We start from the raw sequence: 144,179 nt of genomic DNA on the forward strand, positions 1-144,179 counted from the left end.
TCCACATTTAAAAGAGGGTCTTATTACTTGCACAAACGCAGTCATCTGGCAAGCAGGATTAGAAAGGTCTAAAAAGGAAGGCTGATGCAGACCTGAGCCCGCCGGCCTCAGTTGGACAGGGTGATCAATGCTTTCCTGACAGGTACTTTTTTTTTTGCTAAGTATGTAGTTCTTTCACCCTCAGTCATTCTTGGTCCTTGGCAAGAGAGGGAGCTTTGTCCATCTTCAGGGGTTGGGGGTTGGTTAGGGTGGGGGAGACTCTCACTTCCCAGCATTCTCTCCCCCCTGGCTACAGAAAAGTAACCCACAGAGCCCTACTGTCTCAGGTATCCAACTAAAAAGTCCTCAGCTGCAGCTTCCACCATTAAAATTTTAATCCGCTACAAACAGCCCAGACTTTCTTCTGCCTTCCATAGACAGAGACCAATAGGGTTAGGACTGGGGCTTGCTTCCTGTCCCCACCCACCCTGAGGGGAACCAAAAAGGTCAGTGCTCTCTCCTAGCCTGATGCCTAAAGCACTAAGTTGGTGGGAAATTCACCTGCTCACATAAAAAAGAATATCATCAGGCACATCAAGGGGATGAGCTTGTAGGGGCTTCTTCTCCAGCCCACTCCTGACTCTCCTGGACTTTCTCTCCAGTGCCCCAGAAACCTCTTCTAACTGAAAGCTCGTTCCACCCTTGGATTTCACAAATTCGTGCCCTCCGTGCCTTCCTTCCTCTTCAGGCTTCCATACTGACTCACTGCCCCCTTCAGTTCCCATTCAATTCTTGATTTCTCCCATTAGAAGTGAGAAGAGGGATTGGCTTTCTTTTGGCTTCCCAACCCTCAGCACAATTCTTGGCACATAATAAATGCCTGTTGACTTAATGGGATTACTGAGTTCTCCCTTATTAAGCCCTCACACTAAGATACCTCTATGGAAATGCTTCCTTGTGCTTCTGGAAAAGAGTCAGCCAGAATCATCAGAACCTGGGCTATAGCTGTGAGAAAAGAGGAGTGTGCACAATGGAAAGAACATGCATTCGAGGACCTGGATTCAAATTTTGACTCTTGTACTACCTTTACTGCTTACCCAAGTGGGCAAGTTTCAGTTTCTTCATCTGAAAAAATGTTTGACTTGGACCCTGTAGTCTCTAAGCTTTGTTTGGTTTTAAAATATATGATACTAAGAATAAGAAGCTGATAATGGTCATCTCTCACTGACTCCCATGTAGAAACTCTTCTATGGTGCCACCGACAGCCTTAATGAATTTTCTTAGGGATTGAGATCATCTAGGTTCCACATCCCAATGAAAGGCGCTTGAAATCTAGCCTATGCCAGTCCAAATCCTTTTTAGTCTCTAACTCCCTGAGAAGCTCTCCATACACATCTGGGCCAGACCTCATCAAAGTTGAGAGGGGTCCTTTCTGTCCCCCTCTGCTTTCCATCAGGGCCTGCCTCCCAAGCACCCAGAGTGATCTTGTCTCCCTAAGGGCCAAACCATGCTTCTGTTTCTTCATCTGTAAATAGCATTCACTCCATCTTTCATCTGGAGTTTGGTCAAAGCATACCACACAGGAGGAGATGCTTCTGTCCCTGTGTCAGGAGGGGAAACTGTCATGATGTTGGTAGATGCAGAATAACATCACTGGAGAAGCAAGTAGTCATATTCATATAAAAGGAATTCATGAGATAATAAATATATACATGATGTCCCAAAAGTCTTGGTTCATTTTTAACATTTACTAAAAGTCTCAGTTCAGTTTGAACATTTGATAGCATGTATATGTTTATTTAACAAAGGAAGTAAATATATATAAAATGTCCCCAAAGTCTTAGAGCAGTTTTAACCTTTAATAATAAACATATATATACTATACACAGATTTATACATATGTAGGTATGAGTATTTATATATGTATAAATATATGTACACATACATATATATGAATGAATAAGGTTGTTGTGAAAAAAGCATTTTACAGGTTATAAAGCTTTATAAAAATGTGAGCAATTTTCATTGTCTGTCTCCCAATCCATGCAGTTAAAGGGCAAACTGTATTAGCATACCATATATGACCAAGTGATTGATTAAGAATTGCACTCAGCCTTCAAAGCCTAGATCCATGAAATGTCTTGTCTAGGAAATCATATCTAGTTACAATGGCCCTTTTGAAGGAATTCATTCCTTAATATTTAAAGAAAAGTTAAAATAACATCCACAGTAGCTCACATTTTGTAAATGCAATAATCAAGGTTCAGAGAAAAGTGACTTGTTCAAAGTCACTTGTCTACAAAGTGACTGGTCCAAGATCAGTATTTAATGCTTGTGGATTAGTCTTGACTTCTGACTCCCCTAATGTTCCATTACTCCATCCTGGATTCCTTGCCCTCTAAGAGAACATAGTCAAGTTTGTGAAGCAAGGAACACTGGCATGAACCACATTCATAACAATAAGAAGTAGTCCATTAAGAAGATTTGAGAAGAATGATACAGACACTGAATATCCTGGGTATACAGAGGAGAGTGAATTAGTTGGGAACAGCTAGTCTGTGCCATGGTGATTAAGCACCTGTTTACATACTGTCTTGTTTGTCTTCTTGCCTCTTCTTTATTGAGTACAACTGAGAACATAGCAGGTATGTAACAAAGCCTGGTTTCCTTATAATCAATGAATTCGAGAATATTGGAGCTAGAAGCAACAAGTGGAAGGGCTCAGAATGGTGGGAATTTTTTTTTCAATCCAGACCTATTATTTCCTTTATATAAGGAACTCCTGGGGAGGGACCTTCCTTGACCAATGCTAACTGTCAGTGCGGAAGAACTTGATCCCAGGTATTTCTGACTCTAAGTTCAACACTCTGGCTACAATACCAGACTTCTGAATGGAACGTTAGAAAGTTAAAAAGTCAAGAGTTAAAAAGGAGCTGAGGGGGCAGCTGGGTAGCTCAGTGGATTGAGAGTCAGGCCTAGAGACAGGAGGTCCTAGGTTCAAATCTGGCCTCAGACACTTCCCAGCTGTGTGACCCTGGGCAAGTACTTGACCCTCATTGCCCACCCTTACCACTCTTCCACCAAAGAGCCAATACACAGAAGTTAAGGGTTAAAAAAAATAAAATTAAGAAAAATAAAAAAAGGAACTGAGAAGAGAATGGAAAATGTCAGCACTGGATGGGTCTTTGAGAAGATAATATCAGATATAGCAGCTTGAGGAGAACTTAGAGAACAATCAGCAAGCAATTATTAAATACTTATAGTATTCTGTCTACTGTGCTAGATGGCAAAGAAACACAGAAAAATGAAACTGTCACTGCCCTCAAGGAATTTTATTCTTTCAGAAGAGACATGTCCATGTCTATCATCTATCAATGCAAAATAAATATGTAAGTGCAATAAAGTATAAATACATCTAGGTGGTATATGAATAGAATGCAACAAGAAGACCTTTATTTAAATTTAAAACCTGCCTCAGAAACTTAGCGACTCTGGGAAAGCTTCTATCAACCTCAGTTTCCTCAACTGTAAAATAAGGATAATAACAGTAACCATTGTTGTGAGGTTAAAATGAGATACTCTTTGTAAATATTTGAAAATCCTAAGGTACTATTTAAGTGCTACTTATTATTATACAAGAGAAATTTGCAAGTCCAGACCTAAAAACCCCCCAAACTAAAAAAAAAAAAACACGAAAAACCTTCCATTTCTGATATTATATATGTCCTACTATTTTATTTTTCATATCACTTGCATTTTAAAATTCTAAGTAAATGAAATGATTCTAAGTAAATCAATTCAGAAATCCTCTATCTCTCCTTCCATCCTCAACAAGGAGACTGAGGTTGGAATACTTAAAGATTTAGCCAAAGTTATATCCAAATAAAAACAATGAAACCTTCATTTGCACAAAATTTTCATTTGCCCAAGGCTTTTCTAGTGGTATACGTCACAAAAACATCATTGCTACAGAAAGACAAAGAAAGCCCTAATTCTGACTGTAGAGGTGCAAATGGAAGTAATAGGAAGTATGTGCATTTGCAGGTATATGACATGTTTTTTGGCTGTGCATATGTGAATGGGCATCCTGTGTGCCTATATATGTGTTTGTGAGGAATCTATGCACAGTACTTATCAACCAATTTAACATTATGAATTCCCAGTTATTAATCAGTGATACTTCCTTTTACAAATGAGCATGAAATATATATAGAATCATAAAATCATATCAAGAAGGTGTCTTAAAATCATTTAGTCTGATTCTTATTTTGCATAGAAGAAAACTGAGACCCGGAAATGGAAAGTAACTTGCACCAGGCAATAAAAGAATATATAGGGAGGTAGACAGAGAATGGATTAGAAACCTGGGGGCCCCACTCCAAATTCAGGGATCTTTCCCCTCCACTACAGAGCTCTCAATAAGAACAGACTTGCTAGCCAACATAAAAAAAGCCATACCAAGACAGGATATGCACTTCTCTCTTTATATTGGAGCAAAAACAGTTGTTGACTCCCTCCAAGGTCACATAGAGAGTTTAAAGAGTGGAGGGAGAGAAGAAGGTGGGAAGGTAGGCTTTGAAGACTGGGAAAAGCTTTTAAAAATTAACACCAAGAGATAGCCCCTGAGGCACTGAGCAGGGCTGGTACAGAAAGCAGGCAAGTCAGGTGCTCTGCTATGGAAATGTGGTCTCAAAACACGCCTGCCCCTTAGCTGCACTCACCCTCTGATTTTTTCTTTGCGTCCCCAAAGATTTCTTTGTAGTATATCTTAAACCCTCCTCTAGCGTTTAAGGAAACTTGAAAGATAATAATGTAATTCTAAAGGTCAACCAACCTAACCAGGTGCTGCCCTCAGAAAACAGCCCCATAAAGCCCGAAGCACTTGGGGAGGGGGGAGGACCTAGGAGGAGGGGTTGGAGAGGGAGGTGGAATGCATTTCCTTTGTCCCCTGGTGTTCCCTTGCACTGAAGAAGGGCTGCTGCTGTGGTGGAGTAATCGGCTTTCTGGTTACCATGGCAATCTCACCCTCTGTGCTGTAGTTAGCAGGTCTCCCAGCTCTGTCACTGCCTCTGCAGACAGGAGCCGCCCACCTGTGCTCTGTCTTCCACCTGGTGATTGGCCATTTGCAGAGCACACAGCAGGGGTGTATGACTCTATCCCTGCCCTGGTAGGTGAACAGAAATGACCTAAATGTATGTCATAGGTCAGCAGATTTGTTTAGATAAACAGTTGATAGATAAATACATACATAGAGATATGCATACATAGCATAGGTAGCATAGGAGAGGGAAGTAACTCAAGTTAGCCTAGAGGAGAGGGTAAATACAGAGGATGATGAGGGATGGAGGCAATTCTAAGGGATGGCCCCTAGGGAAGTCAATATTGAAGGTTATAGGGAGAAGGGCAAATATAGAATGGCATAGATAAGAAGGTAATTATGGAAAGATAAAATATGGAAAGTAAATATGAAAAACTACACAGCACAAAGAAAGGCTAAATAGAGAAATATGAAGAGGGGGGCAAATACGGAAAGGTGTGGGAATGGACAAAAATAAAGAGTTTGTTGCCAGGAGGTGGTAAATAGAGAAGGATGACACAGTACAAAGGGTGAAGGTAGAAGAATAAGGACAAAGGCCCAGAGCTAAAGTAATCCAGTTAAATGAGGAATGATTGCTCCATCCCTTTGTGGAAATGAGTGCTGCTTCCCGAGGGCTAACTGCTCATGGTGATCATGTTAACTTTCAAAATAATAATTTCCTGCATTCTGCTACATGTCAAGACAGCCTTATACCTCACCACCACCATCAACCCCAAATACACACACACACACACACACACACACACACACACACACACACACCCTTCCTACAGAATTGAATAAGTAGATGATCGATAAAATCTTGCTGAACTAAATAAAACAGAAATGAATTGCTCAATGAACTCAGAGGTGAAGCAATGGGTAAAGTACGGGTTTTAGAGTCAGAGGATGTCTGTGCCATTTGGTTTCTCAACTATAAAATTAGCAGATTGGACTTTATTGTCTCTGAGGTCCCTTCTATCTCTTAATCTATGAGCCTATGTTCCCGGTCTGTGAACTGATTGATTTGGCTCTGTTCTTGGCATTCTATCATACCTTTGCTTTGTGCAAAGCATGATAATTATGTTGATAGAGAAGATGGATCCCTTATAGTTTGAAAGAATTCTCATCTCCAAATATTTCCTCCTACAAGCCTACCCACTTTGGCCTAAGGTACTCAGGAAGAACTGACTTCAAATATGGCATTTGACACTCACTAGTTATGTGACCCTGGCCAATTATTTGATCCCATTTGCCTCAGTTCTTCATCTGTAAAATGAGTTGGAGAAGGAAATAGCAAATCATTTTGTCAATAAAACTCCAAGAGTTCACAGAGAGTTGGACACAACTAAAACAACCGAACATCAACAACAATTATGCCCAGGGGCATCATTGATACTGGGTAGATATATTAGGTCACTATTGTTAGTGTTCCCTTTGAACGTAGAAATATGGCTTGGGACACCAACTTCCCAATGCTGCATCCCAAGGGCTAACTGCTTTTGGTGATCATGTTAAATTTCAAACAATGATATCCTGCATTCTACTATATATGAAGACAGCCTTATACCTTCCCATCCCCAACACACACACACACACACACACACACACACACACACACACCCTACAGAATTGAGTAGGTAGATGATCAATAAAATCTTGCTATTGTGAAGTGAGTTGGGGAGGGTCAGTTTCTTTCCCACTTTCACAGTATACCCAATCAGCTGACCTCCAGGAGAGCAGAGCACACTCATGTGCTTTACTCAAAGTGATGAAATGACATACTCAAGGTCACAGAGAGAGGAATTGAACACAACTTGTCAGATTCCAAGCCCAACAATTTTCCCATTAAATCCACTCCTTCTGTTCCTTCACAGTCTACAGACCTGTGCCCACTGGAAGGTATGTGCCATCAGTGAGGCTAAGTGGAAGCTACTCTGAAAATCTGGCTTGAGAATTATCCACAGATATAATCTCTCTAAATTTAACTTCTCACATCAACTTCCAAATGTGATTAGGAATGCCCCAATTTGCCACAAGTATGATTGGGAAGCTTTGGGGGACTATCAGTATGTTATATTCAGCCGGCCTCATCCAAGCTCAATTGAAATTCTGTTTTATGAGAACTGTTCCAAAATCCCATAGAATATGATCTCTTAGTATGTAGGTAATCACCTTTTTACCTAGTGCCTGTTTCTCCTGCTAATGGATATAACTGAGTCCACTGGCCATAAAGGTTGACATAAAACCTTAGCTAAATGAGGTTTCCCATCAACTAAAAAATCACTTCATACTGGTTTCATAGTTATTAGAGGAACTTATGAGAAAGAACTCTATCCACATCCAGAAAAAGAATTGTAGAAGCAGAAATGCAGAAGAAAAACATATGACTGATCACATGGTTCGATAGGGTATGTTTAGGGTTTTGGCTTTAAAAGATCACTCTATTGCAAATATGAATGTCATGGAAATAGATTTTGAACAATGATACATATATATCCCAGTGGAACTGCTTGTCAGCTTCAGGAGGGGGGAGGAAAGTGGGGAAATCATGAATCATGTAACTATGGAAAAAGATTCTAAATTAAAATAAATAAATAAATAAATAAAAATCTTTATTAGTCAGATAGTAGGAATTGCAAATGAAATTGTTACATCTACATCTGATGAATAGTGATGACACTCATTCAATGTATATTCAATTCAACAAAAATTTATTCATCAATTAAAGAGCACAAGCTTTAACTTTTTCTGTACTTAGCCATCTACCTGTATTAAGCTCACATTTTATTGTTGCTATCATCATTATGGATAGTAGTAATAATAATAGATCACATTTCAAAAGTGATTTATATTTTACAAAGCACTTTCTTTACAACAATGTTGTAAAGTTTTTTGTTTAGTCTCTAATACTCCAGTCTATTTTACTGAAGAGGAAATTGAGTCTCAGAGGGAGCTAATCACTTGCCAGGTCACCTAGCTAAGAAGGCTCCAAAGGAAGTAATGTAATATTTCCCATTTCCTTAAGGTGATGCAATTGATGTTACATGTCAAGACAGCCTTATCATACTACCTCCTTACCACCATCCCCAAACACATACATACATACATACATACACACACATACACATACACCCACACCTTTTCTACAGATTTGGAATTGGTAAATGATCCATAAAATCTTGCTGAACCAAAGTGAAGAGAAATGAATTGAATTGCTGAATTGAATTCAAAGCTGTCGAAATGGGGAAAGTATTATACTAACTACTTGCCTTACAACCACAGAGCTAGATGGTGTCAAATCCAGGATTTGGGATTCTAAAACTAAGTGGTCTTTCCATTATGGCACTCTCTAGACAGCATCTAACAGAGTAGATTCTGGATGCAATTCTGTCACTTATGAGCATAAACTCATTATAGTCAAAATAAATAATAACAATGGCTTGTAGTTATATAGAGCTCTGTGGCAACAAATTTTACATTATATCCATAGTCCTGTGAAATTTTAGTAACCCCCAAACCTCCACCATTTACAGAGGAGGAAACCAAAGAAAGAAGTGAGTTGCCTGAGGGTTACATGATTTGAAAGTGGTAAAAATGGAGCTTGATTACAGGGTTTCTCACTCCTTGTCTGGGGAATTTTCTTTATGCCATGCTAAAACCATCTGGCAGAATCAAAATAGCTGCATTTAAAGTCCTGACACTAACACTTATTGACTATGTACTATAAGAAAGTCAATAACCTCTCTAAACCTCAGTTTGCTTATATGTAAAGTTAATGTCTTCCCTGATTGTCTTTAGGTGGATAGAGTCCTGATCCAAGAGTCAAGATGATTTGAGCTCAAATCTGGCGTCAGACATTTAATAGATCTCAAACCATGGACATGTCATAACTTCTGTCTCAGATTCCTCAGTTGTAAAATGGAAAGAATAAGAGCATCTCTGTCCCAGTGTTTTAGTGAGGGCATAACAAGCTAATATTCGTAAAACACTTAGCATATTTCCTGGCAAACCAATGATTGCTTCCTTCCTTCCTTCCTTTTTCTTCCTTCCTTCCTTCTTTCCTTCTTCTCAGGCTTCTTGTGAGGATGAAAAGTTATAAAAGAGCTAAATAAATGTGATCAGAGTACATGTGATCTAAAGTCCCAGAGAAGGGAAATCGTTTACATTGTAATATCTACTTTCACTGGGGCTGTCACTCTCCATAGTTTAGTTAATTAGTTATTTGGTATCATGTCAACTGGACCTAAAAAACAAGGAGCCTTTCCATACTCTGTCTGGGGCACAGGTACCTAGACATTGAACCTAATCTAATTAAGAGGCATCCACTAGAAGCATGAGATCAAAGAAGCAGCACGGAAAGAGAATGTTAAGTTTGCAGTCATTTGCAGGAGAATAGTGGATGGGTTTCTGGACTTGGAATTGAGAAAACCTATGTTCAAATCCTACCTCAGGCATTACCAGATGTGTTTCCCTGAGTAAGTCACTTAACATCTCTATGTCCAAGCTTCCCCATCTGTAAGAGTCTCATCTTTACCTATAATGCTATGATTACTGATTTTGGGCATAGTCACACCCACTCTCTAGGCCTTGGTTTCCTCAACTATAAAATAAGAAGTTTTAATGAGATGAACTCTAAGGCCCATTCTAGATCTAAATCTTATGAACATCAGTTTAATAGTGCTAAGGGATCTAGAAATAGGAAGACAAGTAAGTTGTTCTACAAAATAACATTATCTACTTACTGAGCTGATCAAAGGATTGTAGTCTGAAGTCACTTAGATCATTCACAGAATGGAACTGAAGAGCTCCAAATGTGATTTTCATTCAACAAAGATGTTACTAGAAATGCCTACAGGGGCTGTAAGCCCTCAGTTGATTCTTGAGGACTCTGTGACAGACTAGGAGATGAGTGGTAGCAGGGCAAGGGTGGCAGCAATTTTGAGGACAATGAAGACCATGAGACCATTGAACTTAAAGGGAAAGTAGAGATAACTCTTTTAATCTCAAGATAGAAGAATAAGATATGAGTAATATGAGATTCAAACTCAAGTCTTTTGACACCAATAGATAAGAACCATCATAACACACAAACCACATTTATAGCTTCAGAGCACCTAATTGATACATATCATCAGTAGTATAAATAATATATTCAACCAGCATTTTCATCAGTATAGGGAGTTTCTGGTGAGGAATCCTCTCTATTAGAAGTTGATCAGAGGGTAGATCATTAGTGGCAGAGGTAGCAACTTGTCCAAAGTCACTTTACATCTTAAACCCAAACTCATATCTATAGCCCTACTAATTGTGGATGGGATTACCCTGGACCAACCACAAGAACATGAACCAATGCAAAGCAAAGAAAAGGGAAGGATTTCAAAATCCTCTAGTACAGGAGTGGGACTCAAAGAGTAATCAACATATTAGCAGGTAATCTAACTCATTGCACTCCATAGCTCTCTTTGGAAAGTGGGAAGTTCATTACCTAAATGGAGAGAAGGGATGGCAGGAGGGAAGAGGGGTGATAGACAAATAGAAACTGTGTCAGAGTGGTGATTTGCTGCATCAGCTGCTCCAGCACTAGCTAGACCGTGTTATCTTCAATATGATTTTATGCACAGAAATATATTTCCTGAGCAGTTCATGAGGCTTCATGGTGCCTTTCAACTTAATAGTGACTGTGTATCTAATGCATATTGCTATGGGCTTTGGGAATGGCCACTGTGGTGCTATCAGCCTCTGACAGGCTAGTGTCCCCATGGAAAGAGTTGTTGACCCTTTTGAATGCAACCAGAAGAACTGGGTCTTTCTCTCATTTCTGCCACAAGGTGCACTCTGAGACTATCTAGCAAGTCACTTTTCCTCTTCTGAATTTTTTTCCTTATTATTTACTCTGTAGCAATAGATGTTTGGATAAGAAGGCTCTTCTTGATCTCTGCTCAATTCATTCCCTAAATGTGACTGTTCACTTCAACTACTTGTAAAAAACTGATTTCTTTATTCATCCATTAGCATTTAAAGGCTTCCTAATTAGATTTTAATATAAAGGTATCAATATTAGTACCTATAGGAAGGGTAATATCTCTTCCAATCTGACTTTAAAACGTTCTTAGAAAATAGAAGAGTATGATTAGATCACAGAGAAAGCTACCTATGCAAATATAAACCAGAACCCTTGGACATAGAGTGGTCATTGGAAAACTCACTGGCCCTGGATCTCAAGGCCAAGCTTTAAAACTCTAACTCTGATTTTTGGTACCAATGTGACTCTTCTCTAGATCTTAGTTTCCCCTTTTGTTGTGGGGGAAGGGAGGTGAGTGAGAACAATCAGGTGCCCCTTTACATTAATTGATTAAATGCTGGAAGAACTGATGAAATTACAGAAGACAAAAGATAACTCACTGAAACCTTGGGGTCTTAAGGTATAAAAAAAATCAAATTTGATAAAATTAGAACAAAGCTCTTTAGCCATTTTAATGTCCTGGATTCCTTTGTCAGTCATTCCAGTGAAGCCTATCCCAGAATAATATCCTTAAATGCATAAAATACATGAGATTTCAAAGGAAAACAATTATATTAAAATATAACTATCAATAAAAAAGACAAGTCCAGTAAAAAGTTTATAAATATAAATAAAAATAATTCAAACTCCATATTGAGAATCTCATCTAAGCCACTGTCTAAAAGATATCTTAAAGATTGACCATATTCCTTTAAAAACCAAAATACTCTGTCTCCCAAAGGCAAGGCAAAAGGCAACTCTGAGGATTGTTAATTGTTAGTTAAGAAAAGACTATGGCCATTGTAAAGGTTAAATTTAATGGTTGGTCACCAAAATTATTATATCTCAAGTCAGAAATTTATTTACCAAAATAGAGGGGAAACAATAAAGTAGAGAAATGTGGAAGAAGTTAGAGAAAATACCTATACTATTCCTTGGCCAAGAGGCCTGGTAGTGAGTAACCACAAGGACTCTTCCAAGATGGAAGCTAGTCTCTTAGGAAACTAGGAAGGGAGTAAACCTTTCACTCACCCAACAAAGTAGTCCAGGAGTCAGAGTCTAAGTTGAAGCTGAGCTCCAAGCTCACGATCCAAGCCTCAATCTCCAGCAAAGCTCCCTCAAAGACTCTCCCCAGCCAGAAGACTATCTCCAGAAGATAATCTCTTCAGTCTATCTTCCCAAAGACCATCTCCTCTGAGGGAGTTTGGGCTTGCTTTTATGGTGACTTCTTGTCTCCTCCCTTCTTCACAGGGACCAATCACAGTTTCCAAATTGTCTAGCATTGCCCAGGGGGCAGTATCTGTGGGATTGACTTCTCACTTTCTGAAGGTCAATTTCTCATTAAAAACGTTCAGTTTTGTTGAACAGTTTCTGAGAGCCTGAACTCTTATGTGAACTTCTAAAAAGAATTCAAAAGTTTCTGACTGATTGAATTTTAAAAAAGGGTGGAGCTCTCCAAGTATCCTCCTGGCTTCTCTCTTATCACTAAGTAGGGTGTTCAATCTTTTGTTGATTCAATTTAAAGATAGACAAAGAAGAGTTAATCCTGTCTTCAGTCTCTAGTGAGGTACTTAAGTTAGTGTTAACTCAGGATAAACAATCCAGTAAAGAATTCTCTTTCACAATTCCCCCCTGTGATCCTTTGGTAGACTAGTCTCCCCAATGGATCATTTTAAACTATAATAGTTATAGATAAGAGGGAAATAAAAGAGATAGAGAGAGAGCAAACCAATATTTGCTAGGTGCATTGACGATAAGCCAATTAGGGGGTAATTCCCTGTGGCATACAAGTTTACATTCAAAATACTTGTGTTTAACCTCCCAAGTTCAAACAGTTATACACCAAAGTTTATACTAGATCTTCTGATGCTGTGGAGGTTTCTTCAGGCATCTTCATGGTGCCTTCTTCAAACAATTCATCTTCTAGATTCAAAGAGTTATTGAACTTTCTTTCCTGAAATGTTTTTTTTCTCAAAATATTTTTTTGTTTTATGGCAATTATATAATCCCTTTGATAATTATACACCATCAAGAGTTGAATTTTAAAGAACAATGGTCCCAGCTGAGTAATCTGTTTATTGATTGAGTGATTGTAAACCAAATAAACTCACCCATAAAATGGAAGAGGACACCAGAATGTAGTAAAAGTAGACTCTAGCTACATCCTATTTTGAGAAACACAGTTGAAACAATAATTCAAACAGTTAAAATAAAGGAATAGAGTAGAATTTGTTAGGCCTCCCTCAGGTAAATTTTACTCTATTCCTTTATTTTTGACCCAACAATTCTGCAAATTAATCTAGAGGTATACTCAAAAGGTACTCAAATGAGCATGTCCTATGGCCTGGTGTATATTTAAAAACGATCTAAGAGGGAAAAGGACTCACATATTCAGAAAATATTTGCAGCACCATTCTATGCTGTAGCATGAGTCTATCAATTTGGAAAATAGCTAAATGAATCATTGTATAGGTAAATAACTGAAATTTGGTGTACAATGAGAAATGACAAAAGAAATTGATTCTGATTTATAAGTAAAAAGTACTAGAAGAACAATTTGCACAATTTAAAGCACCATAAACGAAAACAAGTATGGAAAACTTGAAATCTATGATTAATTCAATGAACAAATATGATACCAAAAGACCAATGATCAATAATTTTTAGATATGGCCAATGTAGGTATTTGTGTCTCATATACTTCATATACAAGGGAGAGCTTTTATTGGGAAGGAGGGGGAAAGGGAGAGAGAGAGAGAGAGAGAGAAAGAGAGAGAGAGAGAGAGAGAGAGAGAGAGAAGAGAGAAGAGAGAAGAGAGAAGAGAGAAGAGAGAAGAGAGAGAGAGAGAAGAGAGAAGAGAGAGGAGAGAAGAGAGAGGGAAAGGGGGGAGAGGGAAAGAGAGAGAGAGAAAGAGAGAGAGAGGAAGGGAGGGCTGGAAGGAAGGGAAGGGGAAAGGGGAATGATGGAGGGAGGAAGGAAGGAAGGATATCAATAAAAGAATAGTATATGTGAGTATTGAGTATCCTTATCTCAACTTTTATTCTCATAAAGGAGTAGAGATGTCAGACCTTGGCCATATTTCCCTCTGAATGTGCTAAAGGCATTGCTGGGGGGGGGGGGCAGGGCAGTGTCAAAGGTGATTCTCTAATGTCCATGGCTCAAATCTAAACTATTGTCTTTTCCCCCAAGATTCAACTCAATTAAAGAAACATTTATTAAGAGTCTACTATATGTCAGAAACTATGGCTAGGGATAGAAATAAGAAAAATAAAGGTAGCCTCTGCCCTCAGTTAGCTTACAATTGAATGGAGGAAAGCAATACATCAAAGAAATCTGGAAGGGAAGACAGCATGGGGTACCTGGAATGGGGGGAGGGGAGGTACAATTTGCTTCAAACCAGCATAGATGAAGATGAAAAGTAGATTGTCCTGGAAAGTCCAGATCTTGCCCTCCATCAAGGAGTGTTTTAGGAAGAAATTAGTGCACTACCCTTAAGCCTTTGAGTCAATGAGGAGAAGAAAATGAGGAAGCTGGAAAAGTATTAAGGCTGAGTTAAACAGTATAAAGATGAAGTGATCAGCTTTATCCTGGGATAGACCAAGCAGAAGTAGTGGAAAATTGGATAACCAAGTTGAGACTCATTTAGTAAGCCAGTCTTAAGTAATGTATAAAATGGCTATTTATAATAAAAAATAGTTGTTACAAAAACATGCTCCCCCCACCTCTATAAAAAAAAGTCAGTGACACATTCTTCACACAGTCCTGGTAAAAGTATTTTAAAACTTAGAGAGCACATGTGGTTAAGGGGTAGTTCTAAATCTTGATGGCTAGAAGTTCTTTTTTCCCTTTTGTAATATGCTCAAGAATTTCCCCTTAGGCAGGGCGTAGTCCCTTTGTTGAGTTTCTTGTAGAGCCATAAATCCTCAGCACCCAACAATTCAGACTACACCAAAATTCTTAATTATGTCTGTTTTGGATACTAATGAAAACATGGGAACTGCTGCTGTCTCAGGGGTTAGATGCTAAGACAGTGGTAGGATATGAGGAGTTCCAGCAAAGTTGGGGGTATGCTAGAAAGCCACACACTTTAAATTCTGGAAAAGACTCTTTCCCTTCACTTGTAAATTACTAAGTAGATGAACCTAGGGCATGCTCAAGCTTCTTCAGCCTTGTGCAATTGAAAGGTGTTTCTCCCTTAGTTTAAGGCCTTTTCATCAATTGATTTATTGGTTAAAACCTGTTCTCATCCAGAAAAGGTATCAGAGCTAAAATGGATTGAGGTACTTTCTATCCTACCCTTGAATAACATTTTATTTTTAAACACACAAAAATGAGAAGGAAACATCTCAATAGAGAATACAAATAAGCAAGGCAGAGTTGTAACTACCATGGTAAATTTAACACATTCCTAAAGCACAAGCTATACAAAATTGAGAAGAAGCAAAAATTTTAATGGCTTTATAATTTTTTAGAAGTTTGGCTCTAAAAGAGAAGATAGATATAGGATGATAGTTTGAGGAGATAGATTATTGAAATCCTTTTAGCAGTCTAGAAAGGACAATACCCTTCAGAAAACAGCCTATAAATACTCGTTGTACTCATTTATATATGTAAGAAATCTTATTCCATTATCTGAATTATAATGTTCTAGTCTTTCCTTCTTCTTACTTTATTTTAAGTTTTCTAGTATTTTTGGGCAGCTAGGTGTCCCATTGGACAGAATGCCAGGCTTGGAGTCAGGAAGGCTTGTTTTCATTAGTTAAAATATGACCTCAAACTCTGAATAATGTTGTAACCAAGGATAAGTTAACTTAACCCATTTTGGCTCAGTTTCCAAATCTGTAAAATTAACTAGAATTAAATGGCAAATGACTCCAGGATCTTTGCCAAAAAAACCCAAAATTGGCCATCAAGAGTTAGACATGACTTTACAAAAACCATTCATTTTGATGCTTGAAGAGACATTCTTTTTCATTGGCTTAAAATATTGGGCAGGGGGGCAGAGCTAAGATGGAGCAGTAGTAGCAGGAACCTTCTGAATCTCCTTCCAACTAATCATAACAAAGCATCTCAAAAGGACAGAAATAAAAATCAGAAGAGTAAAGGCACTCTCCCACTGGATACAGTCTTAAAGGTAGACAGTGTTTGGAGATTCCCATGCTATAAAGGGGTGAAATGGAACTTATGAAAATGCAAACTGATCACTCCTCCCCCATAATACCTACCATAACAGAGTCAGAACAAGGGCTGGGCAATCCCTAAATTCTTGGAGGCTGGCTGAAAGCACCATAGATGTACACCTGAGGATAGTGCAAAGCCTTGGCAGGAAGATTTGAGACCCAAGGCTGAAGAGTGTGGAGCTTTGGCAGCAGAATGTGGAGCTTGGTCAGAAACAAACCAGGACACAGCCTAGGAAGGAGGTGCTGGAAAGATAGCCTCAGGGCAGAACAATTTAAAGCATGCTACACAGAGGACATTGCATTACCTGACCTCAATTTGGGCTTCTAACTGGGAAGGGAAGATACTACCAAGGCAAAACCCTTTGAGACAGAAGCTAAGAAAGCAAACAACATTCAAGAACCTCAATCCACTAGTGGCAAAAAGAATAAGCAGCAGCAAAAAAAGCTCTTGACCCTGGATAATTTCTATGGAGAAAAAGAGAAAAATACAGAAACAACAGCAAAGAGTTACAAACAAGCAAACACATCCAAACTTCCCCCCCTAAAATAGAAATTGGTCACAAGCTCTTGAGGAACTCAAAAAGTAGTTTAAACACCAAGTGAGAAAGATAGAGAAAATGGGAAGAAAAGTGGAAAAAAGAAATGAAAGTAATATAAAAAGAAAATAACAGCTTAAAAGATAAAATTTCCCATGTGGAAAAAGAGGTACAAAAATCAAATGAAGTAATAAGCAAATTGGAGACCAGAATTGACCTGCTGGAAGCCATGAAATGCAGGATAGACTAAACCAAAAAGGAAAATCAAAAGATCATAGCTGAAAATCAGTCTTTAAAGACTAAAATTGGGCAAGTAGAAGGTAATGATCTCATGAGTCAGCAAAAATTAATAAAGCAAAATTTAAAAAAAAAGCCTTGACATCATATTACAAGATATTCTTGAACAAGAGGGCAAAATAGACATTGAAAGAATCCATAGATCTCCCCTACATTAAATCTCCAAAAGACAACCCCCAGGAATGTTATAGCCAAATTCAAGAGCTTCCAGGTCAAGGAGAAAATATTGCAAGCAGCCAGAAAGAGACAATCCAGATATCAAGGAGCCCCAGTCCAGATTACATAGGATCTGCAGCAGCCTCCACACTAAAGGACCACAAGGCTTGGAATATGATATTCAGGAAGGCAAGATAACTGGGTCTACAATAAAAAAAGTGGGCAACATCTTCCAGAGGGTTGCCTTCTCTATAGACTCCTAATTCTTTTGAATCTAGGAGAGCCCCTATAGTTTGTTTGTTTGGTTTGTTGTGTGAAAGTAAGCTAGTGGAAAAATAAACTGATTGTGGCTCATTTTAACAGAAGCACAGTATAAAATGTATGTGTGTGTATCTGTGAATAGAAATATACATGTATACATACATGAGAAATTACATGTTGTAGTGAATTGAGAACTTCCCAGAGAGTCATTAAGACTGTTAAGCTCAAGTTCTGCCTCTTTGTCCCAATGGTGAAACAATGAAATTCTCAGTGCCTCAGGCAGTGATCTAAGATTCTAAACTGTAGAAAACTTGCTGATTGGCCCTGGTAGAGGAAAATTGTTCCCCAAACCACTGAAATTACAGGTCCAAATACCTTTCCCCAGTAAAATTATATACCTTCACATATGCATAACCTATTTCTTTTTTTCTGGACTAATAATTTACTCAGAAAGAAATTCATGAATCATTTAACATGTCAAGCTACAAATAAAATCAGAAAATAATTAAAATGGATCATTCTAAAGCAGTTTGACATTTTTAAACTTTACAGTCTGACTCCACATCCTCTTTCCTTTGTCTTCTGTCCCCAGAGTTATGGTCATATATCTTATTTCTTTTCACACCCAAACTCCTAATGAGAATGGTCTCCATTTCTTATCTTTAGATCTACTTCTCTTATCATTCACTTCTTAGTCCTCACAAATTCCTGGCCTCATCAATTATCTCTGAAACTGTCCTTTCTTTATCATATTTCATGCACTCTATATTCCAACCATTCTGTCCTGACAATTCCTCACACATGGTACTTCATTCCTTTTCTCCCATCTCCATCTGTTTTTTTTCCCATGTCTGTAATGAATTATATTATTGCACCCCTCTCTTAGAATTCTTAGTTTTCTTTTTCTCTTTTAAAAAATGAATAGAATTTATTTCCAGGTATCTCAGTCCTTCACTTCTGTCTCCACACCATCGAAGACATCATTGGGCACACAATCTATTCCTTATTCTAATACAAAGGATTGCATAAATTAGAAATATCTCATACAGAAAATATGAGCACATGCATTGAAAGTCTTCTTATACTTTACTTTTCCTACAAGTGCATTGTGATGCAGTGACACTGGTCTCTTTTCTGTTTCTCAAACAAGATGTTCCATCTTCATATTGGACATTTTCACTGGCTGTATGCCTTGCTCCTCTTTCCTCTGGTCAGTCTACTAGCTTCCTTCAAGTCCCTTCTAAAATCCTACCTTCTATGAGGAAGGCTTTCCCAATTCCATTCATTCCAGTGCCCTATTGTTTGATCAACTCTAATTTATTCTGTATATATCTTGTTTGTACATAATTGTTAGCATGTTGTCTCCCCCATTAAATGGTGAAGATCTGTGAGCGCAAGAATTGTCTCTTACTGTCTTTATTTCCTGAGCACTTAGCATGACTGGCACATATTAGACACTTAATAAACGCTTGCAACTGACTTATTAATTCAAAGAGTATAGCATGCAAAGAAAGTTGATTTGTATAATAGTTTTCAAGTTTCTTGTTTGTTTATTGCAACACATCTCAAAAAAGCCAAACTTTTTGGCAGAAGAAATCTATAGGCTTGTTTCCTCTGTGCTTTGGAGTAGGCTAGTTCAGTGGAAAGAAAGTATTCCCAAGTCTGGGAGAGCAAAAAAATGAAATAATCAGAGAACCATAAATATGCCAAGATATGGACACACACATGCATACACATGTGTGTATGAATGTTAAGCCTTCCCTTTTTTGTGGAGAGTTTTGACTTGCATTATTCAACACATGTAAAGGGGGAAAACATCTCTTAACCAAGGCAATATACATACATTTCTAGAGGCTGTGACATCAATTTATAGAAAGCCGGAATAATTTGAGTAGACATTTTTTCTTGGTAACGTATCCTGTCCTATTCTTAATAAGGAGAAACCATTCTTAGCCCTCTAAATAGAAAAAGTAATCCCACATGGAAGTTGTGATTAATATTTCTCTTTCTGGTCAGTTTTTCAAAAGTTATTGTCCTATAAGAGGATAGGTGAAAAACACAGCTGAGAATAAAGAAGCAAAAGAAAAAGGTCTGGAACATTTGTCCACTTATCCAAATATTTCAGGAGTTTAATTTCTGAAAGCAGGACCTGGGGACACATCAGAAATAAAATATATGACTTTCTACTCCCATTAAGACAAGGAAAGACTATAATTAAGATAACATTTTTCCTCATAAGCTGATATTTGTGAAGTTTTCCAAAGGAATGCTAGTGAAAGACTGAGAAGATTCCTTCACTTGCATAATCTGTTATATTTTTGAAGACCCTCTCCCATTTACAATCCTTTTCCTCAAAAGTCAAAGTGTGTTTAAAATTGTATAGGTCTGAAATATGGAGAGTAATTTTGATAGGAAATAGATAGATCTATGGTCTGCATTTGAGAGGTATAAGTAGAAAGTTTTTCCTTTACTTTTTTTTCTCTCCAGAGTCTGGTCCTTATGGCCTAAGAAACATGATGTCTGCTCTAACCCTAAATCTTCCCTAAAAAGCTTCAAATTTTAAGTCAGGTCACAGCACACTTTATCAGTTTAAATAGGACATTGTTCAGTGTAGAAACAAAAGTTTCCAGTATTGAGTGATGGCACATTTTTGAGGTAGACTGGCAGGCAAATACTTGCCAATAGAAGGGGTTCCCATTACAGGTCTCCAAAGGGCTTCTTGTCCCTTTGTATTGAGAGGAAAATTCTGACATGAAGATTACAAAAGAAGCTGGGAATTCACAAAACCATAGAATGTTGAACAATGAAAGGGACCTCAGTAGCTATCTAGTCCAACTCAGATCCAAAATAATTTCACCAGTACAGCATCCCTGGCAGGTGGCCATCTAGCCTCTTTTTGAACCGCTCAGAGAAAAAGGAATCCATCATTTCTCAAAGTAGTCCATTCTAATTTTCAATACCTCTAATTCTCAGGAAGATTTTACTGACATAAAATGTAGATTTGCTTCTCAGCATCTTCCACTTATTTCTCTGAATTCTGTCCCCTGTGGCAAAACATAAGTTAAAGTATCTTGTCTGTGGAGAAATTCTCCTGATACTTGAGCACAGTTCTAGGTCCCCTCTGAGTCTTCTCTTCTCTATACTAAACATTTCCAATTCTTTTAACTGATTCTTATGAGTCATGGCCTCAAAGTCCTCAGTAGCCAAAGGTCTAGGCAGTCAGGTTAAACCAGGTTGAGAGTAACTGACAGGCCTCAAACTCATCTATGAGTTAAGGGGGGGTGTCTACCCCAGGTAGGTGAAGACTTCCCCTGACAGAATAGGCAGATGAGAACAATTTGTTCCAAAAACCATGAAGGGGACCGAAGCAGGTGCTGTGGGACACTTAGAGCTTGATTAGACATTGAAGAAACCAAAATCATTCACTGCATTCCAAAGATAGCCAATCATTTTGTCTTTTATCTTGCCAGTGGACGTCAGAGGTTCTGGAAGACAGAATGAGGGTGATAACATCGTGTGACTCTGCCTCACATAAATCAAAATTATCTGTAAGTCAAAAGACATCATCAATGATGTCATTTTGGTCCTCAATGAGTATAAAGGAAAACAACCTACCCACCATTATCAATATTCTTCAGTTGTAGTGACTAAAAGTGAACATAATATTATAATGAGGTCTGGTGAAGGCAGAATATAATGGAATTATAACCTTCTTATTCTTGGAAGTTTTGTTTCTTCATAAAGTAGAAGATTGACCATATCCCAGGACTAGCTCATACTGGACTTTCAGTCCATTAAAACCCTTAGACCTTTTTATCAGACAAAAAGTTCTGAAACCATGATTTACCCATCTTGAAATTCTAAAGCTAATTTTTATACCCAAGTGTAAAATTTTACATTTATCCCTTTTATAATTAAATTTATTAGGTTTAATTTATTATCCTACCCTGTAAAATCATTTTGGATTCTGGATCTTCATTAGTTATATTTCCTAGCATGCAACCAACAAGATGGAAGATCAATTCCTTTCCCCAGAGTCTTTTCACTTCCTAACCCTCCAGAACCACCAGTCATCCTAACTTCTGTCCTGCCACTGGACTTCAATGACTCTGGAAGACAGAATGAGAGTGACAACTCTGTGTAACTCTGCCTCTCTTAAATCCAATTCATGAGCAAGTCAAGATATCACCCATCATGTCACTGGTCCTCTTCAAAAAGAAAGGACAAAAAAAAGCATCTGTTAAATGTAGAATAATTGAAGCGAAATCCAGAAAACAAATAAGAGAGGGGTAAGATAAAAATCTTTATACATTAATACCAAGAAGTCTGCTTTTTAAAGCATTCGCTCAGTTTCCCTACTCACACTAACCTCAATATTCACTGGAAGTTTGTACCTGGACCATTGAGACCTTCCCCACTACACACACTTTATATTGTCTGCTAGAACTCATCATCTTCAAGCTTTCCCCAGTCCACAAGCACCAAACAGGGACTTCCAAGCCACATGGGAAAAGATTTGGGGAAATGTACTGCCTTCTGACCCGAGACTGGCCTAAGAATGCAAGTATTCAGTCCAATACTCTCTATTCACATTTCACTCACCCTGAAAAAATCATCAGACTCTGATCCAGCATTACTCTGTGAAGGAAAGGAGAAAAATCAAGAGAAATTGAGGCTAGAGCCTGCATATCTGTCCTGGGTCTAAAGAAAAGAAAACTGAAATCTAGCTGGAGCCATTCCCATTTCTCCAGAGGGTACTCAGAGCTAGGGCTCAAGCTAGTAAACTTGTTGTTGTTATTGTTTAGTTGCTTTCAGTCATATCTGGTTCTTAATGACCTCTTTGGGGGTATTTTGGCAAAGATATTGAAGTAGTTTGCATTTCCTTCTCTAGCTCATTTTTACAACAGAGGAAGTTGAGACAAACAAGCTTTCGGTCACATAGCTAGTAGGTGTCTGAGGCTGAATTTGAACTCAAGTCTACCTGACTCCAAGCCCAACACTCTATCTAATGTACCACTTAGCTGCCCAGGCTAGTTAACACTATATCTCTTAATATTTTAGGGAGAATGAGTCAGTCTTATATCCTAGTCTTGAGGGAATCTTCACCAATAAAGGGAGAGGAACCATATAGTGATGGTAGAATAAAAAGGATAAAGGTGAAAATCACATAAACTTCAATAGAAAAACATCAATAAAACCCAAAAGTACAAGAAGACACACATATTAGATCCTAAAACCAGAAGTAAGGATAGGTAGTAAATCTTCAAAAAGAATATAGAGCTATCTTAAATGCTACCCCCAAAAAACATGAGCTAGTGCCTGATGCAATACTGATGTCTATGGACTTCCAAAAGAATATGAGACAATAAAAATGAACTCCAAAGGGCTTCAGAGGAGGAATTAAATTCATTGAAAAAGACATTATAAATGAATATGGGGACTTCTGGACTAAGATGGCCACAGAATAGAAATAAGGGTCTTTTTCTTCTCACAAACAACCAAAAGGACAAAAATCAAAATCAGTTGAGCAAAGGGACTCCACCATAGGACACAGCCTTCAAGGTAGGCAAGGTTTGGGCATTTCCAGGCTCTAATGGGGTAACCTTACACCTACCAAAGCATAAGCTGATCACCCCTTTCCTACTCCACCTACCTGACCAGAGTCAGAGTGAGTACTAGGGAAATCTCTAGGTTCTCAGGAGCTGGTTGAGGGCACCACAGACTTACCCCTGGGGCAGTGAGACTTGGGATCCAAGGATGCTAGGAACACAGAGCTTGGGCACAGAGATAGGGCAGAGAGGGGCTGCCCACAGCAGACACTCTGGAGACTGAAAAATAGCCTTAGGGCAAAAACCATTCTGTTGCTCAATACACAGAGAACCTGCCCTTGTCATTCAGATTTCTGGCTGGGAAGGAAAGAAAAAACTAACACTGCAATGGCCACCAACACCCAAGAACTACAATCTACAACTACCAAAAAAGATTAAGAAAAAGCCTCTGACCCTGGATAACTTCTATAGAGGAAAAAAGCAATCTATAGAGGCAGCAGCAGAAAGCAACAAACAAGCACACAAACACACATTCAAACTTTCCCAGAAAAATGGAAATTGGTCACAAGCTCTTGAGGAACTCAAAAAGGAATTCAAGAACCAAGTAAAAATGATAGAAGAAACTTGCCAAGAAAAGTGGGAAATGCTTTAAAAAGAAAATAACAGTTTAAAAGACAGAAACTCCCACTTGGAAAAAGAAACACAGAAATGACATGAAGTAACAATTAAATTGGAAAACAGAATTGACCTGCTGCAAGCAATGAAAAGCAGAATAGACCAAACTGAAAAGGAAAATCAAAAGATCAAAGCAGAAAACCAGTCTTTAAAGACTAGAATTGGACAAGTAGAAGCTAATGATCTCACAAGAGAGCAAGAATTAATAAAGCAAAGTCAAAAAATGACAAAATAGAAGGAAACATGAACTATCTCATTGAGAAGACAACAGACATGGAGAAAAGAACTAGGAGAGACAATATGAGAATCATTAGTCTACCAGAAAACCTGGAAAAAAATAGAGACCTTGACATAATACTACAAGAAATTATTCAAAAAAACTGCCCTGATATTCTTGAAGAAGAGGGCAAAATATACAGTAAAAGAGTCCATATATCACCCTCTACATTAAATCCTCAAAAGATAACCCTCAGGGATGTAATTCAAGAGCTTCCAAGCTAAGGAGAAAATATTGCAAGAAGCCAGAAAGAGACAATTCAGATATCAAGGAGCACTAATCAGGGTTACATAGGATCTGGAGCAGCCACCACACTAAAGGACCTCAAGGCATGGAATATGATATTCAGAAGGGTGAAAGAATTGGGTCTACAACCAAAGATCCCCTACCCATCAGAAGTGTTTTTATACTTCCAGGGAAAAGTATGGGCATTTAACAAAATAGAGGATTTCCAAGGATTCCTAAAGAAAAGACCAGAACTAAATGGAAAATGTGATGTCCAAATCCAAAATTCAAGAGAAATATGAATAGGTAAATAAGAAAGAGGGGAAAATTCTTTTTTAAGGGCTTCAGCAAGGTGAAATTGTTTATATTCCTATGTGGAAAAAGGATATTCGTAACTCTCAAAAATTGTTTTCACTAAAAGGGGTGGGGTGGGAATACACCAAGAGAAACTTGAAGGAATAAGAAAAATAGGATAATTTAGAGCACATAAAGAGGTACATGGGAGTGTTGGGGGAAAGTACTATTATAAGAAGGAGGAGAAGAAAGTGGTAATAGGTAATAATTAAATCTTACTTTCAGTGGAAACATTTCTGAGAGAAAAGAGCAGCTAGATATAAAATTCTATCTTGCCCTACAGGGAAGATGAGAGGGGAAGACCAAGGAGGGAAAAGGGGGAGGGAGTATCAAAAGAGAGGGAAAGGGAAAGAGGAGAGAATTTAATAGACCTTAAAGCAAAATAAGAGGGGAATAAGAATGAAGGTGGTGGGAAGGAAAGTAAAATAAGTGTAGGGAATAGGGGGACTGATTAAAAGCATAACACTGGTATAGAAAGAAATAGTGAAAGAAGAAAGAGCAAAATGAGGGGAAGAAATCAAAATTATGGGGAATACACAGGTGGCAATCATAACTCTGAATGTGAATGGGATGAACTCACCCATAAAATGGAAGAGGATAGCAGAGTGGATTAGAAACCAAAATCCTACCATATGTTGTCTACAAGAAACACACATAAGGTAGGTAGACGTATAGGGTAAAAATAAAAGGCTGGAGCAAAATCTATTGGGCATCAACTGAGAAACAAGAAGGCAGGAGTCACAATCATGATTTCTGAAAAAGCCAAAGTAAAAATAGATTTGATTAAAAGAGATAGGGAAGGTGATTACATTATAATAAAAGTCAGAATAGACAATGAAGAAGTAGCAATACTCAACATGTATGCACCAAATGGTTTAGTACCCAGATTTTTAAAGGAGAAATTATTAGAGTTTATGGAGGAAATAGATAGCAAAACTAAACTAGTGGGAGACCTGAACCTTCCTCTATCAGATCTATATGAATCAAACCAAAAATAAATAAGATAGAGGTAAGAGATGTGAATGAAATCCTAGAAAAATTAGAGTTAATAGATATATGGAGAAAAATAAATAAGGACAAAAGGTAATATACCTTCTTCTCAGCAGCACATGATACATTCACAAAGACTGACCATGTACTAGGACATAAAACATTACAAACAAATGCAAAGGAGCAGAAATAATAAATGTGACTTTTTCAGATCATAATACAATAAAAATTATAATTGGTAAGGGTACATGGAGAGGTAAATACAAAATTAAATGTAAATTAAATAATATAGAAACAATTTATACTTTCATTGAAGAGAATGACAATGAGGAGACATCATATCAAAATTTATGGGATGCAGCCAAAGTAGTACTCAGGGGAAATTTTATATTCCTGAGTGCATATATCAACAAATCAGAGAGGGAGAGTTCAATGAATTGGGCATGCAAATTAAAAAACTAGAAAAGAGAACAAATTAAAAATCCTCAGATAAAAACTAAATTGGAAATGCTAAAAATCAAAGGAAAAATTAATAAAATTGGAAGCAAAAGAACTGTTGAATTAATAAATAAGACCAGGAGCTGGTACTTTGAAAAAACAAATAAAATAGACAAAATGCTTTTCAATCTGATGAAAAAAAAAAGAAGAAAGCCAAATCAGTAGTATCAAAGATGAAAGGGGAAATCTCAGCTTTAATGAAGAGGAAATTAAGGCAATCATTAAAAACTATTTTGCCCAATTATATGGCAAAAATATGGCAATCTAGGTGATATGGATGAATATTTAAAAATATAAATTTCCTAGATTAACAGCAGAAGAAATAGAATATTTAAATAATCTGATATAGGAAAAAGAAATTGAACAAAACATCAAAGAACTCCCTAAGAAAAAATCCCCCAGGCCAGATGGATACAAACTATTTGACAAAGTAAGCAAAGAAGTTTTACTAAATTTCTTTTGTGGCATAAATATGGTACTGATCCCAAAGTGAGGCAGACCAAAAACAGAGAGAGAAAATCACAGGCCAATCTCCTTAACAAACAGATGCAAAAATCTTAAACAGAATACTAGCAAAAAGACTCGAGCAAGTGATCACAAGATTTATCCACTATGATCAGGTGGGATTTATACCAGGAATGCAATGATGGTTTAATATTAGGAAAATCATCCACATAATTGACCATATCAACAGCCAAACCAATAGGAATCACATGATCATTTCAATAGATGCAGAAAAAGCCTTTGACAAGATAAAACACTCATTCTTACCAAAAACACTAGAAAGCATAGGAATAGATGGGCCTTTCCTTAAAATAATAAACAGTATATATCTAAAACCATCCAGAAGCATCATATGCAATGGAAATAAATTAAAAGCCTTCCCAATAAGATCAGGAGTGAAGCAAGGATGCCCATTATCACCTCTATTATTTAACATTGTACTAGAAACACTAGCAGTAGCAATTAGAGAAGAAAAAGAAATTGAAGGGATTAAGATAGACCATAAGGAGACTAAACTATCACTCTTTGCAGATGATATGATGGTATACTTAAAGAATCCTAGAGAATCAACTAAAAAGCTAGTAGAAATAATCAACAGCTTTAGCAAAGATACAGGATACAAAACAAGTGCACATAAATCATCAGCATTTCTATATACTTCCAACACAAATCAGCAGCAAGAGTTAGAAAGAGAAATTCCATTTAAAATCATCCTAGACAATACAAAATATTTAGGAATCTATTTCCCAAGACAAACACAGCAATTATGTGAACACAACTACAAAACACTTTCCACACAATTAAAACTAGATCTAAATAATTGGAAAAACATTAATTGCTCATAGGTAGGATGAGCTAACATAATAAAAATGACAATCCTACCTGAATTAATTTACTTATTCTGTGCCATACCAATCAAATTACCAAGAAACTTTTTTGTTTAATTAAAACAAATTATAACAAAGTTCATTTGGAAGAACGAAAGATCAAGTATACTAAGGGAAATACTGAAAAAAATTAGAAAGATGGAGGCTTAGCAGTACCAGATTTTAAACTGTACTATAAAGCAGTGGTCATCAAAACAATATGGTACTGGCTAATAAATAGAAGGGAGGATCAATGGAATAGACTTGGAGAAAATGAGCTCAGTAAGATAGTGTACAATAAAGCCAAAGATCCTGGTTTTGGGGACAAAAACCCACTGCTTGACAAAAACTGCTGGGAAAATTGGAAAACAGTATAGTAAAGATTAGGTCTAGATCAACATCTCACACCCTATACCAAAATAAATTCAGAATACGTAAATGACTTAAATATAAAGAAGGAAATTATAAGGAAATTAGATGAGCATAGAATAGTATACCTGTCAGATTATACCTGGGAAAGGAAAGAATTTAAGACCAAGCAAGACATAGAGATATTACAAAATGTAAAATGAATAATTTTGATTACATTAAATTAAAAAGGTTTTGTACTAACAAAATCAATGCAACCAAAATTCGAAGGGAAGCAACAATTTGGGAAAAATTCTTTATAACAAAAACCTCCAACAAAGGTCTAATTTCTGTAATTTATAAGGAACTAAATCAATTGTACAAAAAAGCAAGCCATTCTCCAATTGATAAATGGGCAAGGGACATGAATAGGCAGGTTTCAGATAAAGAATAAAAAACTATGTATAAGCACATGAAAAAGTGTTCTAAATCTCTAATAATTAGAGAAATGCAAATCAAAACAACTCTGAAGTACCACCTCACACCTAGCAGATTGGCTAATGTGACAGTAAAGGAAAGTAAGAAATGTTGGTGGGGATGTGGCAAATTGGGACACTAATACATTGCTTGCAGAGTTGTGAATTGATACAACCATTCTGGAAGGCAATTTAGAACTATGCCCAAAGTGTTTTAAATGACTGCCTGCCCTTTGAACCAGCCATACCTCTGCCAGGTTTGTACCCCAAGAAGATAATAAGGAAAAATATGTGTACAAAAATATTCATAGCCTTGTACTTTGTGATGGCAAAAAATTAGAAAATAAAGGGGTGTCTATCAATTGAGAAATGGCTGAACAAATTGTGGTACCTGTTGCTGATGGAATATGATTATGCTAAAAGGAATAATGAACTGGAGGAATTCCCTGTGGAACTGTAATGACCTCCAGGAGTTGATGCAGCGTAAAAAGGAGCAGAACCAGGAGAACATTGCACACAGACACTGATAAACTGTGGCATAATCAAATGTAATGGACTTCTCTACTAGCAGCAATACAATGATCTAGACCAGTGATTCCCAAAGTGGGTACTACCGCCCTCTGGTGGGTGCTGAAGCGATCCAGGGGGGTGGTGACAGCCATAGGCCCATTTATCTTTCCTATTAATTGCTATTAATATTTTTAAAAAATTAATTTCCAGGGCTCTAAGTAATATTTTTTCTGGAAAGGGGACGGTAGGCCAAAAAAGTTTAGGAACCACTGATCTACACAATTCTGTGGGACTTATGAGAAAGAATGCTATCCACATGCAGAGAAAGAACTGTGGGGGTAGAAACACAGAAGAAAGACATTTCCTTTATCACTTGGTTCATTGGGAATATGATTGGGAATGTAGACTCTAAATGATCACTCTATTGCAAATATTAAAAATATGGAAATTGGTCTTGATCAGTGATATTTGTAAAACCCAGTTGAATTGCATGTTGTCTACAGGAGTGGGGAGGCAAAGAAAATGAATCATGTAATTATGGAAAAATATTCTAAATTAATTAATTTAAATAAAAAAATGAATATGGGTCAGAAATTACAGACAACAATACAAAATTTCATAATGCAATATATTAGAAAGAAATGGATGCATAATGAATAGAGTAAAAAAATATTAATATATTTGGAATAGAAATGCTGAATTGGAGGATAATTTTGAAAAATTAAAGAAAAAAGCAGGAACCTTAAAAGGATATATAAATTAATGAAAGCAAAGGCAAATCAACTGTAAAGACAAGATCTCAGAGGCAATTTAAGGATCTTTAGTCTCCCAAAAGAATACGACAATTTTTTAAAAACTCTGAATGTAATAATGTAAGAAGAATATTTTTAAAAGTACAGAATTTCAGAATACAGATAATGGACAACAAAGCACCAAGGCGAGTTACATTCAAAAATCAATCAAAAACAAAAAATTGCAAAATATCATTTGAATTGCCAACAATAAATTTTGCAAGTGATAAGGAGAAAGACATCAAATATGATACAAAGGAAAGAAAATTTTAACAACAACGGACTCTGTTCTAGGCAACTTCCCTCAACTGGGCCCATGTCACTCCGACGGTCCCTGTCTCGTTCTCGGCATATCTCTGCCAGGTCTGCCATCCGATGTCCAAGATGTGACGCAGGCACCCGTTAACAAAGACCTGGAGTTTGTTGGCTTTCGCCAGCACGCGTCATGGACTCTGTTGGAGAGCAATCTTCCAGACTAGGCGATCATTGGTTTTGTTGGTTTAATGAGGTTGCAGTTTCTTTAGCAAGTGAGATTTTTACAGGGTGAGGTTGCTAGCCTCACGCCCAACCCTCCTCCTTTTTCAGCCAGGCTTGGGACCGTCCTTGGCGGAGTTGATTATTCCATAACCATGATTAATTACTGAGGGGAGTGTAATGATATAGCCTGAAAAGCAAAGCAGCTCAAACTAGAAACAAAAATTATATACTCTGAAATCCTGATTCTGAGCCTCCATGAAAACAGACATTCAACAAAAGAAGATACATTCCTGGGAAGGTGAGGGAAAATGATAAATATGAGCAAAAATATTCACATTTAAAACATTCTACTCAAAACAATAGAAACAAGAAGAGTAAATAAGTACAGTTGTCAAAGTAGGAATGAATAATTAAATCAATTACTTCATATTTAATGTTTATAAGAGAAGGAAAGAGGGGGAGAGAGAGAGAGAGAGAAAGAGAGACAGAGATTGAGAGAGACAGAGGTGTGGGGGGAGGAGGGAGAGACAGAACCCATAAAGTAAATAAAAGACAAGCAAGGATATTCAAAGATAAAATTTTTTCAATTCTCCTTTTTCTCCCCTCCCCCATATTTCACACCTTGCCTTTTCAAGCTCAACCCAAACAATAGTCTAAAGTAATTGAGGCCCCCAATAGGTCATGTGTACCAGATGGAAGATATGACATCCCATTTATTAACAGGTTAGAATGCTCACAATTCAACACTGACTTGATCTTTGGAAAGACCAGGGTTGTAAGAATAGGGAAGTAAAGGAAAGGAGGATTCAGGAAACTCACTCTCCTTCAATTTGTATAGCCTGGAGTTTAAGAAATAAGGTAGTGCTTCTATATATCAAAAGGAAAGGAGAGACCAAACAAGAGTAGCAGGAAAGGACATGATTCCAAGTCTATGGCTTAATTTGATCAGAAGTAGTGGGTGATATTCTAATTCTCAGATCTCCTAGATTCCCCATCTATTGGTTTATTCTTCTTCTGTGTCCCAGGTCACCAGCTATCTCTCTGTCTCTCTGTCTCTGTCTCTCTGTCTCTCTCTCTTTCTCATGTCTTGTTTGTCCTCTATTTCTAAAGGGATAAGTAACCCTTCTTAGTGTCCCCACTCATATCAGGCAAAATTCATGACAAATTCCAACTGGGACGATACTACAAGAACTTTGATATTTCAATATGTATATGTATTTATCATCTCATCAAAGGGGTTACTGCCTCCAACAATACAGATTATAATCATTCAAGCTGTCTTATCCTTTGCAATTTTTGTCTATGCCCTCCTATATCCTCTATTGGGTAGGGTAGCCATTATTTTGTCTACCATTTCTTTCTAGACTACTTTCTATTTTTATAGAAAATTTGCATTTTTCTCTTTGGTAATTACTTCTGCCTAAGTAACTACATTTTCCCCCTATTTTAAACTATAATCAATTTTACTTTTTGTAATAATAACTGGTGTCTGCCATGTCCACTGATTCTTGATTCTCCTATTAAAGACTATGTTCCTGTCATGTAGAGATCAAGCTTCTACACAATCTATAAGTCTCTGAACTCTCTTCTTTCTTGCTCCAGAACTGAGTTTTCAAATATATTTTTCTCCACCAAAACCATTACTCCTTTAACTACTTTGGCATTGAAGTCACTGAGTTATTAAAATATATTCTGATTTAATGTGAGTCTTATGAAGTTCTCAGTAAAATTTCTTTACCTTCTCATCCTCTGCAACAAATGTTGGTGCATAACTGAAAATATTTTCACAGTGAACTTATTTTGCAAATATTTGTCATGTGAACCACAATATGAGATGACTAAGCAACCCATGAAATTACTTTCTTCTTTGACCTTGGGCAAATAATGAAAAACAACTCCACCAACTCTTATTTTCCTTCCTAAGAAGCTGTGAGCCTTTCTTCTACTTAACTGCAACTTCCTTTTGTCCTCTGGTTTCATTTTTAGCAAGTGTGCTAACATCATTATGATACTATTTAATACTGTATATGTACACTCATTCGTTACTGAATAAGAATTTCATATTTAGAATACCAATAGCTAAATTGACATTTGAAGGTTATTTTAAATCCTGAATTTGTATCATCCTCTGCCCTATTTTTGGTCTCTCTCCTATTATCATTGAAGAAGTAAAAATGAGTGGGTGATCGAGGGTGAGGGGACTAGGGGAGCAATGAGAGCCATTTTATATTTTCTTTGCTTCATATATTGCCCCAGTGAAAAGAATGAATCACCAATAGTACAGTTGGCTGGTGAAGAATGTGTATGTATTAAGCTAGACTGATTCTTAAAGAACACTCATAGTCTGTTATCAGAATATAACTCAATCTTTGCTTTTCAGACCCTGAGGGTCATGTCATACTATGAAGAGGCATTGGAGTAGGACTTTGGAAGATATTAAAGGTATAAATTGACAATCTATTTCTAGCCTTCTTTCAGCAATAATTGGATATCTTTCATTTAGGATTATTGTTAAGAATTGAATATTATTGTTAAGAATTCTATGAGAACCTTTCCTGACAGATTTATGCATTTGCACTGACAGAAATTCCCCCAATAACCCATGTGTTTCATAGGCACCATTAAATAAATTTACTACAAAAAGCATTGCTTCTCAAATGAGATTTGGTTTTCAAGGCACATTAAAACTAGTACATACAAAACTCAGGGAATAACTATCAGCACATTTGAGACATGGCCGGCTTGGTAAAGTTACCTTCTAACAGATGAAAGTACAATAACTTTAGGACAGATGGTTACTTGTTTTCTTCTAGCAATTTCCCAGGGTAGAGACATACCTTCAGCTGACTTTTCCAGTTTGCAATTTTCCCAACAGTCAATTCTTCCTATTTGTTGCTCAAAATGTAAATTTCATCCTTACTTTTTCATTTTAAAGTTATTGAAATATTTTGCTTTTTTCATGACCTACATTTCCATATTTCCATATATATACATAATATATTTATATGTATGTATTTACACACACATGTCCACCCTCCTAAAAACATTTATAATAAAGAATGATAATTTTTTAAAACAGCTCAACAAAACTAACCAAAACATTGATCAAGCCTGACTTTTTAAGTAGGTTCTAAAGCCACAGTCCTCCAATTCTGCAAAAAAAGGAAGAAAGTTCAATCAAAAATTTCTTCTCTAGGGCTAAGCCTGGTCATTATACTTTCTCAGCATTGAGTTTTATTTGTATAACCATTTACATTGTTGCAGTCATGTGTATTGTTTTCTTGGTTCTATATCACTTGGCATTAGTTCCTGTAAGTCTTCCCTCATATTTCTCTATATTCATTATATCCATTATCTTGTGTGTGTAATTAGTCATTCCACAATCAGTGGACATCTCCTTTAATTCCATTTTTTTGCTACTACCAAAAAAAAGTCCTCATATAAATATGCATAAAATTAATATTGAATTGGGATATTATTGAAAAATCATTTTTTTCCTTTCCTCCACTGCTTAGAGTAAGAATGAAACAGTTTGATTTTAAAGGTGAGGCAAATAATTTCTCTTCCCAGGCTATGAAACTGGGTTAGGTCCTTCTTTTTTTGTCTAGATCTTTTTTTTAAACCCTTACCTTCCATCTTGGAGTCAATATTGACTCCAAGGCAGAAGAATGGTAAGGGCTAGACAATGGGGGTTAAGTGACTTGCCCAGAAGTGTCTGAGGTCAGATTTGAACCCAGGACCTCCCATCTTTAGTCCTGGTTCTCAATCCACTGAACTACCCAGTTGCCCCCTGTCTAGATCTTTTACAGACTGGGTGGAGACCTGATCCTTATTTATCTGTGGGCAGGAACTCTCTTACATAATGAAGGCAGGTAGGCAGCTGCAATGTTGGGAAGTGTGAACTGGGTGGCCATTCTGGTAGGTAAGTAGGGGGTTGTTTGGTGTCCTTGGGACATCCCACTTTCTGTGATAAAGGAGTTCCAATCTCTGATTCTACCTCCTTAATACCTGTTTTTCCAATCAGAAATCTCTTAGGATATCCTGGAGTTGGATTAAATGATGATGTCATAAGGAGTCTATAAGATGAGGGGGAAGAAGTCATATATTTTTGGCCCCTCTCTTCTGGCCACACTGTCTCTCTCTCTCTCTCCTCACCAAGCCTAGTTGCTCATGCATAAGCCTCTGTTCTCTCTAGAGTAGCCCAGCTGCCTGGCTACTGTTATAAGATAAATTGATAAGATTGGTTGAGATTAGTTATTTAGGGTTTTGCAAGCATATTAGAGAAAACCTTTGCTGGAAATCATGGACATTCTTGAATGGAATGCAGGGGTAGAGAGGAGAGAGAAAGCAAGAGTTATTACTGCTTTTGAGAGGGGTTTGGAACAGAAGTTCAATCAGCAGTCCCTATTTGACCTGGGATCTTGGAGATTGGTTAAGATTGTAAAGCCTGAAGATATCATCTTACAAGTCAATCCTGAGTAGTGGAGAGGCCTGTGTTCTGGTGGAAAGTTTGCAGACATCTTTCCCTACCTGGTTACTTTTGGATCATTGGCTGTGGAGGAGTTGGTTTCTGCTATCCTGAAGACTTCTCTGGATCAGTTGTGAGAACCCCAATCTCAAAACCCTCTCCCTCAAGTCCTTAGCCATGCTACTAAGGAACTTCCCCTTTTGACTCCAGTCCTGGTCAGTTAAACATAGTTTTACCTCATCCACTCTCCTATCCTTTCAAAATAAACTATTTTCCCTGTTTGTTTTCTTCATACCTTAAAGTTCTCATAGTGGGTGTATACGTTAACCTCTATGTTAATCCCTGGCTAGTTGGATCTGGGTTGGCAGTTGAGCCTCCAACTGCCAAACACATTCTAATTGTTTTTCCCAATTTGTTAAGCTAATTCCAGTACATATTAGTCCTTCTGACCTCTTACATACCCTTCCACAGAACCCAGTTAATTTAATTAAATAATTTAAATTAAAACCCCTAAGTTCTTTCTCCTTATAAAACTGTTCAAGCTTATTTCTAATTTTTTGGGCCCCATTAGAGTTTTTGGCATCTCTTTGGACTGAGGAGGGAGTCCCCTGACTAGTTAAAAATCTTGAGTGGTCATTAATAAATTAATATTTTAAAACAAAAAATACAGCGTCCAGAGAATTTCATTCATTATGTAAGGAATTAAAATGTAACTATCTTATACCTCTAAAGATCTTCTAGCTACAGGTGCATACAATTTTGTACTTTTCTAAGAGGAAACTACAATAGTTAGAGATAAGAGGAAAATAGCAAAACCAGTGTTTGCTAGGCACATTGACAAAGCCAATTGGAGGCAGGCCCCTTTGGCATAAGAGTTTACATTCAGAATAAATATGTTCAGTCCCCTTCAGTTCAATCAATTATACTCCAAAGTTCATTCTGGATCTTCTGATGCAATGGGGGTTTCTTCAGGCATTTTCATGGTGCCTTCTCCAAACAGTTCATTTTTTTTTAAGCCCTTAACTTCTGTGTATTGGCTCCTTGGTGAAAGAGTGGTAAAGGTGGGAAATGGGGGTCAAGTGACTTGCCCAGGATCACACAGCTGGGAAGTGTCTGAGGCTGGATTTGAACCTAGGACCCCATCTCTAGGCCTGACTCTCAATCCACTGAGATACCAAGTTGCCCCCAGTTCATTTTCTTGATTCAAGGACTTAGCCAAGCTTATTTTTCTGAAATGTTTTCTCAAAAAATTTTAAATCTTGGGTTTTATGAGAATTATACAATCCCCCCTGAAAAGAGTATTGGCCAACACTTGGATCAAATCAGGATATATTAATTTTCACTAAGAAAACAGCCTTATAAAAATAAACAGTAGTAGAGTAGCTAATGCATGCATTCAAGAAGTATCAAAATCCCCCAAATCATAAGAACATATTTAATGACAATAGCAAATGACAAAACCACTACCACTAGGATTCACATGAGTCTCTGTAGCCACTGATGCTCATGGATACAAATCTTTCAGACTTGGCTGAGATATTTTTAACAAAGTCTTTTACTGCCATCATTCCAAAATTTAGCAGGAGAGCCTAGAAAAACCTCTGTACTGCTGATGAAAATATTTTGCGTCTAAAATGTCACCAAGAATCTAGATCATTCTGGTAGAAGGGTAGAGTAAGCTGAAGAATTACAAATATAAAAACCATCCAGAAGCTACTAGGCTTCATGCAAAATGTTCCCTCTCAAGGGCCATTCAGGGGTACCATGCCCCTTGGGAAACCTCCTTCCTCTGACATGAGACTGTAACAACCATAAAAAGGCATGTCTTTACATGTCCCATCCATTACAATGTGGAGACAAGGACTATAACAGTGAAAATCACTTCAGATGCTTCATTCATTACATTTTTATAAATGCAGAGGTGGGTAATATAATAGTGCTACAGCACTTCACTTCACCTACTACATGAACCCTTTACCTCTTGTTACAAACAACTCAAAGGTAGACAAATGATCAGTCAGAGGTAGTGGTGCTACTAGATATCCAACAATCATTTCTGAAGGCCCCTTAAAATCAATTTAAATTTTTAGGTCATTACATTTTCCAAAGGTTGTATACAAGTTGTAACCAGTTAAGGGTTTGCGCAAGTTGTTTATGGACTTTTGCAAAGGTGTTTTCTCTTGTCCAGTCATATGGGGAGGTACAAATAAAGACAATATAACAGAATATATAGCTAATAGCAAAAACACAGTAACAAAAAGTGACATAGTGTAACAGAATATGTTAGATTAGATGAATATGTGAACTTAATAAACAAAATTAAATCTTAAAACAATAAGCAGATACAATATATGACAGGATACAGTCACTGAATTAAGGAGTCCGTGCTTTTTTCCCCCCTCAATTCCAATGGCTGTGTTACAGAGACTTCTTTATCATTTGGAGGGGAACAAACTAAAACAGTTAACAATAAAGTCTGAAAAGGCTTAAAAATTCACTTCCAGACTCTTTAAGGCTCCTTCCCCTCCCAAGTATTATCATCCATTTAGATTCATTTGGTCACGCTTCTGGGGTTCCCCATTGTGGACAAACCCCATATTGGATATGTTGCAGAGACTGGGCAGGCCAAAATGGCCAGGGGGTGTAGTAAAATGAATCCCCATCCTGAATCTCAGGATTACTCAAGCTAATCTCAAGCCATCCAATCAGTAGACCCAGGAACAGTGCTAAATATAACCACTATGAAATGCTCTCTGAGATCATGAACCATTTTAAACAGAAAAGAAACAACATTTTCCCAATTTGGTTTATGCTACTCAGTATCATTCTTGGTTGCCTATTTATTTTTAAGATTTAGGACTTACCTTTCTTTACAGGAATTAGCTACTAATAACTGATTGAGGGATAGTTTAGAGATAGTAGAACATGATTATCAGAAGATTATGGGTGCTTGTCATCCCTTTGTGGTCACCAAAAATGTAAGGAATTAAAATTAAGAGTTTGATTAAAATATGTGAAAATTATAAATAATATGGTGGTCACCAATTTAAAATATTATAGCTCAAGAGTTGAGAAATACAAAATGAGGGTAGAGAAAATATTTAACCTATCACACTAAATATCGCTCTAGTGCTCAACTCAGACTGGTATGACTTGTTAACTCTTGACTGGAATTCATCTCTCTTCAGAAGTCAGGAAATGAAAGCCAACTATTCACTCACCCAAGTTCCGTCCAAGAGGCAGTTCAAGCAGAAGAAGATGACCTGTCAAGGATGACTCCCAATCTCTAGTCCCAGAAATTCAGGTCTTTTATAGTGACTTCTTGTCCTTTTCCCCCTTCACAAGGGCCAATCACAGCTTTTAAATTGTCTAACACTGCCCAGACAGGCAGTGTCTTGCAGGATCCACTTCCTATCCTCTGGAAGTTTAAACTCTTATCAAAAGGATTCATAATTTCCTGACTGATTAAGTTGTTACCCACTTTAGCAAATGATTTGCAAACATTCTTTGTGTCTGGTGAGATACTAAGTAGATACTAACTTAAGTTAGTATTAACAAAGTGTAAATTCATTATGTATGAGGCCTTTCCTTTTATTGTTGACATCCTTAGAACAAATGTATTATCAGCGGTATCTCTGAGAAAAAGCCTATAAACATTTTAGTCATTTTCTGGAATGACTGAAACAATGCACAGCTCTACCAACAATCCATTAGTGTGCCTGTCTTTCCACAATCTCTGTAACATTGATTATTAACACCTTTTTTTCATCTTTGAGAATTTACTAAGTATGAAGCAAAAGTGCAGTCTTTATTATAATAATTATTATTTGCATTTGTCTTACAATTAAAATTTTAGAGTTCTATTTTATATAATTATTAATAGTTTGTAATTCTTCTTTTGAGAGCATACATTTTTTTTTGATTCCTCATCTATTGGGGAATGGAATTTTCTCCTGTGTGATTGGAAACAAATTCAGAATTACTATTACTTAGAGACTAATGGACACATACATAGTGGAGTGAGCAGGCTGTAGTAAGAAAGAAGGCTATAACATATCAATAAGAAATTGAAAAATGACATGAGTAAAATATATAATTAAGGAACCAGAAAATAGGAAGAAAAGATATGTTGGTCACATGATGAAAGTGAAGAATGACAGGTGGACAGTCAGAGTGATCTACTGGTATCTTTTAAATGGTAGAAGATAAGAAATAAGAGTTGAAGTGGAGCACCTGTGTCAAACTTGTAGTCAAAAAGAGCAGGAGTATTTTGGAACCAACTCTGGGCTAGCAAAAATTGATTGTTAACTTTTCAGGATGAGTATTTCCATCTCAGAAATCGATAGCAGCTATAAATTAGGAATAAATTTATTATTTTGTTGATTATCTAGACCAGTGATGGGTAAACTTTTTAAAGAGGGGGCCAAAGGAAAGGAAATGCTCATCTGTCAGTCTGTTTCTAAGGCAACTCTTTGGAAGTTTCATTGTATTGTATCCTACTCATTGTATTTGTCAGATTAGGAATAATTTCGTGTGGTCAGATAGAACATTTCAGGGTGCTGTATCTGGCCCTCAGGCTGTAGTTTGCCCATCACTGATCTAGATATAAGATAGTGTTAATAATGCAGATTAAACTTAAAAGGTTTTGTGTATACATTCCTCCCCCTTATTCCTACTTCCCAGTCTTCAGTTAAACCTTTATCCGTATACTCTTGTATTCTTTTTATAAACGTTGCTTGAGCTCAGAAGGAGCAGAGCTAAAGACTCAAAGAATGGAGCCATCAATAGACTAGAGGTTATTAATAATAAAACTAATACTGATAATCACAATAATAATTGTTAGTAATTTTTGGATTTATACAGTGTTTTGAGATTTTCAAAGCGCTTTACACTTGAGCTGTCATTGGAGCCACACTTCACTCTGTAAACTACTCCCTGTGAAGACTTCCCCTAGTGGAAGGAACGAGTCATTTAACTTTTGCTTGCCTCAGTTTCTTTAAGTGGAAAATGGAAATACTAATAACATCTACTATACAGGATTGTTGTGAGGATCAAATGAGATTATATTTGTAAAAAATCAATTAGCCTAGAACCTGGCCCAGAAAAGATACTATATAGATGCTTATTCCCCTCCTTACTTGCTTACCATGGCATGTTAAATTCCATTTTCACTACTCTGAAATTATGGGTACGCTTTCTAGATATCCATTTTAAAATGCAAATAATTCTATAGGAATCAACCATTAAGTGGTTATCAATTTCTAATATCTTAGTGTGAATTAGTCTATCATTTGTTATTAAATCATTTTGAGAGAAGGAGGGTAGACACCTTTATCTCTATTTAAGCAAACAATGAGTAAGCTAAAATCCAGAGAGGGGAATGGAGTGATTGATACAGGATAATAGAGTAGATAGAGGCAGCTGTGGGATACAGTTGGTAGAACACTAGAGTTATTGTCAGAAAGACCTGAGTTCAAATCCATCCTCAGATACTTATTAGTTATGTCAGTGATGGGCAAAGAGGCCCCCTTAAAAAGGAGGCCAAAGGAAAGGAAATGCTCATCTGTCAGTCTGTTTCTAAGGCAACTCTTTGGAAGTTTCATTGTATTGTATCCTACTCATTGTATTTGTCAGATTAGGAATAATTTCGTGTGGCCAGATAGAACATTTCAGGGAGCCACATCTGGCCCGCAGGCCATAGTTTGCCCATCACTGAGCTATGTCATCGCAGGCAAGTTACTTAACTTTACTCAGTCTCAATTTTCTTATCCATAAAATGGGGATAATAACATACAACTTCCAAAGTGAGGATGAAATAAGAAAATACTTAAGTGTTTTGTGAATCTTTTTTTTTAAACTCTTACCTTAGAATCTATACTGTGTATTGGTTCCAAGGTAGAAGAGCATAAGGACTAGGCAATGGGGGTTAAATTACTTGTCCATGTCACCCAGCTAGGAAGTATCTGAGGCCACATTTGAACACAGGACTTCCCATCTCTAGGCCTGGCTCTTAATTCACTGAGCCATCTAGTTGTCCCATGTTTTGTGAATCTTAAAGCACCATATATATGGCATTATTATTATTATCATTATCGCCAATATATAACTATGACTAGAACCTAGATTTCCTGATACCCAAACTCCAAGGATCTTACCACTAAATTCATAGGGTGTAAGACACTAAATTAATATCAATTCATTTTGTAGGTAATTCAATAGATCATACAATTGTAAAATTCTAGAATTAAAAAGAAGTATCAAACATATATTGTTAGAACTGTAATGCAGATTAGAACATAGGACATAGAGTTCAAAGCCATCAGAAATTTCAATTCATCTTTTCTATATATGAGGAAATTGAGGCTGGAAAAAGGGAAATGAGGTGATCAAAATCATACAACTAATTAATGGCCAAGGCAGGAATAGAACCTATGTCCTTTGACTAAGTCCAGCACCTTCCACCCATATTTACTGCATATCTTATAATGCGCAAGTTCTCAGGCCAGATGTTCCATTTTCTCATATGTGTCTCCTAAAGTAGAGTACTTATATCTTGTAGCATATTTCCTCCAAATTGTTCATGAATTGATATTCATGTTTCTACCACTTTCTTCCAAGGAATGTATCATATTTGACTATTTTACATATGAATTTGCATCAGAAACTACCCATGCAGTTCAACCCAGTAATTATCCTGGTGAGTGGAGCAGCATTAACAGATAAACCAAGCAGTGGATGAAGTTGTAAAATATGCCATATCAATGAGAAGTACAAACCCTGCCATGGCTTTCCAAGTATCATGTAAACTAAGGAGGAATGTCTGCTTCCAAATAGCAGCTATTACACCAAGCAATGGTTTATAACTTTTTTTGTATCAAAGACTCCATTGGCAGTCTGGAGAGGCCAATAGACCCCTTGTTTGAATCAAATCCAAATAAATAAATCAAAATATATAGGATTGTAAAGGAATACATTTCAAAACATTTTTTTTAAAGTTCATGATATCAAAACTTAAGAACCCTGCTGAAGTAGAAGGGGCACTGGGATTTAGAGTCAGATGGGGTATTAGCTTTCATACTTATTTATGGTACTTTCACTGCCTACAGAGCTTTTGAGAGGCAAGTGACTTTTAAATCTTAAATTCTATGTACATGAATTATAGTTTTCAAAGTTGTTTGTTTTTTTTTTTCAATGGTGACCTTGGATAAGTCAATTGATCTCTTCAACCTCAGTTTTGTCATCTTTGAAATGTGGATAAAAGTTGTTCTTTACTTTAGAGTGACTTTGTAAATTGTAAATCATGATAAAAATTGAACTTCTTATTAAAACTGCCTCTGATGTTGGTGAAATAGGCTCACAAAATAGCTCCCAGGGACAGGGAATGATGGTACCAGGAAAAATGAACAGAAATACTATCTATATTCTCTAGAGACAATTTAACAGCCCAGGGAGACGGGGATGAAGAAGGGAAAAAACAATTCTTCCTCCCTCTGGGAATGGGGTAAAGGTTCCATTATGATTTCAGAAGTTCCCCAGTAGTTGTATCTAAACTAGTAAATGATATAGATGGTCTTAAGGAAAGAGTCCTGAATTTTAAGCCAAGAAACATATATTCAATTTTTGGCTCTATCATTTATTACCAATATAACTATGGGTAAGTCTCTTCACTCTAGACCTCAGACATATCAACTAAAAAATGGGAATAATAACACTTGTCCTACATCATGGATTAATGTTGACCTAAAAGGAAAATTCCTAGTTCCAAAGTGGAATTCAGCCCTTGGCTCTGTTCTATGCAAAATCTTTATCAATGACTGATAAAAGCACAGATGTGATGATTTTCAAATTAGCTGATGGCACAAAGCTGGCAGGGACTAAAGGAATTTGGGGAGAAAATTTAGCAAGATATTATTTATCAGGGACAAATGGAAAATTCTCACACTGGGATTCAGAAAACCAATTTGACAAGTATAGGATAGGGGAGGTATAATTAGATAACAGTACAAGTAAAAAAAAATTATCTTGTGGGTTTTTGAAGAGGGCAAGATTAATAGGCATTTTAGGTTACCCAGTGGCCTTCCCAGCTCCACTTCCACTATACCCTTCTTTGGTATTTGCCTTCAAAAATAATTTCCTTGCAGAGATCAAGCAGAAACTCAGATTTCATAATTAAGATTTTGACCTTAAAATTTTCATTACGTTGGCCTCCATATTAGTATAGGCTACATCGAAGAGGATGAGGAAGGGCAGGGTATCAACACTCTAACCCTTAAATTATTAATTAGCTAATTAATAATCTGGTAGAATTAGTAACATCCTAACTCTGGGCATAGTCTCTATTCTTACTAATGAAATGGCAATACAAATGTTTCCAATTCCACAAGAGAATGTAGGTGTATGCCCTTTTATCTGTCCCCAAAAAATGGTTAGAAATGGAAGGAAAAAATTCTCTAAGATAGGACATATCTATGTCTATTTTTTTCTTCTCAGACTCACAACATCCCACAGTCTTAACAATAGGAGTCAGAAGTGTTATAGAGAAGAGAAATAAAAAAGGCCACTACAATCTTAGGCAGAATGAATAGTAGTTTACTGTCAAAATGACAAAATTAGCAGTTCTCCTATATCCTGTTCCAGTAAGACAACATTTGGGGTAATACACTAAATTTTATGAAGGACATTGATAATCTGGATTATATATCCACATTTGGGCAACCAAAGTAGTCAAAAAGGGAAAACCATGGTCAATGAGAATTGATTTAAAGAACTGTGGATGTGCCTTCCAGACTAGAGAATGCTTATGGAAGAAAATATGCCTGACTATCTGAAGGGCCATCTCAAGAAGCATGGCATAGATTGCCCAAGAGACAAAACTAGAATGATTGTGTAATAAGCCAATTGCCCTTTATATTTCTCATCAATACTCAAATGGATTTGTGATCTCACTGACTTTAATGCTTCCTTCCTTCAATGAGGAAGATAGCAACTAATTTTTGCTTGCCTATCTTGTGGGACTAGTAATGTTGTTGTTGTCATTGTTTATCCTTCATTTATGAGGAAGACCAATGACATTATGAGTTGATGTCTTAACTTGCACATGAATTGGATTTAAGTGAAGCACAGTTGCACAAAGTTGTCAGCCTCACTCTCTCATCCATTCATCAAAGTCCAGTAGCAAGATAAATGTCAACACAACTGATGATGGCCAAGGATGTGGTTGATGACCTTCACATCTTCAATGCCTTACCAAGCTCTATGCATTCCAAAATGTGTGCTTTAGCTGCCTTCATGACTGCTGGAACAAATGGTTCTCATCTGCCCATTCCACCTGGGAAAGTCTTCACAAGGGCTAGCTTACACTGTGAAGTGAAACTCAAATGAAAACTCACTTTGCAAGCCTTAAAACACTTTATACATTTTAATAATAATAATAATTGTGATTATCATCATTATCATGATAACTAATAGCCTTCAGTATAGTGATTATCTCATTCTTTAAGCCTTCAACTCTGTTCCTTCTTACTAGCTATTAAATGTTTAAGTACAAATTTGAACTCAGATCTTTCTGGATCTAGACCCATAACTCTAACACTTTGCCACTTAACTATCTCTACTAAGAGAGATAATTTTCTCTTGTGAGAATTTAAGACCTCAGAAAAATATTCTGGTGTCCAGAAATTATTATGATGATGACAATGATGACACAGAACCTCAGAAGCCATCTAACTAACTTCTTTATTCTACTGATGATAAAATTGAGGCTTAAGGAGGTTTGATGACTTGCATAAGGTCACAAAATAATTATGTCAGCAGAGGTCATAGGCCATCTATTTCAGAGTTGATATTCTTTAAACAGTGTACACTATACTACCTCCCATGTGTTAAAGGGATTTTCTTAATCTCTCCCTCTGTCTCCTTAAGAGACTGGAGAGCAGGATTTCTAAATAGATCAGAACTGACAGGAGTAAGTGAGCCAGTGCTGAAGATTCTGTTACCAGAGAGTCAGGACCTAAGGGGAGTAAGTGGCTGGCCCTCAGACATGAAGTTGGTGGGGGGGGGGAGGGTCAGTTGGTCAGTGAGGAGATAAGGAAGCAGCTGCTGACAGGTGGAGTCTGTTGCCTTTTGGATCTCTAAAGAGCAGGAGGTCTGTCTCTGAGGGAAGGATCTGCTGGAAGTTGTCTACTGACAGTTGGGCTACTGTAGAAAACTGATTGAAGGAGTGAGTAAGTGGTGGTTGTTAGGTAATTAGGGAGTTAGTGAATGATTTATAGAATAGAGTAGTCCTGATGTGCCAGGCAGAAGAACCTGTCCTGAGAAGACAGGTAGAGATCCTTTTTGGAAATTTTAGGTAGTATTAGGAATTTTAGGTATATTTGTAGGGTATAAGATTAATAATCTCTCTTTCCTCTTTTCTATCTTTCTATCTGTACTTCTTCCTCTAATTAAACAAAATTTTTGTTAAACTGCTCTCCTCATGTTGTTGAACTCCTTAATTTAACCTTTACACATGATGATTGTGGTTCTGCTTAGCCATTAATGCATCACTATCTTTCCAAAATAGGATGGAATAGGACTGCCAAATCACAGAGAAAGGACCATAAAATATCATATTAATCATTTGACATATATGGAAGACATCAATTTGTATGACTCTAAAGGAAAATATATTGAATAACTACTTCATTACATGGAAATTTTCTACATTGCTATTAAAAAAGTCATTTGGACTTATAAATAAAACTCTCCAGAAGAAAAGTAGATATTGGAGGTCTTAAACTTGAATCACAAAGTCAAAGAGAACTAATGGGTAAAAATGGTGTATAAAAAATATCCCATTTCTCTAAGCATTATCTTATCAGGTTATCATAGTTATCAAAGATATGAGTAGAAGTTGTATATGTCAAGAACCTTACTTGCCTCTTGAAACCAAGGCTCAATATGAGGAACACATTACAAGCAATACACTCCTTCACAATAACCAGTCAGTCTGAACACTCATTTTTCTAAAATAAAGTGAATGTCAAGAAATTATTAACATTCAGGCAAAAATTGTACAATATCAATTCATAAAAAATTAAGGTTTTTAATAGCTATTGACATACCAAGTATTCACAATTTGTAACCTATGTAGAATGAAATCTTAAAAATATAAAAAACTTAGCAAAAGAAAATCAAAACCACATGAGAACAAGATGAGGGAGATACCATCTCCATCATCCTGTTTATACTAAGTTGTCCCAAAAGTACTATTAATAAGCTTGTAGAAGTAAAATACACATTGCAATATTTATTGAATTACAAAAAGCAATCATCATAGCCACCTGTGCAATAGTATGATGAATATTATATATAAAAAATAATAGAATAGCAAAATGTCTCAAGGTAATTTTACCTTAATTCCATTGATAAATATGAAAATGAGATGATGATAATTAATAACAATAATAATACTTTATTGAGTTTTCATACCAAGAATTTTCTATGCCATGAGATCATAGATCCAATTCAAATTAATAATAAAAATTTAAAACAACAGTATTAACTACCATCCATATTAACCTGAAGTTTACTAAGCACTTGTCTCATAAGGAAAAGGCAACATGCTCAGATTTGCCCTTTCTGATAGGTCATACAGCACATGCACAAATAGTTCATGCCTGGTTTCCATCTAATGCATGAAGACTTGGTGAATCTAATTTCAGCCATGATAGCACAGAATAAGTATTATAGGATGGTGAAAAGTCTTTAAATTAGCTTTAGAGCCAAAAGGACTGATGATTTAAGATAGGTTGTTTGGAATTCAGGGTGCATAGAAAAGGTTCAAGCAGATATCTCTAAATCTTTTTCTAATGGCTTCCAATTAAGGAGAATTGTTTTGTTTGGGAGTGAAAATAAGTTAGCTATCACCCACAATGTGAACAATGATGCTATGTTGTGAATGCGTATAGGGGTTGGGGGTTGTGATCTTATATGAGTGTATATACTGAGAGAGGAGTGTCCAATCGACCAGTGAGACCAAATGATTTATCAAAGTCACCAAAGGTCCTAATAGCAACCAAATTCATTAGCAAAAACAGCCAAGTCCAGTGAGGAGCCAACACAGTAGTCAATTGACATGCTTGACCCAGTCCAGAAGGGAACTGGCTTGTCAACTGAAACTTGAAACCCTACAAGGATCCATTCCAGTGCAGCATAGGGCCATTCATCCACTGCCCAAGTGAATTTGATGATAGAAGAAAAGGAATACAAGAGCAAAGATTAACAAGATATTATTAAGCTCCGTATGACATCTACATATATGTATTTTAAATACATATATATGAAAGTAAACTCCAAGTTGGGAAATTATTTGTATTATCTGTCCTTGCTGTACATTTTTTAGCTAAAATCTATTTTATAAAAGCTTATTAGTGTCAATAGATTGTTGGAAACTGAGAATCACAGCAGATGATAGTTTATGAGTGACCATGCTAGAGAGAAACTAATAAAACCCTTAAGGTTAGCCCTAGACCCTTTAGGGAAAAAGTGATAATTCTCTGGATACTCAATATACTAGTGAAAGTGAGAATTGGATCAGCAGTCCCAGAAGTAGTGCTACAAAACCATTTCCATTTTATAGAGGGGTAAACTGAGGCTAGTAAAGGGGACTTAGTTTGCCCAAGGATACTCAGCTAATGAGTGGCAGCAGTTACATATCTTCTGACACCAGTTCCAAGATTTTTTTTAACTAAACTTCCCTTGGGAGTCTAAAAACATTTATTTTCATAGCTAATAGTTTGCAGCTCCATTAGCTTTGGAGCAGCCTGGGGGCCCGCCAACTTGCTAGACAAGGAAGAAAGAGGATGGTCTGGAAAATCAAAACACACAATAGATTTTTTCTTTGCTTTTGTATGCTTTTGAGTCTGTAAATTGGCATAGAAATTATTATTCTCTGGCCTCACACAGTTTTACTTGTAACTACCAGAACCAACTTGCAATAGTGTAACCTGCAAAGGTTCCCCTTTTCCATCACCTTCTATGTTCTATGACCTACATATCCACCATTTAAAAATTCAAGAGTCACATCACACTTTAGTCAGATAGCTGTCAGCTAACTCATAGCCTGAGTTGAGAGGCAATGCTTTAGTTAATACTTACAATCCTTAGTTATGATCTCTGAGCTTAGTTATAAGCTAACAGTTTAGTTATCAGTCTAAACTTTAGAAAAGATCTATAGACAGTCAGCTGAGAGGAAGTTCCTGAAGGATAATATGCTAATCTAGGGAGATGAGAATGTATTCTGTGTAAAAGACCTACATACTCCTAGTTGTTGCTATCATTTATCTGTAAGTCACTCTTCTTTCCTCCATGAGTTTAGGATCTTCATGAGTTTAGGATCTGACTTCGAAACTCTTCCCACACCTGCCCACATTCTTAGTGAATTTATATCAATGACCCTGAATATATACTAGTCATCCAATTCAACAATCTTCTTAATTCTCATGGCATTTGTCTCCATTTGACCTCTTCTACTCATAAGGATTGTCTATGACTAAGATCTCATCATCACCAAAAATGGCTTTGCATCCAAGATCTAAAATTCTGAAAGCATCCTTTCTGATTATAATTCCCTATCATTCCACCTCTTCTACTATATTAACTTGCCCTTCACTTTATTCTGAACTCTTCTTCCCTCAATCCTTTCCTGTTTCCTAGTCTACTATCCCCTTTTTGTCTTCATTCTCTTCTATCCAGTCTTGAAAAAATCAGTTCAAGAAGTCCCAGTCTTCCACACTTGGGTCCCCAAATTTCTCATTTTTCTGCCTTTCTTTGTCTTCCTAATCTTCAGTCCTAGGTCCCAGACATTATTTGCCTTCCATTGACTACTCTTAAAGTCTGGAAATCTTACAGACTGATCTACTACAAATCCATTCCTTCTAACAACATGAAGGACTTCATAGCTGTAGGCGATCCTTTTATTTAGCTCTGATTGACTCACTATCAAATTCCCTACAGTAAATTTTCCAAGACATCTCCTGTTTTATCAAATCTATCCTTGCTGTCCTCTTCTTCAACAAATAACTGCTTCCTACTTAAGCTATTAGTTCTAAACTCCCATTTCTTCCCTCTTCTAAACCTTAAAACCTCTATCAATCCCTTCACCTAATCTTTCTTTTTCCTTTAGAGGATAAAGTCATTTTCCTTGCCCACATAGACACTATCTTTCCACCCCTACCTTTGATCCCATCATCTTCCATTCCCCACCTGTTAGCAGCTTACTCAACTGACCAATCATATTCATTCTAATTCTGATCATCTTTATCACAATCACTTCAAGTCTAAAATGTTCTCTCTCCTTACCTATTCATGGAATTTCTAACTTTTTTCAAGATTGGTTTAAATGCTGCCTTCAACAAGAAGTCTTTCCCAATTGCCCCATTAGCTAGTGTCTTCTTTTCCTAGACTATGTTGCATATATTTTGTATTTGTTCTGTGTATATTTCTCTATGCTTATGCCATTCCACTGATAGAATATAAGTTCCTTGAGAGCAGAGACTATTTAATTTTTGGTTTTGTATCTCCATTTCTTTGACTAGTGCTTGGTATATAATAAGCACTTAATTATTGCTGATTGATATATTTTTATATTCTCTCCATTGAAGCCCAGGACCCTGAACTCAAGAGCCTTGGGAATGGTATTGTCCTCTAAGCCAATGAGTTTGCTGTCAGTCTAGCCCCTGAAGTTCTTATCTGGGGCATTATAGAGAAGGGACCCATCTTCCTCATCACTACCAGCTACAGTCACTGACTAACTTCTACCACCAGATGGATAGGCAAAAAAGTCCTAGTAATGGCAGGTCCCCCAATTCTGTCCCAGTTATCACAACCATCATCTAGGAAAATTACTCCTTTGAAAAAGGAGCCTGCTACCATTTTTCTACCAACTTCCACTAACACAGAAGACAAGTCAACCCATCTGAAATAGCAATGCACCACTAAGAGAAGAAAAGAGAGAGCATGTGCCAGACAAGTCAAGCCACCACCACTGCCTTGACCACCAACTCTCCTCAGACCCTAAGAGAGAAAGCCCATAACCCTGAACCCAAGAGTCCTTCCTCTAATCTATACTGGCTCTATGACCCAGGAAATACTGCTTACTTTCTCAGTGTCCCAGACCATTCCCTAAAACTAAATGACAGAATGAAGGACTAAACTCATGTCTTCCTGATTCTACAATCAGTTTGCTACTCAATACAGCATATGGTATCTTACCCTGTAAATTATTCTGTATGTATACCTCCTTTTACAGCAAAATTTGGAGAACTACCCATCCTCTTATAATGAATCTTTTAATGCCACCATTGTACTGAACCTGTTCGCTTAAAGGTCAACAATGGCCTCTTTTTTTTTTTCTCCAGTTTAAACCTTTTATTTTTTATTTAAAATTTTTTTTTTAAGAAAAATTTTCCATGGTTACATGATTCATGTTTTTTACTTTCCCCTTCAGCCCCTTTTGCCCCCCCCCATACCCAACACACATTTCCACTGCTTTTAATATGTGTCAGCAATCAAGACTTATTTCCATATTATTGATAGTTACATTGGTGTGGTTCTTTCGAGTCTACATCCCCAATCAAATTCGCATCAACCCATGTGTTCAAGCAGTTGTTTTTCTTCTGTGTTTCCACTCCTGCAGTTCTTCCTCTGAATGTGGGTAGTGTTCTTTTCCATAAGTCCCTCCAGATTGTCCTGGGTCATTGCATTACTGCTAGTACAGAAGTCCATTACATTCAATTTTACCACAGTGTATCAGTCTCTGTGTACAGTGTTCTTCTGGTTCTGCTCCTTTCACTCTGCATCAATATCTGGAGGTCTTTCCAGTTAACATGGAATTCCTCCAGTTTATTATTCCTTTGAGCACAATAGTATTCAATCACCAACACATACCACAATTTGTTCAGCCAGTACCCAATTGATGGGCATACCCTCGTTTTCCAGTTTTTTGCCACCACAAAGAGCCCGGCTATAAATATTTTTGTACAAGTCTTTTTATCTATGATCTCTTTGGGGTACAAACCCAGCAATGCTATGGCTAACAATGGCCTCTTAATAGTTCCTTCTGATGTTCTTTTTCTCAGGTTTTACCCTGCTTGATTTCTCTGTGATACTGACTATTGTTGACCATCCTCTCTTGGATATTTTCATTTCCCTGGCTTCCATGTTTTCCTATCTTCTGGTTCTTCTTCTATCCTTATGACTCTTCTTTCTCAGTATCATCCAGTGGATCTTTATGTTTCTTCCTCTCCCTTTAGACTGAATAACCCCCTACCCCTGCACCCAGGTCTTCATCACCTTTGATCAAGACTATTGCAATAGGATATTAGAAACTTTTTCTTCTTTCTGTCTACTTCTTGCCCCATTCATCATCCTAAGGTTGTTGAAATAAGTTTTTTAAGATATAGGCTTGACTATGCTAAACTCTGCTCAAAAACTTTCGGCAGTTCCACATTGCTTCCAGGAGAAAATACAAATTCTTTTGCCTGATATATAAAGCCCTCTGTAAGCCACTGAAAAGTTACTTTGCTGTTTGTTTGTTTGTTTATGTTGTTGTTTTTCTTTTTATTGTTATCACCTATTTTAATATTGCCTATCTTTACCTCAGAACCTTTCCCCTACCCCTGCCTAGAAGATGACCTTTATAAGAAAGAACTTTTTAAAAAAGACTTTAAAGCTTTAGCAAACTTTTAAAAAGAAGACTTTAAAGCTTTAGCAAAACCAATCAAACCACTGAAAACATCTGAATTTCATGCAATGTTTCACACTCAAAGGCCCTTCTCTTTGCCAAGAAATGAGGGGAGAAGGGGGCAGCTGGGTAGCTCAATGGATTGAGAACCAGGCCTAGAGACGGGAGGTCCTAGGTTCAAATCTGGCCTCAGACACTTCCCAGCTGTGTGACCCTGGGCAAGTCATTTGACCCCCATTGCCTACCCTTACCACTCTTCTGCCTTCGAGCCAATACACAGTATTGACTCCAAGACGGAAGGTAAGGGTTTAAAAAAAAAAAAAAGAAATGAGGGGAGATGCCTTCTGTGGGGCCAATCTTGGTCATTATAATTTTGCAACATTTATTTTTCATTGTTTTGTGGTGTAGTTATAGTATCGTTTATTGATTTTGCTTATTTCCCATTGCATTAGTTGTTCATCTAAGTCTTTCCATGTTTCTCTGTATTTATCTTGTTTCTCATTAAGGATAGCATAGTGTAATGCAGGATTGATGCAAGTTCTCTTGCATTTGCAAAATGACTCAAGGCAATCCTGGCAGTTAGGGGAACAGAATGTTGACCCAGCAAGTCCTGGGTCTCACAACCATACAGTTGGAGCTGGCACTATAAATATCCCTGGAGAACCAACCTGGGGCTTCTGATTTCCTTGACCTGACCCAGACATCCAGAGTCCTCCCTTGGTCTCCCCCTTGGGCCCTTGGAGGAGGGACATGGTGGGAGGTGGAATGTGGGAAATTTAGTTTACTTAGCCCAGGCAGGGACACCCCTGAACCAGATCATTACCCTCATTTGTCAAGCTGATAGACCACTCTACATCAGGGCAGTGGAATTTATCTCTGGCTGAGGGGCTGCTTCCCTCAGCTTGATCTTACCTTCTGAGACCCTCTGCCAGCACTGGCCAATCACCCATAGCAATAGCTTCTCCAGACCCTAACCCTCCTCCCTCAGTTTACCCTTGTGTTTAAATAAACCCCTTGGCCATATTCTGAGAGTTTCAGTGATTCATTTATAACATCAACCAGGGCCAAGGGCTGAGGAGAAGGAGGCTAGTTATCACTTGTTTCCAGAGGGGTTAGACCAGGTTCACTTCCTGTGGGCTTCCAGTTTCTCACCAGCAGAGAGGGGCTCCTCACTCCTCACCTTAAAGGAGCCTACAGACAGCGGGGAGACTGACTGGTCACCTCTCTTCAGGACCTCACATTCCTGGCTGTCTTAGATCAACATATAGTGAAGTTGTTAGCTCCCTGGCCCAGGAGACTCACTGGTACCACCAGCTACCCTATTACAAGCCTGTCTAGCCCCATTATAATAACAGTTATATTTTATCTTATCCATGTGCCACAATTTGTTTAGCCCTTTTCTGATCAATGAATATCTCCTTTGTTTCTAGCACTTTGCTACCACAAAAAATGATACTATAAATATACTGATGGCTATGAAGACTTTCTTTTTGTTAGTGACCTTTTAGGTAATATATGTGTTATCTCAGGGTCAAAGGAGAAGACAAGGCAATAGTGACTTGGGTTGACATTTTAACCACTTTATTTGCATAGTTCAAATTTGTTTTCCAGAATGGTTGTGCTAATTCACAGCTCTACCAATAATATGCCCTTTCCCCCCACAATTCTTCCAGTGTTGAATACTCACCCCTTTTGTCACTTTTGCTATTTTTCTGTGTAGAAGGGGAAATATTAGGGTTGTTTTTGTTTGAATTTTACTTGTTAATAGTGATTTAGAGCATTTTTTGTATGTTCATCATTTGTAATTCCTCTTTTGAGAACTAATTGCTTTTAATAGGGGTTTAGCCACTCCTTTTCCCCCTATGATTTCATGACTCCCTTTCACACATTTTACTTTCTAGCCAAAATGAGCTATTTGCTGTTCCCTGAACACTTGACATGTTGTCTCCTACCTGCATGTGTTGGTGCATTTCCTTTCCCCACCTTAATTATTTTTTGTCTCTCTTCTCTGTCTCCTTCTTCACCTCCCTTCTTCCCCCCTCATAAAGACACACACACACACACACACACACACACACACACACACACACATGCACACATACCCTGCTTCAGCAACATATTGCCTTGCACAGAGCAAGTACTCAATAAATATTTTGTTTAAATTAAATTAAAAAACAGTTTTCACGCTTTTAGATATTCTTTGCATGACAGCCCTGGAAAATGATTTAAGTATCCTAGTTTCATATGTCTCTCCATTAAAATAACTCTTATGAAAATACCCAGTAACAAGTAAAAATCTCGCTGGTCTCTTCCTTCCTGCTTCTCAGAGCATATACCCTTTATTGAAATTTGAGGATGGGAAGTTAGAATAACTACCTACTTTCATTGCCTTCCTACTCCTTATTCTCCACCAATATCAGTCCCAATTCTGCCATAAGGATCATCATTGTGTGCTAGGGCTTAAATGTATTAGTTATATATAATTAGTTATATACAATTAGTTATATATATGTATATATATAGTTATATGCTTATCCTATGAATTCATGAAAGACCAGCTGCTGTTTCTGAGAATCGCCCTGCAGCTGCCAGTCTTCTAGTGTTAAGGTTGAACACCATGACCTATGAAGTACTTCTTCAGCTTTCTTAATATTAAAATCTTCAGCTCTGACTCATAGAATGTCGTTATTTTAAATACATCTTCTCTCTGTGACTGAAACCCACATAATGTCTTCCATGAAAAACAAGCAGTTTGGTAGAATTTTGTAGGCAGCATTCAATGGCTCAACAACTTTTCTGAAGGTCTATGAAATAATCCCAGGAACCTGCATGAAGCAATGTATGTGATGAATTCCCAACATCTCTACTGGAAAGTTTATTAACAACTTAGCTCTGAGATAAGTAACTGTATTGACACAGGTGTAAATGTGGCTTTCTGGTTTTCAACTTTGCCACTGATCTCTCTTAAGGTAGAAAGGATTAACTAAGATCTAGAGGATTCAGGATCTCTCAGGAAGCAAAATTAACTCACAGGATACTGGACTGTCTTGGGGGTGGAAGGTGAAAGAATTCTCTAAAATCTCCTGGTTAGCCAGTTTTCTACGAATGCTAGGACATTCTCATAATTACCAAATAAAGTCTTATTCATAAGCCTGAACTCCAAAATAAAGCATATACAACTGCTTGAAATATAAGGAATACAAGGCAAATCTCTTGTCTATAGATAGAAGAAGATTAAAATGGGCATGACATGAACTACTTAAGGGAATTTTATATTAATATGAATAGGAAATTTTTGACACAAACAGCATCTTTCAGTGGGAATGATATCTTTTAATACTAACTCTAAAGAAACAAACACACACACACACACACATACATTACTTTAAATTAGTACATCTTCCAATAGACTGAAATGGCAAAAAGGCCAGGAGGTTCTGAATTCCAAATTACAATACTGAAAGGGAAAGGGCTCAAAGATAAGCATGGGGGTGGAGTGGAGGAGAGAAGGGTGAGGAGATTGAAGGGAGAGTGAAGGAGTGGGAAGGAGGGGACAGATGAGGAGATAGCTAAGAAGGCCCTGATGAGATTCTGCATCCTACTTGCAAAAAACTTTCTACAAAACACATTTAACTCTCATGATTTCTGAGAGCAGAGAAGAGGGGCAGAATGAGGCCAATGAGGAAGAGATATAAAAGAAGATAAATAAATCTTTTTGCAAGAAAAAGAATTAACAATAGAGACAATTAAAGGAGGTTGAAGGTCATTTAAGAAGAAAAGAGAGATCATGGAATGATACATCCAGTTTGGGCCAATCCCCTTGTTGGCAGAATTATTGAATCATAGAATTTCATATTTAAAACAAACCCCAGAAAACATCTAGATGATCCCCTAAGTTAATACTCTCAATTATGTGGTTTTGAGGCCTTAAAGAGCTAAACATAAATGTACACTCCTCCAAAGGAAAAAAGTCTAAACATTTCTCATGTTTTCATTGACCTTCTTAATCTCTTTTTATCTTCTCAGAAGCTCTGTGAGGCAGACAGATTATTATCATAATTTTAAAGAAGAATGAGTGCATTTCAATTTGGTTAAATTCATTATTAATTTTAAGATATATAATTCACCAGCTAATCAACATGTCAGCAAGGAAATCTGCCCATTACCCCTAAGATAACCAAAGAATCATCCTAGAATTGCAAGTGACCTCAGAAGAGAGCTAACCCATTCCATACTCAGTGTCACACTCGTCTAGACCAGTGATGGGCAAACTTTTTAAAGAGGGGTCCAAAAGAAAGGAAATGCTCATCTGTCAGTCTGTTTCTAAGGCAACTCTTCGGAAGTTTTATTGTATTGTATCCTACTCATTGTATTCGTCAGATTAGGAATAATGTCATGTAGCCTGATAGAACATTTCAGGGGGCCACATCTGGCCTGCAGGCGTAGTTTGCTCATCACTGGTCTAGACAGTTTCTCCATCAGATGGTTATACAGTTTGGAATCAGACACCTCCAGTTATAGACAACTCACTACTTCATATAAAATCATAAGATCTTACAGAAATGTTACAAGTATCTAGTTCCTCCCCTAAATAGAATGTACATTTCTGAAAGTTGACTACCCTACCTTATTTTTTACATATCCCCTGAAATCCAGACCTATCAAATCAGCTCTTCAATTTCTAGAATCTCTTGAGAAAAGTAGCATAATGTAGTGAAAAGAGAGCTAACCTTGAAACCAGGAAGGCTTGAGTTCCCATGTCTGTCCTATAATTGAAGGTGTAGATGGATAAGTTATTTACTCTCTCAGTACTCTAAGTCAAAGATATCAAAGTCAGAAAGAGAGGCGCTCCAGAATGCAGCAGAAACCAAAAATTAAAATGTTATTGGGAAATGCTTAACAAAGTGAATAAAAATAGAATTCAACATTGACGATGTTAATTTGTGGTTTTCTAAGTCAATATGTGGTGGCTCAAAAGGATTTCTTTCTATTTGAGCTTGATACCACTGCTAGGCAATTCTTTAAAACTGTAAATTGAATGGAAGGGGCTGAGGTATATTGAAGAGGAAATGTCTTTGCCCAATAGCTTCCTTTACTAAGGTCCAATCACTATCTGGTCTTGCTATATAGTGGTACCTTAATACATGAGTTTAATTAGTTCCATCGCCAAGCTCATAATTCAATTTGTTCATATGTCAAATCAAACCTCCCCATTTAAATTAATGGAAATGCAATTAGTCCATTCCAGTCCCCCAAAAAACATGAATTTTTTGTTTTATAAGCTTTTAAATATGAAGATGTACTTTATAAATAGCAAATAAATATATTTCTAGATGATAAGAAAGAATGTAAAGAAATAAACTTGCTTATGAAATGTTATTTACCTTCAAAGTCAGGGGAAGATGCTGGTGGAGGTTTTCATTTCCTGCACTATTGCTTAACATAACTTACTCTCTACACAGGTAATGCTACATTTAAATGCAAAATTGTCCTTACACATTACTTCTGATATGTAACTTTATTACTAAACTTAATTGCTTTTTTTTTACTTTACTTATTATCATCATTTTCATCAATGAATTTTGGCTGTTTTGCTACACTTTTCTTGATTTCACTTAGAGGCCATTTCGACAAAAACTTTTCCATGGAAGTTTGTTTCTTCCTCCCTTTCAGAACATTTTGATAATATGTGAAACAAGTGTGGTCACACAGCTCCAACACACAACCTGTTGCAACTTTTTCTGGGTGTGTCTTTTCAATAATTGTTTAATTTTTTCACAAATCCTCAACATTTCCTTAATCTCACTTGGGCTTCTCCCACTGGAGGAAGCTTGTGATTCAAATATCCACTAGTGACTTAAAACAAAAAAAAATCCTGACCGTAACTGCTCATATCTTAAATCATTCCTGACTTAAGATGCTCGTGTCTCAAGGTACCACTGTACTATTCTACTAAGCAGTAAAAGGAAATAAACTATTTTCAAGTGAAGAATTGCAAAGTCTTACAAACATATATGAAATATTATTCTAAATTAAACTAATAAGAGAAATGAAAATTAGAACACCCTTGAGATTTCACCTTAAAGCCAGTAAATTTACAAAATCACGAAAGATGGGAATAGTCAGTGTTGGAGGGGTTGTAAAAAGATAGGCATAGAAATGCATTGTTGGTGGAGCTATAAATTGATTCAACCATTCTAGAAAGCAATTTGAGGTTATATTTACAAAATGAGCAAAGCCTCACTAACCGTTTAATCCAAAGACCTTGGAGTTCAGGATATGTTCCCAAGATGATAAAGGCAGAAAGAAACATCCCATATACACCAACTTATTCACAACAGTAGGTTGTATAGTTGTAAAGAACTTGAAACAAAATAAACATACAGAATAAATTCTGGTATATAAAATATAATCCTATAATTATTCCTATGGCTCAAGAAATATTTTTTTCACAGTAAAGTTCTTCTAAGAACTGAGTCAAAGTCTGACTTCCTGTGCCTGTTTTTCATTGGTTCTAAGTCTTGTCCTCTGGGGCAAAGAGAGAGGATAATTCATCTCCCTATGACAGCCCTTCACATATGTCAATACTGGTACTGCTCCTCCTAGCTATTGTTTGACCAGAAATTCTTACTATGTTGAAGCACAAAACTAACATCCTCTTCTGAGTAAGGCACCCCCGACCCCCATATTTGAATTCAGACTTTCAGGACTCCTAGAAAGGTCAAAGAAAATAATGTATAGTGAAAAAACTTTAGTACAAAGAAGAGTCTCAGAGGTAGTATAGAAAGGTATTGTTATCATTCTTATCCTCTCTCCTGAACCAGTGGGCTTTTCCCTTCCTGAACAGAAGCCATATCTCAGTGTGGCATTTAAGGCACTGGAAGGAGATGGCATTGGTGGCAATATCTGAAGATAAATGACCATAATACCATAGCTGTATTAAACTGTCATAGGCAATATTCCCATCAGGCCTGCAGATAAAATACTGACTTTAAGTAGTGCCATACTACTGGGTTCAGGACCCTAAATTATGCCCAGGGTTGGCCCGTTTTTAGAAAGGTAAGATGGATGCCAAGGCATTAACCACACCATCTGAAGCTATCAAAAATGTTGGTGGAGATGAAGAATGTTGATGTAGAACTGCATTTCAGATTTATATATTAAAAATGTATCAGAATATGAAGCAAAGAGACTTAGTGGAACACAACCTGTCTTAGTTTTCTAGAATAATAATAGCATCCTTACATTTATATAGTAATTTAGAGTTTACAAAATAGTTTCTTCACAACAGCTCTCTGAGTTAGGTAAAATTAGTGTTATTCTTGTCATTTCAAAGATAAAGAACTTGAGACTCAGAAAAATAATGTGACTTGCACAAGGCCCCACAGTTAATAAGAGACAGAACCAAGAACTCAGATAGAACTCTATTCCACATTGACCCATCTGAGACGCAGTTAATGACTGCATAAGAAATTAAATGAAGTTCTTTGGTTTTTCCCAAACCATAAAGAAAACAAAGAAAACTTTTCATGATTTGTTACAATTTTCATTAACAAACTGTTGTCTCCAAACTGAGTTTGGGTTTGTTAGGATTTTTTTCAGTGAGGAAGACATCTTTGAATGATGCATAATCACAAAAATCCAAATTCAGAACTTCATGATTTGGATTCAATTCACCATTCTAACCTTATCTGACATTATGACATTTCATAGACATCATGTTCCAGACCTAGTGAAAAACTTGCCATCCCTCATTCCATATTGCTTATCTAGTCTTTTACTATACCTTTGCTCATATCATCTCCTATTCCTGGACTACCTACCTGTCTCCCTTAAATCTTACCCATTCTACAAAGCTCTGATCAAATGCTATCTCTTCCATTGAGACTTCTATTATATTCCTAGATGGAAGTGATCATATGATCCTCTAGTATATGGTATGGGACCCAAAGAAAAGTCTTATACTTTGGGTGTTCTTTTCTGAGTTCCAAAATAGTCGAAATGGATTTCATTAAAATTGACCTCACTCTTAAGAATCAGAAAGAAAGGAGGTTAAGAAGATTAAAGAGACGAAAAGACCAAAGAAACTTCCACCCACCTTTGATATAACTTTGTTATATCTTCCCATTAGTGAAACTATAAAACTAATGGCAGATTTTAAAATCATGAAGGTTCATGAAACACTAAGAATTGGGGGAAAAACATATTGAATAATAATAAGTGATGCAGGAGAGAGGTGAAACCACAACTTAGATATATTAATTCTGTATTGGAATTGCCAAGGGGTGAAGGATCATGGAGCTGAGATAATTGCTAATTAAATTTGGACAAGACAGGCAAAGAGCCAGATGAGTGTCCCTGCCTTCCAATGGGTCACCCATTGACTGTCATCCTGGGTCTTGATTAAACTTCACAAAATGATTAAGTGATTAAGCCTTAAGCTATTTTGAAATAGACCATAGCTCATCAGCACTAAGCCATAGCCCACAATTCATTATAGTTTCTCTCCTTTGGCAGGGAATGTATTTGGGCATGGGGTGGGAATGGGATCAGCTATTGCAGTAGTGAACAGAGTAATAGTCTGCCTCTGAGACTTGCATCACTTGTAGACCCATTTACCTACATTCATTGGTAGCTAGATGGTTTTGTAGAAATACTAATTAGGTCAAGTGATGCCATCGATAGATCTATAGGGGTGAAATAGTTCCATGGAACTGAGGTTTCTGCACACTTAAAAAGTGATATAGTGATTGGAAAAACAGTAATATCCAGGGGAGTTAATGCAGCTAGGACTCAAGGACTAGCTTTGATAATAGCTGAAATTTGATTGATATCTTAGAAGATGGGCAAAATGATGTTACAATAGGTTTTCTCAAGGTTGAATGAGATTTTGCTATGGCATGCTTTCAGCATAGTATAATGGAAAGAAAGAAGGATTTGGAACCAAAAGTCCCCAATTTGAGATATAATTCCACCATTTACTATAGGATCAAGAGTGAATCACTTAACTCTTCTGAGTTTCAGTTTCTTCATATATAAAATGGAAAAAAATGAATCTTTTATCACCTACCTTATGGTATTATGAGAAAAGTACTTTTAAATTATAAAACACTATAGAAATTGTGATATTGCCATTACTATTAACATTTTTATTATTGTTAACAATAGTATTATAAAAATGAAAAATAAATATGGGGAAACAATTATCTGAGTCAAACTGAGATTAATTTGTGAAAGTTACAAATTACAAATGTCAGGGTTTAGATCCAGATCCATCTCCATCCTAGGTTGGCCAAAAGATACAATGCTTATGCATCCTTATAAAGGTAGTGGTCATCAGAACATCTCTTCAGGGTTATCATACTATCTGAAACATCTTCCAGGATACTGGACATATGAGCAGACTTCCTTTGGCAGCATTTCAGAGGATTTTCTTTGTCATTTTTACTCACAATATGATTATTGATGACTGATTCTCATACACATTTAATTAATTGATAATTGTGGTTATTCCTTGTAATTAATTCTACTACGATTACAACTTAGAATTATACTATTAGTCATCTAAGAGGATTACATGCAGAAGTTATACACAGACAAAATATTAATGAAACAATTAATATATCCTCATTAAAATACTTAACTAAGTTGTCTTTTATAGTACTCAAAACTAAGTCAAGAAGAAAATTTTTTCCTTCTAAGTTAATAAGAAAGATTTGAAAAGGAGAGGGGCAGGGGCGCTACAAGTTTATTATACAGTAAAATTTTCAAAGTTGATTATAGATGGTCATTGTATTTATTTGTCTATCTCAACTATTTTTCAAAATCATTTATTTATTTATTTATTTAGAACTATTTATATGATACATTTTCTTTCCTTCCCCTCTTTCCTCCCTTCTCCCAGAGCCAACGAAGAATTCTTTTGGTTTCATAATTTCCACATCACTACCATCACTACCCAAGAAGTCTTCTGATNCATTTCTTTTCAAAAGAATCCATCTATTTTTAAGGAAGAAGAGATGTTACTCAATTTCTAAGTTAATGTTTTCCTTTAATTTTCTAAGATGATCAAGTATCTTAAATTCCTTTTCACTGGGAAAAAAGTACATACTAAACAGAATTTTTAAAATGGAAGAGACCCCAAAGATTACCTAGACCTCCTTTATTTTTGCAGATGTGGAGACTGAGACCCAGAGGCAAACCAATTTGTCCAGTCATACAGTTAGGAAGAAGTATAAATAGAATGTTATTCCAAATCGTCTGACTCCAAATTCAGTTGTTTTTTTCTACTCCACTATACAGGTAGGATCCTATAATTAATTTAATTCAACAAATATTCAATATACCAGCTAAATGCAAGGCTCTATGCCAGAAAATAGAGATACAAAGATGATTCTAAGTATCTGCCATCTCAGTATACAACTCACCTATCTGTAGTGCTTTATGATTCTAATCTCCATAGAACCTAAATGAGGGAAGTCTGTGCCAATGGGATGCAAAATCTGGCAAGTACTACCCTGCTGGAAAGGCTCAGACCATTGTCCGGGTAATCATCTCTCATCTAAGGACCAGCCTAGAAAAATTCAGAGTGGCTCATCACCAGGTTGCCTTCAAGGAGTTGGATTTTTTTACTCACTGCAACTCTTTAAGAACATAAGTTTTAGTCATGTCTTTTGGTTTCATAATTTCCACATCACTACCATCACTACCCAAGAAGTCTTCTGATGTAACAAAGAAAATCAGGAAATAAAAACTAATGAAATCATGTCTGGCATTTCTTCTGCATCTCAGTCTTGTGGCCCACTATCTCCCTATTGCAAGAAGGGAGATTCCTAATCTTTTCTCTATGGGACCAAGCTTAGTCAGAATAATTACTCTGCATTTAGCTTTATTTTAAGGTTCTTTTCATTTTAAAGTATTGATGTAATAATATATATTTTTGTCCTAGCTTTTCTTCCTTCAATCTGGCTCCATTCATTCAAGTCTTCTTGTGTTTCTTTGAATTCCTGGCATTCATTGTTCCTTAGGCCACAATAAATATTCCATTAACTTCATATGCTGTAATTCATTCAGTCATTCCCCAATAGATGAGCACCCACTTAATTTCCAAGTTTCTTAAACAAGAAATAATGCTGTGAATTATTTTAGTGAGTGGGGAAAGTTGTTAGTTCAAATCTAGCTTTAGACATTGGCTATATAACCCAGGTCAAGTCACTTAACCTCTATCTGTCTTGGTTTCTTTATCTGTAAAATGGGAATAATTACTACTACATCCCAGGATTTTTGTGAGAATAAAATGAGATAATATTTGTTAAGCACTTCACAAACCTTAAAGCACTGTAATGTTAGTTATCATCATCATTATCATTATTATTTCTAATAGTAGGATCACTAGGCCAAATGGTGGGAACAATTTAATGACTCTTCTCGAATAATTCCAAATTGCCTTTAAAAAAGTTAGACTAAATCACAGCTCCACCAATCGTACTATATCGTGCCTGTATTCTTATAGCCTTTCAAAAACCAATTATTTCTGGTTTGTTTTTGGAGTTTTTGTCATCTTTGACAATTTGCAGAGTAATTCTTAATGGTTATTAATTAAATTATAGAAGGATTGGGATCCATATACTGATGAAATTCCATATCCTTGAAATATTAGTATATTTAAGTCTTTTATAACTATCAACCCATTTAATTCTCACAGCACCTCTATGAGATAACTATTATAAATATTACTGCTTTGCAGATGAGTTAACCAAATGTCAAAGAAGTCAACTGACTTGCCCAAGGTCACACAGCTGAACATGGTTGGATTAGGGCTAGAATTTGAAAATCAAATTTTCTGCCTCTAGGACCAATATCCTTTTGTCCGTGCTATAGGGACTCTGTAAAATATATACCAATATTTGTCCCAAATGATTTTGCAGTTCAGGCAGAAAAATAAAATGAGTATTAATGAAGAAAACCAGATTAGTACTTAAAATCAGTCATGTAGACTCTTCAAGAAAAAAAATAATTTTACTCTTTATTGGAATTCACACCTGCCTACTGCTTGATATCTTCTCCATAGACCTTCCTCACCTTGGACTCTGAGTCCCCTTAATTGGCATCATCCATCCCCTGTTCAGTTCTGTGCCTTGTAGACTGTTTGTAGCCAAATGAAAGGATTGTGGCACATCTCAACTGTTCAGTTTGGCCGTCTTAACAGTCCATCTGGATTGATTCAGCTGCAGTGCATCTGGGTAGATTGATTACATGCCAAGTCAGCACAAATATACTAGGTTTGCCTTTCCAAGGTCTGGTTATTTTTGCTCTGCAAATTTGGCTATGAAATCATAAAGATGGGGTGGGGGTGCTCAAAAAGATTTAAACTCTTTCAGACATCGGAGGTTTCCATTCTAATTATCTGTCAAAGTCTGCTACAATATAGTGGAAAGTACTTGATGCAGGGAGTCAGAAGTCCTGGGTATCAAGTCCTAGCTCAGCTACCGGCTCTGGCTCTGTGAGTTTGGGCAAATTCTTATGCCATTCTTGGACTCAGTTCTTTAGTATGCAATGTGGAGATGCTGTCAATGAGTTTGAAGTTTCTTTCCAGCTCTATGATCTAAGGTTCTAAGACCTTAATTTTTTAGAGGAAAAAACTAAGGTCACAAAGTGGTGAAGAGACTTGCTCAAGTTGCACAGCTTTTCCCAGATGTAGGTTGTGGGCTTGTACTGATACATGTGGAAGGAGCTGGAATTGCTGTGTATCTTCCTCCTAGAACACAAGGTTTATCCAAACTCCTTAGGCTAAGCACGGGCAGTGAAGTGTGGCCCTTGTGTCTCAGCAGCTAGAGCACGGAGACATATTACTTCTCCATCTTTGCATCACTTTTCTCCCTTCCCTCCCCCATCTCCCTAGGATCCCTAGCTCAAGGGGGTTTATTGCCTCCAGCCTGGGTTGCCTAGCAACCGGATTCAGCAGCTTCCTGCTAGACAAAGGCTTTTCCATCCTTTTCTATGGCAGCGTTAATGCTGATTGTTGTCCAGGGAACAGTTCCAACTATAGATGCTCAAAGATGTGAGGATGGGATCAGGGATTTTGAAGGCCTTTAGGGCCAAGGATGACCCTCGAGAGTCAGCCTGCAGAATGGGGGAAGTTAGCTTCTAATTCCAAGCCTCCTACCACAGTACCCCTCTGCACCCCTCCCAGCATGCATAGGTACACACTGGGCCTTCCAAATCCCTGCTGCAGAGGCAGCCATGGTACAGTAGTTTAGGACTCAATAGTCAAAGGACCTGAGTTTCTATCCTAGAACTGCTGTTTACTAAACCTATATTACTATAGGCAGTTTTCTTTCTCTCATGGAGCCTTAGCGTCCTCCTCTGAAGTAGGAGGAATGTAATCCTTGCCTATCTCTTTTAATTTGTTTTGCAGATCAAATGAGATAATAGATGTATGTTAAAGTTCTTCAGAAATGTCAAGGGATTGTTATGGGAATGTAATTATTATTGTTTAATAAACTAATTTAAGCAGCTCCTATGCAATAGTCATGTGGGATCTCTTTTGGTTTTGGTATTTCTGGCAAGTAGAGGTAAATTCATATAATTTCACAGACTAAGAGACAGGCACAAATTCATTTAGTGCTCTCTGGGATTCCCAGAGGAAATCAGAGCATCTTTTTGTCACCCTGGCTTAGCTCCAGCAAAAGGTGGACCCTTTATCTTCCTGAGCTGCAAGTTAGAAATGCTTCAGTAGACATGAACCCTATTGGTCTGATCATAGTCTACATTTTCCCCACCAAAATCTGGTTTGAATCAAAGTAGAATGTGACCTCTTCGGTGTTTGTATATAACTATGTGTATATGCATGCATACACACAGATACATATGTACATGTGTGGTCACACAAATATTTTTTTCCATTTCAAAGAATTTCATTTTAAGCATATAGTCTACATGTGGGGAGAGAAGGAAGAGGAAGAAAATAGTCTATATTCCAGCCAATGCAATATTTGGATGGCATTTTTACCATCCAAATATCTTTCTATAACCAATCTGATCCTGCAAAATAGCCTGGCCATATCAAGCTCATTTTTCAAAGTGAGCTAAAGAATGGTGAAGGGAGTTGTCCATGTTTACACAATTAATCAATGATAAAGCTAGGAGTAAAATATCAAGTATCTGGGTTCTGGCTGAGCTAAATTACATTATAAGATATATGGCCTTAGATTTGATCTAAGAAAGGACTTCCTAACTATGGGGCTTCAGTCTGCCCTATGATGGGTTTTTGAGGAATGTTTTGAGTGACTAGACAACTCCCATCTCGAGCAGGACAATTTGAGTGGGACCTGGCTTGGAGGAAGAGTGATGGTATAAAGGACCCCTTCAGCCCCAGGATGCTTGTCACTTTGACTTCACACAGATTTTTTGTCTTGCTTTTTTTTGTTTTTCCCTTTCATTCCTCATCACAGTGACAATAACTCAGTTCATAAAATCACAGAACTGGGAATAATAGCACAGGTTACACACCCCATGACTGGAGTCTACATCCTCCTAATTAGTATCTCTTAGAATCTCTAGTTTCCTTCAAAGCTGAGTTCATGTCACCTTCTACCTGAGATCTTCCTTAATCCCCCCACCTACACCTATCCCCCAAAATGACTTCGTATTTATTTTGCACATATTTTGCATTTACAAACATGTGTATATGCTGCAATCAAAAGGACCTAAGTATATAAGGACCAGCCCTATATACTCCCCACCTGAGTGACCCTGGGTGATCATTTAATCTCTGTCAGCCTCAGTTACTTCATTTGTAAAATGGAAATAATAATAGCACATATTTTCCAAAATTGCTGTGAGGATAAATTAGATATTCATAATATACTTAACAAACTTTGGAGCATTAAACAATTGCTAGCTTATTATTATTGTTATTGTTATTGTTATTGTTATTGTTATTGTTATTGTTACATGCTATTTTACCTGAAAAAATATGAGCTCCTCAAGGGATGTTGCTATTTAGTTTTTGTCTTTCTATTTCCAGCCCTGGCACATTGCTTCGTTTATAATAGTTTCTAAATACTCTGAAATTCAGTGACAGTGCCTCTTTGCTATTCCCTCCTAAACAAGACATTCTATCTCCCAATTCTGGTTATTTTCACTATGACTCCAATATTTTCCTTCCTTACCTACTCCTACCTTCCCTAGCTTCTTTCAAATCCCAGCTAAAATCACACCTTTCTCCAGCCCTCCCCCCTTAATGCTAGTGTCTTCTCTGAGATTATCTAAGATTTATTCCTTATACATCTTGTTTGTACGTAGTTGTTTGTGCATTATCTCCCCCGTTAGATTATAAACACTCTGAGGGCAGGAACAGTTTTTTTTTCTTTGTATAGCCAGAGGTTAGTAAAGAGAAGCTGCTGAATGTTTGTTGAGTTAATAGACACTTGCAGGTTGATTGATCCAAAATAGGCCAGATAGTCCAAGTATTACATTTTACACATGGATAAATTGAGTGTCTGAGAAGTCAATTGTTTGCTTACGATCTCATGACTAGTATCAATTATAGAACTGGAACTCAGCACTCCTGACCACTAATGCCCCAACCTTGATCTAATGTTCTGGGAAGGGATTTGTAAGTAAAATCACTCCTTTTTTCTCAGCCAAAAACTCTAAGGACCTTTTTTAAAAGTAGGCTAACGGAGCCTAGAGTAGATTGAGACATTCAATAAACAGAGATAGCTCTCTTGAGAGAAAGGTATTTTGTAAGGACTTTCAAATACATATACTTTCAGGGACTGTCTAGATTAGTATCAATATGCAATGTGCTACAATTTGCTTCTAAAAATGGAAGATATAATTCTTAATAGCACTAAATTTATAGACATATAAGCCTTACTGTCAAAAGATAATGATGATATATAACACTTATAATTTTCCAAAGTGCTTTATGTGTATTATTTCACTTGCTTTGAGTCTTAAAACAGCCCTGTGAGGTGGGTACTATTATTATCCCCATTTAAAAATGAGGAACATAAGATTGAGAGATTATGGGTTGCCCAGAACCACACTACTAGTAAGTAGACTCAAATTTAAGTCTTCCAAAATTATCAATCAATACCTTCCTTGGGCCTCATTGTTCATACTTTGACTTGATAATGTATCATCTTCTAGTTCCAAAATGAGAGACTGACAGAGAAAAAGAGATACAGAGACAGAGAGAAAAAAAGGAAGGAGAGGGAGAGGAGGAAGGGAGAAGGAGAGAGGAAGGATAGAAGAGGGGGAAAGAGAGGAAAAAGAGAAGAGAAGGAGGAGAAAGAGGAGAGAATGAAGAGAGAGAAAACCAGAGGAAAAAGTGAGAAAGAAGGAAGGAGAAGAAATGAGAGAGTGAGGAGAGGGAGGTAAAAGAGAAAATGAGAAGAGAGAGGAGTAAAAGAAAGTGAGAAGAGAAAAAGGAAAGAGAACAACAATTGAGAGAAACAGAATCCCAGATGAAAAGAAAGAGCCAATGAAAGAGATGATTAATTGATTAATTCAGTATTGCCAAGTCCTTCATTGAGCATTCAGGCTACTGACAAGAGCATCTTGCTTCGAATCCCCACAACTGTGTGGAAAGGATCCACTGAGGTAGAATACAGAGTAGAAAGCACTTTGTAGCTGGAAAGAGTTATCTAAATTGTGAGCTGTTGTTCTTATGAAGCCCCCAACAGCCAAATAGATGTCTCCCTCACTTTGTGTTTCCTTTGATCAGTGTTTGTGCTTTCCCCCCTAAGCAGATGCTACCTGTTTTGCACTCTGGCTAATGTCACTCCCGTCAAAAATGTTGCCAAAAGCAATGAGGTGAGACTGACACAAGGAAGGATGATGAGCAAGGAAAATGGCAGGTGGTTGCATTTCCTACTTGTAGAATTTTAATGAATCAAGGAGCTTCCTGATGTGTTACATCTGTACTTGCCATTCCAGGGGGCTGAGAGCCAAGAGAGAAGAAGGGGCTGAGAGAAGGTGGTGGGAGGTCAGAATGGGAAGAAAGAGGTCTAGGTAATGGGTACTGGTTGAAGTTGACAGCAGCCCAAGTGTATAAAACATCAAGTGAAAAGAACATGGAGGAGATTGTGGGTTCATATCTCAACTCTGCCATTACCTCACTGTGTGACTGAGAGTCTGACAGTGTTCTGAACTGTTCAGACAAATCACTAACCCTCTCTGTGTCTCAGTTTCTCCAATTGCAAAATGGTAAATTTAGAACAGGTGCTCTCTAAGATTTCTTCCATCTTTCACATTTTATGTTCCTAAAGGGACATTTAAAGTCCCTTCTAGCTAAAGCATTATTTGCTCAGTGTTCCAATATTACATGTTCCAAGAGTCCTTCCTATGCTAATATTACCCTGTGTGCTAAAGTCACTTCCAACTCTAGCATTCCATGTTCTAACATTCCATGTTCTATATTCTAAAATTCCTGCTAGCTATGACTTTTTATGTTCCAAAGTCCTTTCCAGTTCTGGCATTCTGTGTTCTAGGGTCCCTTCCAGCTCTCATAGTCTAGGAGTTTTTAATATTTGATTTGTTTCTGGACTGCTGGGAGGCCTCAGGGAAGTTGCTTAACCTAAGCCTTTGTTTCCTCCAGTAACCTGTCAGTGACTTGAAGGCAGAACTTGTATTCTATTTTAAAATCTTTTTATGCCCCAGAGGACTTTGCTAGCATGGTACTTTTCATATATTAGGTGCTAAATACAAATGTATTAATTGTTTGATCTGTTACATTAGGATATAAATTCCTCAGTTTTCACACTATAAAATGGAGCAATGATATGTTCAGTTGTATAGTACTATGAGAATCAAATAAGATAATGGATATGAAAATACTATAACCTATCAATTGCTACACAGATATAAGTGATATAGTTCCTACCCAGATTTCTCAAACAGCTGGAGACAGCTGCTTTACCCCTCAGGGAGTTTCTGCCTTGAGTCTATAACCCTGAGCTTTGGATCTATCTCTGGTGAAGCTGACATAGGCAGCAGAAAGTCCCTGGAGGACACCATGCCAATATATTTTCTCCTTCATAAAGTCTAGTCCCTGATCCAAGTCTGTATCCAACTTGAGAGTCTTATCTCTCAATTTTAGGATCCTAGATTTAATAGCAGAATTAGAGACCATCTCATCCAACACCTTGCTTAATAAAGGAGTCATTTCTATCATATCTCTAGCATTCTCTCCTTTCCTTAATTATCTAAGTTCCTCTGGAAAACCTCCAATTATGGAAAACTTAGTTACCTTCTTTTTATTTTTTATTTTTCATTATTAATATTCTAAAAGTTCATAGAACCAAATAAAACATATGTGTCCATATATATAAAGAAAAAGAAGATAATTACACTAATGAAATCACAAATCACAAATCATAAATCACAAATAGATCCTGTCCACAAGTGTCCCAACCCCTACCAACTCTCTTTACTTCACACAGGATATCATCAGGGAGGCCAACGTGTTCATAAAAATTAAGTCTTTTATGTTTTATCTTTTTATTCACTTTCCGGAGGAAACATTCTCAGTTTGTTCTTCTAGGATTAGTTCAGTGGCTGTATATAACATTTTCCTGGTTCAACTCATTTCACTGTTCATAATCTCATATGGTTCTTTCCAGATTTTTAAAAAAATCAATTTGTTCATTGTTTCTTATGATGCATTAGTATTCCATCATAATCATATACCACAATTTCTTTAGCCATTCCCTAATTGATGGGCATCCTCTTGGTTTTCAATTCTTTGCCACCACGAAGAGGGTTGATAAAAATATTTTGAAACATGTAGGTTCTTTTCCTCTTTCCCTAATTTCCTTGGGAAACAGTGGGTTTAAGGGTATGCACATTTTAATAATTCTCTGGGTGTAATTCCAAATTGCTCTCCAAAATGGTTGGATCAGTTCACAGCTCCATCATCAGTGCATTAATGTTCCCATTTTTCCACAACCCCTCCAAAATTTGTCACTTTGTCTTTTTGGCATTTTAGCTAGCCTGGTGGGTGTGAGGAGATATCTGAAACTTAGTTACCTACAGAGGAACTCATCCCTTTTTTTCAAGTAGCCTAATTGCTTGAAGGTTCTTCATTTGATGTCTGCTTTCTTCTAACATCCATCCGTTTTTCTAGTTTTATCCTTGGAAATAAAGGCAAGAAAAATCTATATAATCTTTCTTCTATAAAATAATTAAAAATAATTATTGTTAAACCTGTTAAAAGTTGGATTTGTACTTCAGAGAGGAGAAATTCTTCTCTGTATGTTCTCTGCATGTCAATATTCTTTCTAAGGCAGGACAGAACTAAGCACAATATTTAGGCTAATAATACTTATGATAGGTTTGCCTGAAAGGGCATCCTAAAGACTAGGGATGGCCAAACTATGGAAGGGACATCAAAAAAAGCAGTAGGATTTAATGAAAACAGCAGCACTGGACTTAGCATCATAAGGATTGATTTCTAGTCCTAACTTACCCTAGACAAGGCACACTTTTCTTCCATGTCTTAGTTTCCTCATCTATAAAATTAGGATAATAGTATTTGCACCAGCTACTTCACAGACACTTCAAAGAAAAGTGTTTCATAAATTGGAAGTCTATGGAAATCTGATCTATTATTATGTTAGCATAGACCAGTTTTCAGTAGTGTTCAAACTGGTTGTCACCACCAGTACCCACCTTGAGAATGCTATTGCATGCTACCCACTAGAGTCAGTTTGGAAACAGTCCACTTTTTGGTCCCATTTTATTGTTGAGGAAACTATAAATAAGGTGCAAGGAGGGGAGGTGGCTTTCCTAGGTTCTCATACCTAATTATTGGTAGTAGATTCTAAGTTTTAGGGTTTGAGGGATTGTTTTTTGTATTTTTTCCCACTCCATTGCCTTATTAGTGCTCTGCATAGAGGCCATGAACCCCTGGGAGTCATAGTATCATTTCAGGAATCCAGCATTTTATATTTATTAACAAATGTTTCTTCTGTAGATTGAATAAATAATATGCCTCTCATTTTTAAATATATAAACACACACACAGAGGTAAGTAGGTATTTGGTCCACTATAGAAATACCCTCTTTAATGAAGATTATTAATTCATCTATAATTTACAGTTCTGAGAGCTGTCTTGGGGCACTGAATGGTTGAATCAGTTGTCAGTGATAATTTCATAAGTATTAGTAAAAGGGCTTGAACCTAAATATTCCTGACTTTAAAATTTGCCCTCTAACTACTTCACCATTCTACCTCTCACAAATGTGTATTATTAGTTTTCAAATGTATGTAGATGCTGTTTTGATTAATAAGATACAAATGCATGCAAAATCATTATTTTGTTAGCATTATATGTTGACATAATTATATGTTAACTATTTTTCATTGTATATGTTCTCACTCAATGAATACTAATTAGAAAAATAGGCTCACAAGAGAAGATCATATTCACAAATTTTGTTTACCATAAAAAAGGGATCCTCCTAGTTGAAATATTATGGAATGACTACAACACACTGCATTTTTAACAAGTTATTCTCTTAGAATTGCAAATTAAGAGAATAAAATAAAGAGATTGATATTTTCCTAAATCAATCCATGATTTAAGTCCGTAGGAGGGCAAGATTAAGCTCCAAAATTTTCAATAGCCAGGCCAAAATTCTGCCTCCTATCAAAACTGTCCCTTCCATCAGGATGTGCCCAGAAAGTCATTATCTTGCTCTACACTGGAGTTCAGTGAGCTTAGAGATCATAGATAGCGCAGAACTTTCTTCCTCTCAGTGTTAATGAATTAATTCTTCTTTTTGCTTTATGTAAATGGTACCCAGAAATTGCAATAATTCATAATTGTTATCATTAATAAACTCGGTTGTTATTTCCCTAACTGAGCTCCGGAAACTTAATTATTAGGACTGTAAACACAATCTAAGGAAAGAGGAGAGCATAAATATTCAGTGATACCAGCAACTTTCAGTTCATGGACTGCCATGGTTATTAATATTAGTATTAATTTAGTTTGGGCATCATGCCTGGTATGATACCAAGTTCCAATTATGATGGTACTCCTTCTCAGGGACCTTTGTTACCTGGAAGTAAAAGAGGACACACACAAGAAGAAGGGCGTCCACGTTCCATTCAAGACAGATATTATTCAATCTATTCAACCGTAAATTAGCAATAATGATTCATAAAACTATAGCTTTAGAGATAAAAGAGACCTTAGAGGTCATTTAAGCCCAATATCCTTAATTTTGAGATGTGTAAATAGACTAAGACTCAAGAAAAGTGACTTACCCAAAGTCACACAGGTAGGAAATAGAAGAGGCAGGATTCAAACTCAGGTTCTCTTATTCTAAATCTACTCTACCCTGTTGTTTTATCATCTTCATCATCATCCAAAATTTTGTAATGGTTGGGGTGCTGGATTTGAACCCAGAAGATCAGGATTTGCATCCTGGCTCTGCCACTTTCTACCTGCGTGACCACAGGCAAATCACTTAACCTCCCTAAGTCTCAATTTCTTTCTCCACAAAACTGAAAACTTCAAAGAGCTAAATATATCAGCTTCATAAAAAAAAATTATGGCTCACACTTATATATCATACATTATTCCCTTTGGTGTTTTCATCATGACCCTCTCAGGTATGTAGTACAATCACAAATATTTCCATTCTATAGATGTGGAAACTGATGCTTAGAGAAATATGTCTATTGAAATTGAGTAGGGAATATGAATGGAGCTGATTTTGAGTAGAGAGGAAGAATGCAATGGAATTTTAAAAATTGGGCATTGGGGCCTACAAGTTCTCCACTGGGTTATAATTTTGACTTCATTTGTTTCTTATCCATTGATGGCCTGGTTCTATGAAGGAGACTGCTGGTGTTATTATGCTTGGAATATATACCTCACTTTAACCTCCTGAAGACCATGGTTTCCTTTAAGGCTCAGTTCATATGCAAACCTTCTGTATGAAAACCTTCCTGGTCTCTCCCTCCATCCCCATCCCCCAGCTATTAATATTCCACCACCAACATTAGATTGAATGAATGAATAAAAATTATTAAATATTTATATGTACCATTTATATGTATAAGATCGGTGCTAAATACTGGTGATACAGATACAAAAACAAGACAATCAGAAGTGAAGGGCAAAAGAAAGCATGACAATAGAAAGATGGCTAGAGTGCCATCTCCTATATCTGTTTTGTATTATTTTATCCATATATTATATTGTCTCTTCTTTTAAAATATTAATTTCTTCAGGGCAGGGGCTATTTAGTTTTTACCTTTGTATCCCTGGTGGCACATCGTTAATATTTAATTCATACTCATGGATGTGGCCCATTGTCAAGAACTATGAATAATGACCCAGGTCAGCTTTTAGATTCATGTACCCAGAAGAATGAAGTCTTAATGAGGAGCTCTTCTGGTCTATCAGCACTATAAAGGAGGCTAGATAATCATAGAATCGCATAAATGGAAAGACTTCAGAAGTCCTCTAGTTCAATTCACACCTGTAAAGAGATCTCTACCATGACATCCTTGAACAGACTCTGCTTGAAGTCCGCTAGTGATGAGGAAGCCACCCTTTCATAAAGTGTTCTATTCCTCTTCTAAGTAGGTCTAATTGTTTGGAAGTTTTTACTTACATGAACTGAAATCTTCCTTTTGACAACCACTACTCATTAGTCTTAGATCATTCCTCTAATGTTTATCTTCCATCTCCATGCTCTTTCACAGAACATCTTCCATGCATAGAATGCAATATAGCCTCATCTCTGTCTCTCTGATCCCTAATTTCCTTCACATCTCAGCTTAAATCCCACCCCCCGCACATGAATCTTTTTTTTTGATCCTTCCAAATATTAGCATTTATCCCTCAAAAAAACCCTCCTGTATTTATTTTGCATGTTCTTAAATATGTACATGTTAAATATAGGATATACATTCCTTGAAAGAAAACTGGTCTCTTCTTCTCATTCTCCACATGAACTATTTTTTTCAACCTTTACCTTCTGTCTTAGTATCAGTTCTAAGATAAAAAAGAGGCAAGGGCTAGGCATTTGAGGTGAAATGACTTGCCCAGGGTTACACAGGTAGGAAACTTTTTGAGGTCAGATTTTAACTCAGGTCCTCCTTACTCAAGGCCTGGCATTCCATCAACTATATTACCCAGCTGTCCTCCACATAAACTACTGACTAGTCACCATCTTGTATTTATGCTTAGTGCTCTGATATTTCATCTTAGTGGACCCAGAACTTAATGAGATAAGATAGGCTTAATCTTATCTTAGAATTGTGTATCATTTTCAATAGTCACGTCCAACTTCTCCATGACACACAATAACACACAAAATTTTAATACCAATATTCTCCCAGCAATTTTAGATGGCTATAATTCATCCAATTCCATAATTACCAAAGCATTATAACTGCAGGTCACTCAAAGGGCAATAGAGTCACCTGTGTTAAGGAGTAGGTCACCAGCAATGGCCTGCATACAAGAAGTCTTAGAGATTTATCTCCAAGAAAATGTACAATAATAATAGTTAGCATTTGTAGAGCACTATGAAATTTTTAAAGCATATTACAAATCTTATCTCATTTGATTCTCATAACAACTCTGAGAGGGAGGTATCAGTATTATCTCCATTTTATAGATGGGGAAACTGGGGCTGAGAGACATTAAGTGACTCATCTAGGGTCACACAGCTAGCAAACATCTGAGTTTAGATTGGCACTCAGGTCTTTCTGACTCTAGGTTCAGCACTCTATCCATAGTACCAACTAGCTATCTGGATGACTAAAAAGAAGGTGGGTCAGTCATTTAGCAAGCACAAGAGAGAGATAATATGATAGACAGCATGAGTGCTTTTATAGGTAATTATGAAATATTGAAATATCTAGATGAAGACCTCCAGGGGATCCAAGATGACAGAGTATAGGCTGGGATCCAGGTGAACTCTCCCAATACTCTCCTCCAAACAACTTTAAAATAATACCTCAAATCAAGTTTTGGAGTAACAGAGCAACAAAAAGTTGGAGGGAGACATTTATCTAGTCCAACATAACTTTGGAAGTCTGCAGGAGAGGTCTATAACACTAGAGTGGGCACAGACCCAGAACAGAACAGAAAAACCAACCATAGACTTTGAAAGTGACTGTGACAGCAGCAACAACAGTAGCAGCAGCAGGCTCAGGATTTCTCAGCCCAGAGATGATAAAGTCAGAAAATTGGTCAGAAAGAGATTTCAGGGGTACTTTAGTTGGCACTGGGTGGAATAGACACTGATTGACAACTCAGTTACACGTAAGAAGTTTGAGAACACAGTTCCGGGGTGAATAAGAGTGCTTGTGCTCAGTCATGAAGTAGCATAGACCTTAGTCAGATTTCTAGGGACAAGAGGACAACTTCTGTGGTCACAGGAGAGCAATAGCCCTTCCTGGGTAAAGACCAGAGTACAGATCAGGAGAGCAGTGGCCACATCCCAACAAGAAAAATACCACCTTGGAAGCCTTAAAAACTTGCAGATTCCCAGAAATACCTCTGAAAACAGCAGCTTGAAGAAGCCTAAAGCTTAGCTTCAGTGCCTCCCCATGCCCAGGAGAGCAGAGCTCAACTTTAACATAAAGTTCAACATAAAGAAGGAAACTTGGGAAATGAATTAACAAACAGAAAGAACTTTACCATAAAACATTACTATGATAGCAAGACCAAAACATAAACTAACGTGAAAATAGCTACAAGCAAAGTCTCAAGAAAAAATGCTAATTAGATTTGAAGCCAGCAAGAATTCCTGAAAGGGAAGATGGTGCCTTAGGAGCATAAAAGCTCAAACTCTCTCCAACAATCCTCCCATATCAATATTTATAACATGCTTCAAAGAAAACAGAAACCCAAACCCAACAAGAAGAAAAAGTTACATGACTCTCCTGCTGAAAATTCATAGGATAAGGGAGAGATGAGCTGACTGAACACCCTCCGCCACCCACCATGTTGAGATCTGCAATAAGACCAGGTTGGCAGTGTGAATCCTAGGCAGAGGCTACAGCTATGAGGGATTTCCTCTAATATACCATACATGGTCCAGGGTTCTGATAATAACTGGTAGGGAAAAACTTGGGGGAGCCGCCAGGCTAGATACCCTCCACCAGCTGGATACAGGATTTGCCCCAGGACAGGTTAGCTCATCAGATTATCTCAACCAGCTGAATCCAGTATACCAGAAGAAAAATGAGAAAATAGAAGATTCAGCCTCAGGGCATAACATCTCAAACACTCTGGTTCAGTAAATCAGCAGAGGGGCATGTTTATAATACTAAAGCAGGAAAAATACATACATACATATGTACATACATACATACATACATACATACATACATACATACATAAAAGTAAATAAAATGAGTACACAAGAGAAAAAAGAAAACTATAATTGAAAGTTTCTGTGGTGGTAAGGACCAAAGAACTGAACCAATGGAAGAGGATCAGACCAGGGAACATAAAGCAAAACCTCAAAAAACAAAACAAAAACAGGGAACTAGACGCAGGCTCTGGAGGAGCTCAAAAAAGAATTTAAAAAGCAAATAAGTCAGGTTGAAGAAAAATGGCAAAAGGAAAATAGTAACCTAAAAAGCAAAATAGGTCATTTGGAAACAGAGGTACAGGCATTGAAAGCCAGAATTGATCTGATGAAAAATGAAGCAAAAAAAAAATTGAAGAGAAAAATGACTTGAAAGGAAGAATGGATCAAAAGGAAAAGGAAAAATCAAAAGGTCATGGAAGAAATTCATTCTTTAAAAATTAGCATTGGGCAATTAGAAGCTAATGACTTTACAAGACAACAAGAAACAATAAAATATAACCAAAAGTGAAAAAATTGAAGATAATATGAGATACTTCCTTGAGAAAACAGCTGAATGAGAAAATAAATCCAGAAGAGACAATTTAAGAATTATGAGAGTAACCAAAAGTCATGACCAAAAAAAAAAAAGCCAAGACATCATAATATGGGAAATCATACAAGAAAACATCTCTGATATTCTTGAACAAGAGCTTAAAATGGAGATTGAAAGAATTCACAGATTGCCTGCATAAAATCCCCAGATGATAGCTCTCAGGAATGTTATAGCCAAGCTCAAGAACTTCCAGGCCAAAGGGAAGATACAACAAACTGCTACAAAGAAACAATTCAGATATCATGGAGTCATAGTCAGGATTAGACAGGATCTGGCAGCATCCACACTGAAGAACCGGAAAGCATGGAATATGATATTTCAGAAGGCAAGGGAACGGGGTCTATGACCTAGAAGCAACCACCTAGCAAAACTGATTATTTTCTTTCAGAGAAAGTATGGTCATTTAATAAAATAGAAGATTTCCAAGTAATCTTGAAAAAAAAAGACCAGACTTAAACAGAAAATCTGATGCCCAAATACAGAATTTAAGAGAAGCATAAAAAGGCAAATAAGAAAGAGAAAAAAAATTAAGGGCTTCAAATAAGGTCAAATGATAGGTATTCCTATAGGGAAAGATGATATCTGTATCTCTTAAAAAGGATTATTGGAAGGGTTACAGAAAGAGATCAAAGTGATAGAGGAAAAAAGATGGGAAAAGAAATGAGAATCACACTGAAAATATTTTTGAAAAGAGAATTAAGCTTAATTCTCTTAATTAATTATTTGATTAATTAAGCTTAATTAAGATAATGATATTTTAAAAAACAGAATTGATCTTCTAGTAAGAGAGGCACAAAATTCACTGAAAGAAAGAACTCTTCTAAAAGTAGAATAGACCAAATAGAAAAAGAAGTACAAAAATTCACTGAAGAAAATACATTTTTAACAATTAGAATTGGGCAAGTGGAGGCTAATGGCTCCACAAGACTTCAAGAATCAATAAAACAAAGACAAAAGAATGAAAAATCGAGATCTCTTATCAGAAAAAGAGCTGATCTAGGAAATAGTTAAAGAGAGATAATTTACAAATTATTTGACTAAGAACCATGATCAAAAAAGTCTAGACATCATCTTTTAATAAATTATCAAGGAAAAGTGCCCTAATATCTTAGATCCAGGGGGTAAAATAGAAATAGAAAGAATCCACCAATAACCTAAATCAAATCTCAAAATGAAAACTCCCAGGTATATTAAAATAAAATTTCAGAGGTCCCAGGTCAAGGAGAAAATATTTCAAATGTCCAGAAAATATAATTCAGATATCATGAGCCACAGTCAGATCACACAAAATTTAGCAATTTCTATATTGAAGAAATGGAAGGTTTGGAATATGATAATTCAGAAGACAAAGAAGCTAAGATTACAGCCATGAATGTTCTACCCAGCAAAACTGAGTATAAACCTTAAGGGGAGGAAATGGGCATTTAATGAAATTGAGGAATTCTAAGCATTCTTAAGTAAAAGACCAGAATTTAATATAAAATTTGACCTCACCATCAGAATTGGCTAAAAGAGGGAAGTGTAAATACATTCAATGAAGTATATATATCTATCTTACCCAGTAGGGAAATAGAAGGGGAAGGAGATGAGAGATATGGATAAAAAGAAGAGAATATCAAGGAAGGCACTGATCAAAAACAAAATAAACTATTCAGGAGAGATGGCATTAAAAGAGAAAGGATAAACAGAAGAAAATGGATGGGGGAAATACATAATTGGTTATTATTACTGTGAATATGAATTGGATGTACAAGTCCATAAAATGGAAGCAGACAAAAGAGTGGACTAGAAACCAAAAATCCAACAATATATTGTATATAAGAGGCATATCTAGAGTAGAATCAATTATGCTTCAATTGCAGTAAAAAAGGCAGAAAACAATCATGTTCTACAACAATGCAAAAGTATAAACAGATCTAATTGAAAGAGATAATCAGGGAAAAATATGTTTTATTAAAAAGTACCATAAACAATTGAGTAAAAAAATTACATCATTTCCCTGATAAAGGCCTCATTTCTTAAATATATAGAGTACTAGGTTGAATTTCTAAAAATAAAAGCCATTTACTAAGTGATAAGTGGTCAATGGATATGAATGGATATGAACTGTTTTGAAAACAACTTTTCAAAAGAAGAAATCAAAGCTATCTTTTGTCATATGAAAAAATGCTCTCAATCACTATCGATTAAATAAAACAAATTAAAATAACTCTGAGGTGGAACCTCAGAAGTGACGAATGCTAGAGGAAATGAGGTATAATAGGTACCTTAATTAATTGTTTGATGGAATAATGAGCTGGTCCATCCATTCTGGAGAACAATCTGGAATTTTGCTCAAAGGGTTCTAAAATTGTGCATTCTGTTTAACACAGAAATACCACTAGAAGTTCTTTATCCCAAAAAGACTAAAGGAAGAAGAAAAGGACCTATATTTACAAAAATATTTATAGTAGCTCTTTTTATGGTGACAAAAAATTGGAAATTGAGGAGATATTTGTCAGGGAATGGCTGAACAAGTCATGGCATTTAATTGTGATGTAATACTATTATGCTATAAGAAATGATGAGGGGGAATAGTTTCAGAAGACTATGGTAAGATCTGTAAGAACTGATGTAAAATGAAGTGAGAATTGGGAGATTGCATAGTAACAGCAATGTTGTAATGATGATCAACTATGATAGACTTGACTCTTCTGATCTAGACAATGATCCAAGACAATTCCAAAGAACTCATAATGAAAAAAATATTATCTACCACTAGAGCAAGAACTGATGAATTCTGAGTGCACATTGAAGTATAATTTTCCCACTTTATTTTTTTTTGTTTTTGTGATATGGCTTATCTGGAAATGTTTTGCATGATTTCACATATATATTCTATACCATATTGTTTGTATTCTCAGTGAGTGATGGAAATGTGGAAGGGAGGGAAAGAGTCTGGAACTCAATTTTAAAAGAAAAGAATGTTAAAAAATATTTAAAATACATGCAAAGACCTCCAAAATACCTGGTAGATTCCATGGGTGATTAATAGGAGCATATGAACATTTTTCATTCAAGATGAAACCAAAGAAGCAAAACCATATTAATAAGATCCATTAAATTATTTATTGATGATTAAAATTTCAGTTGTATCCTCTCAAATTTGACCCATGATTGTAACTTATGAAGATTTTTTGAATCTTGATTCTATCATGCAACATAGTAGCTATCCTCATTATCCAGAAACTTGAAAAGCACATCAATTATGCCTTCATTGAAGTTATTAATAAAAAATTTTGAACAAAACAGGATAAAAAACAAGAGCCCTATGACGTTCCATGAGAGATTCCTTATAAGTGCATGGGTTGTGCTACTTGATATCTTCATCTATGATTTAGATAAAGGGAGGCTTATCCTCCCCCATTTTACTTGGATAGGAGAGGAGGCTTATTAAATTTGCAGATGCTACAAGTCAGGGACAGGGGCAGGATAGTTACCATATTAGATGAGAGAGATATAATTAAGAATGATCTCAAAAATATCTCAATAAGTTACAGTGTCAGGTCAAATGAAATAAAATTTAATTTGAAAGGGAAGGAAATTAAAATTATTACAGAATCACAGTGCTGCCTCCTTTATAGGGCTAGTGTGAGGAACAAGCCCTTCTGGGCCTCTATTACCTTATCTGTAAAATGAGGTGTTCCAAGTAAACTTCTGTTCTCTCAGCTCTACATCTGTGATAAGTCAAGTATGCTATAAACATTGTTTCCCAAATACAATGATTTGCAACTTATTGTGGATTCTGCCTTCACAATATACTTCCCATCTCTTCCCATCTCTCCATTCATGAGGTCATCATATTGGTTTAGACATTCATCATCTCTCTATTGCAATAGTCTCCCAACTGGAATCTTAGTTTCAGTCTTCTCCTTTCCAATTCAATAACCACAAAAAAAAAATTCTAACTTTCTTGAAGTCCAAGTTCCTTCCCTCTCTCTGCACAATATCTTCAGTGATTCTCTTTTACCTCCAGGATCAAATACAAATACCTCAGCTCTGCTTTCCAAGCAATTCACGATTCAACTTCCAGCATGCTTTTCTAAACTTATTTCACTATTATTCATTTTCATATTCTCTAGATTCCAATCAAAATGGCCAAAATGCTATTCCCCAAAGCTAACATGTCATTTACTATTACAAGGCCTTTGCCCAAATTGGTCCCAGGCCTGGAATTCAAACCCTCAAGCCTTCCTCCTCTTAGAATCCCTGATCTACTTCCAGATTCCATTCACATGCTGACTCCTTTGGAAGTTTTTCTGGATACCCCTAGGTAACTATTACTACTCTCCTCCTCCTTAAATTATTATCAGTGTACATACAACCCCTTCCCCTTCCTTCCCCACAGGCAAGCTCCTTGAGGACAGAGACTTCCCTGGTTTTTTTTTCCATTTTGTCTTTGTATTGGCAGCATCTAAACAAAATATTCTCTACATTTTAGGTACTTTAAAAATGTCATTTGGATTATATTGAATTGAAAAAGACCATGTTGGTATAAATATTATGGTTTGGGGTAGGGTGAGGGTCTAGCCAATGGCTGAATACCTAATGAATTTAAGGGGTTCTTATGAGGAAGGAAAAGAAAAGAAAGATGTATGATTCAGCAAGGCCCTGCAGGGAAGAGTTGCGAGTCAGTCTAGGTAGAAGCAGGAGGCTGCAGAGAAAGTCTGAAACAACATGTTCCCCACGGGAACTGGAAGCATCTTGTACTTTGGAGAAACTTGGCAAAGTTGGGGGAGGCCCCTCGCCAGATGAATACAAGAGGCTCTTATCTCCACGAGGGAGATGGCAAGTTACAGTTTACTGAGTGGCGGGTACAATCGGTGAGAGTGAATCTCGCCTGTGTGGGAGGGAAAGGAAAAGCAGTAGAGAAAGGGAGAAGGAGAGAGGAGAGGGAGTGGGGAACGGGGAGTGGGTGGGGGAAGGAGAAAAATAGGGAGCAGAGCCCAACCTTGAACAGGCAGTCTGGAAAGAAAGGCTGAGCTCTCTCAGCATGACTGTTGATTTCACAATACCACACACAAGTCCACATGTCACCAACACACACTCAGATAACCCACTCCCCCCATCTTCATGCACATCATTCTTTCATACAGATAAAAAGATGTCCTGTACCTCCAGCCCATACCCAGGCATACCCCACAGTAACAGACAGCCATGCCACATACTCCCTAGAGCCCCCAGAACCCATACCCATACTACATACAAACCTAAAGCCCATACACACACACACACACACACACACACACACACACACACACAGCCACATATAGTACATCCGAATTAGCTTCTTTTCTGCTCCATCAATCCTGCATGCATTCCCATATACCACAAACACACCATATAACTATTTTCATAAATCCTTCTCCTACCCTATTCCTGATTGCCCCCCACATATATCCAACCCCTTACTTATAAAACACACCAGCCACATTTGAATCTTCCCTGCGGCTCCCTCCCAAACAATCATATAATACCTTTCATGCACATGTCTATATGTACATACATATCCTCCCCTGCATGGTCCTCAGCCTTTCCAAATCACCACCACCTTACCCACAGAAGCAGCAAGTGCAGAAAAGTGTGCTATCAGCAGAGAGGAGATAAGCATAGAATTTGACAATCTCACAGCTAGAAGGGCTCTCAAACCTGCCTTCTTAATATCTCAATAATTGGTCATCTTTCCTTAGCTTCAAAAACATCCAGAGGTGAGGTGATGATCCATTCTTCCTTCCCTCCCACCCCAAAGAAACAGAACAGGGCAAGCTAACTAAAAGGCAAACAGAGCTAGGTCCATTTCATGAAATGGCAGATAATGTCTGGTGCTTTAAGTAAATAACTTCCAGATTGTACTCCATAAAGAGGTGGCTGAGAAAGGAAGGTTAGGAGGTAGCAGGATGGTTTCTCTAAGTTAGAAATTCTAGTAGTATACCTTCCTAATGGACCTTCATTAAGGGCTTAAATGACTCAACAAATAAAAGGAAATCTGGGGCAAAGAATTTGCCTGTCACACATCCAGTGGCAGACAGAGCCAGAATTAGGACCCAAAGGTGTCAACTTTTAGCCTAGCACTCAATAAACTACACTGACTTCCTTAGAGGCAATGGGGTGTAGTCAGTCAAAAAGAATTTATTAAGCACCTACTCTACAAAAAGCACTGAGCTAAGTGCTAGGAATACAAAGAAAAGCAAAAGATAGTCTCTGTTCTCAAAGAGCTCAGTCTAAAAGGGAATAATATGAAACAACTTGTACAAAGAATATTTTTACAAGACAAATTAGAGATAAAGAATAGAGGAAAGGCATTAGGAGGTATCAGGAAAGGCTTTTAATAAAAGGTAAGACTTTAATAGGGCTTTATTTAATAGGGAAAAGACTTTGAATGAAGCCAGAGAAGCCTAGAGGCAGAGATGACTAAGGAAAGTATTTCCTGGCATTCTGGATTTGGATTCAGAGGACTTAGGTTCAAATACTGACTCTGCTAAGTATGTGTTGGTCAAATTTTCTCTGATCCTAACCTGTAAAATGAAGAAACTGAACTATATGAATTTTAGGATTCCTTTCAGTTAATCCTTTTCCCAATTTGGTCATCTCCTGGATGTGGGGTTTTAGGCAAGTTAATCCAAACCTTTCACTTTATAGATGAGGAAAAAGGGGGCCAAAAAAGGTTAAATGACTTGGACAATGTCATATGGAAGTACTATGGAAGTCATATGGAAGTACTATGTTCTAATATCCCTTCAACTTCTCATATTCTATGATCTCATGGAGGTATCAGACTCATAGCCCACAAGATTCTTGAATGCTGTAACCAGATTAAATTATAATTAGAAAAACACTTTGCAAAATAAATAAATACAAGATGAATAAAGTTAAGTAGTAGCTTCTAAGACAATATGGCCTGCAGGAATCTGTTTTTATTCAAGTTTGACACCATTGGTCTAAGGTACCTTCTAACTCTTAAAAGTTCTGTTTTTTTGAAGTTAGTACTGTATAAAGTATATTCCTAGAAGGATTATACTTTGTTTATCTTTGTGTCTTGCTTAGTATCTACCATAGTACATTGTACATAATAGTTATTTAGTTGTTTGTCAGTCCTGTCTGACTCTTCATAATTCTATTTGGGGTTTTCTTGGCAAAGTTACTAAAGTGGATTGCCCTTTCCTCTCTTGCTCATGTTACAGACAAGAAAACTGACATTAAAAAGGACTAAATGACTTGCCTAGGATCACACAGCTAAGAACTAACTGAGACCAAATTTGAACTCATATCCTTCTATCTTTAGGCCTGGCTCTTAATCCACTGAACCACCTAGCTGCCCCCTCTTTGCATCTCCGTATATTCATTTTGAGGTCTGCTCCAACTCTAGAGCTAAGAGCCTATACTTTCTTATGCTTTAATTGCTACCCAAATATAGGCTGCTAAATATTACCTATATGACACTTTATATTTAAACTTGTACTGTTTAAAATATATCCTGATAGATGGTAGCTCTTCCAGGGACTAGGGCTATATCTTTTATCTGATTCATAACACCTAAAATAGTGTTAGCTAAGGACATAGATCCTTAAAACATATTTGTATTGGAAAAATTAATAAAATAAGTAATATGATCAGAAAACAAGTTATAATGTTTGAGTAGAAAAAGATTTTTTTTACAACTTTAAACATTTTAAAAACTACATTTGCACATTATTTTTGCATTTTCCAAAATTCTTTACAGCTATTATGTTGACTTGAACAACAATCTTTCCAGGTAAATATGAAATGAGGTGAGACTAGTGTGAAAGAGAAATAAATTAATTCTAGAGCAGCAGAACTCACAAAAGAATAGGGTGAAGCAATTTTCCATTCCATGACAATTTAGAAGATTATTAGGAAAGGTCTGTCACACAGGAGTGAGAATGCAATCCAGCTTGGGCAAAGTCTTGGCAAGATACAGCAACTTCTGGAGCTCTGAGCCTACAGATGATAAAAGGGTCAAACAACTGGTCAGAGGGAGATTACAGAGGTTCCTTTGCTAATACTGTGTGTAGCCCTCTGTTACGTTGTCTATCCATGGATATGAGTTACAGGCTTGAATTATTCTCCCAGGGGGAGAAGGAGCACTAGCATATCAGAGCTTGAAGCCCTAGGGGAACAGGAACCTTGATCACAGTTCCATAGGTGGGAGGAGAGGTGGAGGGTGCTTGTAGATATTCACAGACAAGAGTAGTAAACACATCCTTTCCTTAGATCATACTACCTTGAAAGAATTCAAAACTTATAGATCCCTCCTCCAGAACTAGCTCGGAAAAGAGCTTTACACAAAGCCTAAAATTTTGGACAGTTCCATCTCTCCCCTGAGAGAAGACCCCAACTCTAAGATAAAGTTAAAAGTCAAGAAATAGGCTGGGAAAAATGAGAAAACAACAACAGCAAAAAGAGTTTGAACACAAAAAATTACTAGGGTAAGAGGGAATATCAAAACATAAATTCAGTGAAGATAAAAATTTCAAAATTGCTACATCTAAAAACCTCAAAGAAAAATTTAAATTGATCTAAGACCCCAAAAGAATTCCTGGAAGAGCTCAAAAACAATTTTAGAAATCAAATAAGAGAGATCAGGGGGAAAGTAGGAAAAGAAATGAGAATGATGCAAGAAAATCATGACAAAAAAGTCAAAAGCTTGGTAAAGGAGTCACAAAAAATGAAGAAAATAACCTCTTTAAAAGCAGAATAGGCCAAATGGAAAAAGAAGCACAAAAATCCACTAAAAGAGAAGAACTTTTAAAAAAGCAAATTTGGACAAATGAAAAAAATATATAAAAATTTGCTAAAGAGAAAATTCTTTAATAGGCAGAATTAGACATATGGGAAAAGATGTATGAAAATCACTGGAGAAAACAACTGACCTGAAAAATAGATCAAGAAGAAATAATTTGAGACTTATTGTTCTACCACAATAAAAAAAGAGCATGCACCTCATCTTTCAAGAAATTATCAAGGAAAACTGACCTAATAGTCTAGAAACAGAAGGTAAAATAAAAATTGAAAAATCTATATCACTTTCTGGAAAAGATCCCAACATTAAAACTACCAAGAATATCATAACCAAATTCCAGGGGCCCAGGTCAAGAATAAAATATTCCAAGTAGCCAGAAAGAAACAATTCAAATATTGTGAAGCTATAGTCAGGATAACACAAGACTTAGAAGCTTCTATATTAAAGGCTTAGAGAACTTGAAATATGATATTTTTGAAGACAAAGGAAGATTATAATCACCTACCCAGAAAACTGAATCCTTAAGGGGGGAAATAGATATTAAATGATATAAAGGACTCCCAAGCATTATTGATTATAAGACCAGAACTGAATAGAAAATTTGACTTTCAAATATAAGACTCAAGAGAAGCACCAAAAAAGTAAAAAAGAAAGAGAAACTGTTCAAGTATCTACATGAAAGGATGATACTGTAGCTCCTAAGAAATGTATCATTATTAGGGAAATTAGAAGGAGTATAAAAAGAGAATACAGTTGTGAGTTGAATATGAAGGGACAATGTTTTTAAAAAAAGGGTGGGATAGAGAAATGTAGCCGGATAAAAGGAAAAGGTAGAATGTAGTAAATTATCTCATCTAAAAGAGTCATGAAAGAGCTTTTATAGCAGATAGGGAGATTGGGGAGGTGGGGAAAAGTGATTGAACCTTACTCTCATTGGAATTTGCTCAAAGAAGGGATAAGATGAGCAATCAGTTGAGTATATAAATTTATCATATCCTATAGGAAAGGAGAAGGCGAAGGGAATAAGAGAGAAAGGGCTGATAGAAGAGAGGGCATATTGGGGGAGGCAGTAATCAGAAGCAAAACACTTGAAGATATATAAGGTGAAAGGAGAGAAAGAGAGAAAGATTAAAGGGGGAAACAGAATGGTGGGACAATTATGATTATACACAGGTAGTAATTCTAACTGTGAAAAAGAATTTACAGTAAATTTCTCTGATAAAGTCCTCATTTTAAAAAATATTTAGAGTACTAATTCAAAATTATAAAAATATAAGTCATTCCCCAATTGATAAGTGGTCAAAAGATATAAATAGATTTTACCCTAAATTTTATCTAAATTACTGTTGATTAGAGAAATGTACATTAAAATGATTCTGAATTACTTTAAGTTATATATATATGTATATATATATAATTTATAGTAATTTAATGCCTATCAGATTGACTAATATGACAGAAAAAAGAAAAGGACAAATAGAGAAGAAAATGTGGGGAAATTAATACATTGTTAGTGGAACTGTGAACTTCTTCGACCATTCTGGAGAGCAAATTGGAATTAGGGCCAAACGTCTATAACAATACCTCTACTTTGTCTGTATTCTAAAGAGATTAAAAAAAACAAAAAGGAACAGGACTTATATGAACAAAAATACTTGTAATACCTTTTCTTGTAGTGACAAAGAAACGGACATTTAGCTGTCCATCAGTTGGGGACTGGATGTGGTATATGATTACAATAGAATTTTCTCAGAAAGGCCTGGAAAGACTTACTTGAACTGAGACAAAGTGAAATGAGCAGAAAGAGAGGAACATTATACATAGTAACAGCAATACAATACCATGATCAACTGTGAATGACTTAGCTATTCTCAGCAATACAATTATCTAAGACAATTACAATGGACTCATGATGAAAAAATGCTGTTTACCTCTGAGGAAAAAAACAATAGAGTCTGAGTGCATATTGAAGGATACTTTTTAAACTTTCTTTATTTTTCTCATTTGTTTTTGGTCTGTTTCCTTTCACAATGTGACTAATATAAAATATGTTTTGCATGACTGAACATATATTACCTACATCAGATTATTTGTTGTCTCAGGGAGGGAGAAGGGAAGGGAAGGAGAGAGAGAATTGAGAATTTGGATTTCAATATTTTAAAAAATGAATGCTAAAAATTATTTTTACATGTAATTGGGAAAAATAAAACATTAAGTAAAAATAAAGACAAAATGGTTTTACTGATTCACAGCTTCCCCAGTGATATACTAACGTGCCTTTTTTCCCCACAATTTCTACAGTATTGACTATTTCTGTCTTTTTCCATTTTTACCAGTTTTCAGGATTTGGGATAAAATGTGTGTTTCATTTTTAATCCCATCACTTTACTAACACTGAGTGTGCTCATAGACAACAGTCTTGAAGTCCTTCATGGACATAGAGAATACTATTCCCTTTGGCTCTTGACATAGATATGACAGGAAAGAAGAACACTAAAAATGTAGCCAGAAATGCAAGATGATCATTTGTGGGTTGTTTGTTCAACTTCTGGACCAAAGTCCTTGGTTCCTGACCAAAACTCACATTGTCTTAGAGAATAGCCAATTCATAGTTATATCCTTGCCTGGAATTGTTCTATGAGCATGAAATGAAGTCCTGGTAATTTCTCCACTGATCTAGTCTATTCACTAAACAAACATTTACTCAGCCCTTTCTTCATGAGATAAATAGTGCTAAGAGCTGAGTAAATGAGCAAAACATAATATGTCCCCTCAGGGGGTTTACAATTTTAGAACCAAAAACCTTAAAGCAGTGATTCCCAAAGTGGGAGCTACCACCCCCTGGTGGGTGCTGTAGCGATCCAGGGAGGCAGTGATAGCCACAGGTGCATTTATCTTTCCTATTAATTGCTATTAAATTTTTTAAAAAGTTAATTTCCAGGGGGCTAATATTTTTTCTGGAAATGGGGTGGTAGGCCAAAAATGTTCAGGAACTATTGCCTTAAAGGCAGAAAGGATATTAGAACATAGAATGGAGCTTAGATAGAACTTTGCTATATAGAATATGGAAGCCAGAAAGTACTTTAAAACCAGCAATGTTAATGCTAGGAGGTATTTTACAGTATAAAAATCTAAATCTGGAAGGGATATTAGAATGTAGTACTTTTTATCATCATGACATATATGATATATATATACACATGTCCACATGTAATTTATTATTTAACTATATTTCATATGTAAAGTATATGCATGTGTCTATGTATATTTATACTTAAATACATATGATGTAAGAATTGATAGCAAACACAAACTTAGAGTTTATTCATATGGCAATTCCCCCACCAAAGTCTGAGTCTTTTCTTGGCTAAAAATCTAGATTCTAGGATCACGTTACCTAAGAAATACTTTTCATTTGTATGGAAGGTCATATTCCAGGACTAATTTGTAGCTGTCAGAGAAGGAGCTCCTTTCAAAATCTGTGATTTTGGAATTTTCATTGCCCAGGAACCCTCTTATTCAGCTGATCAGGCCAGCACATATGACTTAGCCAAGGGCCTCCCTAGAAACTCTTTTTTTTAAACCCTTACCTTCCGTCTTGGAGTCAATACTGTATATTGGCTCCAAGGCAGAAGAGTGGTAAGGGTAGGCAATGGGGGTCAAGTGATTTGCCCAGGGTCACACAGCTGGTAAGTTTCTGAGGCCAGACTTGATCCTAGGACCTCCTGTCTCTAGGCCTGACTCTTAATCCACTGAGCTACCCAGCTGCCCCTAGAAACTCTTGATAGTCGTTCTTTGCCCCAATTGCTGCTGTCACTTGTACCAGAAAAGTGTACTCTTGGGTCACTGGTATAGTTCTTGTACTCAAAAAAGAAAAAAAAAAGCAGCCAGGAACTTGGGGTTCAAGAACTTTCTTCTCACTCCACAAGGGAGAACACATTTCTTTTTCTGTTATATATTCTTCTCTTAGTATCTCTCCTACAACATACACACACACACACACACACACACACACACACACACACACACATACACACCTGCTACACCACACTTTCAGGATATTTCTTGAAGAGACACAAAATAAAGGATGATGGTATAGGACTGAGTGAATCTGTCAGTTCCCATTTATAAGCCAGGACTGGGCTGACACCATAACAGGAGTCTGTTCTTTAAGAGTATGAACCACCCCGTTCATCTTGGGAATAACTCTCATGAATAAAACTCATTCCTAAGAGGCAGAGCTATGCCAAACCATAGGGTATTCTGCTAAATATTTAATAACTACTTCACCCAATGTACACATGACATACTTTAAGTATGATCTCCATTATTATCATTTTCTCCATCACCTTTTTAAGTACAGAAAAGCAACAAAACAGTAAGCCAAGTTCTGATTTGTAGCCAATTCCAAGTTATAAATTCTCATACTGAAAATTTAACACAGGGGTCTCAGGAGTCATTTTAAGGGGGCTCCAACAAACCCCTGCTCCAAACCAACCATTTTCATCTCAGAGGCAGACTTGGTTACTGAGACAATGAACTATCTTTAGTCCTCTCAACAAGATGTAAATAGGCATGTCTACATCTTCCATAGGGAGATACTTTCAAAAGTGTTAAGGCTTACTGCCTTGAAAGCACATTAATCTAATAAGAGAATTCCTTTGATCGGTCTCCTTCATGGTGTTAGAATTAGAACCCAAAAAGGCAAAATGTTAGAGCTGGCAAGAACTTTCAAAGTCATGATACAGATAAGGAAACTGGGGCTCAGAAAGATTCAATCCCTTTCCCAACATAACAAGAAAGTAGTGATGGAGCTGAGATTGGATCCAAATTTTCTGACTCCTGGTCCAATCGTACTTCCACTGTTCCATACAACCTCTGAAATTGGGACTCATTCCCTGAAATGAAGCCAAATCCAGCTTTGAGTTTTATTTAGCCAACTGAAAGTTTTGGAATGGAACTGAACTTGTGGTGTGGAACTTGGTTATTCCATCTGTAGGAAATAACTGGGTAAATATTCTGCCAGGTGTCCATCTGGATCTAGCTCAGTGGCCTTTCAGCCATCATTCCTCAGAGTCTTCTTATGTGCAAGCTTCCACAGTCCAGCTGTCCAAACTTGGTCAAGCCATCTCTTTCTGGTGCCCATGTCCTCTCATCCTTCAAGGCTTAATTCAAATCCCACCTTAACAATAATTCAAAAAGTATCAGGCACCTACTATGTACAATGCTCAATTCAGTGGTGAAGGAGATAAAAGTAATAGAGGAAATAAGTAAGTCAAGGTCCTGACCCTCAAGAACATGCTTGCATTCTATTTTAAGTCCTTCTCTAATATTCTATTTGTAAAGTCCCTTCTAACTCTAATATTCTATGTTCTAAAATATTTCCCAATATGAACAGTCTATGTTAAGTCCTTTCTTTTGCTGACATTCTATGTTCTAAGGTCCCTTAGTTTAGTTTACTACCAAATTCCTATTTGAAATACAGTAAGAATCTTCTAAAATGAATCACAAAACTACATGACAGATGGGGAAAAAATAGCTTTGTTTTTTTGTTTCCTTATAGAAGGAGGCATTCAACTGTGAAGGAAAAGAACTGGAAGGTGGGTTGAATTTCATGATTTACAAATAGCTTGATATAAACGAAGTGGAGAATCTCTTGCCAGAATTATGGCTCAAAGTCTATGAAGACAGAAGGAATAAGATCACTGGGATTAGCTAGGAAGCAGTGGTCAAGACCAAAGAATTTGACATGACTGTACACTTGCTTCATAGTGTATTTCAAAATCACTGAATAAGTAATCAGCAGACCTGGAATCAAATCAAAGCTTTACTACTTGCTGACCTTATAATAGATAATCTGAGAAAGTTACATCCCTTCTGTGTCCCTTAGATTCCCCATTTTGTAAAATGCTACACCCTACCTCTCACATGGGATCAAATAAGATAATGTGAACTAAAGCACTTTGCCCTTTAAAGTGCTCTAGCAATGGGAGCAATTATTGTTATAGGCAAGGAGCATTATCTCTATGTAGCAAGTACAGCATGTTATTACATTATATTCCATCAGCCATTAGCTTTGCAGAGCTGCCAAAATCATTTCTTATCACGATGCCTGTAAGTGGTGGCATTTGAGCTGCCTTCCTCTTTCTTTCTGAGTTGAACATCTCTTTCTAGATGAGAAAAAAGAATGAATCTTTTCCCCTGTCTGTCATGCAATTTTCTGATTTTTTAAAGAGTCTCACTGGATTTCAAAAACAGGTTGAGTATTATTTGAGGTCAAGTTCTCCTGCTGGCTAACAGACATATTGGCTGGGAGAGTCACAATACTGTGAAGTGCTATTTAGAACCAGTTTGATAGACCCAGAACCAACAACCTACAACCTTTGATAAAGGAGATGGCAGAGAAGCCCTCATTTGCACAAAGACACACACACACACACACACACACACACACACACACACACACACACACACATACAAAATTTGGAACCTTGTAAAGTTCATTGTTGGGGCCCCTCCAATTACCCCCACCAGTGCTTTTCAGTCTTTTCCTTATGACCACCAATCACCTCCTCCCCTTGCTTATGCTATTTCCTATTTCTACTGAACACTTACTAACATGCTAAATGAAATATGATCTCCAAAGATTCTTCCAATTCTACTCCTAACTATATTTTTTAAGTCACTTCTGTCATTCTGTGTTCTGGATTCTAGAGTCTCTTCTATCGTTGACCATTTATTCCATGGTCCAAAGTCTCATTTGACTGGAGCATTTTGTACTGTATGCTAAAAGGCCCCTTTCAGCTCTGACAATCTAGATTCTAGGGTCATTTGTTTCTCTAACATTCTGCATTGTTGTCTATTCTAACTGTCTATGTTCTCAGGTCCCCTTCATCCTTAACACTCTGATGGAGTGTACCTTCACAGCCTCCAGACAGCCTGTTTGTTGGATTTTACATACAGAAAAAGAAAGCACCTCATTTTTTCCTTTAGCCCATGTGAAAATGGTCCAGTGGTCTAAATAGCTCTTCATTGGATAGACAACCTTGATTTTTTATGTTGAAAACATATAATCATATAGTAACAGCATCTGACAACAGGAATATATTTGTTTACTGGCTTTTGGAAAAAGAAGACAGGGAGGGGGTAGAAGAAAGGAAGAATGGTCTGTTTTACAGATGAGGTTATTAGGAGTGGGAATTGCCCCTGGGCAAGCAGTGTATTCATTTAAAATGTAAATGAACCTCTACAATCCTTCACTCAGTATTCTCCCAGTCTCTATTACATGAAATCAAATAGGCTTTTATGCTGCTGAACAGTTCAGTTCACAGCAGGCTGCTCCTACCCCATATGCTGAGAGCTGCCTTGGTCAGAGAACTCTTTCTGGCTTCCTGTCAAAGAGAAGACAGTCACCTATATGGTTCCACTTTGTGAAAACTGGAGCAGGCAGCACACAGAGTCTCCTGAGAGTGATTGCAGCAACAGGTTGGGAGTCAGAAAACTTTGATCCTAATCCACACTAAGTAACTGTCTGTATGAACAAAGGAGGTGACTGTACAATGGGCAGAGCATATTAGGAATGTTATGTTCAGTTCTAGGAGTCACATTGGCCAGCTTAAGTATGTGCAGAGTAGGATGAGGAAAGGACTGGAGAATGGGCCATAGAAAGGTCAACTGAATAAACTAAACCTGTTTAATCAAGAGAAAAGTCTGGGAGGACCATAGATCAATGTCTTAATGAATTTAAAGTTGGAAGGCAACTCAGAAGTCATCAAATCTAAAGGCTTCATCTTAAAATGAACAGCCTGAGTCCCAGAAAAGAGAAGCGACTTGCCCAAGGTCAAACAAATGCTAGGTAGCAGAGCTGGATTTGAATCCTGTTCTCTTAACTCCACATTCAGAATGCTTTCCACTGTTCTATGCAGAGCATGATATCCTTCCAATATTTTCTAAACTCTTACCTTCTTACTTAGTATTGATTCTAAGGTAGAAGAGCAGTAAGGGCTAAGGAATGAGGGTTAAGTGACTTGTCCACCATCATACAGCTAGGAAGTGTCTGAGGCCAGATTTGAACTGAGGTCCTCCAAAATCCAGGCTTGGCGCTCTATCCACTGTACTACCTAGCTGACCCAATCATTCCCAGATTTGAAGGAAAGTCATGTGAAAGAGGAATTAGACTTGTTCCACTTAGCTGCAGAAAGCAGAAACTAGAAACAGTAGATGAGAAAAGAAGAAAGGCTAATTTCAGCTCAATGTAAATTATAAAATCTTTCTAGTAATAAGAACTAGGCAAAAATAGATTAGACAACTTTGGGAGGTGATGAGTCCTCCCTTATTAAAGCTCTTCAGGAAAAAAAAAAAAGCTGGATCATAAATGGCCAAGTGTATACTCTAGAGCAGATTCTTGCTGAAAGCTGGGTTAGAATAGAAGGCCTCTGAGGTCCCCTCTGATTTTGAGGTTTTGTGATTATTTAAAACTGAAAAAAAAAATAATTTTCCTTATGCGGATCTCCATTTTCTTATCTCATGTAAAAGGAGAGAGATAGACTATGGAATTTCCAAGGAGTCATTTGGCACTACTGCTAAGAATAACATCGAGTTCTATAAAATTAAGCTTGCTTAACATTCTTTATGACTCAATTGAATGGAAAGGAATCTTAAAACTGAGAATGTTGGATATGGAGGGGATATTAGAACATTGAATAGAGACTGTTAAAACTGTAAAAGACCATAGAACAAAATCATAGACTACTGCATCTGGATGGGATGTTAGAAATAACATTGCTCTCTTTTTTCATTTCTGCTATTTGAGTGGTATGGGTCAAGGATTTTTTGGATCAGGATATTCCTTTTACCAACTCCCTGTAACACTCCTCCCACTATCTGTCATAATGCCACAAATTCTACCATTTAAAGATTCACTTTTTCTGGCCTTCAAGACTGTTTGGTCTTTTAAAGCTTCCTATAAAATTGTAAATTCCTTTAGGCTGGATAACATGATGAGCTCTTGTCAGCTAACAACTTGGACATGCAGAACAGTAAGATAAGGTTGGGGGAAGAGGTATGGAAATTGGAAATATATGTGAAAGGGATGTGGAAAGGAATTTCCTTTGTAATTATATCTTAGGTTTATGTCACATTGGGGTAGCTAGCACTATGGAAAAGTTAATTCAAGCCCTTAAAACGTTTTGTCTCAACTATTACAATAGTGTCTCAGCAAGTTATTATGCAGATTAAACTTCCTAAAGCACAGATCTGAGCTCAGACTTCTCTGATCAAAATCCTTCAAAGAATTATAACTGCTTAAGCCCCAAATTCCTTAGCTAGGCATTCAAGGTCCTTCTCATTTGGGGCTACTCTTTGTCTTTCATATACTCCATACTCCATCCACATTGGATTACTTGGGAGGTTAACTGAAATAAGCAAACAAACAAAAACATACCCCACTCTATTTCCTCTGTGCCTTTTCTCATTCCATTCCTTGTATCCTGAGCACCCTCTCTCTCAACTTAACTTACTGACATTCTAGCCTGTCCTTCAAGAGCCAGCCAATGTAATCTTACTCATGAAGACCTCTTTGTTCCATCCAGAAAATTTCAAGCCATGAACACTTCAGATATTAATGAAGGACTTTCTGTTTTAAATATGGAGGCATAGGTTTATGTAATCTCTGAAGCTTTTCATATCTGAGATTCTATCATTCTCTGAAATCTCCTTGCATATTCTATTTCTCTTTTGCACTTCTCATGCTCTATTTGGCATTCATTTTATCATTGAATATGTTTTATATCCCCCACTTTTAGGCTGGGAGCTCCATGAAGGGCTATTTCTTATTTATCTCTATCTGTGCCGAACACAGAGCCTTACACAAACAGGTTATTTAGTAAATGCTTATGGAATAAACAAAAGACAAATTAATTAATTGATCAATAAATAAGCATTTAATTGGTATTGTTCAGTCATTTTTTTCAGTAGTTTCTGACTCTTTGTGACTGTTTGGGGTTTTCTTGATAAAGAAACTGAAGTGGTTGCCATTTCTTTCTCCAGCTCATTTACAGATAAGAAAACTGAAGCAAACAGGGTTAAATGACTTTTGACTCTCAGATTTGACCAGGAAAATGAGTCCTCCTGCCTTTAGGTTCAGCATTCTATCCACTGTGCCACCTAGTCACACTTCCAATCCTAAAATACTTTCATCGAATATGTTTGCTATCCTTCATAGATGCACAGAAGTCAAATTGATAAGCACCCTATGTATGCCTTCATACGACTGTAAAAATATTGCCCTAAATGGAGCCAAAGACAGATCTTTGAGACATTACACTAGAGACCTCATTGCAAATTAATGTCAATCAATTAATCATCACCCTTTGTATACAGATATTCATCTAGTTTTTAACCTCTTCAGTTCAGTCTATACAGTTTAATTGGTTCCACCAGAATTATCAGCACTGTTCAATCCTTTGCTAAAAATCTATGTATCCATGTCTATAGCATTCTTTTCATCTCCTCATCTAGCAACTTTGCCTAATGAAAAACTATCTATGTAACCAAATCCCAATGTGACTTTGTTTTTAATTAGTAAACTCTTCTGTTCTATTTCTCATACCCCAAAGTTCTATGATTTCTGGGCTGAGGTGTGGAAGGGGTAAAGGAGACATGAATAAAAGATGTCCACCATACCCACATCTCTTAAAGGTACTTATTAGAAATTTGGGAGGTCTCTACATAGTGTTGTTTAGTTGTTTCAGTGATGTCTTGACTCCTTGTGACTCCATTTTTCTTATTAAAAATACTAGACTGTTTTGCCATTTCCTTCTCCAGCTCACATTAAAGATGAAGAAACTGAGGCAAACCGGGTTAAGTGACTTGTCTAGGCACACAGCTAAGTCAATATCTGAGGCCAGATTTTATCTCAGGGAATGAGTCTTCCTGACTCCAGACCCTATATTCTGTGCCACCTAGATGTTCTTTCAATAGTAGTACCGTAGGAATTTATAAGAGAACCTTAGAATAGATGATTTGAGATCATAGGTTCATAAAGCTGGAACCAGAAAGAATCTCAGAGTTCATTAAGCCAAACCCCTTCATTTTACAGATAAACATACTGAGTCCCAGAGAGTGACAAGGATACCCAGCTTTAAGTGAAAGATCAGGAAATGCAGCCTAAGGCATTTAGAGCATCAAGACAGGGCATGAAAGGTAGGCAATTAGCCTTAGGTCAGTGGGGGTTACCATCTAGCACTATTAATAGGCTAGGCTAGGTAGTTTTGTAGGTAATTAAAAAAGAAGATTTTTATGTAGGTGAAAGAGATTTCTGGTCCAGTAAGACCCTGAAGGATGTCCCAAGATTCTGCTTAGCAGTGCTGATGTATTCTTGTATTCTGAGCATGCCTTTCAACTTGCACTGACTGGTGCATCCCACAAACAAACTTGCTGCAAGTCTGTGGCCTAAGGAAGGTGCAGGGACCAAATGCCTCATTCTCTTTCCCCAGAGACTTTCCAGATGGAAGCTAGGACTTTATTTCGCTAAGAAAAAAAAGGGCCTGCTACAAGGATAGTGCCCTTGTCTTCCTCACTCAATAAAGCAAATTCTAAATCTAATGTCCCCTGCTACTGACCTTGTTATGGTTTTTTTTCCAACATGATTGCTTCCCTCTTTGAGCTGGTGACAAACTCACTGCAAGGTAAAACCAAAAACTGAACTAAAAGACACCTTAGAGACAATAGCTAGTATGCTCTCTTCATTGTACAGATGAAGAAACTGAGGTTCTACTACAAGGGAACATGGCATAAGTCATGATAACAATCTGTGCAAAGTGTATACCCATCTTTTGGGGAATGTTGAAACCCATTATGGTGCATGAATGTAATGGATAATATGAGAAATATAGAAAAGCATGGAAACTTTTACATGAACTGATACGGAGTGAAATTAGGGGAGCCAAGAAAACAATAGACAAAATGATGATAACAATGAAAATGAAAAGAACACCCACCACGAAACAATTGAAAGTGAACATTAGAGTTACAAAGAATAATCTTGGGACAGCAGAAGAGATATCAAAAAAATAATTCATAACTCTTTCATAAAGGAGGGAGTCCTAATAATGTAGAATATTGCACATGTTTTCAGACCTTTCAATATATTATTCAGTTTTGCTGATTTTTTCTTTTCTTCCTCTCTTTAGTGTTTTTTTTAAAAATTCTTATCTTCTGTTTTAGAATCAGTACAGTATATTGGTTTTAAGGCAGAAGATCAGTAAAGACTAGGCAATGGGAGTTAAGTGACTTGTCCAGGGTCCCACAGCTAAGAAATGTCTGAGGTCAAATTTGAGGTCTTCCATTTTGAGGCCTGATTCTCAATCCATTGAGCCATCTAACTACCCTCTTTTCTCTTCTTTAAAAAATATTTTTTATTATATGAGGTGTTCAAAGGGAAGGGAAAGGGGAAGTAATATTAGGAGAAAATAAAACAAATGTGTTTAACAAAATTATTTAAAAATACATAAACATGCACACACATATATGCATGTACATACACATACATATATGCACATATACATATAGATATGTTTGCTCACCTAAGAAAGAGCTGGAAGTTGTCTTAGAACACGGAACATTAGAACTGGGAAGAATTTCAGGAGTATCAACTCTAATGCTCTTTGGGCATGGCATTCTTTATACATTTTTTGCATTTTGCCCTATATTCCACATATTCCTTTTGTTATGCATTATATTTTATGTGTACAGTGATCTCTCACCTATCTTGGGAGTTACATTTCAGAGACCCCCACAATAGGTGAAAATTCACGAAGTAGCAGCATTATATTTATTTAATTATTTATTTGTAGCTTAAGGCTTTCTAAACCCTTCCCACTCTCCTACAAACCTTTTCCACACTCTTCTTAACCTTTCCTACACTTATAAACACTGAGCCAATCAACACCCAGGATACAGAACATAGCACTGTGGCTGGTCACCTTTCATTCCATCAGCCAACTGTGTACAATCTCACATTGGCAAACTTGTACAAAAGTACAGTATTTATCTGCAAAAACCCATGATATAGCAAAAACTCCGCAATACAGAATTAGATATATTTTTTTAAACCCACAATACAGTGAAGCTGGGATAAGTGAACCCAATATAGCGAGGGATGACTATATATGTCTTTTCCTCTATAATAGATTATAAGCTGTTTAATTTCAGGAACCACTAATTATGTAAAAATGAACATTTTAGAGGAGGAAAAACAGAAATAAAGGGATTTTACTTGACTAGGGTCAGAACCAGTTCCTGGACCAGAATTTGTTCTTTTCAGCACTACTCATTGGCCTTGTGAATAACTCATTGTGTGACTTTGGGTAGTGATGACCTTAATCTGGGTCTCAGCTTCCTCTTTTCTACCCAGTAAAAAGAGGAAGTTGGCTTAAAAGAATTTTAAGGTTCTTTTTTTCAAAAGAATTTTAAGGTGTTTTGGTTTTTTTTCCTAATGACCTATGCCATATTTTGATGAGACTGTTCTGGGTTTAAAATTGAGAAACTATAATTTAAAGAAATTTCATTTTCAAATAGATAAATGGCAGGGCCAGTATACACATTCAGACCCTCTGATACCAAATGCAGAGGTCTAGCCACTACACCACACTTTGTAGCTGCCAAGAATGCCTGGCCCAGCCTCAACCTGAAGGCTTTCTCTCTTCTGCAAAGACTTCTTTGTGTGTTCAAACAGAAGACTTAGGATGGCAGGTATTTAGACATCAATTCAAATAGGGCACCCGATTTGGGAAACATTGTGAACCTGACATATTTAGAAAACCTCATCATCAGGGAAATGATCACCGGAAGAGGAGGATTGACATGAGTCAGTGTGAAATCCGCACTTGGCAGAGCAGAGCAGCTAACGCAGAGCTGTATTTTGGTACATCCGGCCTCTTCTGTCCCTCAGGATACGGTGAGTGACTGCTGTGAGGGGTGACATTGCTAACCACTTGACATTTTCCTGGCAAAAATATTTATTCTTCAGAGAATAAAAATAATTTAAGCCTCTACCCAATATACATGTTCCAAATTGCATCTCTGCTGGTAGCAGAGGGCAGAGGAAAAAGTCTTGGCTTTAGAGACAGAGAACATGGGTTTGGATTTTAACTCTGATGCCTATTAGACATGTGGTCTTACACAAGTTCCTTCACCTTTCAGTTTCCTCACCTTCAATATCAATATGGTGGGTTAGATGATTTTTAATATCGAGGCTAAATCTGACATTCAATGATGCTATGATGAGTGATTGCCTTCAGCAGTCACACTGAGGTCTTCCATGTGAAAGAGAAAAGTTAGGGGCTGTTTGAAGATTTTTCCCCCCTACATTGACCCCCTTCATGCATTATAAGAACTAGCAAAAATAGCTTTTGTTTGTGGTTATTCACACAGACCATTCTATTCTCTGTCTCTTTGCTTTTACTGTCCCTCTTGCTTGGAATCCACTCTTCCTTTACCTCCTCCCCTTAGAAACTTTAGTTTCCTTTAAAGCACAAACCAAGGGCCACTTCTCCCCCATAGTTCTTTCCTGATATACCCAAATGTTAGTTAGTGCCTTCCTCTTCCCCATCACTGAATTTGAATTTATTTTTTTAAATCACTGAATTTATTTTAAATGTTATTTATGTATATATTTATGTATATTGATAGGCACACATATTATTTCTTTCAGTAGAATGTAAGGTACTTGAGGTCAAAGATAATTTTCAATTTATTTCCATTGTCCTCATAGCCCTACACAGTGCCTGACTTATAACAGAGAGTTAATTGAATACAGCTAGGTGGGACAGTGGATAAAGTCCTGGGTCTGAAGTCTAGATGAGTCTCCTTGAATTCATTCTTTCTTTATTTCTTTATTTTTTAAACCCTTAACTTCTGTGTATTGGCTCCTAGGTGGAAGAGTGGTAAAGGTGGGCAATGGGGGTCAAGTGACTTGCCCAGGGTCACACAGCTGGGAAGTGTCTGAGGCCGAATTTGAACCTAGGATCTCCCGTCTCTAGGCCTGACTCTCACTCCACCGAGCTACCCAGCTGCCCAGAGTCTCCTTGAATTCAAATCTGGTCTCAGACACTTACTACCTATGGGACCCTGGGCAAGTCATTTAATCCTTTTTGCTTTCGTTTTCTCATTTTACAATAAGCTGGAGAAGGAAATAGCAAACCATTCCAATATCTTTTCCAAGAAAACTCCAAATGGGATCACGAAGAGTCTAACATGGCAGAAAAAAATGAATGAAATACAACATTAGGATTGGAAAAGATCTTGACAGGCTTGAACAATGAGCCAAATCTTTAAAGCTTTTCTTTCTCTTTTTTTTCAAGTGGCTTATGATTTCATTAGTGTAAAGAGCTCCTTGTGAGGAAAACTCCCACTAACAATGCAGATTAATCCCTTACCTGCAACTTGGAGTCTGAGAGTATGCCTAGAACCCTGGGAGGTCCAGGTCTAGGTCCAGAGTCTCATAGGCAATATATGTCAGAAGAGAAACTTGGTCTCAGGTCTTCTGGAGTCTCATGTCATTTTTCCCTCTTCCATGACTAACCATGCTGAAATTTAATAGAAGAATATGTGCTCTGATACTAAGGGTTAAAAAAATACTGTGCTTGCACAGGATGGAGGAGGCTCGGCTAAATAATACTACATGTGAGAGGGGAAAAAACAGGATTTTTTAAATGACTGGAAGCTTAATGCGACTTAGTAATATGATGTGGCAGCCCAGAAGCCTTGGGCTGCATGAATATGTCTAGGGTCCATAATGAAAGAAGCCGTAGGCCTGACCTGTTCAGACCCCATCTGGCATATTTAGATCTGTTTTGGGTACCACATTTAGAAGGAACATTGACAAAGCTGGTATGTGTCTCTGAAGACGGTGTCTGTAATTCAATTTCCTCATCTTCAATTCAGTTAGCACCAGCTTCCATGTCCTCTTTTAATGATCTCTTTTACTGCTTTGCCCTCCCTGCCTAACTACCTTGTATTTATTTGAATTTATTCTTTTTATATTCATTCTGTATATACTTGTATAATAACTCATATCCTCTATTAAGTCAAGTCAATAAGAATTTATTAAGCACCTAGTACATGCCAGGCCCTTTGCTCAGTGCTAGGCATACAAAGAAAAGGAGAAGAAAGTCCCTCCTCCCCAAATTTCACACTCTCATAGAGGAGACAACATGCAAACAACTCAGTACATGCAAAATATATATGGAATCAATTAGGTAATTTCAGAGAGAAGGCACTAACATTAAGGAGAACAAGAAAAGATTTCTTGCAGAAAGTGAGATTTTAACTGAGACTTGAAGAACCCAGGGAAGAGAGAAAACAAACCCCTTTAAATTAAGGATTGTTTCATTCTTTTGTTTCCATTTTCCTAGCTCTTAATATACAATCTGAAACATGGTTCATACTTGATAAATACTTGTTGACTTATTCAAACAGAACTCTAGAATCTTAGCATTGGAAGACATCCAAGGAGTCATCTAGAAATTGCATCCTAACCCAGTGAGGGACTTCTTAAGCAATCCAGACTCTGGTTAACCTCTTTCCTGTAATTTCTACCCACTGAATTAAATTTGGTGACCAGATTAATTAGAACGATTGAAACATAAGAATACAAAATAAACTGCTTTAGATAGCAAGTTCCCTGCCATTTAGGGTCTGCTAACAGAAACTTGCTACTGGTAGGGGTGAAATAAGATGTCCTCTGAAATCTTTCCAGCTCAAAGAATTGTATAGTTCTGTGAATCCAGATCAAAGCTCACCAGTGCTCTAAAGGCATACCCCATGACAGCTAAGCAGGAAGGGGCTCCCTACAGTGAAAGACAGTAGGAACGAGTCCTCTCAGAGAGGCTTTAGCTAATTGCTGTTATAAAAGTAGTCCAGTTTGAGTACATAGATTCAGAAGGATTTTAGTAGGAAATCAGAAAGCTTTGAGTAAAGGTACTACACCTGATTCCAATGAATTAAAAAAAATTTTTTTTTATCCTTTGCCTCTGGACCATCAGAATGTCTCTATGTGAATTGAAGATTGATTCAGTTCAATTAAAAAAACATATTTATGAAACAAGTCTGATGTGTAAGACCTTTGTTAGATAATGAGCATATAAAAATGAAACATAACACTAATCATAATGAGTTTACAATCTAATGGGAGAGGATAGCCAGGCACACTGATAACTATGACGTAAGGCAGATTGTGATAAAGGTCTCTTTTCTCAAGTACATAGAGAACTAAGCCAGATTTATAAGAAGAGCCATTTCTCAATTGGTAAGTGATCAAGGTTAGTTTTCAGGCAGTTAGTTTTTCAGGCAGAAAACAGACAGTTTTCAGAAGAAGGAATCAAAGTTATCTATAGTCATGAAAAAATGTTTTACACTACTAATAATCAGAGAAATACAAATTAAAATAATTCTTAGGTACCACCTTGTAACCAATCAGATTGGCTAAAATACCAGAAAAGAAAATTACAAATACTAGAAAGGTTATGGGAAAATAAGTAGACTCATGTACTGTTGACAAAACTGTGAACTAGTCAAATTCTTCTGAAAAGCAATTTAGAACTGTGCCCAAAAGCTGTGTATGTGTTTTGATTTAGCAATATTGTTACTAGGTTTTTACCTAAAAGATTTTTTTAAAAGATAAGAGGACTCATATGTACAAAAATATTTATGGCAGCTTTTTGTGGTAGTAAAAAAATTTGAAACTGTCAATTGGGGAATGGCTAAACAAGTTATAGTATATAAATTTGATGGAAAACTGTGGTAATGCAAACAATCCAGAGAGAGAAGTGATGGTCTCAAAGTGCAGACTGAAACTTTTTTTTCTCTTTATTTTTTCTTGTGTTTTTTTTCTATTTTGTCACAACATAACTAATGCAGAAGTTTGTTTTAGATGATTTCATATTTGTAAAAACTTTTTTTATTTCTTGATTTCTCAATGGGTGGGGAAAATGTGGGAGGAGAGAGAGAATATGGATCTTTTTTTTTGATTGATAAAAAAAAGAAATAGCACCAGATTTGGAGTTGGGGGACCTGGAATTGAGACCTGAAATTGTCACTTATGATTTGAATGATCTTAGACAAACTTACTCTCTCTGGAACTCAGTTTCCTCTAAAAATGGGCATTCTAGACTACATAAACTGTAAAGTCTTTTCTAGCTCTAAATTTGTGTTCAAAGGACAAAGGAAAGGTCAACATAAAGTGTTTTGTGTGTGAAGTCCAAGAATGGAAAGATCCATTTCAGACAACAGGAATTAAGAAAGGTATCATGGAAGAGGTGACATCTAGAGATAGATTTTAACATTCAGTAAAGATAACAGGAAAAGGAAAAGATTTTCTAGGGCAGAGATTCTAAACTGTTTTTATGACACAGACCACTTTGGCAATCTGGTAAAGCCTACAGACCACTTCTCAGAATGCTTTTTCTTGAGTTACCATTTTAAAATATATAGCATAATGTATAACAATAATATATATGATTTTGTATAAATATATAATAAATAATGATAAATATGCTTGTCCAAGAGAAAAAAATTCTCATATTAGTTTTGTCAAAAAAATCTAGGTAGGTAATATGATGTTTTATATATATATATATATGTATATATATATATATAATCACATAATACATATTTTCCCTATGGATATCAATTTTTCTTAAGTTCATAAACAACAGATTACAATATCCTGGCCTAGAGGATTATTCAACTTGTGTTTTAAAAAATATTACACATTTATATTAGCATTCTTTATGTAGAAAAACAATGGAATTGGAGGAAATCTTACAATTCATCTAGTCTTATACCCTAATTTTCTGAAGTGGAAAGGAAGGTTGAAAGAGATTAAAGGACTATTTCAAGACTATAAAATAAAAAAGTGAGAGCTGAAACACAAGTTCAGATTACCTTCCTCCAAGTTTTGGTAATCTCCATTGTATCATGGTGGGTTACAAAAAATAGGTTAGAGATAAATATTAAAGGACCTTGAATGGTAGGTTAAATTTTATTCATAGATACTTGTTTCCTAGTTTGGCATAATTTAAGACAAATCCCTTTTTTCCTCAATTACTTTCTAGTCACATAAGAAAAAAAAATTGCAGCTATTTGGCCAGTAGAGTAAAATGAGCACTGAACTAGGATTTGTGGACATAAGTTCTAGCATCAACTCCACCACCACTAACATTGTATGGCCTTGGAAAAATCACTTCTTTCTACATCTTCATTTCTGCAGCTCAATTCATAACTTTAAAAATGAAATGAATAATATCTGCACTATTTTGTAAAGCTTAAATAGAGATAAAGAAATGGGGTGGGTAGCTTGGTGATACAGTGAATAGAATGATGTATCTTGAGTTAGGAAGATTCATCTTGAGTTTAAATATGACTTCAGATTTTGACTAGCTGTATGAACTTGGGCAGGTCACTTAACCTTGTTTGCCTCAGTTTCCTTATTTATAAAATGAGCTGGAGAAGGAAATGATGAACCACTCCTGAATCTTTCCCAAGAAAACCCCAAATGAAGAGTCAGAAATGAAAAAATAACTGAAAAACAACAAAAAAAAACATTTGGATTGGTGGACAGGTAGATTGATAGATGTTAGATAGATAGATAGATAGATAGATAGATAGATAGATAGATAGATAGATAGTTAGATAGATAGATAGATAGATAGATAGATAGATAGATAGATAGATCAGAAAGCATCTATTAAGTGTTTTGATGCACCAGGCACTGGACTAAGTGCTGAGGATACAAAAACAAACTAGTTAGAAATCATCTACTCTCAAAGAGCTGTCAGTAGCTATTATTTACTATGGTTACAAGAATCATTGCCTGGTAGCCAGTTCTCAGATAGTGAGCCTGTGTGCACTTAACTAAACTGGTCCTGGAACAACAGATTAGCATGGCATAAGAAAGGCCACTACTTAAAGCCATTCCAAGTTAGTAAAAAAACCACTAATTTCCCTGCCACTTTCTTCTCTACAATTCTGGGATATTAATAATAAAAGTATTATCCCTGCTTTGTTGTTGTTCAGTTCTAACATTTGTGTTTGACTCTTTGTGATCCCATTTGGGGTTTTCTTGGCAAAGATACTAGAGTGGTTTGCTATTTCCTTTTCCAACTCATTTTACAGATAAGAAAGCCAAGGTAAACAGGGTTAAGTGACTTGCCAGAGGTCACATAGCTAGTAAGTGTCTGTGGCTGGAGTAGAACTCAGGTCTTCCTGACTACAGACCCAGTACTTTATCCACTGTGCCACCTAGCTATGCCTACTTCACAAAAACAGAAACAGAGTGAAGTGGCTTTCAGCTAGTAATCAACAGAGCTGTGATTCAAATGTGGTTTCTCTGATTCCAAATCTCTAGGTTCTTGATAGGTATTTCAGAGAAGTCACCTATATTCTAATACATCCCAATATCTCGATCTGCCAAAGTTTATGCTATCCCATTTTTGGCCTCAAAAGACCACATCCACATCAGAAAAAACCATTAAATGAGGATTTCATTAGAGAATACAAATATGAGGTCACTACTATTACTAAGGTAAAAATATCCATGTCAAAATCAAAGAACTAGCATATTAATGCATCAATTAAGATTTATACATTATTTCCATTATGAAGTCACAGAGTGAAGAAGTGTTGGATTTGGAGTTAAAAAGAAGTCCTACTTTAGGTTTTATCTCTGCTACTAACTGCATTTGACCTTGGACAAGTCAAAATCCTCTGAGCCATCCTCACAGTAGCTGCATCATAGGGTTGTTGGAGATTTAAAGGAGACATTGTATGTAAAGTGCTTTGAAAACTTTAAATGCTACACAAATGTCAATTATTATTGTGGTAGAAGTCCTGTGAGGCAAATAGGGTAAATATTTTCATTCCTAATTTAGGGATGAATAAAGTAAGACTTAGAGAAGTCAAATAATTGTTACAAGTCAATGACAGAGTCACATCTTCAGGGTCCTTGTCTGATGTACTTTCTATTGTACCCCACATGAGCCTGACAGCATCTATTAAGGTTGTACCTACCCACCCCACAAGTTACAAAATCCAATAGAAGGATATAATATTCTCAACTGGAATCTTGCTTTCCTCAGCCTTCAGAGTAAAACTCAAATTTTCTCTATGCAAAGTCTTCTTTCATGAGTTTTTCAATGCTGTGCTAAGCCTAGGGTACAGGTGGTCCAGGAATGACTTCTTGGAAAAGAAAATAGATAGGAATTGTTGCTTCCCTGATTTGAGTTTTGATAAAGCAATTTTGTTTGGAAGAATTGGTGTCAGCACACTGACCTGCAGTCACAATACATTTGTGTCAATTTACTCTACAAATCATCTCTAATGTCAACATTTTCTTCTTGTACCCAAATGCTCTTATGCATTATAAATCCCCATTGCAAGAGTGAAAAACAATAAAGATATTGGGAGGAACACAGTGGACAGAATGGATACGGAAGACAAGAACTGAGGAATGAGCACCATCACTTAGTACAATACCATTATGAAAAACTCCCTCTGTGCTGTGTTTAAGAACATGATGCCTACAGAATCATTAATTAAGGTAGATCACCTAATATATACCCAGGGAATGTAACGAAAGAACAGCATCAATTGGCTATCACATGTCTGTGACTAATGTACCTTATCAATAACCTCTTGCTCTGACTCAGTCCATAAAATATTTTTTATTCTTTCACATTGATGCAAATGATTACCACCAAGGTTTCTGTATTTGTAATGAGGTCTTCTCAGTATTGTCATATACAGATTCAGACTGTAAACCAGGTAAAACTGACATTTTTTTTTCTTCTTCTCTTCCATCCATTGCTCTTATCTTTCCTGGTCCCAGAGAATTTATAGTGTACTAGAAAAGATCCCAGAAAGTGCTGATTTCAAGCAATTCAAGAACTGTAGCTGTGCAATTCTGAACTTCCCTACTCTGATAATCAATTCCTCTGTGTTCTCAGACACACATATACATACACACTCATGTGTAGATATATGTGTATGTATTATGCATATATCCTCACCGATATATATTTCTTGTATTAGGAACTCCTGGTGAGAAAACTGAGTCATCCCTTCCAACTTCCCAAATGCTCTTTATTGGGAACTATTGTAAACAGTGCACAAAAAGTCAATTCCATAGCCTGAGAAAACAACTAAACTAGTCCCTACATTTTATTGATCAGGAAGCTAGAGGTTCAAGGAGATGATGTGATTTCTTAAAGTCATAACACAGTGGGTAGATCACCAGGCTTGGAATCAGGAAGACTTGGGTTCGAATATGGCTTCAAATACTTCCTTTCTGTGTGACCCCCCTGACAAGTCATTTAATCCCACTTGCCTAGAACTTGTCCTTCTTTCTTAGAGTTGTTACTAAGACAGAAAGTAAAGATTATTTTTAAAAGTCACAGAACTAATAAATAGACTAAACTCCATTGCAGTTTTCAGAATCCTTTAAGCATGGAAAGAACAAAGGGTTGAAAGAAAGGGACCTACTGAATTTTGGGACTGGAAAGAGGCATGTGCATGATGAGGTTTAACACGAAAGAACCCTGATTCATCTCCAAAATGTTTTTCCTTCTATAAGTACTTATTTACTGGGACTTCTTGTCAGGCTGTGATTAAACACATTGATCACTGGCTCCTCTCTGTTAACAAGGTTGGCAATCAGTCCTCTCAGAAGAAGGCTGATTGCCCCAATTGTTGAGGTCTAGATATTCCAGATGGCTTTACACAGATTTTTGGGTCTTGGCCAGAACCATGGACAGTGCCACCCACTCAGCCCCAATAGTCTACAAATTATGGAATTACAGTATCTCAGAACAGCGAAGAACTTTGAAGATCATCTATTCCAACCTCAACAAGGAGAAGGCATACCTTTTACAATGCACAAGACAAATAGATATCTAAGCTCCTTGTGAAACCTCCAAGACTTGGGAATTTATTACCCATTAAGGCAATATATTTCACTTTGGCAGAGTTCTAATTGTTGGGAAGTTTTTCCTTATATCGAGTCAAATTATATCTCTTTATTTTTTAAAACCTTATCTTCCATCTGAAAATAAATACTTTGTATTTGTTCCAAGGCAGAAGAATAGTAAGGGATAGACAGTGGGGGCTAAGTGACTTGTCCAGGGTCACAGCTAGGAAGTGTCTGAGGCCAGAATTGAACCCAGGACCTCCCTTCTCTGGGCCTGGCTTTCAATCCACTGAGGCACCTAGCTGTCCCCCAAACTATATTTCTTTAGAACCTTTGCTTAATGGTTCTAGTTCTGCCATCTGGAGCCCAAGAAAATAAATCAAAACATCTCCCATATGACATTTCAGATATCTGAGATCACTTCTTTTCCTCCAACCCCCACCAAATCTCTCTTCTGGCTAAATATCCCTAGTTTCTTTAACCAGTGTCTGTATAAGATTGTTTCAAATTCACATCCCATCTTAATAATCCCTTTTAGATATTTTCCAAATTATTATGTCTTTTTTAAATTGGGATGCCCGGAATTGAACATAGTACTCCATAAGTACTTTGACCAAGAAAGAGGGCAGAGTGACAATCAATTCCTCTCTTCTGGTCACTTCCTTCCAGGATAAATTAGATTTCTTTGCCTAGAAATGGCTCGCTTTGGGGGTTAGTTCCTCTCCTCCTTCACCATTTGGAGCTATAATGGCATTTTCAGATTTGGCTCCACATTTCATTTTCTTCCAACTCTTCTCTGAATAGAGTTTCCAGTTTCTTTGATAAAGCACAAGAGGTAGGAACAAAGACTTGCCAGATCTCAAGAGAACTGCAGTCTTGGCGTCAATACCCCTGCATCATACTCGCCCCCTAAGTAACCAGGAGATGTTTTATGAGTCACTGTTTATTGGTGATCAAGATAGAATGTTTTCTTTAATATTAGTTGTCATCATCATCATTATTTTTTTTTATTTTTATTTTTATTTTTATTGAAGTGTCACTGCTGCATTAGAAATGAGGCAAAAGGTGCCATGGTCAGGACATGGGATCTAAGAGGTAATAAGCTGCTAATGGGGACATGGTTAACAGAAATATTCTATTTTGGACTGATAACCTTTATTGTTAAAAAATCCTTTGAATTCCTCACCTTCTCTGCAGCACTGATGGAATATTGGATATTCTATTGTTCTATCACAAAGGTATAGAACTCCTAATCTCCCACAAAAAAGAAAATTCAACCTGCCTAGGTAGATAGACCTATAATGTCCTCTAGTGGCTATTGTTTAAAAGAGAATATTCAATTCCCTAACTGATCTATTCATATTATCACAGAATTATAGAATTATGGAATTTTACTTTATAAACATATAGATACGACTGTAACTCTAAGAAGGCTTTCAATTATATTCTGGATCTTGTTTACCAGGCTTTAGAATCTTAATAATAATAATGCTAACTCACACTTACACACTATTTTATGATTTAAAAAACCTTTTCTTCATAAGAAATCTCCTCTAATAGAAAAAAATCATTTATTATTCTCCCCCCCATTTTAATAGAGCCTCAGAGAAAGGAATTCACTTGCCAAGTGTCATTATTATATATCATCATTATCATCAAAGGGATGGGGAAGGAGAGGAGGAATTTTCAGGAGCCATGCATTCCCTTCCCTTCATTTGATGCCCCCTTTTCAATATCAGAGTCTGGTTTAAACCCAAGTCACCCAGCCTCCAAGTTCAATATACTTTCTACTAGCATTGCATTATATCATGCTGCCTCTCCTGTAAAGAACTCATTTTCTACTAAATCTTCACAAACATACTTGAGTGCAATCCAAATCCACAACTTTCAGTGGTAGAAATAAAAAAGAATTTACTCTGAAAGTCCTGACTAAATTTGGCATAAATTCTGCGACTTCCATGAATTAGTTTTCCTAGTGCAGGCCTATAAAAGGTCAAGGATGTCAGTCCTCAGTTCATATGACCCAGTTAGTTTCACACTAGTTCATAACCAGAGACAATACTCTTCACCAGAGAATGTTGTCTTGTGTAAGTGAGTCATGGGGTATGGTGGTGTAGTTGGAGAACACTATACTAAGGTCTCAAATCCCTAGTTTCTAGTCTTGTCTTTGTCAATAACTTCGCAGATCACTTTGTGGCTCTGGGCCCAAGTTTCTTCATCTGTAAAGTAGAAATATTAATACTTCTACCTCCCACATAGGTTGGTAGTAAGTAATCAGGTAAGATGATTAATGACAGTCCTTTGGAATATATTAAGTGATATAGATGTTAAGGGGTTGTTTTTACCATGATCTGAAAAAGAAGCTCCAATGGAGCCATTGATGACATTCTATGTGATGGCAAGACAGTAGCATTATCTCTTAGTGAAGGATGTGACCATCACCATTATCATCTATGCCACTATTACCAAGATCATGTTCACTATCATCATCACTGCCATAAGTATTAAAACAAGTGGCTTCCCTGCTATTAGGAATGTGAAATTCTTGGAGCCATATTCCCATATGTCCTTAGCTCTCTCTTCATCTTCTCCCTACTACCAGTGATCACTTTGAAAAACAATATACCTCTGAATGCTTTTTACAAAGACATCAGATGAACAGAAATTACAGGAGCCATCATATTTAGCAGCAGACAAGGAGCTTTGCTCTATAGAGGAAATATTCAGGTCTGGTCAGTTGGATGTCTTTAGAGTTCATCCTCTAACATAAGCAAGATTTCAGCCAAGCTGAGATATTTAATTCATTAGGCACCAGAGTGCTGCATTTGTATGTAAGCTACATGTTTGGCTGGCTGGCCAAAAGAAGCTCAATAAAAATTGCATCAAGTTTGAAGTAGGATGTTGGTAGGGGGCCACAGTCTCCCCACTGACTTGGCCTTTTGCTTCATGAAAGAGTTGAGCCTCAGCCAGCCTTGTCGGTTTCATAGAGAAGCTCATTTGGCAAAATCTCAAACTATCAGAGTGCAAGAATTTGTGAGGCTGTAAAAGACAGAGAAGATGGTCATCCAGACAGTGTGAAGTAGTTGAAATGCAAACTAGGAGTAGGATAGGGAAACAGGGGGAGATATTTTCTGTAGGAGTTGGAAAGCAACTTAAAGAGAACTCAATTTGAAGTAAGAAGAAAGGTTTGAATGCTGGCTCTGCTCCTTCATACCTACCTGTCTTAGAAAACTGACTTCCTGCCTCTGAGCCTCAGCTTCCTCATCTAGAAATTCAGAGGTTGGACAAGATGATCTCTAATATCTTTTCAGACTCTAAATGATATGCTCTCTGACCCAGTACCTCTCAAATCACATTATATTGGCATGTGGCAAAAATGGATGCATAACTCTCCAAAGCAAATGCTGTCCCAGCCTCCATCAAGTGAGCTACCCTTACTCAGATGCCCAAATAGTCTTTATTGGGGAAATAGAGATGTGAGGAATGAAATAACATGACTCGCAGGTACCAGCAGAGTTTGCTGGGAAGACAGTTGGAAAGAAGTCCTGTTTGGACTTGTAAACTCAATGTGGGAGTTGCTAAGGAAGAATACAGAAGGACCTTCAGCTGGTGTTTTGTTTTCTAGCACACATGTAGCTTCCAGCTTAAGGAAGTGCACATTGCCCTCTAGTGCTCTACAGAGCCCATTACAGGGTTGGTAACATGGGGAGTCATTAATATAATGCTAATAATAATTCAATGATCTTAAACTGCTCCCTGCAGCAAAAGCCCATTTCTTTAATGTGATGTTCCCGTGACTGTCTCTGGAAGCAAACCATATAACCCCACAAAGTCAGTAGAAGTACAACCTCAAGGAAAATGGAAAGACACACAGAAGAAATTAAGTAGAATGTAACCAACCAACAATTGCGTGTGAGAAAGGATGGAAAAGAATCTGAATGCCTGAAAAACAGTTAGGCTAGTCAGGTAGTTAAAATGAGAGATAATGGATGGACGGCCCAAATCTTACACTGGTATTTATGAAATATTAAGAATCAAAGGAACAACCCCCCCCACACACACACACACACATTCCACTCATCCAAAATGGATTCTGTAGGACAAAGATTAGGACACTTGAGGTCCACAATACGTCTGAGTATGGCTGAACTAGATCACAATATAACTGAGAAATATTTAACAAAATAAATAAAAATACAATATAACATAAAGCTAATATATGTTTTTTTTTCAAAGTCAATATGTGACCAGCAGAGATCTTTATGTTTTAGTGGTCCTGATTTCTATCTGTTTGACACCACCATTCTGGGGAGTATTTAAGAAAATATACAGACAAAAAGGCATGAATGGCTTGAGATGGCACAGTTAGAGAGTGTACCAGCATCAGTATGATCACTGATCCTTTGAAATATTGAATATAAAGGGCTCTCATTTCTGGAGCACTTTAAATTTTACAAAGTAGTTTCCTCATTCTATGAAGTAGAAAGTGAAAGTCTTATTATCCACTACCAACCTCTTTCCTAGATTGGAAATTTCATTGGTGTGTGGAATTACAGATGAGAAAACTTCCTCAACTCCTGTAGATCCAACTTCCTTTTATGTAATGCCTTCTCTCAATAGAATGTGAACTCTTTGAAGGCAAAAACTATCTATCTATCTCTCTGTCTGTCTGTCTATCTATCTATCTATCCAACCATCTGTCTATCCATCTGTCTCTGTCTATCCGTCTATTTATCTATCCATCCATCTTTTTGTCTGTCTGTCTTTCTCCATTTATCTATACACACATATATGTATGTATGCATGCATGTATATATGTATGTATGTACATATACATGTGTATTCTGCTTGTATTTGTATTCCCAGTGCTTGTAGCTGGATGGCTGGCACACAGTAATCACTGAATAAAGATCGGCTGACAGATGGATTGACAATTATTCTGCAAACTTTAGACTTTGAGAGATGAATTGCCTGGGTAAATTAAGGTTCTTGTTCAGTGTCACACATGTAGTAAGTATTTATTCTGCAATTTCTAATCTTATAGAGTCAAATTGTCTAAGGGCCCTGAGAAATTAATTCCAAGGTTGCACAGGCAGTGTATATAAGGATCAAGACTTGAACTTAGGTCTTCCAGTCTGCAAGTCTGGGCCTCTATCTAGTCTATATCATGCTGTGCTCTTTTATATATGGGGAAACTGAAACTCAGAGATTGAGTGACTTGCCCAAGGTCATAGAGTTAGAGGTGCTAGAGCCAAATTTTGATTTCATATTTCTGTAGTCCAATTTCAGAGCTCTTTTTGTTATGCTTCACTGATTAGACTTGAGTTGGGGGGTAATAATAACTCACATTTCTATTGTTTTTTACAGTTTGCAAAGCACTTTCTTCACAATAATCCTACGAGGATAGGCAGTATATATATATATATATAAATTATCTCCATTTTTAGAGATGAAGACAAAGTGGACCAATTTGGGCAAGATATTGCAGTTAAAAAGAGATAGAGCTGGGCAGCTGGGTAGCTCAGTGGAGTGAGAGTCAGGCCTAGAGACAGGAGGTCCTAGGTTCAAACCCGGCCTCAGCCACTTCCCAGCTGTGTGACCCTGGGCAAGTCACTTGACCCCCATTGCCCACCCTTACCAATCTTCCACCTATGAGACAATACACCGAAGTACAAGGGTAAAAAAAAAAAAAAAAAAAAAAAAAGAGATAGAGCTGGAACTTGAATTCAGATTTTCAGATCATATGTTACAATGTCCCAGGCATATAAAATTTACTTCATTAAGGTGGAGAAAAAGAAAAAAACACTCTGGCTATCTATAACTCCCATAGATAGGGAGCAGGCTAATTTCTAAAATCTAGTTAAGATAGGAAGTTATTGATATGGGATATTTGTAAAATCACGAATAGGCCCCTTGGTCCCAAATATAGCCTCCAGCAACTTTCCACCATAACTGAGATTCTCATACTTTAAGAGGTACTTTTGCTTTAAAGTATAAAAGTTACAATTAAAAAAAGAAATTATTAGAGGGCAGCTGGGTGTTTAGTGGATTGAGAGCCAGGTCTAGAGACAGAAAGTTCTGTGTTCAAATCCCACCTCAGACATTTCCTAGCTGTGTGACCCTGAGCAAGTCACTTAATCCCAATTATCCAGCCCTTGCTGCTCTTCTGCCTTTGAACCCATACACAATATTGATTCTAAGATGTAAGATAAGTGTTTTTTAATGTCCTTATTAGAGATTTTATAAAATTATAGAATGTCAGAGCTAGCAAGAAGTTTAGAATAGAATATGAGCTATAAAAGGGGCTGTAATAGTAAAAACTGGACTTCTATGGGGGCAGCTGGGTAGCTCAGTGGAGTGAGAGTCAGGCCTAGAGACAGGAGGTCCTAGGTTCAAACCCGGCCTCAGCCACTTCCCAGCTGTGTGACCCTGGGCAAGTCACTTGACCCCCATTGCCCACCCTTACCAATCTTCCACCTATGAGACAATACACCGAAGTACCAGGGTTTAAAAAAAAAAACTGGACTTCTAGCTTAGAGGGTCCCTTTAAGATCCATCACATGCCAGAGACTGCCTCTGATCTAGAAATTCCTCCTTCCTACTTATCACTCGTCCTCTGTTCCTTTTTTTGGAACTTTCCATATCCGGCATCTTCCGTGGTAGAAACTTTAATGCAGAAACATCCAGCCCAATGGCCCATGTTATCATGGGAGACTCTTAGCCCATCAGAAATATCCCTGCTGTGACATTAATGGCAAAAATACAAGTAAATATTGCTGAGCAAAACCCTGCCCCTCCTTTTAATTCCACTAACCTTCATCTACATCTCTCAGCAACCCTGATGTGTGAGGTATGGATCCCGATCAATCCCTTACTGACCTAGAGAATAGGACAGGAGCCTGGGTTCACATCACACCTAAAGCTTAAAAGCACTACTCTACTGTCTATGAGGCACAGAGATTTCCAGTGACATAAACCCAGTTGTATCCCAGTCACCCTATCAACTGTGACCCAGTTGTAACTGTCTCTCTAGTGACTGAGATCTGGCTGTCTCTTTTGTCCTGGAGCCCTTTTCCTTTGATTCCCCCTGCGCCCCACCATGCTCCTGGGTGTCTCAAACAGGGTCTTAAGCCTTCCTTTGTGTGAGTTCAAATGTGCCTATAATAAAAGTTTATTACTTTTAGAATCATTCGCTGATCTGCCTCTTCTGTAGAAGCCTCAGAGTCCAAAGCAGCTACAACAAACCAAGACAGAGTCCTCAGACAGAGAACCTCTAATATAGAACATGGATAATCAGAGCCAGAAGGAACCTCAGTATATAGTGCATAAAGGGTCAGGAATGAATCAAAGGGGTTTTACAACAAAGTGTGTTATAAAAGTATACTTAGAAAATAAAATACAGGACATAGATCTGGAAGGAGACTTTGAATTCAAGCCATAGAATATCAGAATTTAAAACTAGAAGAAGCCTTGGAGAGACTTCAAATGCAAATTTGATTTTGATAGATGAAGAAACTAAGACACAGGTGACTAGATAAAAGTCATGCAGCAAAGTAGTAGAAGAGAAGAAAGCAGAAATCTGACTGTAACTACATTGCCATTGCCCTTTCTGACATACCATGCTGCATCTTCTGAGTCTTTGAAATTGCATATATTATTTCACTTGATCTTCACAATGACCCTGTGAGGTATGTCCTATTATTATCCCCATTTTACAGATAAAGAAACTAAGCCTGAGAGAGATGCAGTAATTACTCAAGTTTATCACTTTTATCCACTACATTAAAGGTTGAGACCTTAACTCTTGAACAACTTTTTTTTAAAAAAATTATAGTTTTTCCATTCAACTTTACCTTTAGTTCATATTCTTTCCCCTCACCCCATCTCCCTCCTATTAAGAAGGCAAGAAATACAAACTCCATTAGTGAAGCTTTAGTTCATAAAGAAAAAGCATTACTATCTACTTTTCCATTGCACCCTAAGAACCATGGAATTTCTTCATCTGACTTGCAGTTGAAAAAATCTCCATGTGCTGGGTTCTACATTAGAATATGAGCTTCTGGAGAGCAAATATTGGCTTGTTCTTCTGTTTGTATCCCTGGTGCTTAGCATAGTACATTGCATACAGGAAGTACTTAATAAATGCTTCAAACATTATTTATTCATCCATTCATTCTGCTTTAAAAAGCATCTACCTTTGAAGGTATAGACATTCTCTTTAATTCTCCTAGTTGATGATTTAGTTGAGTCCTGGCTATTGTCAGACTAAGCCATACTCTTGGACTTAGACTTATGAAAGCAAGCAGAGAGGTCTAGGAGACAAAGAAGAGAGGGCCAGAATAGAGCCAACAGGCTAGATAAAAGAGATTGACTACATATAGGAAACAGCTTTTGGGTTCCTAGATCAGGTGCAGTGGGTGGGCTATACACTCTGTGTTTATGAAATAGGATCCCTGTTCCCACCCAGGGAACTTCTCAGTCCCAGAAATGGCAACCATGGAAAGACAGTGGAAAAACCTCTCAGTCCAAGAGATGGCAGCTGATGGATGAAGGGGGAAATGGTATGAGCTTCTACAGGGTCCTAAAAAGAGGGCACTCTCTAGAAATTACCAAGCGTTTCCAGATAAACACTGAATTCCTAATCAGTATCCAGTTCTTGCCTTTAAGGGAGAAAAAATAGAGTTTCATGAAAATACCTGAATCTTATCTTCTGAAGAAAAGAGGTACAAACCCAAGAGTCCAAAGTCACAGGAGCCTCAAGAGACTAAGACTCAGTGAGCCCAAAAGCAAACCCAGCTTTCCACTACCAAATATCTTATATAGGTTTAAAAGCAAAGATGATTGATTTTGTAGCAATTCCAAGTCCAAAATTTTCTTTCCTACTGAAATCTCCAGAACCTCCACCTGTTTCTACTAATTACACCCTTTGGGATCAAAAAGAAAAAATCTGATCCCTCATTTCCATGACAGCCTTTCAAATACTTGAAGATAGCTATTCTCCAAGACATATCTCCTAAATGCCTTCAACTGATCATCATACAACATGATCTTTTGATCTTTAATCATCCTGGATATTCCACAGTTATAAATATCCTTCCCAAAATATAGAGACTGAAAGTGACTACATCATTCTATATGGGATCTGACCAGAGCAGAATGCAGGATTACCACCTCTCTCATGGTGGGAGCAAGATTTTTATTCATGCAACCTAAATTTCCACTGTATTAAAAATGCCCATTGCTACAATACTTCATCATTTACAAAGGATTTCCCCACAAAGGCAGGTTGCACAATGATTAGTTGCCAGAATACTGAGTTGGTGATTAGAAAGAAGTGAGTTCTAATCCTATCTTTAATACTTTCTTACTGAATGACATAAGCAAGGCACTTTACATCATTGGGCCTCAGTTTCTTCATCTACAAAAGTAAGGAGGATTGATATAATGACCTCCACATTCTCTGATTTGACTATTGCCATTTTATAGAGAAAGAAATAGAGTTTCAGAAAAGTTAAGTGATTTACCTCCAGCCACATAGCCAGCGAATGTCTACGTAAGGAACTGAACCTACGTCTTCTGTCTCCTTGTCCAGCACTCACAGCATAGCCTCTGCCTGTGTTCTCTGGGAAAAAAGCAGCATATCAAATTTTGTAAGGCATACAGTACAGATGGAGAGAAGCCACTTGGGGGAGAGGAGGATGTATTTAAGCTGAATTATTATTATTATTTTCCCACTACACATACTCTACATCTGGAAAGAGTGATCCAGTTAGTGTAATGGGATAGACATAGGGCCATAATCATTACTTTTAAATAGGCGGGAGGAATTATGGTGGCATTTAATTACCAAGTAGGAGCCTGTGGCTGTGAGTCAGGAGACCAGGGGTCTGGTACCGCCTCCACCACTGAGTCACTGAGTGACCTTGAGGAAATCACTTCATATTCTCATGCCTTCTTTTTTCTTCTGCAAACTAGGCATTCCAATACTTTCATGATTTAGCTCCCAGGGTTGTTACAGCAACATTTATATAGTACATTATGATTTACAAACATCCCTTCGAGATGGGTGTGCTAGTTATTAATAAGTCTTTTACATTCAAGAGTCAGAGAAATTGAGTGATTTGCTAATTGTAACAGCTAATAAGTGGTAGGAAAAAAATTGGACCCAGGATTCTTTGCATAGCACCACAGTGATGATAACTTCATGTTGAAGTTGGCTTTTGCCCTCCAGCATATAGTTATGATATCCTATGTGCTAAGGTTTTTTTTTTCCAGTTCTGACACTCTAAGTTCTGTGTTCTAAAATAATTTGATTCTCTAATTCTAACGACACCTGAGTTTTGACTTGGCTCTGAAATCAGCACAGCCTAAGCATCTTGTAAACAGGCAGTGGCATTTTCTTGGCAAGTATCCAACTCCAAGATGAGCAAGATTTGCTCCTTTGTAACTTTTAGCATCATCATTTTATTTTATTTTGTTTTTTTTTCTGGAAAACATCCCCCAACACCTCCATGCTGAACCCAATAAGGAAATATTCCAGGGAAGTGGTTCCCATTTAGTGACTGAAGAATGCCTTGGAGATTCACTACAGTGTTCCAAGGGATCACCATAAAAATTCTTTAATGATGTTTTAAGTGGTATATAATTATAGGATATTAATAATAGTATATTAAATTGACCTGGGGGTTCACATAACATTGTTGTTGTTGTTATTGAAAGAGATTCTCAGAACAAAAAATGTTGGGAATTACACTTTCAAGACAATAAAACATCAGGGGAAGGTGTACACTGAGTGTGGATGTGGGGTGCGTAGAAGGCAAAAAGGCTACAGAATGGGGAGGCTCTGGGTATCAGTAAAAATCTTTACCAACTCCACAATTGTACAGACAATTTTGAAGATCACAAAATGTTGGCGCTGGAAGGGACCTCAGAACACAGGATTTTAGATACCTCTAGCTAAAAGTATTTTTTCTCTCCTTGAATTTCCTTGAAGCACTGTATTAGGACCTCTCCACTACCTCTATTGCACATTACTTTGTATTTACACTTGTCTGTGTTTATTCCCAATAAGAGAAATGGAAGTTCCTTGAGAGTAGGAACGGTGGAGTTTTTCATCTTGCATCCACAGCATGTAGCATAGTCCCTTGAAAGTAGCCATTGCTTGATGTATCCTGTCGACCTAGAGTGTGAAGGGACCTAAGAACATAAAACATACAATGTTACAACTGTCCATATCTCTGCTATTCACATAGGATACTCCATCTCCCATCTCTGTTCCTTTTCATTGGTTGACCTACATGCCAAGAATGTACTCTCTTCCCCTCTAGGACATCCTCCCCTCATTTCACATCTAACTTCTTCATGGTGCTTTTGCTATTTTTCTTAGCTTTTAGTTTGCCCCTTTCCAAATTACTTTGTATTTAATTTAAGTGTGAAGTGGATTACCTCAGAAAACGAGTCCAGACACCCAGAAGTTCAAATTAGTGGAACCAATATTTATTCATTAATCATTGATTAATAAACATACCTAACTGGCCAGGGCAACTTTCCTAATGAGAGCTGCCCCCTGAACTGAAATTACAATGCAGTTTTTATTGGGTTCAAGATACAAAGAAAATGTTCATAAATAAGACATAACCTTGAGGAAGCAGCAGGCAAACCTTATCATCTGGAAGCTATTTCAGTGGAGTCTGGGACTCTCCCCCATATATCTTATCCTGGACTGTGAGGCAGCTATAGAGAGTTACTTTCTCATGGATCCTGAGCTGATTGACCACAGAAAAGCTCATTTCTGATTTTTACTTTTCCCGAGGGAAAAACAGGTTTTCTGGACAATGACTTAGTTTACCTCACTTCAAGTGTATTTATTCACTTTCTTTTTATTCTGTATATGCTTTTAATGGCCATGGAGGTGACTAAAGCTGGTGCTGAGGAGCACTTAGAGGTTGATCAAACATCGAAGACACCAAGGTCATCCACTGCATACTGGGCCATGGCCAGATGCCTTTACTTTCGCTCTGCTACTGGACTTCAATGACTCTGGAAGAGAGAAGGAAGGCTGATGACTTTGTGCAACTCTGTTTCACTTAAATCTAATTCATGCACAACTCATCACCCTATGATGTCAGTGGTCTTCAAAAATGAAGGATAAAGAAAAGATCCTATCTAACTGGAATTGTTTCATTGATTGTACTTATATCCCCTGCACTTGACACAGTATCTGGCACATAATAGTTACTTAATAAATATTTTTGATTCATTGGATGCCACTTCTAGTTCTAATATCCTCTATCTTTCCAGTGATATCATTCAACATTTTATATTCCTTTATAACTCTAAAATATTTTATGTTCTAAGTTTTAATGTCCTTTTTAGCTCTGGTACACTTTGTTCTAAGGTGACAGGATCATAGAATCAGAGACTTAGACTCAGAAGGATCCCTAAAGGTCTTTTCTGGCCCTGACATTCTAAGTTCTAAGGTTCCTTCCCAATCTAGAATTGTGTGTTCTGTGTCCTAGGGACCCTTCTCTGAATTGGGGCTCATTTTCTCACTATGTGCTGCTCCTCCATATCCTATTACTCATTATCTAATCCTCTTTATTTGGAACACCCCTAATAGAGGCTTCAGTGCTCAATCCCCATGCCCTCTTATTAACCTAGTTTTCTTTCCTATGATCTGAAACAAAACCATGACTAATATCACTTCTCTGGCTCTTATCCACAGGGACCTTTGTTGCCTATACTGGCAAATGCACTATCTGAGAACAAAGAGGTAATTAACTCACCCAGGTACCATTACTTCTCTCAAGAATAAAAGTCTATTCTAGTTATTTTGGGGAATGAAGATATTTTCCTTTATTGGAAACAGGGATTTATCTTTGGAGAGAATAATCATGTCAAAACCACCCACTCTAACCTTGAGCTTCAGGGAAAATCAATCAAATCAAATTCATTTGCTGAGAACTCACAATGTGCCCAGGATTGTGTCAGACACAATAGGCCCCAAGAGAAGTATAATCTCAGCATTGGCAGGGGCCTTAGAGCTAATCATACTTCCTGTCCTTTGTAGAAAGCCACTCCCTAGCATCCCCAGAAAATGGTCTGGCAACCTTTGCTTTAAACAACTCCAGATTTGAGGGACTCACCAGATTTTATCTTAACCCATTCCAGTCTTAGCCAGCTCTAATAATTCAAGAGTTCTTGTGTTTACCTGAAATTCGTCTCTGTGTAACTCCACTCTCTTCCCCCATATTATCATCACTGCTCATTCTCTCAAGAGTTAAGGAAAACAAACTTGGTGCCTCTTCTACCTGATGCCAAAAAGAGTGTGTCTTACCTTAAACATTCTCATCTTTGGCTAAATATCTTGAGTTACCTCAACTTGTTGTCAGATAGAATAGTTTTCAGGCGATCAATCAAAAAGTATTTTTCAAATGTTTACCTTGTGCCAGGCTCTGTGTTAGGTACTGGAGATACAAATACAGAGAATGAACCAATTTCTTGACACAGGGAGCTTACATTCTAATATAAAATAATAAGGACATATACAAGGATATATACCCATGCCCAAAAAACATTAATTAATTAAAATAAGAGCAGATAGATGATGCCCTGGATAAAGTACTAGGCATTAAATCAGAAAAATTCATCTTCCTGAGTTCAAGTCTGACTTCAGACATTAGCTGCATGACCCCAAGCAAGTCACTTGGCCCTGTTTGTCTCAATTCTCTTCATCTGTTAAATAAGTTGGAAAAGAAAAAAACATAAATACAAAGAAGTTTAATACAAGATAGTTTGGGAGGACCAATAAAGGCTACAAGTAGAAAGTGGTGCCTGACTTGCATCTGAAAGGAAAAGAGGGATTCTCTGAGGCAGAGAAGAGGAGGGAGTACATTCTAGGGCATTACAGCTTCCCTCTCCATTCTAGTCACTCTCCTCCATATGCATTCTGATTTGTCAGAGTCTTTCCTAAAATGCTGCAACCAGAAATAGACATCACACTCCCTTTGGAATTTGACAGGGTTAGAGGTGGGTAGAACTGTCACCTCACATCCTGAACACTGTTAAATGGCCTAAAATCCCATTACTGTGATAATAGGACAAATTCTTCCCACTTGCAGTGCTCTACAGGGGGGGAATGAACAGGCATAATATGAGGTAGGGACCAGGACAGAGTCTATGACCTGAACCACTCTTAGGAACCAGGGAGATCAGAACAGGAGAAGGAAGAAAGTCTAAAAGTTTGAGAGGCAAGTCCAAGAAGAGACAAGTCTAGGTTAAACAGATCAAGATCAAGCTCAAGGAAATATGGACCAGATTATCTGTGTATAGTCAGAGGCACTTGAGACTAATAGCATCTTTGCAGCCATAGTGACATTTCACATGTTAATAATGACACTTATGACCCCCTCCCTTAAAGAAATTCAGAATAATTGGGCTGTCGTTTGGGCCAAAGCCTCCCAACAAAGATCACAATTAGATGGTAAGCAACTAGGTGGTGCAATAGATAGGGCACCAAACCTGGAGAGACAAGAAGATTCATCTTCCTAAATTCAAATATGGCCCCAGACACTCTGGGCAAGTCACTTAATCCTGATTTCCTCCATTTTTATCTCCGTAGAATGAGCTAGAGAAAGAAATGGCAAACCATTCCAGTATCTTTGCCAAGAAAACCTCAGATGGCATCACAAGGAGTTGGATGTAACTGAAAAGGCTGATCAATAACTCATGACAAAGAATTGCTGAAACCCAGTAGGACTTGTCCTTGCTATTAAACTACCTGATCTTTGGGGAATTGTTTAGGCTCATATTATAAAGCATGTCATAACCAGGAGGAACCTTAGAACAAAGAACATAGAGAGCTATGGACTATATACAATAAAGAATATAAAATGTTAGAGTTTAGAATATAGAAAATGTTGGAGAAGAGGAACCTTCACCTTCCAGATTATCCAACATACAAATGGAAAACTGTGGTCCAGAATGTGACTTTCTTGATGTCCTGTAGGCACACAAACTGGACCAAGTCTTAGGGAAAGGCTGCTGTGCTAAATCACTGTGTAAAAAGCACATTAAAAGTACTCACTAAATCAAATTATGAATTGAATCTACCTTTTCTCCATTCCTTAATGAAGACTCAAGTGAATGCTAGGACAATTATCTATTATAGAAATCCAAAATCAGAATAAGGGAAGCTCATTTTGACTCTCTCCTGATGGGGTATTGCGGGGGCTGGGAAGGCATCACTTATTTCAGACTCATAAAGGCTTTGGAGAAAACATGAGGGAGGTGAAGAAGAGTTTAGAAAATAGTCTTAAAATAACTTGGCTGTTTTTAAAGTTGTCATTTGTTGATTTAGGGTTTCTTCTCTAAATGCATGGGAGTACAGTAAAGATTGATTAGTGATTTATGCATATAAATGCAAATACTTATGCATATTATGTGCCTGTGGGGAGGGGACATTCACAAATAGCTATGTTTCCCAACTGTCACTTTTGTTAAACTCATTATCAAGGAAAAAGTTTAGAACATATTTTTAGGGTTTCGGTTCCTCAGGGTCAAAAGGTCAGATGAACTGAATTTGAGTTTTATCTTTCTCTGGTATGTGAACTGGAGCAAATCACTTGACTTCTCTTAGCCTCAAATCACTCTCTCTAAAAGCTTAACTTCCTGGGCCTCAGTTTCTTCATCTATAAAATAAAATCAGAGGCAATCAGGGTTAAGTGACTTGCCCAGGGTCACACAACTTATAAATGTCTGAGGCCATTTAATAAAGTGTTATTAAAATCGCTAGGATTCTTTCCAGTTCTGGATCTGGATCTGGATCCAAATTCCGAGATCTGTAATCCCTTGCCATGTCTAATACTCAGAGTTATTATGAGACTTTAATGGAAAAATGCAACAGTTAAAAAGTGTTCTGTAAATTGTAAGGTGCTCTAGAAAAAGGAGCTATCATTCTTTTTATGAGCCAGATGTACACCATGAGTCATGTTTTGAACAATTCCTTCTCACACCTTGATAATGACCCAGTGGCATGGGTCTGACAAACAAGCTGCTATGTCTAACACCAACCTCTAGAGATATTGAGTCTTTCTTCACCAGAGGAGAATGAAGACCTGAGAAGAGCTCCTCCCTCTAAAAAATGGAATTTCCTTATTCTCTCCCCTTTTTTCTACTTATTCAAGAATCAAATAGGGCTTGGTGGGATGTGAAATTAGGCAGGAAGTAAATTTCAACTCAATAAAAGGAAGAACTTCCAAGCACCTAAAAAAAAATCCAGCAATTAAATGGATTGCCTCTGAAAATTATGAAACCACAAACAGAAACAATTCTATTTAGGTAGAAAAGGAGGAATTATCCAAAAAAAGGTTGATATGGATTTATAAGGAATTCATCGTTCAAATTAGCTTTTCCAAAAGTATATACAGGAAATAAGAATAGGAATAGTTAATGGAGGAAAAACCCAAATACTAGGCATGATTCTCTAAAGAAAAGTCAGGTTCACTGAGGTTGGCATGGAATCTTTCAAAAAAAATTTTTTTTCATTTTGTTTTTAGAAGTCTTAAGGAAAAGAGGTGTATCAAAGAAAGAAAGAAATATAAGTGACAAAGCTGGATGTGATGATGGTAATCAATGAAGGTGATACTACTCCTTGCTCCCTTATATTTTGTTTCAACAAAAGGAATCCTTGGACTGGAGAGGGAAGGATAAAAATGATAAAAGAGGAGTTGTATCTGAAGATACATTGAAAAATAGTAGCTAGCTAGGAGCTCTTAAGAAATTTCATCACCAGACCCAGATGAAATATATTCTTAGCAGCTGGCAAGAGTCATTCATTAAATTTTCAGTGTGAGCATTAACCCTTCAGAAATCAGCAAATTCTATAGGAGAGAGCTTAATTTATATCTAAGGACAGTCAACAAAATAATTGAAGTATATTAACCATTGAGCAATGAGTGCAGAAAGAGAATTAGAGAGGTCAAAAGATGAAGGAAGATTATAGATATGGATGAATGAATGAATGAATGAATGAAAAGTTCATGAATGAATGAAAGGAAAAATGTTTAAGTGCTTTTCATGTGCAAAGCTTAAGGTTGACCCACCAGGTCCTGGTATAGTCTTTAGTTGTCTAGTATCATGGCAAGTGGTATTACTGTGTTCTCTCAAAATAAGAATGATAGGCATGAGTGGGAGTAGGTCTTTCCTAAGGATTCAAAAGACTGGTGAGAAACAAGAATTTTTGCGTCCATAGGCTTTATCTCCCAGCAAACACAAGCAGGGTCTGGCAGAGACAGAGTAAGGAAACAAGAAATCCAGGCAGAAGCCACTATAGCCACTAACAGGCTACCTAGTAGACCATAGTAGCCTAGTCAAGAAGGAAGAGGTGACCTTCAGTTATAGATTAGATTAAATGGTCTTTGATGACTCTCCAATTCTGAGAGTCTGTAATTCTCAGAGATAATGAGCTCCCTTTTGATGAAAGTATTGAAGATGATGCTATGTGACTAGTGGGGACATCTCAGAAAGAATCTGCACTGGAAGTAGGGATTGGATTAAGTGTCTCTGTGACCCCTTCCAATTCTTGGTTTCTATTGTACTATGAAAATGGTGGGCTTGCATATCTTGTATTATATTCCTAACCCCAACCCAGTGCTTTACAACATAGTAGACGGTTAATCGATGCCTGTTGAATGAATGCAATTTTGGAATATATTTTCAGGCCAGGTTACAAACCCACAGTCTCAGCATGGTGGTAAATGAGTTAAATAATCACAAACCAATAAACACTACTTGATGATTTCATCTCTTTTCTCTCCTCTTCCAATTGAAAGCCCCCCTCCCAGAGGAGTTTTTGGATGTTCCAGATGGCTTTGCTCCATGCCAGTACTCTTCATTATGTAGACTTTCTATCTGACAGCTCATGAGGAACATGTCACATCTTGAAAGAGGAGAATTTTCATTAACTGGCTAGTCCCTGCCAAATGGAATCAGTTTATCATGTAGAAGTTTGGCAGAATGTCAAACAGCACTCCTCTACCCCTATTCCCTGTCTTGAGATCCCTCTTCATTCTTCTCCAAACAAGAGGCAGAAGAAGGACCATTGAATGGGAATTGGTGAAACCAATTTCTACTGAATTTAAGGAGCAATTTACCAATTCCTAGAACTGTTTTTTGTTCAGTCGTTTCAGTTATGTCCAACTCTTTGAGACCCCATTTGGAGTTTTACTGGCAAAGTTACTGGAGTGTTTTATCATTTTCATCTCTGGCTTATTTTACATATGAGGAAACTGAAGCAAATAGACTTGCCCGGGGTCACACAGCTTATAAATGTCTGAAGCCTGATTTGAACTCAGGAAGATAAGTCTTCCTGATTCTGAGCCCAGTGATTTATCTACTGTACCACCTAGTTATAGGGCAGCTAGAGCTATATGTCAATGTAATCGGCTATCTGGGGAATCAGGAAGCCTTCTGTCACTAATGATATTCAGGACTGTTAATTGACCTCTTTTCAGGGATTCTGTAGATGAAATTCTGGCCAGTGGCTAGTGTTGGACCTAGAGCTAGAAAGAGCTAAGTTCTAATCCTGTGTCAAACAGTAGTTGTGCAACCTTGAACCAATCATTTAGCCTCTTTCACGCTCAGTTTCATCACCTGTAAAATGAGGTTAATAATAACATTTACTTCATGTGTAAAATGAGATTATAAAACCTTAAAACTATAGAAATTATTATTATTATTTATCTACTTGGCAGAAGATTAAGAGAGATGTTTTCTAAGAACTCATTTAAAACCATGCTTATGTGGAATCTGAAATGAATCTAAAGTTTGTTTTTTTAATAGAATTTCCTTGAGTAGCAAACTCAAATGGCAAAGGTACTTTCCATTATATTAAGACATTTTGTCAATAAGTGAAATCTGTTGAAATTCATGTTACCACAAAGAGTGTTATAATTTTACTGATATTATAAATTTACTGATGACAATAATAATAATGCAACATAGTAATAATGCAACTATATGCAGCATAGGTCAACTAAGCAGCACATTGGATAGAGTGCCACACTGACCTTGACCTCCACCACCCAACAATATTTGTTGAACAGTCACTGTGTATAGAGCAATGTTTTAATAAGATTTAGAGAAAGCTTAAGAAGACAACCAAGGTGGAAAGGCGCCCAGAAACCATGGCATACAGGAATCAGTTGAAGTGACTGGATATATTCAGTCTCGAGAAGAGAACAATTCAAGGATGTGGGATGTGATAAGTGTCTTTATTAATTTAAAAGGCCATCATAGAGAATGATTAGATTTGCTCTGCTTGGTCCTAGAGGTCAGATCTAAGAGCAATTGGCAGAACTTAAAGGAAAGGTGAGGGGCAAGGGATGTGATTAATTCAATGTAAAGAAAAACTTAGAACAATCAGTTTTCCAAAAATTGAGGAGCTACCTCAGGAGATGAGTTCCCCATCACTGCAAGTGACTACTAGTTAGAGCTATAATAGAGGAGGAATCAGTGCTTCTTGTAGAAGTGGTTCCTTCCAACCCTGGTATTTATAATTTGATGAAGTCTCTGGTTATATGTCCAAGTTGGCTTACAGAAACCTGTTTCACTGCTGAGGAAGACTTTGTCCTGTATTTTCTTTTCATCATGAGAAGAAAAAACACTTCAAAGTATAGGAATAAACTTTTGAATGCAACTCTGGCACTTATGAATCCTCTCGAACATTTATAATGATTCCCTAGACTTATCCTGTTAAGTTCCAAATCTTCTCCCTGGCTTTCAAGGCCTTTCAAATGAAAGCGGGGATTGTATCTTATTAAGTATCCTCCCCAGATGGCACCTAACGCAATTGGCTGACTGTCAGCTATTATAATGGAAAAGTCATTGTTACCTCCAGTCAGAAGAACTAGGTTCTCATTCCATCTCTGCTACTCTATACCTGTCTGACCTTAGGAGAGTCAATGGTCCTCTTTGCATAACCTCAGTATTCAATAAAATGAGGATGGTGAATTGAATCTTAAGGCTTCTTAGGTCATTCCTTAGCTCTAAGTTGTATTAGCCTATTGAGTTCAGACTTGAGTTCAAGTCCAAGCACTTCTACTTCTTAAGTGTGAGACCTTAGACAAGTCGTTTAAAATATTGTTAAGTTCAGAAGTCCTGGGTTCAAACCCTATCTCTGATTCTTGCTCTCTGTGTCACATTAAGCAAGTCACTTACCCCTCTCTAAGTCCTAGTTTCTCATCTAAAATGAGGGAGATTGGTCTAGATTCTCAGGTCCTCGCCATATAAGTCAAAGCTATGACCTAATTATCACATACTTTAGTGTATTCACATTTAAAATGGGGAGAGTAAACCTTGTGATTTCTTCTTCATAGGGTTAGGAGATAAGATATGAAAAGCATTTTTTCAAATGCTACATATGAATTAGATTATCTCTCTTACATATATCTAATCACACACACATGCACGCCATCAATCAATCAATTAAGTCAGACCAACCTCTTAGAATCAACAGATCTCAGAGTTGTAATATTTCAAACAGCATCTAGTCAACTCATTCTTGAACATGAACTTCCTCTACAGTATTCCTGACAAGTGGTAATTCAGGGTTGACAAACTTTTCCAGTGATGGAGCATTTATTACTTCCTGAGGTTGATCTTTCTACTTTGAGACAGTTCAAAAAAGGTTGAGAATTTCCTTTCTACAGGGTTCTGTGTTCCCTTGTATCTTCTACCCTGTGGTTCTAGTTTAGATTTCTATTATTAAGCAAAAAAATTCAGTCAATTTCACTCCTCTCCTAAAATACTACACACATTCTCACAAACTTCCATGCCTTTAGTTATGTTAACAGCGCATAAATTGGACTTGGAATGAACATATGATGTTGGATATCAGAATCAGATAAACTTGGAGTTGAATTCTTATTCAAATAATTATTAGCTATGTGACTCTGGGTAATTCCCTTAACCTCTCTGAGCCTCAGCTTCTTCATCTATAAAATGAGAATAACAACTCCTTTCTGACAGCTATTTTGAAGATCAACTAGGAACATGTATTCAAAACATTTTACACACTTTGAAATACTATAAGAATAGATGTGATTACCCTTGATATTGCTCCTTCTTGGATTGCTTTTGTCTTTCCTTTTGACTAGTCAAATGCTATGCATCCTTCAAAGTTCAAGTTGAATTCCACCTTTACCTGAAAGCCTTCCTTGACACATTCAGGTCATACTAATTTCTCTTCAAAAAATTATATTTCATTGATTGCCAATACTTAGGAACTTTACACTTTTTTGGTACCTGTAAGTGATTCTTGTCTCATCAAGTAGACTAGAAGATCCTTAAGGGAAGGGCAATATCTTAAATTTGGACCCCTACAGGGTCTAGTGCATATTTGGGCTCACAGAAAAAAAATACTATATAAATAATGATTAACTGACTAATAATTTGGCTATCAGAATTACTTAGATCTTGAACCACTAATATTTTGGTTCTTTTTCTGAGGAATCACAGTCGGTGTTCCATCACTCAAATGGAGAGCACTTGTTTGAGTTCCATAAAATTACATGGATCATGCTTGGCAGGGTTTCCCCTCTGAAAGAAGTTAGTCTGTAGTGACATCTGGTGGTTTCGTCCTGAAAAGCATTAGTTTCATCTAAGGAAAATACCAATGTTTTCAACCAAAACAAGAATGCCAAAATGCTTAAAGTCATAGAAGCATAGAACTTACAGTTAGAATTGACAGTAGAGGACATCTAACCCCACCTGCTCCTTTTAAAAGGTGAAAAAATTAAGGCCACTAGAAATTAAGTGATTTCCTGATATTATACAAGTAGTAAAGAGCAGCGACTGTAACTAGGTTTTGCCAATTCCAAATGCTCTCTTCATTATTCCACAGTGGCAAGTGAACATAGTCATGATCTTCATATATTTTAAAGGATGGACTTGAAGTAAAGAAAACTAGATTCAAGCTTCACTGCTCATTAGTTGGGTAGTTTTAGGAAGGTCCTTTTATCTTTTTGATCTTATTTGCCCAGCTATAAATTGGAGAAAATAGTACTTATGTCATATATATCATAAGGTCATTATATGAATAACATTTACATTTTTTTTGTTTTCAGATCCAAATTCTCTCCATCTTTCTACTCCTTCTACCACCCACTGAAAAGACAAAAAATATAATGCTTATTATATATATGTATATATATATACATATATATGAAATCATGTAGAATTTCAACATTAGCCATATTCAGAAAAAAAGCAGAAAAATAAAGAAAATAAATATGGTTCAATCTGCACTCAGAGTCCATCACTTCTTCCTCTGGAGGTAGATAGCATTTTACAATATGAGTCCTTTATAACTGTCATGGATCACTGGTCAGAGTAGCTAAGTCTTTCACAGTTGATTGTACATTGCCTGGCACAATATTGCTGGAAAATAACCTTTGAAACGTAGATCACTAAAGAAATGAGCTGCCATTATTTTTATAGCAGTGGGCTCCTGATTTGGGAACCTCTCCTTATACTCATAACTAGTATATTCACAATTGCATAAATATGGCTTAAACCCCCATACAAACAAAGCAAAAATTATAATTCAATAGGAACTTGAGAATAATAAATTGAATGAGTTAAAATCAAGAGAATTATTATATATTCCCTTCATTCCAAGGAGCTCAATCTTCCACATAGTCCCAGGCTGGTAGAAGAAGGAACAGTCCTCAGACATTCCCAGGGTTGCATGGAGAACTTCTCAAAGTTTTACCTCCTAGCATTTATCAATGCACCCCAATTGCCCCATTCTACCTTTGAACCTGACTTTCCCTGCTATTATACTGAGCTGATTCTGTCATCTGCTGGACCCATTGCAATTTTTTCTTCAAACCCTATCACTCTCTCATGAAACTGCTCTAAGCAAATATGCCTGAGCTAATAAACACATGTTCAACCTTCTTGCAAGTCATACCCAGAGTTATTCTGGATGGACATACAAAAAGTCCCTTTGGGCAGCTGTCAAGATCTCCTTCTTATTTCTCTCATTCCTCTCAATTGAAAGCTGTCCAGCTCTCCTTTAGTTGGATTAGAGTGAGTGAATTTTTTTTCTTTTCTCATTATACCTCTGGCAACTAGTGGCATGAACACACAAATTATCTTCAAATTCCAATAAGCTTCAGAGTCACTTTGTGACACTGTAAGAGAAGGAAAGGCTTTGATAACCTTAACTCTTTGTTCCTAACACCATGAAAAAGGGCCCTTATCCCTGATAACTAATGGTTTTTATCCTATGTCCCTGCTGCCATAGTAAAAGTCCTTTTCTTTTTTTGTTTTTATTGTTGTTCAGTCATTTCAATCATATGTGACTCTTCATGCCCTCGTTTGGGGTTTTGTTCTTTCTTCTACATAGTTGTTAATCATGGTTATTGAACAGCAACAGAGCTGGCTGCCCTAAACTTCAGAGAAACTAGGGTGTAGTGGAGAGAGAAGTCAGAAGAGCTGTCTCCTAGTTCTTCCTTGAACGCATCACCTTTAATTAAACCACCTGCCACAGTTGAAAAAACCTAAGAGAGCATGATCATTGTCTTTAAATATCTGAAGGACTGTCATGGGAAAGAAGAATAAAATTCTTATGCTTAGTCTTAGAGGGTAGAATTAGTACCTCTAGAGAAAAATCTCAGGGAGATAAACCTTAGCTCAAAGTATATATGCAAAAAGTGTATGTCCAATATATGTCAGTCTCCTGACTGAGGGGACTAAGACATCATTATCTCATTTCTTGTTCCTCTCCGAGGTTGAGTCCATAGTTAGATAGCAATTTTCCTTCAAGTGATGATTAATGCTTAGTAATGTAATGAGTGGTGTGACCTTCAAGCTCTCCCCTGTAGGATTACTTCCGCCTACTCTATATGTACCTTGCATGTGCCTACTTCTTTGTGTGTTGTCTTTCCCATCAAATTATAAAATTTTGAAGGGCAGAAACTTTATTTTCTTTGAACCCAGTTCCTGACATATCATTAATAAATGATTGTTAATTGCTTGGTTATGAGTCTTTATGTCACCTCCATCTCCCAAAACTTCAAAAAACAAAACAACAGATAAACAAGAATTTGGTCCAAACATCAGTGAGTACAATCGTCCCTCGCTATATTGTGGTTCACTTATCGCGGCTTCACTGTACTGTGGGTTTTAAAAAAATATCTAATTCTGTATCGTGGAGTTTTTTGATATATCGCAGGATTTTGTGGATGAATAACCATACTGTACACAATAGAAATGCAGTACACTGCTACTTCATGGATTTTCACTATCTCAGGGGTCTCTGGAATGTAACTCCTGTGATAGGTGAGGAATCACTGTATATTGTAAAGATCTGGGCATCCTTCTTGGTGACATTTCATGTAATTAATCAATTAACTTAGAGATGTAGATAAAATTGATTAAACACTCCTTAGATCCCAGACTCTGTTAGGATTCAAAAAACAGAGTGGTCCAAAAGACAATGCAATTTTCACTGCACTAAGACTTTTGGGACACTCTGTATAAAGATTATTTTTATTAAAAATGAAAACATCATAGGAAAGAAAGGTGGTTCAGTGGGAGGGGATTGGGTTTTTACATTTCATTTTATTTCATTTATCATTAATTACATATAAACAAACATTCTTAACATTATTTTTTTAATTGGGCCTATTTTGTAGCTCAACAGATTACCCAACATTTCAAATATTTGGTACAAGGTGGCTCTCCTCTGGTCCATTCTCTTGTTTTCCCTAGACATCAAGATATAATTTTAATGGTACTCAGTTCTAAAATTGAGTTCCAAATTCTCTCCTTCCTTCCCATGCTCCCTCCCCCAAGAAGTCAAGCAATTTGATATAGATTATAAATGTGTAAGTCATGCATTTTAAAGCATTTAAGCAAATATTAATTATTTCATTTTATCCTCCCAACAATCCTGGGAGATAGGTTCTATTGTGTCCTCATTTTACAGATGAAGAAACGGAAGTAGACAGAGCCTAAGTGATTTGGCCAGAGTCACACAGCTAGGAAGAGTCTTAGGCTGGATTTGAACTTGGATCTTGACTCTAAATCCAGCTTTCTTTACTATGCCTCCTAGCTAAAGTAGCTCATGCTATCTAATCCAATGACTTACAATTTTTTAAGGACGATTTCTGAAAATTTTTCTCTCTGAGACTGAGAACCTTAGTAATCATCAGAGGTGTTTGCCAATAGCTTTGATGACTACATCATGGAGTTGCACATGATTTGAGGTCCCATATTCTTTTGTCCTCCTGGGCAGAATGGCTCTGAATACTGATTCATCTTCCATCATATTAGGAGCTTTTTGCTTAAATTTAATGGATCTGCATCACTCCCTCTTTTAGCATTATAGTCCATACTTGGAGAAATATCTTGAAGCCACACAGAAGTCCTGGCTTTCATAAAATCCACATGGTCTATCCATCATTGACAGGTCTATAAGGACACTCCAGGCATATTGAGGCAAAAACAACCAGAAAAAGATATGTTTGTGAAAATCTGCCCCAACCAAGCAAGGACTGGTCATGAACTCACAGGTGCAGCAAATCTTGTCTTGAGTACAGCTGACACTTCTTAATTGGCTTAAAACATTCTTGATGGTCTAAAATATTATTGGCCAAAGTTAACACAACCTTAGGCTTTATCTCCAGACAGAAGACATTTACTTCTTATTCCTTGGCACCTCAAGACATTTTTATGTTATGGATAACACCAAAGTAGAAGAAGATTTGCAGATTAGGATTGATGAATATATTTACTCCCTTATGCAGCTGCATACTTTAATTGGCTTGCATATTTTAATAACACCGACGTACTCTTAATTAATATATAGAAAATATGTGTTTCTTACATGTTATTCTTTCCTTGATGTATGTTGTTGGCAATCAGCTATGTGTACTTCTGACATGTATATGTTCTTTGTTCATAAAATGTTATATACTTAATTCATATGCATAATAAATGGAACTATGTGATCTACTCACAAGTTTCCCCTAGGCTTCCATGTATCTCTGTGAGTCTGTCTATCTCTCTCTGCACTCATTCTGTTTCTTACTCTTTAGCTCACAATCACACACTCTCTCACTCAGAGTTTAGAACTTAATCTGCTGACAAGTCCATATGTTGTAATTTGACTCCTTTGCTGCCTGAGCTAGCCAGCGCAGGCTGTGGCCTATCTTTTAGCCTGCTGAGACACAAGCAGCTGAGACTAGGTTCTGCTTGCCCTTAACAGCAGATACCAGAATAACCCAGGAGAGGAACATCTATCAGCTCCTTACACATCATTGTCTCTTTTCCTGACCAACTGTACAACTAAGTCATTGACAGACTGTCCTTAGTGTACATATAATAATCACACCCAGAGAAATTCAGTCTGTTAAACAGTTCTGGATCATTTGGGTCAGGTTACTGTGATCCACACAATCAATAGGATCCTTTGACCATTGGCCATGTTCTCCTATAAATCACACACACACACACACACACACACACACACACACACACACACACACACACACAAGAAATGTATACACTGTGCTAAGAATTCCCTAGCCTCTTGATATTATAAGTATGTCAATGGAATATGGGAGCTGTTGTTTATCTCTCACTTTCATCATATGATTGGCTCACACATTTATTTGGCCAATATCTACCTTATAAAATCATTTATATTATTTTTCCTTCCTAATTCTTCATTGGAGAAATTATATAGCTTACCCTTGCTCAGAGGTAGGCAACCTTTTTGGCTGTGAGAGCCATAAACGCCACATTTTTTAAAATGTAATTTCGTGAGAGCCGTACAGTGCTCACAGTGCACGCTCCTGTAACCGTGCCTGAAAAAAAATTGACTTTATGGCTTATAGAGAACCAGCCTCTATATGGTAAGGGTTCTGAGTGGCGTTTTACGGCGTCAGATTGTTGAGACAGGAAAAGAAACTGAGAACAGCCGAACTAGTGGTTAGCCCATGCTGATCCAACGCTATGGGATTTTGGACTTTTATTTTATACTGGTTTCAAACAAAGAACACAAAGAAAGAGTCACAGCTGTGAAGGGGTTACAAATCATACACAATCCATTAAAGTCTAAAAGTAAAGAGATGGGTACAAGGGCAAGGGCCAAATTCCAACCACCAATTAGTAGGGGTTAATTCTGGGAGCAGAAATATATTTCATGGAGATGTTTACTAATTGCGTTCTGCCTTGATTTACAGATCTGCACCTGGTCAGATAGTCTGGACTAAATTGTCTGGCTCCAGTCTTTATCTAAATAATATATTTTTTAGGGTTCAGGCTTCTTAATTATCAAGGAGAGAAATTGTCAAGGAGAGGAATTGTTAACTCAGTAGCTGCTGGTCTGCTTAAGGACTCAAAGCTTTCCAATAAGAATATTGAGAAAAGGTGGGAATCTAAAAATGAGTCAAAAGAGGAGTCTCAGATTTTTAGATGGCCCATTCTATCTGGAACTGACATGCAGTGCAGAAAAATCATACACACAGTTTTACTTGTCGATGATTTTGTAATGGGATCCAGATAAAACATCTATTACAGACTCTGTTTCTCTAAATGACTCCTAATAGCCTCTTGGAGGGGTCAAGTTGTTTTGGGATTAACCTACCTGTTGGTTCCAGAGCTTTTCAGGGCTTAGGTGACCAGGACGAAACACAAAGATTGGTCACGTAGGGAATCCGGATAACAGGTCCTAAATTTGACCCTATTTCTCCAATGGCTCTCAACAATGGCTCCTGCAGAAAGAGCCATATCTGGCCCTCAAAAGAGCCAGATATGGCTCGAGAGCCATACGTTGCCGACCCCTGCCCTTGCTGAACCTGTAGTTCTCCATAACCCTTTGGGTAACTCCCAATGTTAATTCTTCCTAGATTTGATATAACATGCCATACAACATCACTAATATTTCAAATATGGACCTTTGTTTAAAAAAATGTTTGTGCAATTCCCAAAAGGAGTTGGATAATGCAAAGTAGACAGAGAAGATTCTATACTAGAAGCAAAATTTTTCAGGGACTTGAAGATTCTAAAGATATCTGGAAAAGATAGCAAATGATTGTTGAAAAGATTAATCTAATATTACCAAAGTTATGCCAACTAAGAAAAAAATCAATACTAGTGGCATGCATTCTTTCCCAGCTTTACATTTTGTTTCCAGACAGTGCATATGACTGAGGTCATCCATGATGGGGGAATTAGAATGGAACAGACCAGTTTTTGTATATTCTATAGTAAATTATATCTTGACTGTCAAAAAATTGATTAAAAAATACAAAAAATGTAAAACTCTACTGTGTTTATTATTTGCTGACCATAAAAGAAGACATTTTGTTAGTTCAAAATGCACCTAACAAGGTATCTTCTGAAGGATATATTAAAATCATGTAAGATTCTTTAAAAGATGTAACAACAAATCATTCTTATATTATTAAGAAGCAAGATATAAGTATAAAAATATATGTATATTCCTCAAAGATGATTAATAATTTCATAGTGAATTTCCAGGACAAAATCCAAATATAAGAGGGATTCCCTTGAGAGGAGAGGGTCCACTAGTTGCCCCCATTAGCAGAAGAGATTGTATTGATAGTATTGAACCCTGCAACATTTTGAAGTTTCCTAAATGAGATGCATAACCACTCAAAAGAGTTTTGTCTCCTAATTATCTACTCGGGAAAAACATGAGTATGAAAAATGCCCATTGTCCAAACTATGTTATATGGTTACAGAGATAAGCCCTAGAAATAGTATATAATTGAACAGATGGTAGAGATAGATTTCCTCACTTACCTGGTGAAAAATTTTAAGCAACTTGTTACTTCTGGAAAAACTATAAAGTCCTCATCCCATCATCTGAATCCCTCTAGGATCTAGTCCTAACCTATGTTTCCCTTCATTTCACAGTTATTACCCTTCATTCATTAACTATCCAGCCAAAAAAAAGACAAAAAAACAAACTACATTCTATAGAACAGTGATGGCAAACCTTTTAGAGATGGAGTGCCAGGCTCCACTCCACTCCAATCTCCAGACTATGTTCCATGCTCTTCCCTACTCACTGAGTGCCAGGCATGCCCTACCCCTCCTTACCCCACACAGGGGAGGAAGAGTACTCCCATTGGGCTGCTGGGCAGAGAGACAGGTGAAGTGAGGAATGTCCTCAATGAGTAGAGAGGGAGAGAGGAATGGCCTGAGCATCTACTCTCCTCCAGCTCTGCAGACTGTTAGCCACCCACCTTACCCCCATGCACTCCCATTGAGCTGCTGGGCAGAGGAGCAGGTGACATGAAAAAAATGTCATCAGGTGTGGTGAAAAGGGGGAGGGGAGCAGCTCCACCTGAGTCCCTCTGCCTTTCTAGTATTGAACTATTGGGTGGGGGAAGGGTGGCCATGTGCCCATAGAGAGCACTCTACATGCCATCTTTGGCACCTGTGCCATAGGTTCACCATCACTGCTATAGAAGCTTTTACCTGAATTAAAAATTCTATCTCATACCTCCATGAATTCACAAAACCCAAACTCTGCCTGAAATTATCAAAGTGCAAGGCAGAGAGTAAATGAGTATACATATTTCTACAGATATATATGCATGTGTATATCCATCTGAATATATTTGCATATATATGGATGTATTAATATATATGTATATATGTAGGTACTATGTGTACATTTTCATATGTATGTGAATGTGTAATTACACACATACATATATATTTCTCCATCCTCTAATATTCCTGGAGCATTGCCTTATCCATCCCTCATCCACATTGATGTCCTACCTTCTACCATACTGATTTGTATGTATATTTTCTCCAGAAGAATATAAGTACCTTGAGAGCCAGGGTATTTTGGTTTCATTTTTGTCTTTGGGTACCCAGGCTCTCTTACTTAAAGTACTTTGTACATTGCTGGTATTTCCTAAATGCTAGAGCTTTTATTTTTATTATGATTTTCATAATAATTTTACTACTTCCTTGTATTTCATAAGCACATTTTGTTTTCCAGTAGGTGGAGCCCACACCTCTTTGTTAACCCTCAAACCTACATTTTATTCACATGCTCCCACTGTCCAATATCATAGAAGGCTGGATCAGAGGCTGATACAGATTCTGAGACCTTTAATGGTACATTTCTAGAAGTATATTCACAAATCTCAGCAAAACTGAGTTCACTTTCCCAAGAAGAGGGTAGACAAAACTTGAAGGAGTATTTTTTTTATTTTTAATAATCCATCATACTTTCAACATTCTGACAGATCCTTTTCTGGAAATCCCTCTCTCATCCTCTCACAAGCAATAGCCCACAGTGGTTATTTTCTATTTTTGTCCCTTTTCCTATATGTAGTTCCTAGATCTCCTTCCATCTTGCACATGAATTCTAAAAAAATGCTATCCCAGGTTCAAGATACTGATTGAGCATGAATTCATATAAAACTGTAGCTCCTGAGACCCACTAATGTGTTTACTTTTCCAGTTAACCAAAATGGAAACAATTCAAAGCAAAGGTATATAACAAAGTATATAGGGTTATTATTATTGTTGATATTGCAAGTGACAATTGAACATTTATTCCCATAAATCTGGGGCATACACTCCCACAAGTATATATACCAAGTGTCAGCAGTGGCCATGCCTAGAAATCATGTGATGGGGTACATGATGGGAAACCCAGGTGGCTGGTACACATTAGTAGAAGGAGACACACGTGCAGAGAGAGAGAGAGAGAGAGAGAGAGAGAGAGAGAGAGAGAGAGAGAGAGAGAGAGAGANACAAATGACAGAATATCAAGGAAAATTAAGAGATGAAAGGAAATAATGCTTCTGGATCCCAAACTATATTATAAAGCTGCAGTTATCAAAACCATTTGATATTAGTTAAAAAATAGAAAAGTAGCTCAGTGGAATCAAATAGAAAAGACAGAATAAGGAATAAAAATCAAATTCAATACTGCTGTGTTCACTTAACTGAAAAACAGCAGTATTGAATTATGTCCCTAGTTGTAACATTCCTCACTTCACCCACCCCTCTGCCCAACAGCCCAATGGGAGTGCTTTCTCTCTCCCCTGTGTGGGGTAAAGATGGGGCAAGGCATACCCAGCATGGGGAACAGGATGTACAACATGCAATCTCTGGGGGGGGGGGCTTGGCACTTGGTCTGGGGGTTAGAATGGGGGTGGGGTCTCTAAAAGGTTCCCCATCACTGCTCTAGCACATTGTTAGTTATTAATGGAGTTGTGAATCTATACAACCATTTTATAAAACAATTTGGATTTTTGCAACCAAAATGACTAAAATCGCCATACTCAGATAACCTAAGCTAGGGACATAATGTTAAGAAGTCATTGATAAGAAAACATCCCCATTTTTTCCAAATATTCTTGTAGCAATTTTTATGGTAGCAAAGAATTCAAAATAAAGTAAATGCCCATCAACTGAGGAATCATGGAACATGAATACAAAAGAATGTTATTGTGCTACAAAAATGATTAATATGATAAAAACACAAAAGTATAGAGAAATTTAGATGACCTAATGCAGAGCAAAGTAAACAGAACCAACAAATTATACACAATAACTATAATATAAATGAAATAGAATGACCACAAAACAATCAAAAATGAATGTTTCAAAACTTCAAAGAGCAAGCATGGTTCCAAGGAAGGGCTATAAGAAGACATCTCTGGCCCTCTCCTTTGCAGAGACAGAAGGTCTCCTATTGTGGAATGCTGCATATATTTTCAAACTTTTTCTATGTATTAATTGGTTTTGATGAATTTTTTTTCTTCTTCCCCTTTTTCTTCTTTTCCTTTTTTTTTTAACATTTATTATGCTCTAATTTTCACAATATCTTATTTCAGTTCTAAAATCAGCCTACAAATATTTCACTACATAGCATCAATTTAGTATCATTGAATAAATAAAGGAATGTATATATATATATATATATACCTTTGTAAAAATAAGTTTGATATATATTCAGGATTCCTAACAATGACAGCAGTAGACCTGATTCCCCAAGAGTCACATGCCTTGACTCTTATACACATCATTATCAACAAATCAAGTTGTTTTACAGAAAAGATAAAACAAAAGAAAAAATTCCCCAGTTTTTACAAACTTAATTTCTAGCTAAATCTGTGATCAGGTGTACGAAACAATATGAAATCACTAATCTCAGTGCTGACAACTGGTGTCATACTAAAAAACACAATTTCTAGTTAGTTATAGGGCAAATAAAGATCGTTGTCTCATTGGATGTTGAAGGGTGCTTATCAATGTTACCATCACAAGAATTCAATGAAACACAGTATTCAAGAGATTTTAACACATGTGGTTATTAAAATATGGTCCATAACTCCATTAGCTGCCAAATATAAAGAACTGGTATATGATGCAGAACCACAATCAGAAACAATGCCATTGGAGAGCCTAAACTGGTACCAGTCTACATTGCACAGGACAAGGCATCGGCAAGTTTTAATAGCTAAACAGTCAAAAAGAATGTGATATTCAGGAACAAGGCTGCTTTATGCCAGATACGGCATATGGAATGACCCTCAATACCAATTAAAAGCACTGAATCACATCCAGAAAACAGAAGAATTCCATTATATATAGGTGAGAGGCAAAAGCTCTGAAATTTACAAACTGCCATAAAAGAAGGGACTTTTGTAGAACTGGGAGACATTTCGATGAACATCCATAGCATAGGAGTTTTGACATCCTAAACTTTTTCGCCCTAACACTTTTTAAGATAATGGCTGAATTTATCGTTAGATCAGCCAATTTCAAAATCCACCAATGAGTATCAACCAGCAAGAGAGGTGTCCTTTTTCTCAAGGTTGTTTTAAGAAGGGATGGTTTTGGGGGAAAGGGGATGGAGGGCAAGGTAGCATCAGGCCAAGCAGAAATGAAGCAATTAAAGCTTACCCCTGACCATTCAGGGAACAGGGCAAAGCTGGCATTTTAGGGAAATCCTGTTGCAAGAAAACAGATTTACTACTCCCCACCCACCTCAATGAGATTGGAATTGGAATTGAAGCAGAAAGACTGGGTAAGGGAGGGTAGTAATAGAACTTTGTATGGAAAAATATATTTCAACATATTAAGGAGATGTACTTCAATGTCATGTGCAGAGAATAGGATAAACTAAACTTTGCACTGGAGGAAAAAAAACACTTTTCCCTAACATTCACATTAATATTCAGCATGGCAACTTGGAGGGTTATATCAATATAGACAGTTTGCAATTATCTTGTTCAAAATTATTACCTTCAGTAAATAACCAGCATGATATTAAGAGTGGGGAAATTAATACTGATTAACTTCATGTGGTCCATTTTTATTTATAATAGCATCATAGAAGTCATGAGAACCTATCATGAGAAGTATTGCTCTGTATTCTATTACCCTACAGCATTTAAGATATACAAAATATTATTCAAGGTATGAAACACATGGTACAAAAATATATTTTCCACACATGAAAGGGTAGGCTCAAAAGAAAAGGCTAATGACAACAGGCTGAGGAGAGTGGCTGTATTATATCAGGTTTCATCCAACTGAAGGTCTTCTCTACAAAAGCTCCTGAGAAAAGGAAGGTCAAGTTGTCAAAGATTAGTATGTATGGACACAGGAACTTCAAAGTGAAAGTTTCTGTCATTAGCATCTATGATTCTGATCAGTTTTAAAACATCAGCAGCCCTTTAAGAATGTTATTGCTGGTTCATTTAAAAAGAGAAAGATGTCTCCCTAACATGTATATTAAACAATATAAAATTATATGCAGATAAGCTTCCATAGAAAAAGCAGGTGTGAACCTTAGTCTTTCTTGCTACCCAGAAGAATGGTGCCCACTATATAGAGTTGTGGTTTTTAGCACTGGGCTCCATTTTCAAGGTATTTTCTCTCACAGATAGGCTTGTTCCTACTATGTATGTACACCCACACCACCATATCCTTCAAATTTACTAAAAAGGCAAGTTTTTTCCCTCTCTGGTCTTATCTGTTTAGCAAGATACCTCTCCTATGTTTTACAACTCTGGAAAAATGAAGAATATAGAAACAAATTCTACTCCAGGAAAAAATTTTAAAGCACACAAACTAACCAACCAAAAAAAGACTTAAAACTCAAGATATTTTGTAGCTGACAGAGCATGTCCATGTGTTCTATAACAGGGAATAAGTATTTAAGTATCTAGAGTATACAACTCATACCAACAATAATTTCAAAAAGTAAATTAGGGAGGGTCCTAAAACCGAAGTGAGAAAGAAAATGACCCCTCCTTCCCCTTGAGCCCAGCTCCCAGGGGTATTAAAATATGCAGTGTGCTAAAAAGACACAAATTTTCAGGACTTGAGAGATATTACTGGGACCATTTCAACCCAGAAAATGTGTTTCCAGTACCTATAAATATTTACTCCATAGACTCTGAATCAGCACTCCCTGATCAATACAGAGCTAATCAAAGACTGCATGTTCCATTATGTGCAACTTAAAAATATTAGTTTCATAAAATTTTCAGAAAATGTTTTTCCAAGATGCTTGCAAAGGAAAAAAAAATCACATATGGTTGTTAAATTCTAGGCACTACAAATCAAGACCCCTGAATTGGACAGGACAGGCTCCTTCTCCAAACTCCCCTTGCCTCCTGTCAAATCTCCTCTAAGTGGTTTTATAGGGAAACTGGTCAGAGAGGAAATTGATAGAGAAGAGACAGCCTCTTTGGGCACTCATGGAAATATCCATGACCCCCCCCCAAGATCTGAGGACACTTTTGTGCAGACTTTTCTGAGGTACTATATTTCATTCCAGCAGATTTCACTCAAGCTGATAGGAGTCATAACCCTGGGAGCTAACTGGAAAACAAAAACATTTTTATGACTCCCCTTTCAAATGGAGCACCCTCAAGTCCTCTTGTCCCTCTGATACCAATCTCCATGGTACATTACTAACTTCTCTAAGGATAACCAAAAATACCACAGACTTCAGGCAAAAAGCACCTAAAGATTCTACTATTAAAATATTAAGAATAAAACCTGAATAGTGCTTATTGCTGAGAGAATGCCAAAACAACAATAAATTTGCAAGTTGCCTTAGCTGCTGTCTTTTTTTTGTTGGTAGTGGTGGTATTTTTTTTGTCTTTCAGAAGTCCTATGTTGGTCCTGAGTCAACCAAAAGGGCTATCAAATCA

The sequence above is a fragment of the Gracilinanus agilis genome, chromosome 2 (assembly GCF_016433145.1).
Source record: "Gracilinanus agilis isolate LMUSP501 chromosome 2, AgileGrace, whole genome shotgun sequence".
Taxonomy (NCBI): domain Eukaryota; kingdom Metazoa; phylum Chordata; class Mammalia; order Didelphimorphia; family Didelphidae; genus Gracilinanus; species Gracilinanus agilis.